General features: G+C 43.5%; 1 protein-coding gene and 1 long non-coding RNA gene across 9 annotated transcripts; one reads left to right on the plus strand and one right to left on the minus strand.

Annotated features, from left to right (window-relative positions):
- Positions 1–25,657: 25,657 nt before the first annotated feature.
- On the plus strand, positions 25,658–91,373 carry LOC132378886 (uncharacterized). Of its 3 annotated transcripts, XR_009507214.1 has the most exons (4): positions 25,658–26,226; positions 34,294–34,383; positions 81,817–84,695; positions 85,961–91,373. It is a non-coding gene; the product is annotated as an uncharacterized LOC132378886 (long non-coding RNA). The 3 variants fall into 3 exon arrangements; XR_009507213.1 differs by having other exon boundaries at positions 81,817–91,373; XR_009507215.1 differs by lacking the exon at positions 25,658–26,226 and adding an exon at positions 26,401–26,976 and having other exon boundaries at positions 81,817–91,373.
- Positions 91,374–98,677: 7,304 nt separating this feature from the next.
- Positions 98,678–119,478, minus strand: neil1 (nei-like DNA glycosylase 1). Of its 6 annotated transcripts, none has more exons than XM_059946160.1 (10): positions 119,066–119,335; positions 118,017–118,370; positions 116,677–116,796; positions 114,688–114,751; positions 111,623–111,722; positions 103,826–103,950; positions 101,657–101,684; positions 101,413–101,489; positions 100,636–100,846; positions 98,678–99,081 (listed from the first exon to the last, which is right to left on the minus strand). In XM_059946160.1, exons 2-10 carry the CDS (start codon positions 118,355–118,357, stop codon positions 99,011–99,013), a joined length of 1,137 nt encoding a protein of 378 aa, XP_059802143.1. In that variant the 5' UTR covers positions 118,358–118,370; positions 119,066–119,335; the 3' UTR covers positions 98,678–99,010. The 6 variants fall into 6 exon arrangements, with proteins under 6 accessions (XP_059802143.1, XP_059802139.1, XP_059802142.1 ...); XM_059946156.1 differs by lacking the exon at positions 119,066–119,335 and adding an exon at positions 119,405–119,478 and having other exon boundaries at positions 98,679–99,081; positions 117,885–118,370; XM_059946159.1 differs by lacking the exon at positions 119,066–119,335 and adding an exon at positions 119,395–119,415 and having other exon boundaries at positions 98,679–99,081; positions 117,885–118,370.
- Between the last annotated feature and the right edge of the window lie 13,668 nt (positions 119,479–133,146).

Raw genomic sequence — 133,146 nt, forward strand, 5'->3', positions numbered from 1 at the left:
ATACACCCCTAAAAGTGTTACTACACCTTTCCCATTCCTCAATTCCATCCGAATAGACAATAGACAATAGGTGCAGAAGTAGACCATTCGGCCCCTCGAGTCTGCACCGCCATTCTGAGATCATGGCTGATCATTCACTATCAATACCCAGTCCCTGCCTTGTCCCCATATCCCTTGATTCCCCTATCCATCAGATATCTATCTAGCTCCTTCTTGAAAGCATCCAGAGAATTGGCCTCCACTGTCTTCCGAGGTAGTGCATTCCACACCTGCACAACTCTCTGGGAGAAGAAGCTCTTCCTCAACTCTGTTTTAAATAACTGACCTCTTATTCTCAATCCATGCCCTCTGGTACTGGACTCTCCCAACATCTGGAACATATTTCCTGCCTCAATCCTATCAAATCCTTTAATTATCTTAAACGTTTCAATCAGATCCCCTCTCAATCTCCTCAATTCCAGCGTGTACAAGCCCAATCTCTCCAATCTCTCTGCGTAAGACAGCCCTGCCATCCCAGGAATCAACATAGTGAATCTACGCTGCACTTCCTCAACTGCCAGAATGTCCTTCCTTAAACCTGGAGACCAAAACTGTACACAATATTCCAGGTGTGGTCTCACCAGGGCCCTGTACAAATGCAAAAGGACATCCTTGCTCTTGTATTCAATTCCCCTTGTAACAAAGGCCAACATTCCATTTGCCCTCTTCACTGCCTGTTGCACTTGCTCATTCACCTTCATTGACTGGTGAACTAGGACTCCTAGGTCTCTTTGCATTTCTCCTTTACCTAACTCTACACCGTTCAGACAATACTCTGCCCTCTTGTTCCTGCTTCCAAAGTGGATAACTTCACATTTATTCACATTGAATGACATCTGCCAAGTATCTGCCCACTCACCCAGCCTATCCAAGTCTCCCTGTATTCTCCTAACGTCCTCTTTGCATGTCACACTGAATAGCCTCCCTAGATGAGCTTCTAGTCTATCCTGCCAGAGCACAGCCGTAATATTTTCTCCGACAACCAATGCAACACCTCCCCCTCCCTCCAATTCTATCACACCTGAAGCAACGAAATCCAGGAATATTTAGTTGTCAATCACACCCCTCCTGCAACCATGGTTCACTAATAGCTACATCATATTTCTAGGTATCAATCCATGCTCTAAGCTCATCCACCTTTCTTACAATGCTCCTAGCATTAAAATAAATGCATTTAAGAAATTCTCCACCTCTTCCTCTCTGTTTATCTTTAACAGTACAAAGAAATTACTGTCTTCTTTTTCTTCCTTCTCCCATACATCTGTTCCTACAATCTGGTTCCCCTCCCCCCTCATCTCTAGTTTAAATCCACTGGAGCTTTTCTAGCAAACCGACCTGCAAGAATATTTGTCCCCCTCCAGTTCAGATGTAAACCGTCCCACCGGAACAGGTCCCACCTTCCCTGGAAAACTGCCCAATTATCTATAAATCTGAAACCCTCCCTCCTGCACCATGTCTTCAGCCACGCGTTGATCTGCACTATCTTACTATTTCTAAACCCACCTGCTCTTGTAGCCATCCTGAGATTGCTGTCCTGGAGGTCCTGTCCTTTAACTTGGCACCTAGCTCCCTAAACTCACCTTTCAGGACCTCCTCACTCTTCCTACCCATGCCATTGGTCCCTACACAGACCACGACATCCGGCTGCTCACCCTCCCTCTTGAAAACACTGAGAACTTGATCTGAGATATTGCGGACCCTGGCACCAAGGAGGCAACAGACCATCCGGGATTCTCAATCTCTTCCACAGAACCTCTTATCTTTCCCCCTAACTATCGAAACCCCTATCACTACTGTTCTCCTCTTTCCCCTCCTTCCCTTCTGAGCTGAGGGTCCAGTCTCGGTGCCAGAGACGCAACCACTGCAACATTAAAAGAAAAGGAATTTAAATGTTTCATGGACAAACTGGAAAAAGTTGGCCAGGTATGAAAAACCTCTGGTGTCATCTTTAGCAACTCCCACTCCTTATTTTTCATTGATTCTATGGTATTCCTTCCTAGTGCTGTGAATTTCTGCAGGAAAATGAAACTCAGATATATGGTACTTCCCCAGGTACTCCAGTTTCCAAAGTCTTGCCGACTGTTAGTTTAATTGGCCGCTGTACCTCACCTCCGAATGAGAAGGTGGTGTTAGAGACTGAGACACAGTTGATGGGAGTGTGGGCAGATTAAACTGGGCTTGTACTGGATTAGTGTAGGTTAACTAGCTGCTGTAAGTTGTCCACGGCAGACATTGATGACAGAAGGATCAGAAATAAATGGGAATATAAGGGCAAATAGATTACAGGGAAATAAATAGGGGAACAGTGCTGGTGGAAATGACTGAGAGCCAGCTTTAGGCTTGGTAGTATTCAGTATTATTTTTCAAATCATTACTTGTATTTTATATATTTTCATAAACGCTAGTTGAACCAATCACCACCTTCGTAGAGAAATATGAAAATGAATGCTGTATTATCCCAGCTTTTGTTCTATTAATATAATCATATTGATAATGCATCACTCCACCAGTCTCTGTTAACTGACTGGGAATAGTTAGTATTTACTGTATGTAGAGTCAGAGTCCAAGCTCAAAATAGATTTTATTATCAAAATACACACGTCATCACAAACAACACTGAGAGTCATGTTCCTGTGCACGTACTCAGCAAATAGAACAGGATCAGTCATAGAGAGATACTGCAGAGAAACAGGCCCTTCAGCCCATTGAATCTGTGCTGACCATCAGCCACCCATTTACACTAATCCAGCATTACTCCTATATTTTATCCTCCCCACATTTCCATCAACTCTCCTCCCTCGCCCGGATTCTATCATTCACCCACAGAATTGGGATAATGTACAATGGGCAATTAACCTACCAGCCTGCAGATTTCTGGGAAGTGGGAAGAAACTGGAGCACCCACAGGAAACTTACAGTGTCACAGACACCACCTGAGCTTAGGATTGAACCCAGATCGCCGAGGCTGTGAGGCATAGAGCATAGAACAGCGGAACAGAGTAACGGGGCTGCTGGCTTGCAATATTGTGCTGAACCAATTAAATTGGTAATCAAATGGCAAGCTGAACTAATCTCTTTTGCCTACACAATGTCCATTTTCCTCAAATTCATGTACTTATCAAAGTGTCTTTTAAAAGTGTCCAATATTCCTGCCTCTATCACCACCACAGACAGTGCATTCCAGGCATCCATCACTCTCTGCGTAAAAAGCTTGCCCTTCACGTCTCCTTTGAAGTTACCCCCCTCACTCTAAATGCTTGTCTTCTGGTATTAGATATTTCACCCCTGGGTAAAAGATACTGGCTGTCTACTCTATCTATGCCTCTCATAATCTTATAAACTTCTATCAGATTTCCCCTCAAGCTCCCCCACTACAGAGAAAACAACACAAATTTGTCCAACCTCTCATTATAGCACATGCCCTCTAAGCTAGGCAACACCCTGGTAAACCTCTTCAGCACCTTCTCAGAAGCTTCGACATCGTTTCTATAATGAAGTGACCAGAACTGTATTCAATACTCCTGAAGCAACCTAACTAGAGTTTTATAAAGCTACAACATAACTTCCCGACTTTTGAACTCAGTGCCTTGACTAATAAAGGCAATCATGCCGTATGCATTTTAACCGCTCTATAGCCACTTTCAGGGAGCTGTGACCTTGGACCCCAGTATCCCTCTGCTCATCAACACAGTTAAGGATCTTGCCCCTAACTGTGTACTGTCCCTTTAAATTTGATCTACCAAGGTGCAACTCTTCACACTTGGCTGGGTTAAGCTCCATCTGCCCATATCTACAACTGACCTATATCCCCCTGTATTCTTTGCCAGTCATCTACACTAGCCACAACACCAACAACTTTCATATCATCTGCAAACTTACTCACCCACCCATCTACATTTTCATCCAGCTCACTTATGTACATCACAAACAGCAGGAGTCCCAGTACAGATCCCTGCAGAACACCACTAATCACAGACCACCAGCTAGGATATGTCCCTTCGGCCACCATCCTCTATCTTCTATGGGCAAGCCAAACACCATTGATCCCATTCACCTTAATCTTCTGGATAAGCTATCCAAGAGAGACCTTGACAAACGCCTTACTAAAATCCATGTAGACAACATCTGCAGCTCTATCTTCATCAATCACACTCATCACCACATAGAAAAACACAATCAACTTAGTAAGACATGACTTGCCCTGGACAAAGCTGTGACAGCTCTCCCTAATTAGGTCATGGCTTTCCAAATGCTCTTAAATTCCATCCCTAAGCATTTCTCCAGTAACTTCCATACCATGAGACTCACTGGTCTACAGTGTCCAGGATTATCCCTCGTTCCCTTCTTGAATGCGGTCAGCCCTCCTTATCGACGGGTTCAGCATCCACAGATTCAACCAACCGCAGATCGGGACCAAAAATATATGTAAGTTCTCTCTCCAGCACTTTTTGTTTGAGCATTGTTTGCCTCGTGTCTTGTTCGTTCACTACTTATGTTGTGAGCAAGAGGAAGGAGTTTAAAGCTAGTAAGGGATGGCTGGCTAGCTATGTAAAGTGCTACAGCCTCAAGAACTTAAAGATCAAGGGAGAATCGGCATCGGCTGATGCTGAGGCAGCCTCAGCGTTCCCAGAAGAGCTACGATGGATGTGTCTGTACTGAACATGCACAAACTTTTTTCTTGTTGTTATTCCCTAAACAATACAGTATAACAACTACTTACATGGCATTTACATTGTATTAGGTATTAAAAGTAATCTAGAGATGATTTAAAGTATACGGGAGGATGTGCATAGGTTATATGCAAATACTACGCCATTTTATATATGGGACTTGAGCATCCGTGGAATTTGGTATCCGCAGGTGGTCCTGGAACCAAACCCCCGCGGATACGGAGGGCCGACTGTAATGGAATAACATCAGCTAATCACTATTCCTCCAATACCTTACCTGTGGCTGGACAGAACATGATATTGGTCAAGGTCCCAACAGCCTCTTCTCCTAATAACCCATTAGGCCCAAATAACTTATCCATCTTAATGCTCTTTAAGAAACACAACACTACCTTCTCCTTTACCTCGAGAATATCAGTATGCTCAGCACTGATCACCCTATCCTCCAGGTGCTTCTCCTTTGTAAATACTGATGTAAAGTGTTCATTAAGACCTCACACACATCTTCCACATCCAAGCAGCTGTTCCCTCCCTTTATCCTTGACGGTCCAACCCTCTCCCTAATTAACCTCTTGCTCTTGATGTATGTATGGAATGCCTTTGATTCTCTTTAATCCTTCTTGCCAAGGACTTTTCATGAACCCTCCTGTCTTTCCTAATTTCCTTCTTGAGTTATTTTCAGACTTCTTTATAATCATCAAGGGCTTTGATTCTAGCTTCCTAAGTTGTACATACTTTACTTTTTCTTCTTGACTAAATTCATCAGCTTCCTTGACATCTAAGGTACTCTTACCTTGTCATTGTTGCCCTTCCTTCTGACCAGAACATACCTGTCCTGTACTCTGTGCATTTGGGCTTTAAACACACTGCACATGTCAAACATGGACTTGCCCAAAAACAGTTTCCAATGAACTCTCCTCAGTTCCTACTAATGCTCTCGTAATTAGTCCTGCTCCAATTTAATATTCTCCCATGTGCCATTCTTATATGTATCTATAACTCTCCTGAAACTTAAGAAGTTGTGTTCACTGTTGCCTAATTGTTCACCCACTGAAAAGTTAGTCACCTGGCCAGGCTCATTACCCAACCCTAGATCCAATGGAGCCCCTCTTCCCATTGGACTATCTACAAATTCAATGAAGAAAGCTAGCATGAGAGGGCACAGTTTTTAAGGTGCTTGGAAGTAGGTACAGAGGAGATGTCAGGGGTAAGTCTTTTTAAGCAGAAAGTGGTGAGTGTGTGGAATGGGCTGCTGGTGATGGTGGTGGAGGTGGATACGATAGGGTCTTTTAAGAGACTCCTGGATAGGTACATGGAACTTAGAAAAATAGAGGGCTATGTGTAACCCTAGGTAATTTCTAAGGTTAGGACATGTTCAGCACAGCTTTGTGGGCCGAAGGGCCTGTATTGTGCTGTAGGTTTTCTATGTTCTATGTTCTAAACCCTCTTGGATGCACCTAACAAATTCTTTTCCATCTAAACCTCTTGCACTCAGAAGGTCCCTGGTTATATTAGGGAAGTTGAAGTCACCCATGACAACAACCCTATTGTTTTTTTCACCTTTTCTTAATCTGTCTGCATATCCGTTCCTCAATTTCCTGCTAGCTGTTGGGGGGGGGGGGGTGGTGGAAGTCTATAGTATGATCCCCTCAGAGTGCTTGCACCCTTCCTATTTTTTAGTTTTACCTCTACTGCCCTCACAGTGTGTATGCACACAGCTATGGAGCAAGTTAAACAGCTTCTGAAAAATCACCCAACACTGAGCTTTCTTGAGGGTTTTTGATGAGATCTCTTTACTTGTGAAAAGACATTGCTGTTTCAAAGACAAATAGAGTGGATAAAGATATGTGTTCTTGAAATTGAATGAAAACTAACCTGCCCAAGAAATGATATAAGAATGTGAGGCAGTCTTGATGACCCTCTCTCACTGGAAAGTTGTGGAGCATTTGTTCGATGTCTGACATCACTGTGATGGACTCAACTCTGAAGCGCTTGAGGATACTGAGCAGACTGTTACTTGAGGTCTGGACCCCACAAGAGCGCATGGTTCGGTGGTATGTCTTCGAACTGTACGCTTGAATCAAGGACATTTTGTGTTTGTGCAGGTTTCTGGGGAATATGAATATGAGTTTTGGGCAAATACCAGTATCTGGTGAAAGAGTTAGTTAAGAATGATTGTTCCTAAAGACTCTCTTCATGAACTCCAAGTAATGGTCCTTCATTTCTGATTTCCTTCTCAATGTGCGATGGAGGAACATGAGCTGACTAAGGCCCTGCTCTCCGTTATTTGGTAAGGGTTGTCGTGGAGAACGAAAAGGAAGGGAAGCTACCCAATGGTTTGACGTGGCTTTACTAAACTCTTTGTTCACAATTTGAAGGAAGACCTCATCTTTGATGGAAGGTACCACCTTATAGTCATCTGAGTGACAGAAAACCGGCTTGCCTAGGTCTGGTTGAGCAGAGGCAAGTATGTCAGTGTGCTTCGCTTGCTTACGTCCAAGCTTCTCTTTCATACAGATTCTACTCTCACAGGGTCTGGAATGACTTGGGCACCCATTCTCCAACACATTCTTAAACATTGAGCACCATCGGGGCAGACTTCACCCACTATGACTCAAGCCAGGTCTAGTCATTGGGCATAAGGTGCATCGTGCGGACATTGCGCTGTTCACATACCTGATGTGCAGGGATTGTGACTTTGCCAAGCAACAAGAGAAACTCAGCAGAGGAGTGAAGTGGGAGGATCTTGTCAGCAATGTCCTTAAGATATGAATGAGCACGTGCAGCTTCAGGAGTTGGGATCTCATCCCTGTTGCTGGGAACATGGTCACACTCAGTGAGGGTTGGCAAGGGTAAACAAACCCCTCCTCATTTGACTTCATGACAAATTCACTGGCTCTTCTTCATCAGCTGATGTCCAAGAACATGTCTCTAGAGAGAGAGTATGGGGGAACAAAACATTGAATTCTGAATGTGTCAAAGAATGTTAATTTTATCAAAGGCACATTGTTCTGATCATCTATGTTCTCGTGAATTGATATTGATTAGACATATCTTAGAGCAGGATTTCCCATTGAAGCCTTTCCCCCAGGTCTCTGTGCATGAAGAAGTTACTTCTGATGGACGCTGTGCTGGCTCCCTGACGTGCTCTGCTGTGGGTAGTAACAGCCCAAGGTGCTGGCCTTGAATGAAGTGCTGAAATGTGTTGGTCACTGTTGCACTCAGTGACCAACACCAAAGCTTTACAGTCTTTCATCCGGTGTGATGTTGAAACACGACATTTGAAACATATTGAGTGCTTCTTTAGAAAGCTTCTCTGGCCTGAAAGTGTTTTTTTTTTCTCTCTGAATACTCCGAATTTCCTTAAGAAGCATGGTTCCTTATGGTCAGGTCATTGTCTGTCTGGGTTCAGGATAAAGTTTTCCACTCCAGTTTTGTTGACCACGATAGAGGCTTGTGTTTTCTATGCTTTCGCTGGTGACCTCTCTTTGAATGAAGTTGAGAGCATAAAACCAGGGTCATTTCACATTCATCGTGGCACAGATGAATTCCACAAAGAATGAAAATGGCAGATAGGGGACATTATGGTTCAGTTTATACTCAAACTCTTCAGTTATCTTTTTCTTTTTCAATCTTTTTATTGAGTTTCATATAAATATAAAAAAAAACATAACATAATAATGAATAGGTTATGAATACAATAGACTTAAGATTACATTAATAATAGGATAATGATATCCTATTAAACATCAACAACAAAAAAGTACATTAATCAATCAAGTCTATATAATTATATATGAAAAAAAACAAAACTAATCATCAAAAGAAAAAAAAAATTAGAAATGTGTGAAAGAAAATATATATATGAAACAAACACTAAACTAAAACTAACATGGGCAATAATAACAGTTTATAAGTATATGATAGTGTCAAAGAACTCCGGAACTCCATACCTGAACAAGAATAAACAAAGAGAAGGTCTGGGAAAGGCCAAATTAATTCATATGAAAATGTCGGATGAACGGTCCCAAAGTTTCTTCAAATTTAATTGACGAGTCAAAAATAGTGCTTCTAATTTTTTCCAAACTCAGATAAGAAATAGTTTGAAAAAGCCACTGAGACGTGGTAGGAGGGTTTACTTCTTTCCAATTTTGTAATATAGACCTTCTGGCCATTAATGTTACAAAAGCAATCATTCGTCTGATTGAAGGAGAAAACTGATTACCATCCTCATTTGGTATACTAAAGATTGCAGTAATAAAGTTAGGTTGTAAATCGATGTTCCAAATTGAGGAAATGGTAACGAATATGTCCTTCCAATAGTTATGTAAAGTAGGACATGACCAAAACATATGGGTCAGTGAAGCCACTTCTGAATGACATCTATCACATTGAGGGTTAATATGAGAATAAAATCGAGCGTTTATCTTTAGACATATAAGCTCTATGTACAATTTTAAATTGTATTAAAGCATGTTTAGCACATATAGAAGAAGAATTAACCATTTGTAAAATTTTTTCCCATTTATCTGTTGGCATATTGTATCGAAGTTCTTTTTCCCATTGTTGTTTAATTCTATCAGACATCTCTGGTTGTATCTTCATAATCATGTTGTAAATAAAAGCAACTAATCCCTTCTGACAAGGATTTAAGGTAAAAATCAAATCTGAGAAATCCGTTGAAGTTGAGTTGGGAAAAGATGGTAAAACTTTATGTAAAAAATTTCTGATTTGTAAATATCTGAAGAAATTAGATTTAGGTAATTTAAATTTATTGGAAAGTTGGTCAAAAGACATCAAAGTACCTTCAAAAAAAAGGTCACGAAAACATTTTATACCTTTCCTTTTCCATATGCTAAAGGCTTGATCTGTCAAGGAAGGTTTAAAGAAAAAATTAAATAAAATAGGGCTATCAAGCACAAAGTTTTTCAAAGTAAAAAATTTCCGAAATTGAAACCAAATTCGTAATGTGTGTTTAATAACAGGATTAGTTATCTGTTTATTAAATTTAACTAAATCAGCAGGAAGAGAAGAACCAAGAACAGAGAATAAAGAATATCCCTTTACTTCATTGCATTCCAAATTTACCCACTGCGGACACAATAATGAGTCCAAATCTAATTTCCAATACGTTAGGTTACGAATATTATTCGCCTAATAATAAAATCTAAAGTTAGGCAAAGCTAAACCACCATCTTTTTTAGATTTTTGTAATTGCCTTTTACTTAACCTGGGGTTTTTGTTTTGCCACACAAATGAGGAAATTTTTGAATCAATGTTGTCAAAAAAGGATTTAGGAATAAAAATTGGTAAGGCTTGAAATAAATATAAAAATTTCGGTAAAATCATCATTTTAATAGCATTAATCCGACCAACTAATGATAAGAATAAGGGAGACCATCTTGTAGTAAGATGTTGTATTTGAAGAAGCATAGGTAAAAAATTCAGTCTAAATAAATCTTTATATTTCTTGGTAATTTTTATACCTAAATAGGTAAAATTATCAGTAACAACTTTAAATGGAATCCTGTCATTCAATAAAGTTTGCGCATTTAAAGGAAATAATTCACTCTTATCTAAGTTTAATTTATAACCAGAAAAACTACCAAATTGAGCCAACAAGGATAAAATAGTGGGAATAGGTCTATCAAGATCAGAAATATATAACAGCAAATCATCAGCATAGAGTGATAATTTATATAATTTCTCATTACGAGTAATACCAAAAATATTAGGAGATTCACGAATAGCAATGGCTAAAGGTTCTAACGCAATATTAAATAATAAAGGACTTAAAGGACAACCTTGTCTCGTACCACGAGATAATTGAAAAAAGGAGGATCTATAATTATTTGTAAGAACAGAAGCAACAGGTTTATAGTATATTAGTTTAATCCATGATATAAAATTAGGACTAAAATTAAAATTTCTCAATGCATTAAATAAATATGTCCATTCAACTCTATCAAAGGCTTTTTCAGCATCTAATGAGATAACACATTCTGGGACTGTGGGTGATGAAGTATGAATTATATTAATCAATTTTCTAACATTAAAAAAGAATACCGATTCTTAATGAAACCAGTTTGATCTTCTGAAATAATCTGTGGTAATACCTTTTCTACTCTAGTGGCTAAAATTTTTGTAAGAATCTTAGAATCTACATTTAATAGTGATTAATTTAATAATGATATAGGGCGATAAGATGTACATAAAGTAGGATCTTTATCTTTTTTAAGAATTAGAGAGATAGTAGCTTCATAAAAAGACTGAGGTAATCTCTTCTTAGCAAATGCATCGTTAAAGATTTCACATAACCAAGGGGAAAGCAAAGAAGAAAAAGTTTTGAAAAATTCTACAATATAACCATCAGGGCCAGGAGCTTTCCCTGAATTCATTGATGAGGTAGCCTCACCTGTTTCGGCCATAGAGATAGGAGCATCAAACAAGCTACGATCTTCACCAATCAGTTTAGGAATATTCAAATTGTTAAAAAAATTATCCATCATGGACAGAGCAGCATCAAATTCTGATTGATATAAAGATTTATAAAAATCTCGTAAAAGTATTATTGATTTCTTTATGATCAGTGGTTAAATTACCATCTTGTTTACGAATTTTAATAATTTGTCACCTGGTCGAAATAGCTTTTAATTGATTAGCTAACAGTTTACCAGTTTGATCACTGTGAATATAGAATTGAGCTCTAGTCCTAATTAATTGATTTTCAATTGAAGAAGATAATAATAAACTATGTTCCATTTGAAGCTCAACTCTCTTCTTATAAAGTTCTATGGTAGGAGTCACGGAATAAATCTTATCAATTTCCTTAATTTTATCCACTAATAAAGCAATATCTAAATATCTTTGTTTCCTTTTACCAGCGGAATACGAAATAATTTGTCCACGGATAAAAGCCTTAAAAGAGTCCCAAAGTATGTCAATTTCTTCAGTATAGTTTGTTGAGAAAAACAAATCAATTTGCTGTTTTATATAGGTGACAAATTCTGGGTCTTGAAGCAGAGTAGCATTAAGTCTCCAAGATCTAACATTATTGGAAAAGTCCGGAATCTTAATAGATAACTTCAAAGGTGCATGATCCGAAATAGTAATAGAATCATATTTACAATCAATAACATCCGTTAATAACCGATGATCAATAAGAAAGTAATCAATTCTAGAATAACTATGATATACATGTGAAAAAAATGAAAATTCTTTATCTTTAGGGTTCAAAAACCGCCATATTTCTGTAATTCCCGAATCAACCATAAAAGAATTAATAAGTAAGGCTGATCTATTTGGAAGAGTTCGAATAGGTTTAGATCTATCCATCAAAGGATTCAAACAATAATTAAAATCTCCACCCATTATCAACATATATTCATTCAGATTAGGAAGGGAAGTAAATAAATGTTTAAAAAATTCAGGGCAGTCAAAATTTGGGGCATAAATATTAACTAGAACCACTTTCCGATTGAAAAGTGAACCAGTTATCAACAAAAATCTGCCCTGTGGATCAGAAATAATTTCGTGATGTGTAAACAAAATTGAGGGGGTCTATAAAAATAGACACACCCCTAATTTTAGCAGTACAATTCGAATGAAATTGTTGACCCTTCCAGAACCTAAAAAAATGTTGATTATCCTCCCTCCTAATATGGGTTTCCTGTGCAAAAATAATATTAGCGTTCAATCTATGGAATACCTTAAATATTTTTTTACGTTTAATCGGATGATTTAAACCATTAGTATTCCAAGAGATAAAATTAATAGATTTATCCATCATGCCAATATTAGTTGTGTGTATCATAATATATTAAAAAGACACATAACCCATAATTTAGGAAAAAGGAAAATAGATTCAGGAGCAACCGGAGAACATGACACCTCAACAATATTAATAATTTAAAGTTGGCCCATAAACTAAAAGCAGAAAAAAACGCAAAAGCGTGAGAAAAAGATCCCCACCCCCTCCCCCCACCCTTCGAAGAAAAGCCAAGCGGCAAGCGCATAATCTAACACTAACCTTACCCCCATTTCAAGATGGCAGCTCCATAAAAAGTTTTTTAAAAAAAACTATGTAACACCCATATTTAAATATAGGGTTGCAAAAAGAAAATATATGTCAATCAGAATGAGAAAACTAATATAATAAAACAAACAATCTTTAACAAAAAAATAAACATCAAAATTTAAGAGTATAATATACCTTTAAAAAAATTTCATATATAAATGCAAGAAAGATGACGTTTCAAAAGCAAAGACTTATGGGAAGAAGAAACAACATTTTGAAAAAGCCATCTTACAAAATATAAATGTAGATTCAACAATCTATTAAAAAAGTTTAATAATAAAAAAAATACCAAAATAGGATCAAAAAAGATTCAATAAACACTACAATATATATAAAAAAAACTAAAAAAAATTCAAAACATTCGTCCCATTTCTAAGTACAGGCAAACAAATAAATGTTTATAAAAAGCAGAGTCTTATGGGAAGAAGAAACGACATCTTGAAAAAAATAAATCATTATTACAAGATATAGATGTATATATCTGAAACAGAAAAAAGAATTAAAAATATATTATAAAAGTTAAGAAAGCATCCATAAAACAGTGATAATAGTGAAAAATAAGAGCCAGACCCGTAGAACGGGATAGAAAGTTATCACCCAACTTCGTAGGTTACTTAAAATGAGATGGCACCCTCTCTCCGAGGAATCTTCAACATGACACATAGTTCAAGTTGCACTAGAAGATCTATATTCTTCAACAAATTTCTTCGCTTCTTCCGGTGTTTTGAAAAATTGCTGACTGTTGTCGTTTAACGTAATTCTGAGCTTCGCTGGATACATTAAAGCTTGTTTAAGGCCAATCGAATAAATCTCTGCCATCACTGGTTTAAAAGCGATTCTTGATTTCATTACATCATAAGAATAATCTTCAACAATTCGGAATGAATTGGTGTTATAAGAAATCATGCCTTTTTTATGAGCTAATCGAATTAAAAGCTCTTTCTCCCGAGGATAATGAAGGCGAACAATCATCGCTCGTGGTTTATCAGACAGAGCCGAAAATCTCGCAACTCTGTGAACACGATTGATAACAGGTTTAGCTTGCAAACCTTCAGCACTGAAAGTTTCCCATAGTAATTTAGAGAAAAATTCAGTTAAATCACCGGACTCAACTTTTTCGGGAAACCCGATGATACGCAAATTCTGTCTACGAGATCGATTTTCGAGATCAGTAATTTTAAACTTATACTGATCCATAGTTTTAGCATTCGACTCTACCTTCTTCTCCAACGCTTCAATTGTACGTACTTTTGCACAAATGGATTTTTCAAGAGTCGCGATCTTATCTTCATGCCGCTGAATGTCCGATGCCTGCGATTGAAGTTTAATTTCAAGCGATCTATCAGCTTCTTCAAGTTCGGATATTTTCCTGGTAAGTTTATTTTCCAAACTTGTCAGTCTGCTTCCCAATCTACCATCCAATCTGCCTTCCAGACTCGAAAGTTTAATATCCAGTTTAGAGTCCAAAAGAGTAGAGATTGCGTCGATGGATACAGGTTCCTTAGACGATTTCTTGCTTGTAGCCATTTTAAGTTTGTCGAGATTAGATCAAATATTATTTTAGGAAGAAAAAGTTAATCAAAAGTATCAACCCATGTGATTAAATTCGAAAAGATTTAATTAAGGGGTGATTATAGTTGAAAAAATGAAGAGCGCCTAAAGGCAGATGTTTACGTCGCCATCTTGAAACTCCACCCCCAAACTCTTCAGTTATCCACCATTCTTGCATACTGTTTGGTAGTTTCTCCACTATAGAGTTTATTCCTCGTGCTGCAGCCAAGAAACTCAGTCATAGTAGGTAACGCTTGTTGTTCGCAGCTTGCATTTCCGACAACAGATCTGCAAGCTCCTGTAGCTTCTGTGGTTCTTTGGAAACTTATCAAGTCTGCTGAAGAGGAATTCTTCGACTACCTATGGAGAGCCATTGCATTTATCCAGCCTCCTCCACAGCTCATATAAACCCTTAGGTGGAATATTAACATGAACTGCTCTAACCCTGCTCGTATGTTGCAGTGACTCCCCATCAAGCCGCTCATAGAAAAGGTCTTGCTCTTCAATAGCTTTGGGACTTCCACAGCATTGTGAAAGCTTGACTTCCAGGACAGCTAACTGTCAAACGCTTCTAGTTCTGCTGTGACGAGATCTCAGTGAGCCAGATACCAAGCCAACCTAACGCACCTGAATGAAAGCATTGTGGAGACTAGTTCGCCAAATGTGTATCCCGGGATGGACATAAGTTCGGTCTGTCCATGTCTCTGTAGAAGGGATTGGCAGCAGTGGCAACTCTAGACTGAGGTCTCTGTTGTGGTGGAACTGCACAATGGGATATTCTGGGTTTTTGCTGTTGTAGACCTTGACTGTCAATGCCTGGACAATGTGAAAGGCATGTTGGCTGTGTGGTGTGAAGAGTTTCTCCTTGTAGAGCTGGAGCAGTCATTTTTTTATGGCCAAAATGCATTTGGACATACTCTTTAGCAAGATCCATTGGCTGCTGTGACAGTAAAGTATGACTGATTCCAGTTGCAGACCACTTTGTCTCAGTCAGCTGCTGCTTCTTACAACTTTGTTTCTGCTGAGGCTGTTTCAGTTTCATGCTCTTCCTTGAATGAGCTTAATGTAGCCTCTACACATGCTATCTCCATGTCTATACAAGCTTTCTCCACTTGATACTGTATAGTTAAATATTTTAGACCATAAGACTATGAAACACAGGAGCAGAATTAGGCCATTCAACCCATTGAGTCTGCTCCACTAGTCCATCGTGGCTGATCCCAGATCCCACTCAGCCCCATACACCAGCCTTCTCACCATACCTTTCGATGTCCTGACTGATCAGGAAACTATCAACTTCCGCCTTAAATGTACTCACGGACTTGGCCTCCACCTTAGTCTGTGGCAGAGCATTCCACAGATTCACTATTCACTGGCTAAAAAAATTCCTCTTTACCTCTGTTCTAAAAGGTTGCCCTCAATTTTGAGGCTCTACCCTCTACTTCTGGATACCTTCACCACAGGAAACGTCCTCTCACATCCACGCTAACTAGTCCTTTCGACATACAGTAGGTTCTTCTCAAAAATCACCCGAGATGGAAGCTTTCTTCAAGGTTTTTAAGCAGATCTCTTTATTTGTGAAAAATATTGCTGTTTCAAGGGCAAACAAAGAATGGGTAGAGATGTGTGTCTTCCCATCGTGTGCTTGAAATCGAATCAGAACTAACCTGCGCAGGAAATGATATAAATAAACAGCTTACGTACAGGAAGTGATAGTCATACAAATAAACTGTGCCTCTAGATGCCAGAGCACTACCTATATAGACTCAGTGGAGAGGCTCGCCAGTCTGTCCTCTCTAAGTACTACGACATTGTAGTTCCATGTAATGATTCATCCTCTAACTTCAACACCCTAGGCCATAATATTCACAGCATTAACATGTACACACACTTCAAACTATCCGTCCCATTGTGTCTATTACTTTGCTCCTGCCTGCTTTTGATGGCCCTGACCTCTGCCTGCTTCTCCATCCCTCCACTTTCTGAGCTGGTGCCCTGTTTCCCATCCACTGCCCATCTAGTTTGGGGAGAGGGGAGGCAGCAGCTCCATCAGCCATCCCATGTGGTTGTAGAAGGCCACACAGCATGAACCAACTGTCCATGAACCAACTTTCAGCAGCTTTAAAATACTCTTATTTGTACTGTATATCAGACTCTGAATAACCTAGCTCCTCCATAATTTTGAAGTGTCTAACTACTTACATCCCTAATCGTAATCTTAGATCTGCGAATACTGGTCTGCGTATTGTTCTTAAAACCAAGCATATAAGAGCCAGTGATGCGGCATTTTGCTCTTATGCACCAAAAGTCTGGAAGACTCTACAGATTGAGATGCACTAGGCTAGTACTGCGGAACGTTTCAAACACACTTCTAAAAATCCACTTTTTTTAATTTGGCCAATTTACAAGATTACTTAATGCCCGTTGTTGATTATATTTAAATAATTTGGTACATTCAATTACATTTTATTCTATATAATGTTTGAATTTACTTATGATTTTTAATTCTGTCTCATATTTTTATGACTATATTTAATTATCTTTTCAATCTACATAAAGCACTTTAAACCTGCAACTTAATGTATGAGAGGTGCTATATAGTTAGTCAGAGCTTTATTGTCATTGCAGTGGACAACATGATTGCAGTGTTAACTCACTCAGTGAAAAACAGCATACTTGCAATTCAGTTACTAAAGCACAATGACTAAATTTAAAATAAGGTTTGAGTTATTTGGAGTAACCTCTAAATTACAATTGAAATAAAAACCAAATCCCTAAATAGGGCATTATTCAGTTGCACAACAGCCCTGGGTAAAATTTGCTTTTCAGCCTGGATGTCTGTACAGAGATGTTTCTGTATCTTCTGCTGGATGGATGGGGGTTGAACAGGTGATTACTGGGGTGGATGAGTCCATCACGATTTTGTGCACCTGCTGCAGACAATGTGAGTTATAGATAGTTTGCATATCATGTAGCTGTGTCCCACTGATGTTCTGTGTAGTCCTCATAACACAACAGAGTGCTTTTAGGTCGCTTCTATTGCAGCTAGTGTGCCACACTTTACACAGTAGTTCAGCTGACTCAACTACACATCGATAGAGGATTACCCCAGAGCTTCTGGGGCAGATTTGCTCTCTTTAAACTCTTTAGATAGCATAGAAATTGCTGAGCCTTCCCTTCTGTCAAGAAGGTGTTGGTAGTCCAGGTGAATTCCCCTGTGATGTTCACTCCCAAGAACTTTCCCTGGAGACCCTTTCACTGCTTCACTGTTAATGAGTAGTGCAGCTTGTTCATACCTTCTTGATTTCCTGAAATCGATAATCATTTCTTTTTTTTTTGATGTTGAGTGAAATGTTATGGTTATTGCCCCATTCAGACAGTTTCAGCACCTCATCTCTGTGTTGCTGTTTTGTTGTTATTTGCAATTGATCTGATCACTGTGTTATTGTCTGGAAATTTAATGATGGAGTTGGTGGCATCAGCAAGGGCCCGGTCAGGAGTGGAAAGAGTATAAAGGAGCGGACTCGGTACACAGCCCTGCGGTGCACCCGTGTTCAGGGTCAGGCAGGTTATGTGGACTTGCCTAGTCTGACTGTCTGGTGCAACTGGTAAGAAAGGCCAGAATCCAGTGGCAAACTGAGTCCCAGATTGCATAGTTGGGTCAACTTGTTGGGGAGTACGGTGTTGAAGGCAGAACTGTAGTCAACAAAAAGCATTCTGCTAAAGATGTAAATAAAGTCATTATTATTACGGTAATAAATTGCCTCACGCCACTTCACAGGAATGTTGTCAGACAGGAGCTGGCCATCAGCCAAAAACGCCCTCGCTGTTGAAGACCTCACATTTAAAATTTTCTGCACTTGTGGTTTTCAAGCCTTCCAGTTGTTTCCCCCCTCTACTTCCTCCTTTTCCTCCTAATAACTTCACATTTCTTCACTTTCTACTTACAACTCCTCCAGGAGCTGGGAATGTAACAGCAGTGGGGATTCAGAATCCGAATTAGGTTTCATTTCACTATCCTGTTTGGTGCTTTGCAGCAGTACAGTACAAAGACCACAAATTGCTTTTAATTATAAAATAAACAGATGGTTGGAAAAAGGAGTAATGACCTAGGGTTCATGGGTTCATGAACAATTCCATCAACCAGAGAAGGAGGGGAAGAAGCTGTTTCTGAATCATTGAGTGAGGGTCTTCAAAAGACCATCAGACATAGGGGCAGAATTAGACCTCTCAGCCCATCAAGTCTGCTCCACCATTTCTGCTCCCATACCTGCTCCCCAGTGGTTGTAATGAGAAGAAGGCCTGTCCCGGATTCTTGATGACTCTTGGGGCACCACTTCCTGAAGATGTCGTTGATGGTGGGAAGGGTGTGGTCACGATTTTGCTGTGTGGGTTTACAGGCCGCTGCAGCCTCTCGCGATCTTACACATTGGAGCCTCGTTCCGGGCAGTGAAGCAACCAGTCAGAGTTCTCCCCACTGTACGTCACTGCGAGTCCTCTAGAGTGTTTAGTGACTTAGCAAAATTCCTCAAACTCCCAGCAAAGTAGAGCCATTGGTGCGCCTTCTTTATAGTTCCATCAATGCAAGGACAACTTCTCTTGAGATGTTGACACGCTGGTCACCCTTTCGACCACTGACTCCACCAATGAGGATTTGTGTGTCCTCTACGAACTTCCCCTTCCTGAAGTCCACGTTCCTTGGTCTCGCTAACATTGAGCTTGTGGCTAGAACACCATTCAGCCAGCGGATCTACCTTTCACACCTGCCCTTCGACTCTATTCCATCACTCAACAAGCTCACGTCTAATCTTGATGAAATGCCTTCAAAGTGTCCAAGTTTCTCACCCCACAAGTGCTGTCCGACCTGCTGACCATCTCCAGCATTTCCTGCTTCCTAAAGCCAAGCAGCCAGATGCCTAGTCAGCATTTTGATTTTTAAGGAGAACGTTCAGACGATTTTGAGAATAAATTCCTGGGTTGGTAGTGGAAGACCAATAATGGATCAATGTGCAAGGTGCCAGAGGTGATGACGTGCAGGATCTCTTTTTTTTCTGAGCTGGAGGAAGTTCCAAAGGTGAAGAATTGGAAACATAGGGAAATTGAACTCAAGGTATATTTATTATCAAAGTATGTATACTATATTCAACATTGAGATTCGCCTCCTTACCGGCAGCCACAAAACAAATAAACCTAATAGAAACCATTAAATAAAGATTGTCAAACACCCAATGTGAAGGGGAAAAAAGCCAAATCGTGCAATCAATGAAAGTAAACAAATGATATTCAGAACTGAAGTTCACAAAAGTGGGTCCACAGCCTTATAGCCAGCACAGCTGATCTAGGAACCTGTTAGTTGTAGGTCGCAACCTCAGTTCAGCACAGAGATGGGTTAACCTCATGGAACAGAGAGCTGAACATCGGCCCGTCCCTCCCCTTCGGCCCCGACACCCTGACCTTTTCAATCTGGCCTGGTGCTTAAATCGAGGCCTAATTTGAAAATGCAATCAGCTTGAAAAACCCTCTTGTTTTAGGTTATTTGTCACGACAACCAGATTTAAATATGATCTTGCCTCCTGCAGTCACTTGCTGAATCACTGGTTGTGGTTTACTGAACATCAGTTATGCAGGCCATTGATTAACCTGGGCAGACCACCTCCTGAGATGAAAGCTTCCAGCTTTGGCCTGTCATGAGCCGTTGTTTATCTCCCAGCTTCAAGACGGAGATTGTTTGTAGTCAGTGATGTCTGAGTAACATAACAACTTATCTCAGTGTTTACACACAAAATATGTTTTGTAGCCTGGGAAAAATACACACGCAGGACAACAAGTGTGTTTTAACGTCTTTAATTCCTTTATCTGTTTCAAATGTTTTAATGCAGAAAGAGGGTATCAAAATAAAAACAACAAAACAAATTAAAAAAAAGCACAGTTCCTGCTGTTAAAATCTCAGCCACACTCAGTCCACACTCTTTTGTATCGACTAGTTACATATGTAGTATGAAAATAAGTAAAACAAAATATACAAAACTAGTACAGTAGTGGCAATTCTAAAAAATCAATACAAACAACTTTAGAAACTCACCAACCCTGTACCTTATACACATTGAAAATATGAATAAATACATCTCATCTTAACTAAGAGATATATTCACTTCGGCACACACGTGCTTAACTTCCAAATACATATAGGCTAGACCCTGAAACACGTTCTCCTCACTTGCACTAAGTGAACAGAGATTAACACATTCACATTACCCCATTAGATTCACATTCAGTAACCTACTAGGCCAATGAGGAACTTTGCATGACCACACTATCCAACACTGATACCTTACTCGTGAAAATCTAAAGCATCCACATGTAAGACGTCAAATTACCAATATTCTATGTTTACAAACAAATATAAAGGAATGTACATGGATATTATCAAATATTATTCAGCTGTCCTCACCATAGCACTCGACATTCTCTCTAGAATATTGTAACTCTTCTTTCTACTCCACACATGCATGATGACCTCGCTGTTTTCTCTTAATGACACAGGCAGCTATTTTAGCATTACCAGGGTAAATACATAAGTGCCCTTTAACAATAAAAGACGATATTCAATTGTCACTTGGTTACATATGTAGGGAATAGTTGCTCCAAAATGTAATTAATAGAAAGAACTTTGAAGATTTTAGTACATTGTTAGTGGACTAGAGAAATGGACAGTAAAATGTCAAATGGAATTCAGTACAGAGAAATCTAAGTTTAGTGCAGAGAGAGTGTGAGGTAATACATTTGTGAGTAGTGAGGCAGTGTGAAGTAATACATTTGTGGGTCCAGGAAAGGGTGCAGTAATGCTTTGATGGGTATGGGAAATTGTGAGGTAACGCACTTGTGGGTAGTGGTGAAGCATGAAGTAATGCATTTGTGTGTATGAAGAAGCGTGAGGTAATGCATTAATGGGTACAGGGAAATTTCAGGTGATACACTTGTGAGCAGTGGATGGGTGTGAGGTAATGCATTAATGGGTACTGGGATGTATGAAGCAATAGGAGCGTCTGAGGCAGTGCATTTTGGAAGACAAGGCAAGACGAGGGAATATACAGTTAGTGGCCAAATTCTTGTAAGTGTAGAGAACCAGAGGGGTCCAGGATAACATCCTACTGATTCCGCAAAAAAATTAAGGTAGGGAACTGAATATCTGCCTTTATTGCACTTGGTATAGAACAGGAGAGCAGTAAGGAATGGTAGAAAGGTTTTAAGCATTTGTTAGGCTCCAATATGGATAGCTTTAAATTCTGATCATCATACAACAGCTCCAAGAGAACCACAACTTTCTTCTGGTTTGGAGGCTCACATGCCTCAACGACTCAGAGGGCTATGTTGGCTGGAGTCAGGGCTTTATACTTCGGCTCTCGCTGGGGTCACCCATGCCAAACAAGTCAAAGAGTATAGGTCAGACTAACAGTGATCCACCGGTCCTCCAGGTTTGGTGGTTCAGCTCAGGGCTAACAGCCCTGACTGGTAAAACTAGACTGTTGCCGAAACAGCAATGAAAAATTCTTCTACATCTGAGTGTGACGGTATTCCCGAGTCTCCACCCAGGACTTGCATGCCTGACAGTGGTGAAAGCAGAGATGAAGCTGGTGATGAAGGAAACCCTGAAAACCGCCAGAGATGGAGGACCTTCATTGCCATCCTAAATGCAGGCAGTGTAATGGGCAACAAAAAACAACATTCAACAGGAAAGCTTGTGGGTTTCCACGCCCGGTGACATGACTCTTTAATGATGTACATAAAACTGAGAGGGCAACTTAGAATGGAAAGTAAAGAACATTCTTTAACAGTGTCCAGCACAGGAAGTGGTGTCGCTACCATACAATCGCTGCGATCTGGGATCGATTCTGCCCTCTGGTGCCACCTGTGTGGAGTCTGCGTGGTCTTCCTGCGGCTGAGTGGGTTTACCGGAATGCCCCAGTTTCCTCCCAGGCATGTGAGCATTTCTCAGGGCTTTTATTCTGTAATGCCCCTAGTGGTTTGTCGAGTGGTAAAATTGCGGGGAAAGAGCCTTTTGATAGGTTTCTGATTAGTAAGGGCATCAAAGGGTACAGCGAGAAGGCAGGAGAATGGGATTTAGAGGTAAGGTAAATCAGCTATGAACAAATGGTGGAGTGAACTCAATGGAGCAAATGGAATTGGGAAGAATGAAGGCAGATCTCATTGAAACCCATTGAACATTGAAAGGCCTAGGTAGAGTGGACATGGAGAGGGTGTTTCCTGTAGTGGGGGGAATCTAGGGCTGGAGGGTACAGCCACAGAATAGAACAGAGATAAGGAGGAACTTAGTTAGCCAGAAGGTGGTGAATCTGTGGAATTCATTCCCATTAGTAGTTGTGGGTATACTTAAAGTGGCGATTAGTAAAGGTGTCAAAGGTTACAGGGAGAAGACAGGAGAATGGAGTTGGGATGGAAAAGCAGAGCAAACTTGATGGGCCGGATTGTCTAATTCTGCTCTTTTGTCTTGTAGTCTTAAAGATTCTGTGACTCTGGTATCGAGTGGGGGAGGCTACAGATACAAACTGCAGTGAAGTGATTTATGTGGTGTCTGGCGGTTTCTTGATGTTGACAATGAGAGATGGTGTACAAATAGAATGTTCTTCATTAAAATCAACAACTCTCAGCTAAATGGCGATGTCTCTTACAATGATTTATCATGGTGAAACCCCAGTTTGCTTGGCTGCGTAGGTCTAGGGAAGGCACACTCCAGTCCCGCCAAGCCCGTGAGATTGAGACGACTCTCCCACCCCAAACCCCGGTGTGTGTGGACGCTGTGTAATTGGCCACCCTGTTACAACTCAGGGCCAAGAAACAACAGACAGCACACTGCAAATAAATAAAGGAATTATATTTAGGAATGTTAACTTAACTAACAGGGTGGTAAAGAAAAGAAAGAAAAAAACCAAAAATGGCCTACTATAATTAAATAGTCAAATATGCACGAGATGGAGCTCATCTCTCTCTACCAGAAGTTGTATTCACCGATCCACAGTAGATCTTTGCACCTTGCTCCATCGAATCACAGTTCCCCACCAGGTCGGATCCCATGACCTGTTTTTTCCAACATCTTCCCTCTTTATGTCCTACTGAATAAACTCACACTGGTGTCAGGCACACAAGGAAAAACCCACTTGCCTGACTGGACGGCTCACCCGATACGTCAAGCCATAACCCAAACACTGCTTCTACAGAAAGATCATTCCGTTAGCAGTGAAACCTTTCCCTGGTTGCCCTGGTTATACACTGGGGTGCAAAGGATTCCAAAGGATATCCATACAGTTGTATGCACAACCCTCTTTCTTATTTGATATGAAAATACACCTATAAAAAACCTTCAACTATCTATGTATGAAATTATTTAGTGAACTAAATACAATATTCACTTGTTAATTCCCGGCCCAGTGAATTGTTGGTGGGTTTCTGAGTCGGCATTCCTTGCACGCCGGAGAAATGAGGTCCAATGATCCTCTGGGCTCTTGAATCAGCGAGACTGGAGTTCGAGGCCTAGTGTTCAGTGATCGGTGAGTCATTAGGTTCAAAACCAAGTTCCGAGGGTGGAATTGGAAATCCGCAAGCCAAGGCCCAGGAGCCATGAGACTGCATATCTCTGTGAATCCACTGGGGAGTTGAAGGCCAAGCTTCTGGAGGCTGGAAGGCAAAGGAAACAGCCTACCCTGGGGTTAGAGGTCTGTACACAGGTGTAGATGACAGGGAGGAATGGGTCTTGCTTTGCTGTTGTTGATTTCTTGATTGACGTGCTTTATTTTGTTATTCTGCCGAGCATTGTGGGTATGCTACCGTATGCTGGTGCTGGAAGGTGTGGTGACACTTGCAGGCTGATCCAGCACTCCTTTGGGTGTGCTGGTTGTTAAAGCAAACAACCCATTCACTGTATGTCCTGCCGAAAGGTTTTGGTCCAGAATGTCGACTGTACTCTTTTCCATAGATGCTGCCTGGCCTGCTGAGTTCCTCCAGCATTTTGTGTGTGTTGCTCGGATTTCCAGCATCTACAGATTTATCTTGTTTGTGCTTGAATCTCAAGACTTCAGCAGCAAAGATTCACAAGTTCAAAGTTCAAAGTAAATTAATTATCAACTACACATATGTCACCATATTCAACCCTGAGATTCATAACTTACTTATTGAGATACAACGTGAAATTGGACCTTCCAGCCCAATGAGCCACCGCCTATTTAACCCTAGCCTAACCACAGGACAATTGACTATGACCAATTTATCTACTCACTGGTATGTCTTTGGACTGTGGGAAGAAACTGGAGCACTCTGAGGAAACCAGTTAACCCTCCAGGAAGATGCACTTCTTTCCATAGGCTAAACATCACCCACTTGGTTTCCAGATCTTCTTTAGCTCAATCACTCCTGTATTAACAGCAGTAATATATGCCTGATCCATGAGCCAATAATCATTGAAGGACCAGAGGTGGAGAGAGTCAGTAACTTTAAATGGGTGTCATTATATCAGAGGACCGGTCCTGGACCCATCGTATTAATATAATTGCAAAGAAAGCACAGCAGAGTCTCTACTTCATCAGAAGTCTGTGGATTTTCAGCATGTCATCAAAATCCTTGGCAAACGTCTGTAGATGTGTGGTGGAAAGTGTGCTGACAGTCTGCATTACAGCCTGGTATGGGAACACCAAAGCCTTTGAGCGGAAGATACTTCAAAAGGTTGTGGATTCGGCCCAGTGCATCATGGGTAAAACCCTCCTGACTCGAGTGCATCTACATGAAACGTTGCCCTTGAAAAGCAGCTTCGATCATCAAAGATCACCACCACCCAGGCCATGCTCTTTTCTCGCTGCTGCCATCAGGTAGGAGGTACAGGCATCTCAGGACTCGCACCACCAGGTTCAAGAACAGTTGCTACCCCTCAGCCACCAGACTCCTGAACAAAAGGGAATAACTACACTCATTCTACTTCTGGTGTTCCCACAACTGAAGGTCTCACTTGCTGTTTATATTTGCATTTGCACAGTTTGCTGTTCATTGACCCTGTTTACAGTTACTGTTCTGTAGAGTTGTGAAGTATGCCCGCAGGGAAAAAACGTCAGGGTCGTTTGTGGTGACTGGTATGTACTTTGAGAATAAATTTTACTTTGAACTTTAGGTAGAACTCTAATTATTGGTTATTGAGTTTTTTAAGAAGTTCAGTGATTCAGCAACGGACTCACTGGTGCTGATTTCCCAACTCCCTGGAAACTTACTGGGATTGCAGTTCCCATGAAACTCACCCGATCCAATACCTCCTCCCCGATGGTGGTGACAAGATGAGGGCTTGTCCTGGATGGGGAGGGTCCTCAGATCCAAATTCCCAGTGTGCTGGGTTAACAGAACTTGATTGTGCATACACCTGACTAGATCTCTCAATAAGGGTGTGGGAGGAGCTATGGTATGAACTATGGTATAAGTTGATGAAAACCATCTGCATTTGATGAACCATGCTCTGCTCTCACATCAAAGTTCAGTCAAGGACCAAATGAAAACAGGTGGGAGACAGGCAGGTATGGCAGGAAGGCGCAGATTTGTTTCCGCCAGGCCAGGAGAAAACATGGAAGTGTGGCTTTCCCAAAGGAACCACAATAATTTTCACACCCAGTTCTGTCAATGCCTGATGCAAGTTTTTTCTGGTAATTAAATTATTTTCATTCACCCATTTCTAGGCAATGGATGTCACTGGATATTTGCCAGCAGTCATTATTCATCCTTAACCCTTTAACACCTAATCCTTGAATGAAGGAGACTACAAGTCAAACACGTTGCTGGGTCTGGAGACACACAGAGCCCAGGGATTGACAGCAGACATCGCCAATCCCCACCTCAGAGGTGAACCAAATAAGATTTTACAAGCATCTGGGAGATTCAGTACTGAGCTCAATTTGTTACTTTAAAAACTACAGGTTATTTAAAATTTAATTATTTGGAAATAAATTCCAGCTGTCATGGTGGTATTTGAACTTCTGTTCACGGGGTCAATGGTCCAGAACTTTGAATATTACTTTATTAAATTAGCAGCCGCTCTACCATAAATGGTTCCATCAGACTCAACGCGTGCATTAACCGGGGTTCTGTGCTCGTCATGAGCACGTCTGTAAATATTGCACTGGTTGACTCTGTGTTGGCATTCTCGCACACTCGATCACTCGATCCCTCCTCCTTCCACTGGTCGGAAGGCAGGGTGGGTCCGAACCGCCTCACAATTCCAACGGAATCAGGGCATATAAAGATCAAAGCTCGCAGTCAAATTAGGATGGAGTATTCCACTTCCTTGTTCTGGCTTCAGCCTCCTTTCCTTCCAGTCCTAGTGATGGATCGCAGGTCAAAAATTCTATTGTTTATTTTTAATTTGATTTTATTATTTGGAGATGCAACACCGTAACAGGCCCTTCTGGCCCACCGGGCCCTCGCTAGCCAATACTCCCGTGTGGCCAGTTAACCTACACGTCTTAGTGTCACAGTGTGCTCTCGGAGGACTGGACCCAGGCCCGGAGGAACGGCAGGCTTTCTCTGTCACAAACCAACTCAACCCAGGAGCGGAGGAATGGCAGGATCCCCAGGAGGAGGCGGAAATAAGAGGTTAGACATAGGAGTGCTAACAGAGCCTCAGGGGAGTGACTGAACGACACCGCGAGACAATTCATTCTCTCCAGCACAATGACTCTGCTAAACGAGAGTCCTCTTTAAATAATCATAGAATGCAGGAATCCCATGCAAGTCAGAATTAAACTGAAGGCACAAGGGCTTAACGATTAGTAAATACAGGTGATCAAGAGCCCTGGAAGGTCAAGCCGTCGAGGCCGCAGGGCTCGTGACACTTAGGAATGTGGGAGGAAACCAGAGCACCTGGAGGAAACCCATGTAGTCAAGGGGAGAACATGCAGACTCCTCATAGACAGTTTGGAATTGAACCCAGGGTGCTGGCACTGTAATGGCATTTCATTAACTACTACTCTACCATGTTGCCCCTTTTACCCTCCTCCATAGACACTGCTTGACTCTCTGAGTTCCTCCAGCAGTTTGGGTGTTTTTGCCAATGCCTGCAGCAGTTTTCAGCATCAAGTTAACCCGAAGGTCCTTAAATGCTCAGTGCTAACCCCAGTATGGCAAGCAACTAGCTCCATGCACCCTTTCCCTCCTCTGCACCTCAGTTGTTACACTTTGACCTATGATATTGATACAATTCTTGCAACCACTTCATACAATATCAATCTAGTTTACAGCCAGCATAATTTGGGAACAGACGGACTCATATATCCCGCTCATTCCAAGGTCTGGACAGCATTGATCTCAATCCAGAGAACCTCAAAGTCTAATTGAATCTTCCAAAGTCTTCCAAAAATTTTTTTAAATGGCGAACTCATTATCCAGAGTTGGCAAATGCTGAGTCTGAACTAAAAAGATTTGATCCACGTAGGCAGCATGGTAGCATAGCTGTTGGCATAATGTTAATGTAGCACCAGCAATAAGGTTCAATTCTGCCGCTGTTTGTAAGGAGTTTGTTTGTTCCCCAGTGACTGCCTGGATTTCCTCTGAGGGCTCTGGTTCCCTCCCACATTTCAAAGACCTATGGGTTAAAGTTAATAAACTATGGGCACTACAATGTTGGCAACAGAATAGTGGTGTTAATTGTGGGCTTGCCCAGTGCATCCTCAGCTTGTGCTGGTCATTGATGCCAATGACACATTCGCTGCCTGTTTCAATGTACATGTGAAAAATGAAGCAATGCTTTATCTTTCAAAAGAAGAATGGCGCAATGGTGTTCTTGGTTTCATGGACCGTTCAGAAATCTGATGGCAGAGGTGAAGAAGTTGTCCCTAAAACATTGAGTGTGGGTCTTCAAGCTTCTGTACTTCTTCCCAGAGTCTCGGCTGGTGCCAAACTGTATCGGTCTCTGCCGGTCCTTTGGGTTCATCAGGTGCATAGGGCGGGTGAGTTTGCTACATGGGCAACAGCTTGCTCTCCATATCATAGTGCCCTGACGTGCATATCCAGACAGCTAGGGCGAAACGTCCACGATCGACCCTGACCGACGGAGGCCTCTCTCACTCACTCGGTAATTAGAAGATGCCCCGGATTATGAGAGTCCACAATGATGGATGCTGCTTTCTTGAAGGTCAGCGTTTTGAACGTGTTCTTGATGCTGAGGAAGCTTGTACCTGTGATGGAATTGGCTGAATCTATCACCCTCTGCGGCCTCCTTCAATCCTGGCGTCTCTAAACTAGAATGAAGCAAGCTGACACAATACTCCCCTCTGCACATCATTAGAAATTAGCAAAAGTCTTTGTAACATACTAAACCTCCTCAAACTCCTATGAATTATTGTCTTCTTCATGATTGCATCAATATGTTGGACTGAAGATAGATCTTTTGAGATATTGTCACCCAGGAAGTTAAAGCTGCCCACCCTTTCATCTGCTAAACCCTCAATAACACCTCAATGTTTTGCAGGAAAGTAGTTTCAGGTTAACCTTGGTTCTGCAGGCAAGCTCAAGTGGTTCAAAGCTGATGCCATTGTATTTGCTAAGAACTTAATTTGAAAGAATAAACATCTTTAACATGTAGGTGGAACAGTGGGGCAGCTGGTAGAGCTGCTGACTCACAACTCCAGTGACCCAGGTTCAATTGTGACCTCTCATATTATTTGAATGAAGTTTCCTGAATTTCCCTCTTCCCACTTCTCAAAGACACATGGGATGGTAGATTAATTGGCCACTGAAAATTGCACCTTGTTTATCATTTCAACGGCAACAGGAATTGAACCATGACCTTCCCGTTGCTGACTCTATAACGTTTTATGCTAAACAATTTATTCATGGCTTGCACTGTCATGAAACAACAGATTTCATGACATACACATTTGTCAGTGATGATGAACCTGAGCAACACACGCAAAATGGAGAAAAAGTGCAGTCGGCATTTTGGCTCAAAACCCTAAACCTGATGCTGATTCCAATTCTGATTCCGAAAAGCATAAATGCACCAGATTTTGGGGCAAAGTGTGGGGTGGGTGGGGGGACTGAGAACTTTGTTGAATTTAGGACATTATGATCAGGGAGACTGGAAGCCAATGAGAATCAGCAAGCACAGCAACCAGCGAAATCATTGGCTAATCTTTGGATTAGGAAGGGTTAATTTCTGTACTTGCAAATAAAAGTAATGCCTATTTCATTATAGTAGAGAGATTTCAATGTAACATTATCTTTTCATCTGTAAGAAGTTAGTTTAAATCCTACACAGCTCACAGGAATGGAGAAGTCCCCTCTCCCCTATAACTGTACAGAATGAAGTAAAAGGAATTTGCTTCTATGTTAGTCCAGCGGAAATGAATCTATTGAACAAGAATTACCTGAACTAATTCTGTACAGGGTTTACAGTGTCATACAGAAGCCTTACTGTTGTAACAGATTCCTCTAGAGCTGACCCATGATTTAATTGACCTGGGGGTGTTTAATGTCAAAATTGAATAGACAAGTGATTGTAATGCTGTCGCTGTTGGCTTTCATGAGCTCATAGGCAATACAAATACTTAAGCAATGTTGAAATCTCATGATCAGCAAAATACACAAGAAAAGAAAGGCATCCACTACCAGGAAAAGCCATCCGACCTATCTGGCTCGCTTCTTTCAGTCCCCAAACCTCACTCTCACATTTTGGATGCTTTCCTCCCATTTGTTGTGTCTGGTGGATTTATCACTTCAGTAAAATACTTTGGGGAGTTGTCCTTAGAGTCCTAAGCAATAAACATCCCTCAACCGACGTCACCTGACTTGGCTGCAGCACTTCCTGTGTATAAGCATTACACTTCAAAAGCTATTCACTGTTTGTCAAGACCTTGGGGACATCCTGGGTTCATAAAAAGCACTTTAGAAAACATCTTCCTGTCTTCCTTCCTTTCTTTCTCCCTTCCTCCCCTAATTCCTCTTCACCATTTTTTCTTTATTTGCTCCTTCTTCGCTCTTCATTATTCCTACTGTCACCTCTCATTAACTCGCTTTTCTCTCTTTCTCTTTCTTTCTTCTTCACTTTCTCTCTTTCGTTATTATTGCACGTTCTGTCCTTGCCCATTCTTTACATTCATCCCCCTATTATCTTCCTTTTCCCTTTCTTCAGTGTTATCAATTTTAGAAGTTCCTGCTCTCTTCTTGGGTTCTTGACATGGGTTCACTTGCTCTTAAATTTAATGCTTCTGACTACTCAGCCAAAATGACGTCAAGTAAAATTTGACTTAGTGACACATGAGGTATTTGGAAACAAAACATTGCTCCAGCTCTTTGTAAAGCTAATATATTGACATTGCAGAATCTCCGATTGAGTTGTGATGGTATATGGATTTCATTATAATGTTGTGAAGTAATATAGGATGGAAACAGGCCATTTGGCCCAATTTGGTCCATGCTGACCAAGGTGCCTACCGAAACTTCACATTTGCCTGTGTTTGTCCCATTTCCCTTTAATCATTTCATGTCCCTGTAACTTACATGGTCGTGATATGCTGTAAGCAAGCTTTTCGTCATACCTGTACCTCACCATACTTGTGCTTTTGACAATAAACTGACTTAATTGACTACCTGTCCAAATGTCTATTAAATGTTGCAATTAACCTGCCTCAACCATTTCCTCTGGCAGCCTATCTACATACCCAGCATCTTCTGTGTAAATAGTTGCCTCTCAGGTTTGCTTTAAATCTTTTCCCTCTTACTTTAAAACTCTAGTTTTAGGATCACCGATCCTGGTAAAGGACTTACCTTACTTATGAATTTCACAATTTTATATACTTTTATATATTTAATTATATATATATAAATTATATATAATTTTAAATCACTCCTTAGCCTCCTAAGCTCCAAGGAAAAAGGACTGAGCCAAGTCAATCTCTCCTCATAGCACAAACCCTACATTTCCAATAGCATTCTTGGGATTCTTCCCAGCTTAATGACATCCTTCCTATAGCTGGTAAAACTGCACAAAATACTTCAAATATGGTCTCAGCAAAGTTCTGTATAGGTGCAATATGACATCCCAACTCTTGTACTCAATGCTCTGGCTGATGAAGGCAAAGATTTCTTAAAACTTCATTCTAAGCTTCAAAGAAGTGTTGAACTTTGGTCTTGACCTGGAAATGGAGGTCCCTGATCCACCAGCATTCCATGACCAAAATCCACATGCAATCTATAAATATTCTTGGCAAATATTTCTGAAGTGATAGGAAATTAGTGAGTTTTGGTTTACAAAAGTTCACAAAGTAAATAAAAATAAAAATGGAGACACAGCAAGCAATTAGGAAAATGAATGGTGCATTGGCCCTTATTGAGATTGAATTGGATTAGTTTAGATTGGATTGGATTGAATTTGATTGGGTTGGATTGTATTGAATTGAATTGAATTGAATTGAATTCATTTCTTACATGAAGAGTACAAATCTTTATGTTACGTCTCCATCTAAATGTGCAACGTGCAATTTATGGTAACTTGTAATAAATAGTATGTACAACAGGACAGTCAATATAACATAGAAGTACAGTTGTATCAGTGTGAATTAATCAGTCTGATGGCCTGGTGGAAGAAGCTGTCCCAGAGCCTGTTGGTCCTGGCTTTTATGCTGTGGTACAGTTTTCTGGATGGTAGCCACTGGAACAGTTTGTGGTTGGGGTGACTCAAGTCCCCAATGATCCTTCAGGTCCTTTTTACACACCTGCCTTTGTAAATGTCCTGAGTAGTGGGAAGTTCACATCTGCAGATGCTCTGGGCTGTCTGCACCACTCTCTGCAGAGTCCGGCAATTGAGGGAAGTACGGTTCCTATACCAGGCAGTGACGCAGCCAGTCAGGATGCCCTCACAAGTGCCCCTGTAGAAATTTCTTAGGATCTGGGGACCCATATCAAACTTCTTCAACCATCTGAGATGAAAGGGGTGCTGTTGTGAGATCCTCGGTGATGTTTATGCCAAGGAATTTAAAACTGTTCACCCTTTCAGCCCCAGATCCATTGATGTCAATAGGAGTTAGCCCATCTCCATTCCTCCTGTAGTCCACAACCAGCCCCGTTGTTTATGCAACATTAAGGGAGAAGTTGTTTTCTTGACACCACTGTACCAGAGTGATGATTTCCTCTCTGTATACTGCCTCAGTATGATTTGAGATTAGGCCAATGAGAGTAGTGTTGTCAGCAAATTTAATTAGCAGATTGGAGCTGTGAGTGGTGACACAGTCATGGGTATACAGAGAGTAAAGGAGAGGTCTTAGGATTCAGCCCTGAGGGGCACCTGTGTTGAGGGTCATGGGGCAGAGGTGAGAGAGCCCACTCTTACCTCCTGCTGGTGATCTGACTGGAAATCCAGGATCCAGCTACACAAGGTAGAGCGAAGGCCGAGGTCTCTGAGCTCCTTGTTGGGACTGGAGGGAATTAGGATGTTGAATGCTGAACTGTAGTCTAAGAACACCTTTCTCATGTAAGCATCCTTCTCCAGATGTGTAAGGATGGGCTGTATGGAAGAGCTGTGGCTTTTGCATCCTCCTTTGATTGGTTATGTTGGTAGGCGAATTGGAGGGTGTCCGGTGCTGTAGATGTAATCCTTGACCAGCCGCTCAAAGCATTTGTCTATTATTGAGGTGGGTGCGACAAGACACCAAAAGTTCAGACATGTTACCTTAGTCTTTTTAGGTATAGGAACAATGGTGGATATTTTGAAGCAGGAGGGCACTCTACACTGGGAGAGGGAGAGATTAAAAATGTTGGTAAACACACCTGTCAGTTGTGCTGCACACACTCCGAGTACTCGCCCTGGGATGCCGTCCAGTCCCGTAGCCTTGCAACTGTCCACTCATTGGAAACACCTGCATACTCCAGCCTCAGAGATAAACCAAGCTGTAGGTCGCATCAGCGGCTCTCCTCAGGGCCTCATCAGTGATGGCAACATCAAATTGAGTGTAAAAAAGATACAGCTCATCGGATTGGATTGGACTGGGTTGGACTGGATTGGATAGGATATTATCTCCATCATGGACACAGATCTCCCCATCAATGGAAATATCTTCAACAGGTATTCATCACTAAGGACCCTCATCATCTGGGACATGCCTTCTTCTCATTACTACAATTGGGGAGGAGGTACAGAACCATTGAAGAAAAAGAAGGAAGAGAACCAGAGGGAGATGATGGGCAGTTGAGGAGAAGGGTTGAGAGGGTAACCAGAATGGGGAATGGAAAAAGAGTGAAGGAGGGAGGGGGTAAATGACTGGAGGTTAGAGAAATCAATGTTCATACCCACAAGTTGGAGTTACCCAGACGGAATACGAGGTGTTGTTCTTCTGGTCTTTATGACTCTTATATGGCACTAAAAAGGTTTGATTTATTTATTGCTTATTTATTTATCTATGATTTCTATTTCTTTCTTTTTGTATTTGCACAACTTGTTGTCTTCTGGTTGGTTGGCCTTTCGTTGATTCTGTTATGGTTATGATTCTATAGTTTACTGAGTGTGCACACAAGAAAATGAATCTCAGGGTTGTATATTGTGACATATATTTATTTTGATAATATTCTTACTGTGCACTTTGAAATGCAGAAGGGGAGCTGATGGGCATGTGAGAGAGAGAGAGAGAGAGAATGGATTACCGGACTACAGAGAAATATGGCAAGGAGAAATAGTATTGATGGCTGTGCTTCGCTGCGAGCTGGCCTGAACTGACAGAGTGAATAGGCTACTTCTGTGTCATTATAAACATCACAAGATAAATCGCATTTAACACACCAGCAGCTGACATTTATCAGGCTGCTTATAGATGTTATAAGAAACTGCTTGGAGGCAGGCACAGAAACCACTCTGATTTAGGTTTTGACATTGGTGATAAAGAACAGATGCAGAATAACAAATGAAGTCATTAATTATTACAGGAAGTCCTGGGAGATCCTGACCCTGCAGGCACAACTCCCTGACAGTTACTCTAACAGTACGTATCCAGCAGGACGCTGATGACCTATAAGGTAAGGCCATCACTGTCAGTGGCAGGATTCTGCTTTATTTTGTACAAGTATTGTTAAACTGTGATAAAGGATCGTAGCAAAGTATTGTGAAACTGTGAAAAATTGTAGCTCAATACATTCTTTTTATCATAACCAATGCTCCAGGGAGAAAAAGGTTTGCAGCCCATTACACTTTATATCACTTCAGATCATTTCAGCACTCTTTACGACCAATGAAATACATTTGAGGAATAATAGTTATTGTAATGTAGGAGCCACAGCTGAGAATATGGGTACAAGATCCTATAAATAGCAATTGATGAATGCAGAGGTAACCACTTTGTATCAGTGTTTAGGGGGTAAATGTCAGGCAGGACGCAGGGAAAATCTTAAATACGGAAATTCTGCAGATGCTGGAAATCCAGAACAGCACACACAAAATGCTGGAGGTACTCAGCAGGTCAGGCAGCATCTATGGTAAGAAATAAACAGTCCGGAAGAAGGGTCCCAGCCTGAAACATCAACTGTTTATTCATTCCCATAAATGCTGCCTGATCCACAGGCAAAATATGCAGTTTTCTCCCAAGATGGTACTGTAGCAGTATGCTACACGCAGCGCTAAAATTACGACACGGAGTTGGTAACTGCAGTCGCAGGAAAAAACTTTATTCAAAATCCTCAGCCTCACTTTTAAGCCTCCCTCAACCTGCCCCCCGTGGCGCAGAGGCTCCAAAGCTCTGTGCTCGCAAACCCCCGTAGGCTATCTAATTGTGAGTCGGTTCGGATGTGCCAGGAAATGGGTCGCCACATAACCCCCCCCCCCAGAACCGGCGATACACCCCCCAATGTCCACAGTCTGGGCCAGAACCTGCTTGGGAGGTCGGCCTCTGTGCCGAGGTGCCGGAAACTCGGCCGGTTGTGCCAGGTCCACATGTGCCGGTTTGAGGCGGTCCACTGTGAAAACCTCCTCTTTCCCCCCAACGTCCAGCACGAACGTGGACCCGTTGTTCCGGAGCACCATAAACGGCCCCTCGTATGGCCGCTGCAGCAGTGGCCGATGCCCGCCCCTTTGTACAAACACAAACTTACAGTTCCGCAGGTCTTTGAGTACGCAGGTCGGGTTCCGCCCGTGCTGTGAAGTGGGTATGGGGGCCAGGTTACCGAGCTTCTCGCGTAGTCTGCCCAGGACTGCTGCGGGATCTTCCTCTTGCCCCCGTGGGGCTGGTAGGAACTCGGCCGATGAGGCGTGCAGGTCGTCCTTGGGCGCTGTGCGGATGCCGAGTAGGACCCAGGGAAGCTCGTCCGCCCAGTTGGCTCCACGCAGGCGGGCCATGAGGGCCAACTTCAGGTGGCGGTGGAAACGCTCCACTAGCCCGTTCGACTGTGGGTGGTAGGCAGTGGTGTGGTGCAGCTGAGTCCCCAAAAGGCTGGCCATAGCTGACCAAATGCTGGAGGTGAACTGGGCGCCTCTGTCGGAGGTAATGTGGGCCGGTACACCAAAGCGAGATATCCAGGTGGTGATCAGGGCTCGGGCGCAAGATTCAGAGGTGGTGTCGGTGAGCGGGACCGCCTCTGGCCATCTTGTGAACCGGTCCACGATAGTCTGGAGGTGCCGCGCTCCGCGCGACACTGGCAGAGGGCCCACGATATCCACATGAATGTGGTCGAAACGCCGGTGGGCGGGATGGAACTGTTGCGGTGGGGCTTTGGTGTGCCGCTGCACCTTGGCCGGATGGAGGGATGCGCCAAGTTATGAATGGAGTCGAAAACACAGCGCCGCCAGGCTGTCGGGACGACGGGACAGGGCTGGCCGGTGGCGACGTCACAGAGTAGGGTCCTCTCACCGGGGCCTACGGGGAGGTCCTGGAGCTGCAAACCGGAGACTGCGGTTCTGTAACTCGGAATCTCCTCATCCGCCTGCTGCGCATCTGCCAGTGCCTCAAAGTCTACCCCTTGGGAAAGGGCATGAACGGTAGGGCGAGAGAGCGCATCCGCCACGACATTGTCCTTACCCGAGACGTGCCGGACATCCGTCGTGTATTCAGAGATGTAGGACAGGTGGCTTTGCTGGCGGGACGACCAGGGGTCGGACGCTTTCGTAAACGCAAAGGTAAGCGGTTTGTGGTCCGTGAACGCGGTGAAGGGCCGACCTTCTAGGAAGTACCTGAAATGCCGGATTGCCAGGTAGAGTGCCAACAGTTCCCGGTCGAAAGCACTGTACTTGAGCTCGGGTGGCTGCAGGTGTTTGCTGAAAAACGCCAGGGGTTGCCAGCGACCTGCGATGAGTTGCTCCAGCATCCCACTGACTTCTGTGTTAGATGCGTCCACTGTGAGGGCGGTAGGGGCGTCCATTCTGGGATGTACTAGCATTGTGGCGTTCGCCAAAGCTTCCTTCGTTTGAACGAAAGTGGCCGCGGACTCCTCATCCCAGGTAATGTCCTTGCTCGGACCCGACATCAGGGCGAACAGGGGGCGCATGATCCAGGCAGCTGAAGGGAGGAAGCGGTGGTAGAAATTGACCATACCTACGAATTCCTGAAGGCCTTTGATCGTGGTGGGTCGGGGGAAGTGGCGGACCGCATCTACCTTAGCGGGCAGAGGGGTTAGTAATCCTGTGGCCCAGGAAGTCAATGGTATCGAGTCTGAACTGGCATTTGGCGGGGTTGATTGTAAGACCGTACTCACTCAGTAGGGCGCAGAGTTGATGGAGGTGTGACAGATGCTCCTGACAACTGCTGCTGGCTATGAGGATGTCGTCCAAATAGATGAACGCGAAGTCCAGGTCCCATCCCACCGCGTCCATTAACCGCTGGAACATCTGTGCGGCATTCTTCAGGCCAAACAGCATGTGGAGGAACTCGTAAAGGCCAAACGGGGTGATGAGAGCCGTTTTGGGGACGTCGTCAGGGTGCATCGGGATTTGATGGTACCCTCGGACGAGGTCTACCTTGGAGAAGATCCGTGCGCCGTGCAGGTTTGCTGCAAAGTCCTGAATGCGCGGCACAGGGTAGCGGTCCGGTGTGGTAGCCTCGTTCAGCCTGCGGTAGTCGCCGCGCGGTCTCCAGCCTCCCGTCGCTTTGGGCACCATGTGCAGTGGGGAGGCTCATGGGCTGTCGGACCGCCGGATGATCCCCAATTCCTCCATCCTCTAGAACTCCTCCTTCGCCAGTCGGAACTTGTCCAGGGGAAGCCGCCGAGCGCGGGCGTGGAGGGGTGGTCCCTGGGTCGGGATGTGGTGTTGTACGCCGTGTCGGGGCATGGCCGCTGTGAACTGCGGTGCCAGAACCGATGGGAAATCCGCCAGGACCCTGGTGAAGTCGTTGTCGGACAGCGTGATGGAGCCGAGGTGAGGGGCTGGCAACTAGGCTGCACCCAGGGAGAACATCTGAAAGGTCTCAGCGTGTACCAGTCTCTTCCTGGGCAGGTCGACCAGTAGGCTGTAAGCCCGCAAAAAATCCGCACCCAGAAGCGGTTGGGCTACGGCGGCCAGTGTAAAGTCCCACGTGAACTGGCTGGAGCCGAACTGTAGCTGCACCTGACGGGTGCCATAGGTCCTTACTGTGCTGCCGTTCACGGCCCTCGGGGGGGACCCGGTGCCCTGCTGCGGGAGTCGTAACTCGTCGGAGGTAAAATGCTGATCTCGGCACTAGTATCGACCGAAAACCGGCGTCCCGACCTTCTATCCCACACATACAGGAGGCCATCCCGATGGCCAGCCGCCGTAGCCATCAGCGGCGGCTGGCCCTGGCGTTTCCCGGGAACTTGCAGGGCGGGCGACAACGGCGGGCTTCTGCGCCCCACCGCTGGTGGTAGAAGCACCAGGGTTCCTTGGGCCAGGGGTTGGCGGGCTCTGCGGCCGGGCCTGGACTGGTTTGCTGCTGGAAGCGTGGCTGGGAGATCTGTGCGATGGACGCCCCGCTCACCTTTTTGGCATTCCACAGCAAGTCCGCCCGGGCTGCCACCTTCCAGGGATCACTGAAATCCGCGTCGGACAGCAGCAGGCGTATGTCCTCGGGCAGCTGCTCCAGGAATGCCTGCTCAAACATGAGGCAGGGTGTGTGTCCGTCGGCCAGAGACAACATGTCATTCATTAAAACCGATGGAGGTCTGTTGCCCAAGCCATCCAGGTGCAGTAAACGGGCAGCCCGCTCGCGCCGTGAGAGTCCGAAAGTCCTGAGGAGCAGGGCTTTGAATTGCGTGTACTTGCCGTCTGCCAGGGGCGACTGTACGAACTCCGCGACCTGGGCCGCTGTGTCCTGGTCAAGGGAGCTCACCACGTAGTAGTAGCGGGTGTCTTCTGAGGTGATCTGGCGAACGTGGAATTGGGCTTCGGCTTGCTGGAACCATAGGTTCGGTCGCTGTGTCCAGAAACCCGGCAGTTTCAACGAAACCGCATGAACAGAGGCGGCGTCGGTCATTTCTGGTCCAAAAATCGTTTGGACCATCGGGGTCACCAATTGTAGCGGTGTGCTACACGCAGCGCTAAAATTACGACACGGAGTCGGTAACTGCAGTCGCAGGAAAAAGCTTTATTCGAAATCCTCAGCCTCACTTTTAAGCCTCACTCAACCTGCCCCCCGTGGCGCAGAGGCTCCAAAGCTCTGTGCTCGCAAACCCCCGTAGGCTATCTAATTGTGAGCCGGTTCGGATGTGCCAGGAAATGGGTCGCCACAGTACCAAGAATCTTTTACACCTGTCTAAGAGACTTTATTTCATCTAAAATTTGCTGGAATTCTTTTAGCTGGATCCAGATGAATTGGGGAAGTGGGCAAGGAATGGCAGATCAGCTTTAATGGACAAATGTGAGATGTTGTCTTTGGTCTATTAAACCAGGGCAGGTCTTACACAGTAAATGGTAAGGTCGTGGGAAGTGTTGAAGACCTCAGACATCTAGGAGTACAGGTATATAGTTCCCTGAAAGTAGAAATGCAGGTGGAAACAATGGTGAGCTCACCTGGAAAATGGCACCTAATATGCCAAGATGCTGCTTATTGACTTCAGCTCGGTGTTTAATATGATCAAACCTCAGCAGCTGGTGAGTAAACCGTCCTCATTGGGCCTCAACACCTCTCTCTGTAATTGGATCCTGGACTTCTTGACAGGAAGGCCACAGTCAGTCCATGTTGGCAGAAGCATCTCTAGCTCCCTCAACCTACTACCGATGCATGAATACAGTTCCAACCGAATCGTCAGGTTTGCTGATGACACAACAGTGTCACCAACAATGACTACGAGATGACATACAGCGAGGGGGCTGAGCGGTTGGTGGAATGGTGCGAGCATCACAGCTTGAGTCTCAACATGGACAAGACTAAGGAGATGGTTGTGGACTTCAGGAAGCTGCAGGTTGATGTCTCCTCACTGCACATACAGCCGTGAGGAGAGTTAGGAGCACCAGGTCTCTGGGAGTGCACATACCGGGTTACCTCACCTGGGCTGCAGACCTTGGTGCTTCCATACCAAACTGTGATGCAACCAGCCAGGATATTCTCCACTGAGCATCTTCAGAAGTTTGTCAAAGTTTTAGGTGACATGCAGAACCCTGAAAACTTTTAAGAATGTAAAGGTACTCTTGTGGCTTCTTTGAGATGGCGTTTACATGATGGTCCTCCCTGCGTTCCATGTTGTACTGGGTCCATCCTCTATGCCTCTGTGTTTTCAGCTCAGGAAACTGAGATCTAAAAGCCTTTATGAACACTGTAAGAAGTTCTGAAGCTGCTATACGTTTTATAATCAGTCAAACACCAGCATGTTTCAAAAAGATAAGGTTATCTACATCTGGGCAGAAGTGGTGTCCTTCACTTTTCTTAGTTCTGCAACTCAATGCCAATCTGCTTCCTTCACCTGTCATGGCTTCAACACCCTTTGTGTATTTACCTACTGATTAGAATCATCAAAACATCAATTGAACACTCACATTGGAGATGATTATATCCATGGCCTTGAGTGTTATATATGTTTGGAAAAGATGAAATGTTATATTGTTAAACATATGCATGTTATTTTATACTGGCTGTGTTGTTTCAATCACTGGTCCACTCTACCATATAACTTCATCCAGTATATTCAGCCCTTTGATGGCAGATTTTCCAGACTTTTAGATGTTATTCATTAATCAGCACTCTATTATTTCTTTTTTTAATAATTTTATACAGTACTGTGAAAAGTCTTAAGCAAGTATGTATAGCTAGGGTGCCTAAGACTTTTGCACGGTACTGTATTTGTCAATGTGGAGTGGAGAGTGAGTCTGTAAATCTGGCAGGAGCAAAGGATGTTGGGAATGGTGAGACTTTTGCGCAGTACTGTATGGTAATGTCTCACTGAGCTCCAGCAGTTTCAAGGGAAAGCAGTGAACTGAATCCGGTGAATTTAAGGGGTGTGTGTGAATGGGCCTCCCTGTGAGTGAATGGGGAATTTGGAAACGGAGGTCTTGGTCAATGCATGGCGTATGCAGGAACCGGGGCCCCAGTGAGTGTATGGAGAATGCAGGAATGGGGACCCCAGTGAGTGGATGGGGAATATGGTAACCGGGGCTCCGGTGAGTACATGGAGATTGCAGGAATGGAGACCCCAGTGAGCAGATGGTGAATGTGGTAGCCGGGGCCCGAGTGGGTGGATGGTGAATGTGGTAACCAGGGCCCTGGTGGGAGTATGGGACACACAGCAAAATTCACCAAATAAGCCAGACACAGAACCATCAGGACTTCTGAACAGTCAGACAACAGATTATTGACGTTTTACTAATATTCAAAATAAAGTGTTCATCAGATCTAAAATCCATTGTGGTGAGATGTGCTCATGCTGCTTCTTGCAAAAGGTGTACAGGGGTGCTCTGTGGTCCACAACCTGAAGGCAGGGGCTGGCTTAGTAACATCCCCATAGACAGACATATTGAGCCTCTGCAGACCCTTCCATACCGGTCTGTATGACAGAAAGGGAACAGACACCACAGCATCCAAAAACTTCCAATTCCTTCTCACAGATATTATAGATGTCAGTAAATGGGAGAGTCTGCAGCTGAAGACGAACTTGAAGAATTCTAAAATAAGAGTTTGATGACTCTTCACTACTTGGAGTTTGTCTGTCACATCCATCCCCCTCAATGGCTGAAGGAGAAGTTTCTGCAAGTCGGTCTGGATCTAGCATAATCTCCAGCTGACTCTTCTTGGCTCTCCGAATCCTTTTCTGGATGAAAAACCTCTTGATGTTTTCCTTGACTGTCTTCATCCAATCCCTCCCTGAAATGATGGCTTAATGGTGGAATTGTGGGGCTAACTTGGTCTGACTTGCTGGAAGTGTAAAACACACTGCATAACATACTCCTTGAAGAAGGGTATCATTACCCTCATATACAAGCAGAAGTGGCAGAGGATGGACATCAGGAATTGGAGACCTATCTCACTCTTGAATGTGGACTATAAGATCCTGTCCAAGGCTATCACCAACAGGGTCAAGACTGCTCTGGGACAGGTAATCCATCTTGACCAAACCTTGCAGGAAAACCTCTGATAGTCTTGCACTATTTATGGATACCACTGCCTACATACAGGATAGAGGGATGAATGCCTACCTTGTCAGCTTGGACCAGGAGAAGGCCTTCGACAGGATATTTCAGGATTATATGATAGACATACTCTCCAAAATGGTTTTTAGAGAGGGAATCAGGAATTGGATCCAAATGCTTTACATAGATATCTGCAATGCGGCCCAAATCAGTGGGAGGGAGATAGAAGTCTGGAGTCAGGCAGGTTTGTCCATTCTCCCCTCTCTTGTTTGAATGCTGCATCAAATTCTTTGCTGAATCCCTCCGGAACGTTGAGAGCTTGAGAGGGAAGATACTATCAAGTCAAAACCTTCCTGTACAGAGACGATGTTACCTCCTCTGCTCAGATTCACAGTCAGAATTATCAGCTCCAAGTTGGCATCAAGAGGCCAGAGTCAGCCACATTTTTCGGCAACTGACCCAACCGATCAGATGTCCCCTTCACCATAAGCCCAGCTACTTGAGGGTGCTGGGGATCTATTCTGGAGGGGCTGAGGCATGTAGCAAGAATTGGCTGAGTGGACTGGGTCTGTAGAAGTGAAATTTTCTGTCAATAACTGAGAAGGAAGTGGTTATCAAGTTTGATGTGTTCTCAGGCTGCTGTACGTGATGGAGGTGTAACCAGTTCTCCACTCCTCTGCCTTGGTAATCACCTGGAAGGCCCAAAATGGTGTGAGTCTGACAGGTCATAATGCACAAGTCCTCAGAGAATGGGGGCAAAAATGTAACCAAAGTTGCCTGCATCCTGATGTCCACCTTTGTGTGTGACTGCATTCAGGTGGTGTGTGGACCCAAGGTACGCGGGCACCAAGTGTCACTATGTGCTGTGGTTCTACCTGTCCCTGGTGTTGCAGAAGATGTACCTAGCCTGTTACCATGCAGCATCACTACAGTACCTGTTGTTTGCAGATGAGTTATTCGAGTAAAACCCTGTGACCACAAATCCGTCAGGCAGTGGTCAGCATGGGACGTCCGTGCTGCCAAAGAGGGTATCTGGTGGTACTGTGGGGTAGGTCAATCAAATGATGTGACAGAACACTCATCCCCAAATCTCACCAACATGCACCAAGATCTAACTTGTCTGGCAGTGAAAGGGAACCTTCCATATCCTTCCTGTAGATATATCATCCCCAGTGCAAACACTTCCTTTGGGGTGGTTGTGGTGGGAAAGAAAAAGCCACCCAGCTCTTTGCAGAGTTTACATTTTCAAAGAGGACATGGAGGTGGATGCAAGGGTCCATTTCCAGTTCATCCCGGCGACTGCACATCAGATTAACTCTCTGATCGATGGACTGTTCTCAGGGGCATGCACCAAGACAAACACCAGGTACTGCTGGAAGGTCACCAGCTCAGTGAAAGACACACATTGGTCTGCTCCAAACTTTTTGGTCTTCCGGTGCAATGAGAATTCCGTCAGGAAATGCTGCTGACTGACACATTCCAGGCTACAGGAGTACATGCTAAGGGATGCACTGATGCTCTGTGCGGCCGATGTTAAGGCTCTGAGGGAAACGAGCACAGTCCAGGCTGCTTTCAGTATAGGACACGGAGGGACAGAATTGGGTGGGGAACACCCTTGACCACTGAAAGTGGTATCACCTCTGAGGACTACACTTGTGGCAATAGTACAATGCTATTTTTCTTTAAAAGTTTGCACTATTAAATGTAATGACCACAAATATGAAAGGTTTTTGTGCAGTTTCTTCCTTTGTATATATTTTTATTATGACTAAAGTCTATTTTTGAAATGTAAAAAGCTCTCATGGTAAATATGTAATTCTATTGAACTACAGTATTCATCTAATCCCAAAGTATTGAAGTCAGTCACCTGTTATCTTTGTTTTCTAGGAGTATAAAAGCTCAAAGTGCTTTTAATTCAGAGAGTTTGTACCGAGAGATCCTTCCAATAAACCTCCCCTGTGTTTGCTGAATAAAGACGTGTTCAATCTCCAGCTCTGGTCTCTGTGCAGCTCTTTCAAAGTCACAACAAAGGAGAACTCAATACATCACTCAGCCAAGCAAGGGGCTTGAAGTCTCAGCACCTTGTGGATCCACAAATCTTAGTCTGGAAGTCTAATTAACCTATAATAATCTGAAAAGCAAGCACAATGTAACACCATATGGGAAGAAATACCCCTGGTTCTCATTCTTCAACAATTTATAAGAGTTCAACACTTTAACATTCACTTCCTTGTATTGGGAATTATTTCTTGGCATCCAGCCCATCAACTCCCTTTAAAGACCCCAGATGGATCACTATCAATTTGACATTTTTCTGCAAATTGACTTCATTATTTAGCCAGTTAACCCTTAGTTGACTTCACTGAATCTCAGAATCAGAATCAGGTTTATTATCATTGGCATGTGATGTGAAATTTGTTAACTTAGCAGCAGCAGTTCAATGCAATACATAATCTAGCAGAGAGAGTGAGAAAGAAAATAATAATAAATAAAATAAAACATGATAATAAATACAGTAAACAAGTAAATCAATTATGTATATTGAATAGATTTTTTAAAATGTGCAAAAACAGAAATAGTGTATATTAAAAAAAGTGAGGTAGTGTCCAAAGCTTCAATGTCCATTTAGGAATCGGATGGCAGAGGGGAAGAAGCTGTTCCTGAATCGCTGAGTGTGTGCCTTCAGGCTTCTGTATCTCCTACCTGATGGTAACAGTGAGAAAAGGGCATGCTCTGGGTGCTGGAGGTCCTTAATAATGGATGCTGCCTTTCTGAGACACTGCTCCCTGAAGATGTCCTGGGTACTTTGTAGGCTAGTGCCCAAGATGGAGCTGACTAGATTTACAACTTTCTGCAGCTTCTTTCGGTCCAGTGCAGTAGCCCCTCCCTACCAAACAGTCATGCAGCCTGTCAGAATGCTCTCCACGGTACATCTATAAAAGTTTTTGAGTATAGTTGTTGACATACCAGATCTCTTCAAACTCATAATAAAGTACAGCTGCTGTATTGCCTTCTTTATGACTACATCGATATGTTGGGACCAGACTTGATCCTCAGAGATCTTGACACCCAGGAACTTGAAGCTGCTCAATTTCTCCACTTCTGATCCCTCTATGAGGATTGGTATGTGTTCCTTCATCTTACCCTTCCGGAAGTCTACAATCAGCTGTCATGCACATTGCAAAAAATGACTGGAGACATAAGATCTGATGGGGTCTTTCTGATTTTCTGAAGTAATGAATGTTTCACTTGTTTTAATGCACCAATACTTCTTTAGATCAAATACTGCTTGTTTTCTGGTAAACTGACCAGGTTTAAAGGAAGCTCAGGAGACAGGGCCCAAGTGAGTTCCAAACAAAAATGGAATGGGTCATAAAAAGAGTTTAAAAGAAGGGCAGGTTCTGTTCTAAGACATGAAATGGAATAACTCATTGAGGCGTGACTTCAGGAACAGAGTGGGAGGAAATTAAATTCCTGAAGTGATTCTACTTTAATTCTATTTAAATCTAATCCAGTGAGCAGTACTATTACATGATGCCATAAAGATTTGCATTTATGCAACTCCTTTGGGATCTTAATTCCTTCCAAGCTACTCCAATGAAATACTTCTGAAATTAAAAGAGAAAATGCTATTGGCAAATAAACAGTAGATCAGACTGCATCAGTGGAGGAAGAAACAAAGGTTTCAGGCTGAAGTCTTCTCATCAGAACTGGAAAAGAGAGAACAGAACCTTATTCTAAATCAGAGAGAAGGATGAGGATTGGGTCTGACAAAGGGAATATTGCTAAGGTTAAATACTGATAAAGATTCTCTTTGTCCTATCCATCACTCTCCCACTCCCTCTGCAAATTGTTTTCTCTCTTATAAGGTCCGACAAAGGGTCTTTGACCTGAAACATTAACCCAGTTTCTCTCTCCGCAGACGCTGTCAGACCTGCTGAGAGTCTCTCTACACCCTGAGCATAGTAAGGTTCATGGAAGCTTGAAGAACTGCAGCTTATCGTGTCATACTGCAGCCTTCCAACTTCAAAGTTCAAAGTCCAAAAAAAGTTTATTATCAAAGCACACATATGTCACCACATACAACTCTGATGTTCATTTTCTTCCGGGCATAATCAATAAATCCATAAAAGAATAACAACCATAATAGAATCAATGAAAGACCACACCAACCTGGGTGTTCAACCAGTGTTGAAAAGACAACAAACTGCGCAAATACAGAAACAAATAAGTAATAAATAAATAGGCAATAAATATTGAGAACAAGAGGTGAAGAGTCCTGGAAAGTGAGTCGATAGGCTGTGGGAATATTTCAAAGGTGGGCGAGTGAAGTTGTAAGTCAAGTTATCCTCTTTGTTTCAAGAGCCTAATTGTTGAGGGGTAATAACTGTTCCTGTACCAGGAGGTGTGAGTCCTGGGGCTCCTGTACCTCCATTCTGATGGCAGCTGCGAGAAGAGAGCCTGACCTGGGTGGTGGGGGATTCAGTTTCAATATCAGATTCAACAATATTGGATAACTTGTTTCCCCCATTGGTACAATAACAGGCTGTTCTGCTGTAGAATACCCATCTGGAATTTTAACTTAATGTTTTTCTCTTTCCACTGACACCTGCCTGCCTGATCATTTTGTACAAACTGTATTTCACAGCTTTACATAACTCGTTGTTTGTTTTCTCTCTCTCTCTAATGGTTCTCATTAACAGGTCAACAAAGTTCAATTCAAAGTCAAGTTTATTGCCATCTGCACAAGTACACGTAAGCACAGGTACTGTGGTAAACCATTTATATCTGTCTGGACGTGCCTGGACACGTCCCTCTGCTGACTGTTCCTGTGACTCCTCCCACAGACCCCTGTATAAAGGTGACTGTGTCACTGCTCCTCCCACTGTCCAGGACCTACATCCAGCATGGATGTGGATCCATTTTATTGTTAATAAAAGCCTTTCGTATTTACTCTACTTCTGGTCTTTCGGAATAATTGATAGTGCATCAGGTACAATGATCAATTGATGCAGCAGCATCACAGGTAGATAGCACCCTTCAAGCAGCATTCACAAGGAAAACAAAGTAAACGTGACTTGTCCACATTATTTATAACAAAGGACATAAGTAAAACAGCAAAAAAGTCTCTTGGAGTGCAAAGTAATTGAAGTGGTCATGGCGTTACTATACTGAAGTAGTGATGAAGGTTTTGCCATTCAAGAGGTGAATGGTGAATGGTCCCGGTGGTGTAGGACTTCAGGCTTCTTCACCTCCTGCCTGATGGTAGCTGTAGAAGATGATATTCTCCGGACGGTGAGGGTCTTTGATGATAAATGTGGCCTTACAAACACCGTATTCCCACACAGTCTTGGCACTACCATTTCAGAGAGGTTCCCTTTCTCCTACACACCCCTCCCCACCCTCTCTGCAACTAGCTGTCTTGCGGTCACAGCGCTAGTGAAGTTTCGGGGTTGTTCCGCGGTTTGAGGGCTATCTGTGTACGTGTGCCGGTGAGTGGGGTGGTGACAGGGAGGGAAGGGGCTTTGCTGCTGTTGTTTTCTGTGTTGTTCTGCTGAGCACTATGGGATTATGGAATACTTCCAAACCCTGGTCACTATTGCAAAGGAGAACGCATGTGGGCCGATTAGCACATGGCACACTCCCACAGTCAGTGACTTCAACGTGAATCCGCAGTCTGAGTTTTGTTTGACAATGGGCAACGGACTCCTTTCCAGAGCAGAACCTGAACCCGTGACCTCTGTCGCAGAGCAAGTATGCTGGTTCTGAACTGTGACTAACACAAGAGGCGAGCAATTTCGGAGTGTTTCACGTAACCTCAGGGGACATTCCAGTGTGAGATCACAATCAGATATTTTATAAATGGGAATAGCAGCAACATGATACGTGACACTAAACAGACACCAGCCCGGCTCTTTGGGAAGGGAGAAAAGGCACAGCGCTGTCCGGCTTTCTCTCACTACAGCTTTGAGCTGTCATTCAAGCATGACTGGGCACTTTGCAGATTTCCCAAGAAGGGACAGGAAGAGCGAATGCACCTTTCATTTCACTCACCCGTTGCCTGCTTGTTGCTCAGAAGTCTCATCTCTCAGCAATAATGAGTTAAGCGAAGGTGTGCAAGCAGTGGAGCACGCATCATCTTACACACATTCGACTGTCTTTCACTTTATGTATGCTTCCAGTCCCTTTCGTCCATGATTCAACCTAGGCGTGGAAATTTAAGGTTCCTTAAGTGTCCATTTAATCCCAAATTTAATATTATAAAGAAACTCCTAAAGTGAAACCAAAGATATGACTATTGATTTTAGAAAATTAAGCTGGTATGAACAAGCTCTACTACTCATAAACGTTGAAGCAGTGGAAAGGGTCGCCAGGGAAAGTTCTTGGGAGTGAACATTACAAAGGAGTTCTCCTGGACCACCAACACCTCCTTGACAGTAGGGAAGGCTCAGCAATGCCTATACTATTTTATGAGTTTAAAAGAGAGCAAACTTGCTCCAAAAGCTACTGGTAAACTTTTATGCATGTGTAATTGACCTACTGCATGACAGTACGTACACTAGCTGCAATAAGATCAACCAAAAAGCACTTCAATGAGTGATCAGGACGGCGCAGAGCATCATTGGGACGAAGCTACCAGAGATAGAAACCATCTACGACTCACGATGTCTACGGCAGGCTAGCAAAAGTGCGATGGACTCATCCCATCCCAGTGGGCACCTGTTTAAGGTCCTGTCATCCGGCATGAGATCCAGAAGCAGCTATGCACAGATATCCAGACTGAAAAACATCTTTTTCCCCAGGGCTGTCCCTTCCCAACCCACCCATAGCCACTATGGACAATCTCCAAGTGAAATACATGGGCATAGTTCTTGATGCTATTTTATATTTAATCATTGTATTTTATAACACGGCCACGTGCAACTGAACGGCACAGCCACTGTTTCTTTTAATTTTAGAGTTGTTTGTTTTTAATTCAGTTGTAAGTTAGATGTCATTCTAAATAACTCAGACGTTATTTTAAACTTAGTCATTGTGTTTTCAGTGATTGAATTGCCAGCATGTAGTTTTCCACTGAATGGAGGAGAACTGCAATCTCGTTGTCCTCAGTAATGACAATAAACCTCAAACTAACTTAACTTGCTAATATCATAGCCAGAGACCATAATGCTTCTCATTCCAAATTTCTGCTCGAGTGCACCCATGTGATGGAAAGGTGAACTGGGAGACTATTTGTTCTGATTAAACTGCAGCACATTAATCACCCTAGTAACAAGCTTCAATCACATGATGATTGTCTCATCATATTCTGGGAACCAATTTCCTAAAAGCCCAGCACTCATGATTAACCCACCGGTTAAGTTTGGCTTTTAATGTTCAATTGGTTAGTTGAAACTATCAAATTACTTGAAAGGGAAAATTGAAAGGATTACTGAAGGAAACTAATTTTCTTCAGTTGAAGGAAAAGAGCTGATTAAAATAAAATTGTGTAAATGTGCTTTATGCTCGAATATGCTGGGTTCTTCAAAAGGTGTGTTATAGCTGAATAAAAGAATGCTCTGACACCATCTCCCTGTCAATGTGCAGACAGAGACTGCTTTAGAAGCCAAAGTCAAAGTCAGGATTAATGTCATATGCACAAGTACGTGTGTGTGCACAAGTAGGAAATCTTACCTGCAGCGCCATCATAGGCACGTAGCACCTGGTAAGCAACATTCACACGCAAAACAGCAATTAAACACACATTTACCCAGCCCTATTTTTCCAAGAACCTTATTAGAACAACTAAAAACAGAAAGCCCATTTTTATGCATAATGATCAATGTGGTCAGATGTGGTGATTCTGGTTGCGTTGGTTGGTTCAAGAAACAATTGGTTGAAGGGAAGTAGCTGCTCGTGAACCTAGTGGTAGGACGACTTCATGTTTTTGTACTTACAATCCCATGCCCTCATCTCAGTCTGTCTGACCACATCTCCATAATGTTAATTCCGGCATACTGACCGCTGCTGAAAATGGAGAAACCGGTCAAAAGGACTATCGTTATACAACCTAATGAAGCAATCCCCATACTTCAGGCGTGTTTTGAATGAACTAACTGGCAGATGTTCAAGGAGGACAAAGGGAAGACACAGGCTTTGAGGAATATGCCTCATCTGTCATCAGCTACATCAGAAAGCGTGGAGACGATGTTGGCATCTGAAGGGCAGTCACCTCACGGCCCAACCAGAGGCCCTGACTGAACACTGAGGTGCACTCCCTACTGAAAACTCCCGACAATCCCTTCAAAGTCTTGTGATGGAACAGCAAGGGGGAACTTCATCTTAGGCAACAAGAGGGTTAAAACTGGCTATGCTCAGAAAATTCAGGAACACCTGTCCAATAACAATCCCCGGCACATGAGTCTGGGCATCAAGGGCATTACTGACTAATAGTGTCGGCTGTACCTGTGATGCCTCCCACCCTGAAGTTCTAAACAACTCTTAAGCACGCTTTGAGGTAGGTAACACAATGCCTATCCCACTCCCAGATGAACAGACACTCTCTGTAACAGCAGCAGGTGTAAGAAGGACTCTGCAGAAAGTCAACCACGGTAAGGCAGCCAGACGACAGAACATCCGACCGGAGATCTTCAACACTTCACTCATCCAGGCTGCCCCCACCTTGCTTCAAATCAGCCACCATCATCCCTGTACCAAAGAACTCTAGACCTTCAGAACTAAACAAATACCACCCAGTAGCAGTGAAGCCAATCACCGTGAGGGTCTTTGAATGGCTGTTAATGGCACACATCAAAATCTCCATTCCTGCCACATTGACGCTTACCGACAGAACTGTTCTACAACAGATGCCATAGCAACTGTCATGCACCTGACCCTGACACATGTAGAAAACAAAGACACCTATGTCAGAATGCTGCTTCTGGATTTCAGTTCGGCATTCGATACTATTGTCCCACGGACCCTGGTGAACAAACTCCTACTCCTCGGTCTAAATATATCACTGTGTAACTGAACTTCCTAACCAATAGACGTCAGATAGTCAGGATGTACAACCACTCCTCCCTCCCCATCATCCTCAACACTGGGCCCATTGCTGTACACTCTGCTCACTCGTGGCTGTACCGCCAAACCCCCGAGTAAGCACATTGTCAAACCCCCGAATAATCACAACGGTGGTGGGGCGCATCACCAACAACGATGAGAGAGGAGGTGGAAGAGCTCGAGGCCCAGTTCCAGGCAAGTAACCCCTTCCTCAAAGTCAACAAGACAAAGGAGATGATTATCATCTTCAGGCGAACTCATACCTCTCACACTCCTCGATACATTGGCGGCAGTTTGAAACTCCTGGGAGTGGACATCTTATACAACCTGCCATGGTCCCAGAACACAATATATTCGATCAGGAAAGCTCACCAATGCCACGACCTTCTTAGGAGACTGAGGAGAGCTGGGCTAAGGGCACTGACGATTCAGGAACTGCTTCTTCCCTTCTGCATTCTGATTCCTGAATGGACATTAAACCCAGGAGCACTAGCTCACTATTTCAAACTTTTATTTTTGCCCTCCTTACTTAATTTAACTTTAATGTATATATACTGACTGCAATTAATGTTTTTTTCCAGTATTATGTCTTGCATTGTACTGCTTCGCAATGGTAACAAATTTCATGACATACCAAAGTTAAAAGCAAAATTTATTATCAGAGTATATACGTCATCACATACAACCCTAAGATTCTTTTTCTCTGGGCATATGTATGCTTGTGACGTTAAATCTGATTCTGATTCTGATGTAGACTCATGTCGTTCTACTAAGGCATAGTAGAGAGCATCCTAACTAGCTGCCTTTCTGCTCAGTATGGAAGCGGCACTGCCCAGACAGGAAGACTCCACGACAGGTAATCAAAACTGCCCAATGCATCACTGGCACCAGCCTGCCCACCATCACAGACATATACACAGGAAGGTGCTGCAAAAGGGCCAGTAACATCGCCAAGGATCCCACCCACCCTGCACATGGACTGTTTGTCCCACTCCCATCAGAGAGGAGTCTACATAATATCCACACCCAGACCACCAGACTCAAAAAACAGTTACTTTCCGCAAGCAGTAAGGCTGATCATCACCTCCACCCACTAACTCTCCTACTACTTTATTATTTCCCGTCAGTACCCCTGTACACAGACACTCTTGTGCCTCACGTCACTTTATGTATGTCCAATCAATCTATGTATATAAGCTATCTTATGTATTATATTTATTGTGTTTTTTCATTATTATTGTGTTCTTTATCTTATTGTATGTGTGTGTTTCTTTTGTACTGCATTGGATCCGGAGTAGAACTTTTTTGTTCTCTTTTACACTTGTGGACCGGAAATGACATTAACAAACCTCAGATCTTCTGCCAGATGGTAGCAGCGAGAAGATGGATGGACTGGATGGCGGGAACCTTTGGTGATAGATGCTGCTTTCTTGAGGGAGTGTCTCATTCAGATACTACCAATGGCGGGAGGGATGTTCCCTCTCCAGAGCTTCTTACGTTCCTGACCATCCAAATTGCCACACTAGCCCATGCAACAATCTGTCAGGGTATTTTTAACCATTCCTCTGCATTGTTTATGTTACTGTTGTTTTTCTGTTCACTCCTCCAGTGGAGGACGTTCTGGTTTGGGGCACTGGGGGCAAGCTGGGGTTCGTCAGGCACCCTATCGGTGTAGAGTCTGTGCTGTTTTGGCATGTCAACTTCCGAGTCTATCAGCGGCTGTCCAGTTTTTTTCCGGCAGCTGTAGTGAAGCCCAGGAGGAGCGAGGTGGGGTCAGCAATCAGATCTCCACCGGGGAGCAATGTATTTATGTTATTTAATACATTGAAGTGAATACAGGAGCCCCACAAATCACCAAAAGGTTTGCACACCTGCACTGCACTTCCTCTGTAAATATTACGTAGTGTTCTGCTTTCTGTTATTGTTTTCCTTACTAACCTTAACACACTGCTGTAATAAAATTACCAGAACGCGTGGCATGAAATACAGATTTCTACACTGTACCTCAGTGCATATGACAATAATAATCCTTCCATATTGTGACTTTCCAAAATGCGAAAACTTATCATCTGCATGCGTATTAAGAAATGCAAGCTGAAATTAAAATTAAACTTGACACGTAAATCATGTGACAGAGAATTTTTGTTCCATGTCTCAAGTGTTTTGGTCATGACCTATGAATTCTGCAAGGATGCATTTCTGTTATCCAAACTCCTGTGATGGTTGTTGAGTGGTGGAGCTGACAGAAGGGGCTGTGATCCAAATGCATTTGATTATACAGTACGAATAATTGATAGACTGTCAACTTGCAGGCAGGTTTGCTAAGGCTGTTGCAGAGGGTTTACACTAAGCTGGCAGGGGGTTGGGAACTGGAGTGATGGGGCCGAGGATAGATGTGGGGTGTATTGAGAGCGAGAGGAAGGACAGGCTGATGATAGGGCAAAATTGCAGTCAGTGCAATGAGTTGAAGTGTAACGTAGGGGCAAAATTGAAGACGGTGATGAATACAGGGACTGAATGTGTTACAGTTGAATGTATGCAAAATACAGAGTAAGGGAGATGATCCCTGTAGTGCAGTTAGCAGGTATGATGTTGAGGGCATCATTGAGATGGGGCTGAAAGATCATAGTTGGTAGCTTAACATGCAAGGATATACCATATATTGAAAGGAATAGGCAGATTTGCTAGAGCAGTTGGGGAAGGGTTAAACTAAATTGGCGGGTGGGGGGGGGGGGGATGAGAACCGGAGTGATAGGGCTGAGGATGGGACAGGTGGTATACAACTGGATGTATTGTGTAGTGAGACTGTGAGGAAGGACAGAGAGATGATAAGGCAACATTACAGTCGGGGATGAGTTGAAGTGTAACAAGGCCAAAATCAAAAAAGAGTGGTAAATACAGGACTGAAGGTGTTACTTTGAATGTATGTATTATACGGAATAAGGTAGGTCTTGTAGCATAGTTAGAGATCAGCAGGTATGATGTGGGCATTACAGAGTCCTGGCTGAAAGAAGATTGCAGTTGGGAGCTTAAAATCCAAGCTTATACATTGCGTGAAAGGACAGTAGCTAGGCAGAGGAGACAGGGTGCCTCTGTAGGTAAAACATGAAATCAAATCCTTAGAAAGAGGTGAGATAGGATCAGAAGATGTAGAATTCTTGTGCGGAGAGTTAAGAAACTGCTAGGGCAAAAAGATCCTGTTTGGGAGATATACAGAAACATAGAAATATAGAAAACCTACAGCACAACACAGGCCCTTTGGCCCACAATGCTGTGACAAACATGTACTTACTTTAGAAATTACCTAGGGTTACCCATAGCCTTCTATTTTTCTAAGCTCCACGTACCTATCCAGGTGCATCTTAAAAGATCCCTTTGTGTCTGCCTCCACCACAGTTGCCGGCAGCCCATTCCACGCACTCAGCACTATCTGCATAAAAAACTTACCCCTGACATCCCCTCTGTACCTACTTCCAAGCACCTTAAGACTGTGCCCTCCTGTGTTAGCCATTTCAGCCCAGGGAAAAAGCTTCTGACTATCCACACGATCAATGCCTTCCATAATCTTATACACCTCTATCAGGTCACCTCTCATCCTCAGTTGCTCCAAGGAGAAAAGGCCAAGTTCACTTAACCTATTCTCATAAGGCATGCTCCCCAATCCAGGCAACATCCTTGTAAATCTCCTCTGCACCCTTTCTATGCTTTCCTCATCCTTCCTGTAGTGCGGCAACCAGAACTGAGCACAGTACTCCAGGTGGGATCTGATGAGGGTCCTATACATCTGTAGCATTACCTCTCAGCTCTTGAACTCAATTTCACAGTTGATGAAGGCCAATGCACCCTATGCCTTCTTAACCACAGAGTCAACTTGCACAGCAGCTTTGAGTGTCCTATGGACACGGACCCTAAGATCCCTCTGATCCTCCACACTGCCAAGAGTATTACCATTAATACTATATTCTGCCATCATATTTGACCTACCAAAATGAGCCACTTCACACTTATCTGGGTTGAACTCCATCTGCCACTTCTCAGCCCAGTTTTGCATCCTATCAAAGTCCCACTGTAACCTCTGCCAGCCCTCCACACTATCCACAGCATCTCCAACCTTTGTGTCATCAGGAAACTTACTAACCCATCCCTCCACTTCCTCATCCAGGTCATTTATAAAAATTACAAAGATTTAGGGTCCCAGAACAGATTCCTGAAGCACCCCACTGGTGACTGACCTCCATGCAGAATTTGACCTGTCTACAACCACTCTTTGCCTTCTGTGGGCAAGCTAGTTCTGGATCCACAAAGCAATGTCCCCTTGGATCCCATGCCTCTTTACTTTCTCAATAAGCCTTGCAAGGGGTACCTTATCAAATGCCTTGCTGAAATCCATATACAGTACATCTACTGTTCTACCTTCATCAATGTGTTTAGTTACATCCTCAGAACATTCAATCTGGCTTGTAAGGCCTTTGACAAATCCATGCTGATTATCCTTAATCATATTATGCCTCTCCATAAATCCTGCCTCTCAGGATCTTCTCCATCATCTTCGCAACCACTGAAGTAAGACTCACTGGTTTATAATTTCCTGGGCTATCTCTGCTCCCTTTATTGAATATTTAACAACCTCCAGTTTTCTAGAACCTCTCCTATCCCATTGCTGATGCAAAGGTCATTGCCAGAGGCTCAGCAATCTCCCACAGTAGCCTGGGGTATATCTCGACTGGTCCCGGAGACTTATCCAACTTGATGCTTTCCAAAACCTCCAGCACATCTTCTTTCTTAATGTCTATATGCTCAAGCTTAACAGTCCATTGTAAGTCATCCCTACAATTGCCAACATCCTTTTCTGTAGTGAATACTGAAGCAAAGAACCTCTGCTATCTCCTCTGGTCCCATACGCACATATACAGACCTTTGAACAGTAGCCATGATGTGAGATACAAGTTTCAACAGGAAATAGGAAAGGCATGTAAAAATGATAGCTGTGCGGGATTTTGATATTCAGGTAGACTGGGAAAATCAGATTCGTGCTGGATCCCAAGAGAAGGCATTTCTAGGATGCCTACAAGATGGCTTTTTTGAGTAACTTGTGATTGTACAAAGAAAGGGAATTCTGGATTGTAATGAACCAGTTTTGGTTAGGAAGCTTAAGGTAAAGGAACTCTTAGGAGACAATGAATATGATATGATAGAATTCTCTGTGTGTTTGAAGTGAAAAGATTGTCAGATAATTCAGTATTATACTGGAGTAAAGGGAATTACAGAGGCATGAGAGAGGAGCTGGTCAAAGTTCATTGGAGCAGGCTCCTAGCTGGAATGACAACTGAACGGTAATGTCCGGAGTTTCTGAGGGAAATTCGGATGGCACATGATAGACAAATTCAAAAGTTGTAGAAGTTTTCTAAAGGAAGGGTGACAAAATGGTGGAAGACGAGGGCAGTCAAAATGAGCATAAAAGCAAAAGAGAGGGCATATAACATCGCAAAAATTAGTGGGAAATTAGAGAATTGGGAACCTTTTAAAAACCAACAGATGGCAACTGAAAAAACCATAAGGAGAAAAAGATGAAATATGAAGGCAAGCTGGCCAATAATATAAAAGAGGATACCAAAGGTTTTTATTTTCAGATAAAAAAGAGGCAAGAGTAGATATCAGACCACTCAATAATGATACTGTAAAGGTAGTAAAGGGGTAAAAAATGGCAGGCAGAACTAATAAATATTTTGTTTCAGTCATCACTGTGGAAAACGTGAGCAGTACCCCAGAAGTTTGAGAGTGTCTCTAGGGTTCAAAAGAATGAGAGGGGATCTTATAGAAACGTACAAAATTTTGAAAGCAATAGATAAGATAGAAGTAGGAAAGTTGCTTCCATTGATAGGTGAGACTAGAACTAGGGGACATACCCTCAACTTTTAGGGGAGAAGATATAGGATGGAGATGAGGAGAAACTGTTTTTCCCAGAGAGTGGTGAATCTGAGGAATTCTCTGCCCAGGGAAGCAGTTGAGGCTTCCTCACTAAATATATTTAAGATACAGTTAGATAGGTGTTTACATAGTAGGGGAATTAAGGGTTCCAGGGAAAAGGCAGGTAGATGGAGTTGAGTTTACGAACAGATCAGCCATGATCTTATTGAATGACGGAGCAGGCTCGATGGGCTGGATGGCCTACTCCTGCTCCTATTTTTTATGTAAAGGGTAGAAGTGAACACATTTGCTATTACTGGGGAGGTCGTGCTTGAGAAACTGAAAGGTCTGAAGGTAGATAAGTTCCTAGAACTGATGGACAACACCCCAGGGTTCTAAAAGAGGCAGCAGAAGAGATTGTGGAGGCATTAGTAATGATCTTTCAAGAATCACTAGACTTTGAAATGGTTCTACAGGACTAGAGAATTGCAAATGTCACTCCACTCTTTAAGAAGAAAGGGAGGCAGAAGAAAGGAAATTATCGGCCAGTTAGCCTGACTTCAGTGGTTGGAAAGGTGTTGGAGTCCATTATTAAGGATGGGGTTTCAGGGTACTTGAAGGCACGTGATAAAGTAAGCCAAAGCCGGCCTGGTTTCCTAAAGGAGAAATGACAAATCCGTTGGAATTCCTTGAGGAAATAACAGGCAGGATAGATGAAGGAGAGTCAGTGGATGCTGTTTAGTTGTACAGTTGACCCTCCTTATCTACGGGGGATTGGTTCCAAAACCCCTGCGGATTCCAAAAAATGCCGACATTATCAGTCATTGGAAAAGTGTTAGGCTACAGTCGGTCAACGATCGGGACAATTTTAATGGAGCACGTGAAAGCTGCAATTATTACTAAGCAATGCAGTGGTTTAATTATTGAAATACATATGTTTCTTAAATGTTTTATATGCGTAGAAAGGTAAAATATGTACTATATACTAAGAAAAATGTTTGGTTAACTGACGCTAAATAATACCGGATATACCTGTTCCAACTTCAAATCCAACTTAAAGACGGTCTCAGGAATGGAACTCATTCATAACCTGGGGACTGCCTGTACTTTAAAATCATTTCTAGATTACTTATAATACCTAATACAATGTAAATGCTATGTAAATAGTTGTTATACTGTATTGTTTAGGGAATAATGACAAGAAAACATAGTTTGTACAATAACAACAAGTACTGGAGAGAGAACCTCCGGGTTTTCCTGATCCACGGTTGATTGAATCCGCGCATGCGGAATCCGCGGATAAGGAGGGCTGGCAATATTTTCAGAAGGCCTATGATAAGATACTGCACGTGAAGCTGCTTAACGAGATATGAACCAATGGTATGACAAAAAAGATATGAGCATACATTAGAAAAAGTGGTTGACTGGCAGGAGGCAAAAAGTGGGAATTAAAGGGGATTTTTTCTGGTTGACTGCTGGTGACTGGTGGTGTTCTGCAGGAGTCAGTGTTGGGGCTGCTTTTTTTCACATTATATGTCAATGATTTGGATAATGCCATTGATGGCTTTGTGAAGAGGTTTGTGGACAATACAAAGATAGGTGGAGGTGCAGGTAGTGCTGAGGAAGCAGGGAGTCTGAAGAAGGATTTAGACAGATTGGGAGAATGGGCAAAGAGTGACGGTGAAATATAGTGAATGGTCATGTAGTTTGGGAGAAGCAATAAAAGCATAGACTATTTTCTAAATAGGGAGACAATTCAAAAGTCAAGTCAAATGAATTGAAATCAAGTCAAGATTAATTATTATTCAGACCAGACAGTCAAAGGAGACAACATTCCTCTGGGGCCAAGGCGCATACATTCAAAATAACGAGAGAGAGAAAAACACACACAAACACATTGTTACGCAAGAAAACACCTGTATAGTCCAAGTCCCTGAGCGACATGCAAATTGATGCCACAGCTCCCAGCAACCTAGCTTGTCCTTCCACTGGTCAGACACTGGAGGGCAGCACTGACGGGAGAGGACAACTCCCAACTGAGCAAGGACTCCACGCTATAATACCTCCAGCTTCACCCCACCTGGACTACAGCAGCAGCCAAGCCCACTTGAGGCCTAGTCCTTGCTACAACCGAGGCCACACTGCTGCCTCGCCGTCTGTCATGTCACCCACAGGGAAAACAAGCCTGGGGCATCTCACATTATCCATGTCTAACAGGGTTTGGCAATCACAGGAGAAACATCCAAGACAGTCACTCACGGTTACACTGCACGATGCTTTCACACACCAACTCCAATGTCTTCGAATAACAGGCAGCAGCTCAGCCTACACCAAGGTCAGCTCCTCCAAACTTTCTCCAACCTGTCAACCAGCTTCACTTTCTTTGGCCCACCTTCCGGCTTCTCCTTCTCTGATCCATCTGCCGGCTCCATCTTCTTCGGCCTGTCCACCAGCTGCACCTTCTTCAGCCTGTCCACTGGCTTCTCCTCTGATCTATCTGCCGGCTCCATCTTCTTCGGCCTGTCCACCAGCTGCACCTTCTTCAGCCTGTCCACTGGCTTCTCCTCTGATCTATCTGCCGGCTCCATCTTCTTCGGCCTGTCCACCAGCTGCACCTTCTTCAGCCTGTCCACTGGCTTCTCCTCTGATCTATCTGCCGGCTCCATCTTCTTCGGCCTGTCCACCAGCTGCACCTTCTTCAGCCTGTCCACTGGCTTCTCCTCTGATCTATCTGCCGGCTCCATCTTCTCCGGCCTGTCCACCAGCTGCACCTTCTTCAGCCTGTCCACTGGCTTCTCCTCTGATCTATCTGCCGGCTCCATCTTCTCCGGCCTGTCCACCAGCTGCACCTTCTTCAGCCTGTCCACTGGCTTCTCCTCTGATCTATCTGCCGGCTCCATCTTCTTCGGCCTGTCCACCAGCTGCACCTTCTTCAGCCTGTCCACTGGCTTCTCCTCTGATCTATCTGCCGGCTCCATCTTCTCCGGCCTGTCCACCAGCTGCACCTTCTTCAGCCTGTCCACTGGCTTCTCCTCTGATCTATCTGCCGGCTCCATCTTCTCCGGCCTGTCCACCAGCTGCACCTTCTTCAGCCTGTCCACTGGCTTCTCCTCTGATCTATCTGCCGGCTCCATCTTCTCCGGCCTGTCCACCAGCTGCACCTTCTTCAGCCTGTCCACTGGCTTCTCCTCTGATCTATCTGCCGGCTCCATCTTCTCCGGCCTGTCCACCCAAAGGCTTCTCCTTCTCCGAGCTGAGCACCAGCTTCTCCCTCTCTGACTCATAGCTGGCTCCTTCAACACCTCAGCTGGTGGCTCTGAACAATGAACAGCTCACTGATGCAATACACCTGCTGTACCTGTTGTTCTTTGAGTCCTGTATCATCTTATGATCATAAAAAAAAAGCACAGTTAAAAAGAAAAGTGCACCTTTGGTTGGCCCCGGAGAGGCCGCTGTGTTTGAATGAGCCGCCATCTTACCGGAAGGTAGTGAATCCCTTTCCATCTTATAAGAAGTGCAAAGGGTCTTGGGAGTCCTTGTGCAGTATTCCATGAAGGTTAACTTGCACGTTGACTTGTGTGGTGTGTGGCCAAGTGGTTAAAGCATCGGTCCAGTGATCTGAAGGTCGCTAGTTCGAGCCTCAGCTAAGCGCGTCCTGGAGCAAGGCACTTAACCACACATTGCTCTCCAACGACACCAGTGCCAAGCTGTATGGGTCCTAATGGCCTTCCCTCGGACAACATCGGTGGCACGGAGAGGGGAGACTTGCAGCATGGGCAACTGCTGGTCTTCCATACAACCTTGCCCAGGCCTTAGTCGCCATCGAAAATCGATGGACAGCTGAAGAAGGAAGGCAAATGCAATGTTAACATTCACTTCAAGAGGACTAGAATATAAGAGTGAGGATGTAATGCTGAGGCTATATAACGCATTGGTCAGACCACTCTTGGAGTATTGTGAGCAGTTTTGGACCTCTTATCTACGAGAAGATGTGCTGACATTGGAGAAGTTCCAGAGGAAATTCATGGGAATGTTTCTGGAAATTAAAGGTTTAATGTCTGAGGAGCACTTAATGACTCTGGGCCTATACTCACTGGAGTTCAGATGAATGCTGGGGATCGGGTGAGGAATCCCACTGAAACCTATCAAATGTTGAAAGACTTAGATAGAGTGGGTGTGGAGAGGATGTTTCCTATAATGGGTGCGTCTTGGACTAGAAGGCACAGCCTCAGAATGGGGGTACATCCAATTAGAACAGAGATGAAGAGGAATTTCTTCAGCCAGAGGGTAAAGAATCTGTGGACTTCATTGCCACAGATGGTCGTGGAGGCCGAATCATTGGGTACATTGAAAGCAGAGGCTGATAGGCTCTTGATTAATCAGGTTATGAGGAGAAAGCAGGAGAATGGGGTTGAGGGGGACAAGAAATCGTCATGATGGAATGGTGGAGCAGGCATGATGGGCCCAATGGCCTAATTCTGTTCTTATGTCTTATGGTCTAACTAGGTTTTCCTCTTCCAAGACCCTAACTTGGAAATTACACTCCAGAAGTTGACTCAACCCTTCAACAGAGTGTTGCCAACAAAAAGTCATGAGTTCTTATTTTAAAGAAAATCTTTTCAAAACCCACCTTGCAAAAGGAGCTGATTTTAATTCATTTTGGCTACCTACGCTAAACCACTCAGACAGAACCTTGCCCAGCACATAAGGTGCACTTTAAACAAAAATTAGTCATTAAGTGATTTGGGGGTTGATTATTATTTAAACATTCCGATAATTATTGCATGATCGCCTAGCTTTAATGGAGATCTGACTGGTACAAGTTGCCCTTCGCCGCTTCAAAACATTCTTGCTCGCTGGAGCGGAAACTCCGCTCACTTACTCTTCGCCTCCCTCTTGAATGATGCAGCCTAATTAAGGTGCCTGACAAAACATGTGCGGTTACTTTGCACACACTGTCAGGTTCCATCACAGTCACGAGGTGAAAGTAAGAGCCAGCTGTCTCCTGGAATTAGGGACGCATCTAAATTTGTTACTATTATTTATGTATGTGTCTTACTCTGCATCCCATGTGTGTATTAAGTGCATTGTGCACGACAGTGTGCACGAAGCAATCCCAGGTCCATGAAGTTAAGTGCTGATGCACGGAGCAGGAGGAGGAGGCTTGGGGAAGCCTGGGGAAGTGGAGCCACCTACAGTTGGAGGCTGGTAACCTCAGGCCCGCAGATGCGGAGTTAATAGTAACTGCTGGAGCTGTCAACAGCAGGACGGTGTAACCTGAGAAGAAAAGTGCAAATGGTATTTAATCTGGAGAAGTTAATGTTGCACTTTGAAGAGTATCTTGACAGTTTGTGTCTCAGGCTGGTACGGCAACCAGACCGCCAGACCCTGCAGAGTGGTAAATGCTGCCCTTTCCATCAGAGGCTCATCACTTTCTTCCATCTAGTCCACCTTCACAGTGCAAGGTTGACAGTGTTGACTTGGATGCCTGCCACTCTGGCCATTTCCTTTAATCTCTTCTACCTTCGGGGAGGGGGGAAGCGATACAGGAGCTCGAAAGCCGAGACATCCAGACTCAAGAACAGCTTCTTCTCTCTCCACTGCTGTCAGACTTCTGAACCTGTCGTCAACTACAAGCGCAACCCGCGATGGGGAGAAGAGTAGGAGGGAAACATCACAGGCAGCCCCCTCCTCACCATCCAGGACATCTTCAAAAGGTAGTACCTCAGGAAGGGAACATCCATCATTAAGGACCCTCACTACCTGCAATATACAGTCCTCTCATTACTACCATCAGAGAGGAGGTACAGAAGTCTCCAGGGACACCACCTTCCTCTCCTGAATGTCCATGAACACAACCTCACTATTGTGTACAGTTCTGGTCACCGAATTATAGGAAAGATGTCAACAAAATAGAGAGAGTACGGAGGAGATTTACTAGAATGTTACCTGGGTTTCAGCACCTAAGTTACAGGGAAAGGTTGAGCAAGTTAGGTCTTTATTCTTTGGAGCATAGAAGGTTGAGGGAGACTTGATAGTGGTATTTAAAATTATGAGGGGATAGATAGAGTTGACGTGGATAGGCTTTTTCCATTGAGAGTAGGGGAGATTCAAACAAGAGGACATGAGTTGAGAGTTAAGGGGCAAAAGTTTAGGGGTAACACGAGGGGGAACTTCTTTACTCCGAGAGTGGTAGCTGTATGGAACGAGCTTCCAGTAGAATTGCTAGAGGCAGGTTCGATATTGTCATTTAAAAAAAAATTGGATAGGTATATGGACAGGAAAGGAATGGAGAGTTATGGGCTGAGTGCAGGTTGGTGGGACTAGGTGAGAGTAAGCGTTCAGCATGGACTAGAAGGGCCAGGATGGCCTGTTTCCGTTATGTAATTGTTATATGGTTTATATATTCCTCTTTTATGCTTAACTTTTATTGTAACTTATAGACATATTGTATGTCTGGCACTGTACTGCTGTCACAAAACAACACATTTCACAACATATGTCTGTCATAATAAACTTGATTCTGATTCTGATTCAGTGGGAGGAAGTTGTGGATGGTGGGCAGATGGAAAGGGAGGAGGGACTTTGATTTTGTCCTCAGCCACAACAGTTGAATCTAAGTTTGCGACAGATGGCCTGTTATCTGGGAATCTGTAAAAACTAAGAAAGTGGCCATTGATTAGCTGTGATCTCATTGGTTGGCGGGACAGACCCAGGGATCTGAGTAGCCCTCTCTTGCTCCTATGCCCCTCTGGAGTGACAACTGAGTGCCATTAACACAAGGAGATGATCAGATTGCAGGCTGTAATCACATAGATATGAGCTCAGTGGTCAAGGCCTGCACGTCAAAGTTCCCGTGATCAGTGAGTCCCGGTGTCGGTGCCCAGCGTTGATGAAGAATGGAGGTCAGTAAGTGCTGTGGTTGATGCCCCAGGGTCGATGCCCTTGGGTCAGTTTGTCTGGGGGTTGGAGACTGTAGCCTTGCAAGTCTGTGAGGTCAGACCAGGAACCGGAGATTGGAGGCCCAATACCTGAGATTCTGAGAGTCTGCTCATCGGAGGCCCAGATGAAGCCAGTGATTTGTTGGAGGACTGTTTGTGTGTGGGAGAGGAATAGGGACTTGTTTTGCTGCTGTTTTGTTTTTGTTGTTATCACTGTTGTTCTGCTAAACGTTGTGGACAAGCTATGACGGATCCAGAATGCGCGGTGACCCTTGTGGGCTGCACATTCTTATGATGTGTTGGCCGTTAACACAAATACAGCATTGCACTCTCAGTTTTTTGATGTATATGTGACAAATAAACCTGAATCTGAGATGGGAAAAGGTATTTGCAAAATTGCTAGGGGAGCAAGTACAGTGAGAGACGATTTCAGAAAGCATGAGGTTGTTCACTTTCAGAAGCAAGAAAGACAAACAGCCCTTTAATAACAGGGCACTTGAACCCATGGAGGAGCAGATGGATTTAGGTGTCGGTGTACTTAGAACAAGAAACAGAAAGCAGTTAATGGAACATTGGCCGTTGTCTCAAGAGGCCCAGAATGCGGAAGAGATAAGGTGATGTTTCCATCGTAACGACCTCAATACCAGTGGCATGCTCTACAAAGGCACATTGACCTTTAAGTGAGTGTAGCGGACATCCACTGCAATAACAGGCTGCCTAAGTTCCAGTCCTCTAAACCTGGGGAGTTTCTAATCTACAGAGTCTTTGGTCTACCTGAAGTCTTCCCGCACTGCGCTATGTCCATAAGGGAGTGCAGCTGACTGAGACATTCGTGTAAGTGCTGCTGGATCTGCAGATGACATTGTCCAGAAGGTTCTTTGGAAGTCCTATGAGGCGTAAATTTTGTGGTTACAGCCATTTTATTAGTTGTTCATAACAAAGGAATAACAGTAACCAACTCAGTCCAATGTAATTAAAAGCCAAAGACTGAAGACAAAGAAGAAAGAAATCGTGGACATCTTATACTAAACACTAGCTCAAACTAGAAAGATAAAGAAATTCCTTGATAAGAACAGCCTATGAGGCACTTCAGTTTATGATGTGACACAGACTGCAGGCAAAGAACTACAACAGATACCGAGCCAGCTACCCTACAAATTCCTGGCAAGAGACCGATCATTTACAGACAAGCAGGTGATTGTAAACGCAAATAAGCAAGCACAAATGAATTTAAACTTGATAGAAGTGTCCGAGGTGATAAGGGGCATAGATAAAGTGGACAGCCAGACTTTTTCCCAAGGCAGAAAGTGCTAATAAGAGGGGGCATAACTTTAAGGTGATTAGCGGAAAGTATAGGGTGTTGGCAGAGTTAGGATTCTTAAACAGAAAGGGTTGAATGTGTGGAATGCTCTGCCACAGTGATGGTTGAGGCAAATACATTAAGGACAGTTGAGAAGCACTTAGGTAGACATATGGATGACAGGAAAATGGAGGTCTATGTAGGAGGGAAGGGTTAGTCTGATCTTAGAGTAGGTCAAAAGATCGGTACAACATCATGGGCGGGATTCACAGTACTGTGCTGCAGTGCTCTGTATTCTGCAGTATATTCTAAATAACAAAAAGATGACAATCCAATAATGCAGGGAAATGCACAACAGGACATGGAGGGGCTGAGTCATGTGGGGAAGCCCCTGGAACAACAGAAGAGGGAATTGCCCTAGGGTGCCTCATGAGTTGCAGCCGTGCTATGTTAATACTACTGACCAAATGACACTACAAATGTGAAGACTTTTACACTGTACTTATTCCTTTTGTATACATAACTTTATTCATTTTTGAAACAAGAAATGACTAGCAGGGAGCAAAAGCCAGTAGCCGTCGCAAACCTTTCAACATGGGAATGCTCGATTTATCTGACTCAAACATGCCAGGGTGCTTCTCTCTTCAAATAAAAGATTGCCAGAAAGGAGTAGCGCTTTCTTCTTCTATCAGACACACTCCACATGCATTAGTGAAGCATGCACTACACCTCCAGTCTAGGCAGCTGTCAACGAATGACAGAAACAGAGCAGAGGTTCCTTGGGAAGGTCACTATTGATTAGTTTATTAATAGACATCTGAACCTTGCCCGAGCGGCTGAACGAAAATGTTTGCTTCTGGTTTAAAGACACGTCAAGGATAAAGCTACACAAACATCATTACACTAAATTGACTATCTGTTAATGTAAAAACATGTTCATTAAAATTAAGAGCAAGGGTGGCCGTTTTACCTCTTATACCTGGGCGGCCATCATGTAAGATCAAGCCTGATTACGGATATCCAGTACTGTGCAAAAATCTTGGGGACACATATATAGCTGGGCTGTCTGGGACTTTTGCACAGTACTGCATTTGTCAACGTGGAGTGGAAAAAGAGCTTGTAAATCTGGTGAGATCAAAGGACGTTGGGAATGATGAGGGTGGAATGCTGTGGGAGGGGTGAGGGGCAGGTGGCAGAGAGAAGTACCAGGGGCATGTGGGGGGTGAGGGAGTTGGTGTGGGTGTAGACACACCCAGTCCTGAGGCAAAGTCAGTTGATTCCAAACAACTGGTTTATTGATCATTACAAAATGTCTTTCTGGTCCTTCCCACTCCCAAACTTCTCACTCCCCCTTCTCTCAAACATCAAGGGAAAATCTTGCCTGATAAATCCGTTGGAAATTTTTGAAGAAATAACGAGTAAGTGAGACAAAGGAGAACCATTAGATGTTATATACTTGGATTTTCTCAAGGTCGTTGACAAGGTGCCACAAATGAAGCTGCTTAACAAGCTACAGGCCCAAGGTATTACAGGAAAGATCTTAGCATGGATAAAGCAGTGGCTGATTGGCAGGAGGCAAAAGGAGGGAATAAAGGGGGCCTTTTTTGGTTGTCTGCTGGTGACTAGTGGTGTTCCACAGGGGCTGTGTTGGGAGTGATTATTTTCACATTATATGTCAATGATTTGGATGAAGAAATTGATGGCTTTGTTGGCTGCAGACAATATGAAGAAAAGTGGAGGGGCAGGTAGATTTGAGGGCTACAGAAGGACCTAAACAGATTAGCAGAATGTGCAAAGAAGTAGTAGATGGAATACAGTGTTGGGAAGTCTGTGGTCATGCACTTTGGTAGAAGAAATGAAAGGGTTGAATATTTTCTAAATAGAAAGTACAAAAAAAATGAGGCACAAGGGGACCTGGGAGTCCTTGTGCAGGATTCCCTAAAGGTTGAGCCTGTGGTGAGGAAGGCAAATACAATGGTAGCATTCATTTCAAGAGGACCAGAATATAAAAACAAGGATGTAGTGTTGAGATATTTTAAAGCACTGGTGAGGCCTCACTTGGAGAATTGTGAGCAGGTTTGGGCCTGTTAACTTAGAAAGGATGTGGCAAAACTGGAGAGGGTTCAAAGGCGGTTCATGAAAATGATTCCAGGATTGAATGGCTTGTCATATGAAGAACATTTGATGGCTCTGTGCCTGTATTCACTGGAATTCAGAAGAATCAGAGGTGACCTCATTGAAACCTATCGAATGGTGAAAGGCCTTGATAGAGTGAATGGGGAGAGAATACTTCCTATGGTGGGAGAGTTAAAAAGCAGAGGACACAGCCTCAGAATAGAGGGGCATCCTTTTGGAATGGAGATGAGGAGGAATTTCTTTAGCCAGAGAGTGGTGAATCTGTGGAATACTTTGTCAGAAGCAGCTGTGACGGGCAAGTCTTTATTTATATTTAAGGCAGAAGTTGATTGATTCTTGATTGGTCATGGCATGAATGGATGTGGGGGGGGGGGAAGCAGGAGACTGGGGCTGAAAAGAAAGATGGATCAGCCATATGGAGCAGGCCTAACGGCCCGTTTCTGCTCCTAAACTTATGGTCTTATGATTCCCCTCCCCCTGCCCCCTTCTCAATGTCAGTTCACAATAGAGACCCATATCAGAATCAGGTTTATCATCAATCACATATGTCATGAATTTTTTTTTGTGTGGCTGCTGTGGAGTGCAATACATAGAATTACTACAGTACAGTGCAAAAGTCTTATGCACACTAGACCTAGGAACATGCCCAAGACTTTTTCACAGTACTGTATTTTTTCATTTTTTAATATATTTTATATTTCCTCAGCACTGGCCCAATCTCTTTCTCAACGATCATTTGAGTGGAGTATGACGTTCTCCTAAGGGGTTGTCTATTGGTGGGTTCTCTGGTGACTAAAGGCCGATCCAGGATCCACATATTCTGGTGCATTGTGGGCGAGAGTAAGTGGTTGCTGGTTAGTGGTTGGGTCTTTTAGTTGTTCGGTCTCTCCTTTCGTAGCTGCCACTTGTTCCCTGTGGCACAGCAGAGGCTGTTCTCATGCAGTGCAACTCCCTCTTGAACAGACTTCCTCCAAGTGTATCTATCGAGGGCATTGTCGTGTTGAATTTCTTCAGGCTGGCTTTGATGTTATCATTGAAGTAATACCTTTACTCAATATCCATTGATTTTATTAATAAATAAAATTGATTCAGCCTCTGTCTCTGACACTTCCCGCGTGCCTTGCTGAACATGCGTCCAGTTGCTGCTGGAGATGCAGACAGACTCACTACGGGTTACCTGTGATGCTGGGGCCATTGCGGATGGAACCTTCAGTGAGCTGACCATCTCACAATGATTGGGTGACCATCCGGCAGAGCTGAAGGCTTAGCTTTGGAGTTTTCTGTGACCTCCCCCGGCTCCAGCAGGTATCCCGTGCTGGATGACTGGCCTCTCGAGGGAAGGCAGAATCAACTACGTTTGTGACACTGTAGCTGGCTCTGTCACAATAGGAGGTTGGGGCAAAAATACTGGAAGACCCATCCAGATTTAATTGTAGGCAAGCAGTTGGATATCTTGAGAACTCAAACAAGATCCTTAAATGGTGTGCCGCCTCCCTGTTGTTTGGGTCACGGATGTATCAGAGCAGCTGAAGAACCTCCTTAAAGGGGAAGATCTACTGCCAGAGGTCCTGGTCCAAAATGACCCTAACAACATGGGTAAAGAGAGTGTAGGGCTCTCAGTACCATTGACTGTGGTGTTAACTGTTCAGGCTAACAAAATGGCTTCTCCTTTTCCTCAGCCTGCACCCCGGATACTGTGAGCCCTGCAAGAGGGATGAGGTCTAGCAACAGAAACTTAGAGAAACAGATCCAAGATTATCAGGGAGCGAAAGCGAGGAAACTCAAGAACCCAGTCCATGTTTGTTTGTTTGTTTGTCTATGTATTTGTTTATTGATCTATTTATTTGTTTATTTTATTGTTTGCTTGCTTATTTATTTATTGAGATACGGCACAGGATGAGACACAGAGTGAATGTACAGTTGTGGGGGAGGTACAGTCACACACCTCCATGAAACATTGTTTACCACTTAAGACCATAAGACATCGGAGCAGAATTCGGCCATTCAGCCCATCAAGTCTGCTCTGCCATTCCATCATGGCAGAGAGGTGATAATAGCACATCGTCCAAGCTCATTGACAACTAAAGTTCCGTAAAGTGGCAAACACGAGGAAATCTGCAGATGCTGGAAATTCAAGCAACACACACACAAAATGCTGGTGGAACGCAGCAGGCCAGGCAGCATCTATAGGAAGGTCAGGACAGGGTCTTGGCCCAAAACGTTGACAGTGCTTCTTCCTATAGATGCTGCCTGGCCTACTGCGTTCCACCAGCATTTTGTGTGTTTTCTGTAAAGTGTCCCAGCAGGGGGCTGAGTTATCCCAAGATTTACAGTTTAGCACTGCCTCCAGTCTGAAACTACCAGCCAACCGAACTTCACGGGAGTCAGAGGAATGGGGAGAGCCGAAACGGTGTTGAGGTCAATATTGGATCACTGATGATGTACAACAGTGGAGCAAGTTTGAATGGCTAGTTGACTAATTGCAACTTCCCTTCTAATGTTCTTCTGGCATTAAGCTGACCTGATCCGATTCTAGCATCTCCAGTCTCATTAGTCTTCTTATTAGTGGAATTGTTCTTAGCTCGTGTATCAGTCTGCATGTACAGTGCCTATAAGAAGTATTCACCCCTACCCCCTTGGAAGTTTTTTATTGTTTTACAATGTTGAATCACAGTGGATTTAATTTGGCTTTTTTTGACAATGATCAACAGAAAAGACTCTTTGGTGTCAAAGTGAAAACAAATATCTACAAATTGGTCTAAAATTATTACAATTATTATACACAAAATAATTGATTGCATAAATATTCACCCCTTCAAGTCAGTATTTAGTCGATGCACCTTTGGCAGCAACTGCAGCCTTGAGTCTGTGTGGGTAGGTCTCCATCATTTTGCAGATCTGGACTCTGCAATTTTCCCCATTCTTCTTCACAAAACTGCTCGAGCTCTGTCAGATTGCATGGGGATTCTGAGTGAACAACCCTTTTCAGGTTCAGCGACAAATTTTCAGTCAGATTGAGGTCTGGGCTCTTAACTTAGCTTCTCCAGGACATTAACTTTGTTATTTATGACCCATTCCTGTGTTGCTTTGGCTTTATGCTTGGGATCATTGTCTTGTTGGAAAACAAATCTTCTCCCAAGTTCCAGTTATCTTGCAGACTGCATCAGGTTTTCTTCTAGGAATTTCCTGTATTTTTCTGCATTCATTTAACCCTCCACCTTCACAAACCTTCCAGGGTCTGCTGCAGTGTAGCATCCCCACAGCATGATGCAGCCACCACCATGCTTCATGGTAGTGATGGGTGTGTTTGATGATGTGCAATGTAGCCAAACATGGCATGTCATCCAATGGCCAAAAAGATCAACTTTGGTTTCATTAGACCATAGAACCTTCTCGCTGACTTCACAGTCTCCCACTTGCCTTCTGGCAAACTCCAGCCAGAAGATTTCATGTGTGATTGTTTTAAATAGTGGCTTTCAGTTTGTCACTGTTCCATAAGCTGCGACTGTTGAAGCACCCGGGCAACAGTTGTTGTATGCGCAGTCTCTCCCATCTCAACCACTGAAGCTTGTAACACCTCCAGAGTTGTCATAATCTCTTGGTGGCCTCTCCCACTAGTCCTCTTCTTGCATGGTCACTTTGTTTTTGAGGACGGCCTGCTCATATTGTTTCCATTTCTTGATGACTGACTTAACTGTACTCCAAGGGATATTTGTTGACTTGGAAATTTTCTTGTATGTATCTCCTGACTTGCGTGTTTCAATAACCTTGTCATGGAGTTCCTTGTAGAGTTCTTTTATCTTCATGGTGTAGTTTTTGCCTGGAGACTGACTCACCAGCAGTTGGATCTTCCTGGTACAAGTGCAATTTTACTACAGAGCAGAATTAATTGAAACACCTTGACTGCACACAGGTGATCTTCATTTAACTGATTATATGACTTCTGAAACCAATTGACTGCACCAGTGATGACTTGGTATGCCATATTAAAGGGGGGAATACTTAAGCAATCAATTATCTTGTGTTTTATATTTGTATTTAATTTAAACGACCTTGTAGTGATCTGTTTTCACTTTGGCACAAAAGATTTTTTTTCTGTTGATCAGTCTCAAAAAAGCCAAATTAAATCCACTGTGATTCAATGTGAAAACTACTGGGGGGGGGGGGGTTGTAAATACTTTTTATAGGCACTATATATGTTTGTGTGAGACAGACAGACACACACTAAGATGGATGTGCGTTGGCAGGTGATGGGAGTGTGTAAGTGGGTGTGGCATGGCGTGTGTGTATGTGTGCCCAGAATGTGTGCACATATTTGTGTATCAAGGGATAGATCTGTGAATATTTATGTGTGTGTGTATATGTGTGCCCATGTATCATTGTATGTATGTACGTGAATTAGCATATGGAAATATGTATGTGTGTGTGAGAATGTGCATCTTTGTGTATATCAGTGCATGAGGCATGTATCTGTATATCAGTGTGTGGGGTGTGTGTATCAATGTTTGTGGGGTGTATGTTTCAGTGCGTGGAGTGCGGTATGTGTATCAGTGTGTGGGTTGTGTGTATCTGTATAAGTGGGATGTGTATCAGTGTGTGGGGTCTGTGTATCTGTGTGAGTGGGATGTGTATCAGTGTGGGTGGACTGTGTATCAGTGTGTCGGGTGTGTATCAGTGTGTAGGTTGTGTGTATCTGTATGAGTAGGATGTGTATCAGTGTGTGGGTTGTGTGTGTCTGTGTGAGTGGGATGTGTATCGGTGTGTGGGGTGTGTGTATCTGTGTGAGTGGGATGTGTATCGGTGTGTGGGGTGTGTGTATCTGTGTGAGTGGGATGTGTATCGGTGTGTGGGGTGTGTGTATCTGTGTGAGTGGGATGTGTATCAGTGTGTGGGGTGTGTGTATCTGTGTGAGTGGGATGTGAATTATTTGGGTTGCTGAACACGGATGTTGTGGACTACTGTACAGGGGATAGATGTTACTCATTTGCATTGCTGGCTCACAGCTGCTTCCACTGGGAATTCAAACAGGATTTTCCACTGGAGATCAAATGAGGGATTTTCAGCTGCTTTACACGCTGTGTGTGGAAGTGATATTGGTTTCCAGAGCAGAGTCATTGCATAAATAAAGGGAGTCATAGAGCCATATTGCATGGAATAGGCCCTTCAGCCCATCCTATCCATACTGACCATTAAGCACCTATTTACTATAGGTCCTGCTGCTACTGGACATTGAAAGGCTTGTGCTTGTGTAACAGCCCCTCAAGCACTTGAAGGGGGTATTGTTCAAACAGACTATATGAGTGGCATGGTGCCTTGTACATAGAAGGTACTAATTTGAAGACAATATGAACGTAAAGGACTTCCAGCACTATGAATGTATTGGCTAGACAAAACTATGAATGGTAAGAAAGCTGTAGACAGTTCTTCTTTTCTTTGTGTATACGCTCAGTGGCTACATTATTAGGTACACCAGCTCACTCATAGTTCAAGTTCAATTACCATTCAACCATAAAGAATACTGCCCAATGAAACAGCATTACTCCAGGACCAGGGTTCAACACACAGCACCAAACACATAGAGCAGAAACAAGATTTCAGTAAAATACTGTCACTCAGAAATATATAGCTCAAGATCCTTAGTCCATGAATGTTGCAAAGCTCTGCAGTTGAACACAATGCAGATTGAATTCTGCTAACTGAACACTAGGGGGCAGCACCAACTCCAGCTTTGCCGCCTCTGTCCTGGGCAGCTGTAATAGGCGACACCATTGCTTGAGACCCAGTGCTCGCTATGACCAACTCCTCTACCAACCGCCAATAAAACAGTGCATCAGACTTGCAACACTCCACATTAACAATGTCCGACAAGGTCTTGCGATCACAAGGAAACTGACTAAGGTAACTTCTCGCAGTTGAACTGTACACTCCCTTCATGCACCGACTCGTCCAATGCCTCTGTTATGCACGATCCGCACCAAGTCCAGCACTTTCAGTTTTCTGCCAACGAACAACTCACTGATGGTGTAGACCTGCGGTACGTTAAGTTCGTAATGTCCTGCAGGGTCTTACATCATAAAAAGGGCAATAACACCTCTGGTTGACCCCCATAGAAGCTGCTGCGATCGAATACACTGCCATCGTACCGGAAATTCAAATGCAAATATCTAATTGGCCAATCACATAGCAGCAACACAATGCAAAAAGCATGCAGATGTGGTCAAGGGGTTCATTTCCTGTTTGGCCCAAATATCCGAATGGGGATAAAATGTGATCTCAGTGACTTCAAACATAGAATGATTGCTGGTGCCAGATGGGGTGGTTTGAGTATTTCAGAAATTGCTGATATCGTGGGATTTTCATGTACAACGGTCTCCAGAGTTTACAAAGAATGGTGCAAAAAATAAAGAACATCCAGTGATCAGCAGTTCTGTGAGTGGATTTGCCTTATTAATGAGAGAGGTCAGAGGAGAATGGCCAGACTGGTGCAAGCTGACAGAGAGGTGATAATAACTCAAATAACCAGACTTTACAACAATTGTGTGCAGATGAAGATCTCAAAATGCACAACAAATCAAACACTGAAGTGGATGGGCAACAACAGCAGAAGAGCACAAACCTACACTCAGTGGCCATTTTATTAGCAACAGAAGATACTTAATAAGGTGGCAACTGAGTGCATATCTTTTAATGAATATAGTTGATCTTTCAAATTAAAAATAATTCCAATTGAATTATCTGAGGACGTAACAGTGTATTGATGAGGACACAGTAGTAGAGATAGTTTACCTGGACTCCAGTCGGATCTTTGACAAGGTTCCACGGGGAGGCAGGACTAAAAGGTTAGGCTGGGGCAAGAGATATAGAGGGGATCTGAGGGGTCATTTTTCACCCAGAGAGTAGCAAATACCTGGAAAGCACTGCAGAGAGTATGGTGGAATCAGAGTTGCTGACAGCATTTAGGAAGGGCTTAAGAAGCACTTGGATTGCCGGCTAGAGGGCAAGTGCAGGACGATGGGTTTAGTACCAACGGGTGCCCACTGTTGGATATGAATGTGGTGAGACGAACAGCCAGTTCCTGTGTTGAGTCATCCGAATTCCCAGGAGGTGGTTGGAAGATCACAGATGTGGATAGAGTAACAAAGGCACATTCAAGGCTTGGTCGCCGTGTGTGGCTCTTTCTAAGCGCTTGGCTTCCCACTCTCACAGGATGAAGTGGTCCTTGCATCTTCTCATGGAGCATCATAAGTGCTGACATTGTTCTCAGTTCAGGTCAGAATTGGTGTTCCTCGTGATCCTAATACGCCACACCTCCCCCAGGCAAACCTAGTACTTGATCTTCAACTGACCTGCACATCCCCAACCCTACCTCAACAGTGGAACTTCAGGGACCATGTCTTTCCCCTCTCTTGCTCTGGGCCTCTACTCACTGGAATCTTGACGAATATGGGGGAGGGAGGGGAATTTCACTAAAGCCTACTAAATATAAGACAGCCGAAATAATGTGAATGTGGAGAGGAGAGACTCGGACCAGAGTTCACAGATTCAGAGTACAAAGAAGTCTACTTTAGAACAGAGATGAGGAGGAATTTCTTTAGCCAGAGGGTGGTGACTGTGGAATTCATTGCCACAGACAGCTGTGAAGGCCAAGTCATTGGGTGTATTTAAAGAAGAGCTTGATAGGTTCTTGATTAGTGAGGGAGTCAAAGGGTACGGGGAGCAGGCAGGAAAATGGGGTTGAGAAGGATAATAAATCAGTCACAATCACAGAGCAGAGCAGAATCAGACTTAACAGCCTAATTCTGCTCCCATACGTTATGGTCCTATGAACTTGTCCCCAATTGTGACTTGGTATTTTGTGCTAAGATTTATATCTTTTAGAGCTATACAGGACCCTGGTCAGACCCCACTTGGAGCTGTGCTCAGTTCTGGTCACCTCACTACTGGAAGGATGTGGAAACCATAAAAAGGGTGCAAAGAAGATTTACAAGGATGTTGCCTGGATTGGGGAGCATGCCTTATGAAAATAGGGTGAGCGAACTTGGCCTTTTCTCCTTGGAGCAACGGAGGATGAGAGGTGACCTGATAGAGGTATTTAAGATGATGAGAGGCATTGTTCGTGTGGATAATCAGAAACTTTTCCCCAAGGCTGAAATGGCTGACATGAGAGGGCACAGTTTTAAGCGGCACAGAGGAGATATCAGGGATAAGTTTTTTATGCAGAGAGTGGCGAATGCATGGAATGGGCTGCTGGCAACGGTGGTGGAGGTGGATACAATAGGGTCTTTTATTAGACTCCTGGATAGGTACATGTAGCTATGGATAACCCTGGGTAATTTCTAAAGTAAGTACATGTTCTGCACAGCATTGTGGGCTGAAGGGACTGTATTGTGCTGTAGCTTTTCTATGATCTGTGTTCCGTGTTCTGCTCTGTTTCTACACAGTCATTTTTTCCTTCTCTCTTTTCTGTTGTGTACAGTTTATGTAAAAGGTATATTCTGCGTATTGTCTGTAGCTTGGTGCCTGTGACGCTGCAGTAAGCAAGTGTTTCATTGCACCTGTGCCTAGTGTATTCGTGCACACGACAATCAATTCAAATTGACGGACTGGCTTGCTCTGAGACAAAAGATTTTAACAGGCTTTCTTCAGAGCAGGAACCTTGGCAGGTTGAGAGTGTTTTGGAAAGTTTCAGTTTATTTAAGATGAGTCAACAAGTAAAAAGCGAAAATGCCTGAGCTGTCAGCGAAGCTGCAAAATGATTATTTGTGCAGTTCACAGCCGTTCAGCAGGAAAGCCAGCTTCACTGATCCAGGCAGAAACCTATCAGGCCTAAGCAGTCCACACAAACTGCTAGAGGTTCTCAGCAGGTCAGGTAGCACCTTAGGAAATGAACAGTCACAGTCACAGTCTTGGGCCGAGCCACTTCCGCAGTGCTGGAGAGGAAGCAGGAAGATGCCAGAATCAAAGAGGTGAGGGGAGGGAGGGGAAGGAGGGCTAGCTGGAAGGTGATAGGTGAAACCAGCTGGCTGGGAAAGGTAAAGGGCTGGAGAGGAAGGAATCTAATAGGAGTGCAGAGTGGACCGTAGGAGAAAGGGAAGGAGAGGGGGCACTATTGGGAGGGGATAGGCAGATGAGATGAGGTAAGAGGCCAGAATGGGGAATAGTGGCTAATGCACAATTGCCACATTCCACTGTTGAGACAGTGTCCATTCAACAGTTAACCATAGATTAGATGTTGAAAGGGGCCAGTATTCACTAAGGAAAATGATTGTTGAATATACTGTATATTCCAATTTGTTTGCAACAGTATGATGATATAAACTGGAGCATATACAGTAGCATAATGATAATACAGTAGCATAGTGCTGTTACAACACCTGCTACCTGTGGGTCAATTCCCACTGCTGTCTGTAAGGAGTTTGCACGTTCTCCCCGTGACTGTGTGGGTTTCCTCTGGTTGCTTCCATTTCCTTCCACAGTCCAAAGTCATACCAGTTAGCAGGTTAATTGGTCACGTGTGTGTAATTGGACAGTGAGTGTTCATTGGCACAGAAAGGCCTGTTATTGTCCTGCATCTCTAACTAAATAAAATAAATATATTTTAACTTGCACTTTGTGTCTTACAGTGCCAGTCCTTCTCATCACTCTCAACACAGTGAGTTTTCAAGCATTTACTGTTAAGTTATTCCCTGTCTATGAAATTTCAACACAAGGCAATACAACTAGATTTTCAAAGCAGAACATGCACTTACAAAGTACAGATAAACTGCCTGCAGTGGAGTTTTCCTCATTAGGGAGACTGAGTGAAAGATATTGGTATCTTAGTACAGTGTGTGTCTACACATGGAGAGTGAAGGGTTATTCATTACAGTGAAAAATTGCTTTGTAAATTCAAGAATCAATGGTGTTACAGCACTAATCTGTGAATTCTGCATTCATAAATCAAAAGATACCTATTTGGCATTGAAAATACACAAGTTTCTTCACTGTAGACTAATTGAGAGATACTGAATCAAAATGGCGTGTTCGCCCACTGGGTCCATGCCAAAGCATTAAACCACTCAGTAATTAAGAGTCTTTATGGTGACTATACTGCTTGTAGATAAGAGTAATGATGTCTATCAGTGGAGTCTGCTGTCTTAGGGTCAGTTCATTACTACTGTTCCCAGAAACCAATTAACAATGACGTTATTGTTCCAATTTATATATTTTACTTATGACAGGTATCAATGTTAAAAATCTCCTCCATTTCCCAAACATCCGCGTTCATCCCATCTTCCCGCCACCTTAACAGTGACAGAGTTCCTCTTTCCCTTAACTAGCACCACACATCATTCTCCACAACTTCCACCATCTCCAAAGGGATTCTACCACCAAACAGATCTTTACCTCCCCCACTCTGCTTTCCACAGGGATCAGCCCCTCCCTGATTCCCTTGTCCATTTGTCCCTTCCCACTATCTCCCTCCCAACACTTATACCTGCAAGCAGCCAAAGTGCTACCCCTGCCCTTACACCTCCTTCCTCACCTTCATTCAGAGCCCCAAACAGTCCTTTCAGGTGAGGCAACATTTCATCTGCGAATTTTCTGGGGTTGTCTTTTGAGTCCAGTGCTCCCAATGCAGCCTCTTCTATACTGGGAGCACCGGACTGCTTCATCAAGCACCTGCACTCCGTACACCGAAAGCAGAACTTCTCAGTGGCCAAACATTTTATTTCCAATTCCCATTCCCATTCTGACAGATCATTCCATGGCCTCCTCTTGTTCCACGTTGAGGCTACCCTGAAAGTGGAGGGGCAACAGCTTATATTCTGACTGGGTAGCTTCTAACCTGATGTAATGAATATCAATTTTTCCTTCCAGTTAAATTAAAATCCCTCCCTCTTCCCTCTCCTTCTATTCCCCTCTCTGGCTTCTCACCTCTTCTCACCTGCCTGTTGTCTCCCTCTAGGTCCCTTCCTCCTTCTCTTTCTTCTGTCGTCCAATCTCCTCTCCTATCAGGTTCCTTCTTCTCCAATCCTTGACGTTTCTCACCCACCTGGCTTCACCTATCACCTTCCAGCTATCCTCCTTCTCCCCCACTTTTTATTCTGGCACCTTTCCCCTTTCTTTCCATTTTGGTCTTGGCCCAAAATGTTGACTGTTTATTCCTTTCCATTGATGCTGCCTGATCTGCTGAGTTCCTCCAGCATCTTATGTGTGTGTTGCAAAGGGAAGTATTTTAGAGTCATGAAGAGATACAGCATTGAAGTAGGCCCTTCTGCCCACCGAGTTCAGATTGACCACTAACTTAATTTATTTACATAAATTTTTGTATTAATCCTATTACTGTAATTATTTCAAAATTCCAATCAACCCCTGTCAATCCTACTTCTGGGACAATTACATACCAACCTACACATCTCTGGGATGTGGAAGGAAACAGGAGCACCCAGAGGAAACCCACACGGTCACAGCGAGAATATGTGAATTCCACACGGGTAGGATTGAACCCATGTGCAGATCTGCTTGCTGCGTCTCTGTCCCACGAAACCAAAAGACCATTTCTGACTAGAGGTATATGAGTGTGTTTATGTCTATATATATATAGGCACATTTTGGGTTTTCAAACTTGGCAGGTATATCTACTGTCCTGCAAGTGAAGAGCATCTCACCCAAAGATGGGTTGTCATGTCATGTCTGCAGAACTGCCTGTTGTCCCCTTGCAGAACAGTTGCAAGGAATATTTGAAATGAGCTGTGCTGATGAGGCAGATACAGGTAAAACTAACATCACCTACAGTAGATCGGCTGACGTTAGAAGAAGTAAATTGTTCCAAGGAACAACCTAAGGTAGAGCCTGGGAGAAGCAATCGAGAGCAGTAAGTGTTGGTAGGAATTGTAGTTAAGAATTAAAATAGACAGCGATTACTTGTTAGCTTGTGACCTGTCTCTCATCCACCAGATTATTAATACTTATGCGCACAATTCGTCACATTTGTGCCATGAGTTGCTATAGAAACATTGGATATGGCCTTTGATCCTACTCAGTTAGATCAGAAATGATTTAGAACATAGAATTCTACACTACGATATTGTGCTCAACTAATTATGCTATTCATGTCTAATTATAATGATCCCTTCTGTCTGCATTCTGTCCATATCCCTCAATAAGGTGCACATTTATGAGCCTATCTAGGTCTCTGAGATGACTCTAGGATTTGCCTCCACTGTGGCCTTCTGCAGAGAATTCCAGTCATCCACCACTCTCCAGGTAAAAAACTTGCCCCACACATCTCCTTTGAACTTTCTCCCCCTCATCTTAAAGGCATCATCATCATGTACCATGTCGGATGATGTGGGCGATCATGGTCTATGACCCTGATTGTTCTTAGCAAAGTTTTCTACAGAAGTGATTTCTCGTTGCCTCTTTCTTGGGCAGCGTCTTTACAAGCCGGGAGACCCCAGCCGTTATCAATACTCTTCAGAGGTTGTCTGCCTGGTGTTAGTGGTCGCATAGCCAGGATTTGTGATATGCACCAGCTGCTCATACGACCATTCACCACCTGCTCCCATGACTTCACGTGACCCTGTTTAGAGGGGGTATGCAGGTGTTACACCTTACCTTAGGGTGACCTGCAGGCTAGCGGACAGAAAGAGCACCATACACCTCCTTTGGTAGAGAAATATCTCCACCTTATCAACCAATGCCTTCTGGTATAAAACATTTTGAACCTGGGAAAAAGATAACAGCTGCCTAATCTATCTCTGCCTCTCCGAATCTTATAAACTTTGATCAGGTCTACCCTTGGTGTTTGCCACTCCAGATAAAACAAACCTAGCTTGTCCAAATATTTTTTAAAGTGCACATCTTCTGAACCAGGCAGCATCCTGGTAAACCCCTTTTGCATCCTCTCCAATGTCGCTGAGAGATCATAGAAAGACACAGAACAAAAACAGGCCTTACAGCTCACCAAGTTCACTCTGACTATCAAGTGCTCACTTATCCTCCAGCTATTCTCCCCACATCCTCATCAGCTCCCTCCAGACTCACCCACACACGAGAGGCAATTTACAAGTCCGATGAAGCACCAACGCACGTACCTTTAGGGTGTAGAAGGAAATCTGAGCACCTGAGGGTGGTCAATTTTGCCATGGGGAAAGCATGCAAACTCCACACAGGATTGAACCCGGGTCTCCGGCACCGTGAGGCGGTGGCTCTACTAGCTGTGCCACACTGCTGCTTCGTGCAGCCAAGGTGCCGACCCCAAAACTGAATGCACTGTCATGACTGAGAACTTCACTAAAGGTCTATTCAATAAAAAAAAATCACTTCCCCCATTTACTATCCCAACTTCTTCCCTTGAAAAATTGTTAAAGGTCTAGGATAAATTCTGCTCAATACAAAAACATTCACCTATACCAGGAAAAAAGCATTCCGTCCAATGACAGATTCTGGAAAAGCACTTACATTTACAAGGAAGTCCTCACAGAAGGATAAATCGAAATCTAGCAATGTCTGACAGAGCTTGAAAATTCTGAAGCACATGACATTCTTTCTGGGATTTCTAAAAGGGTAAGTTAAATAAAAAACAGCCAGATAAAAGGTTAACAGCCCAGTATAGAGGCACACTTTCACTATAAATGTAATGTCTTATTCTGCATTCTGTTATTGTTTTCCCTTATACTACCTCGATGTACTGGAGTGATGAAATGGCCTGTATAGATGGCATGCAATTCCAAGATTTTTCACTCTGACACCAATAAACTAATTGATTTCCAATTACCAATTACAAAAACTAGACAGCACATTTTTAAGGTGAGAGAGTGAAAATTTAAAGGAAATCTGTTAGATCTTTTTCACCCTGAGGGTGGTGAGTATATAGAACAAGTTGCCAGAGGCTTCAGAGCTGACAGAGTAGAGGCAGGGACACTTCTGTTTGAAAGGCTTTTGGACAGGTACATGGATTGGAAAGGTTTAGTAGATGAGCCAAATGCAGGAAAATGGGACTAGTACAAGCAGGCAACTAGGATGATTTAGGCTGAAGGGCTTGTTTCCATGCTGTATAACTCTGTGACTGTATAGATCTGCTTGATTGACAATCATCAGATGACCTGAGGACTAGAAGCGGTGTGATGCACCATCAATAACTCACTCTGAGACGTAAAGGCGAGATATCGGCTTTTATTGACTGGAAGAAGGAACAAGCAGTGGGTGATCACCATACTACATCCTGGAGACTGAGAGGCCGGGCCCAGGCTCTGATTGCCTTTATACAGAGGTCTGTGGGAGGAGCCACAGGAGCAGTCAGCAGGGGGCATGTCCAGACAGGTATATGTAGTTCACCACAGGGTGAATCGTCACCATGGAAGCAAATGGAATTGACACACGTGTACGTTGGTATTGCAAGGGGAAGAGCAAGACAGGAGAGGTAACAATGAAATTCTTGCCAGACCACACCTTTGCTTTTGAATCTAGAGCTATACAGTAAATAAGACGTTGGAATAATGGAGGACATTCAGAGCCAAAAAGAACCCTGGTTTTGTAAGTATGTTAAGGGAAAGAGGAGGGTCCATTTGGGCAAAAAGGGCAAACTGTATGTGGAACCAGAGGATGTTGATGAATACTTCTCATTTGTATTTACTAAGGAGAAGAACACAGTTGGATGGTCCCGGCCATTTTGTGCGTTGCTCTCAAGCGAGTTGTGAAATAGTCCCCTTCAGAACCAGTGCGGTTGAAGTCTGTAGCCACAGCCACTTGCAGTAAGCAATGGTGTTTATTTATTTATTTGACATGCCTGCACTGTGCTGCTGCCACAAAAAAACAAGTTTCTTGAATTATGTCAGTGACAATAAACCTGATTCTAATGCTGAGCATTGAAATTCTAGAAAGTGCCGCCACAGATTAGAAGAATACATTGGATGTTTTAAAGATGGATTAAACCCTAGGGCTTGTTTTTGATGTATCCCAGGGTGCTAAGGGTGTCAAGGGAGGAGATTGCTGAGGCCCTGACAGAAATCTTTAAATCTTCTCTGACCACAGGTAAATTAGTTGTCAGATGACCGGCATTCAGCAAACACTGAAGCTTTATTCCAGTAGGTAAACAAAAATAAGCCAGGTATTTACAAGCCAGTGAGGATTTCATCAACAGTAGGGAAGTTATTGAAAACAAATTCCTGAGGGACTGGGTTAATCTATACTTGGAAAGGTCGGGTTTACTCAAACGGGTTTGTTAGTTGGAGATCCTGTTTGACAAATTTGATTGAATTTTTTGAAAACATAGCAAAATATAAGGATGAGGACAGAACTAGATGTAGTTTAGATGGCCTTCAGCAAGGCCTTTGACAAGGTCCCACATGGGAGACTAGTTCACAAAATTAGAACCCATGGGATCTGAGATATGATGGCAAATTAAATACAAAATTGGGCTGCTAAAGGGAGGGCATTGCTTGGGATTGGAAGCCTATGACTAATGGTGTGCCACAGTCATCAATGCTGGGCCCTTATTATTTGTGATATACATTAATACTTTGGAGATGAATGCAGGAAATATGATAAGTAAGCTTGCAAATGACATGAATGTATTTGGTGTTGATAGTGAAGAGGATAGTCTTAGGAGAATATTAATCACTTGGCAAATTTGGTAGATGGAACTTAATGTTAATAAGATGAAGAGATCCTTATGGGAGAACATTTTTTCAGTCTTGTGTTTTTTTTGTATTCTGTGTTTTTCGCCCAATCTTTCTTGGTTTTTTGTGTGCAGGGTCGGGGGTTTTGGTGGTCCATGTGCCTATTCTGATTTTATTCCGTTTTTTGTGTGGGGAGGAGGGATTTCGGGGTTGGTGATCGTGCTGTTGTTCTTTTCTTTCCTGGTTTCATAGCTATCTGGAGAAGAAGAATTTCAGAGTTGTATTTTTTGATAATAATTGAACCTTTGAACCGTTGAAGGTAAACATAAGAGAATACAGATGCTGGAACACAGAAATTGAGAAGTTCTGCATGGGTGCAGGAAACAGAACCATTGCAAACGAGTGAGAATTGGTGAAAGATTTGAGGAATGGTGCCCAGCTAAGTTTGGAACATAGACTGCCCCACATTGCCAAATGAAAAGGCCAATGCAACTGAGGCCCTTGCAGGTGTCTATGGCAACAGCTTGATATGGAGGAAGATTTTTAGTTAAGTTGATAACGTTGATGAATCCATATCTAAGAAGCTGATAAAACTGACCAATGAATGGGGGGCCCGAAGAGGAATGTTTGGTTAATGCTAATGGAAGGGGGGAAGCAAAATAGTGGGCACTGTATCTCCTGTGATTGAATGGGAAAATGCCATAGTTGGTGGAGATGGAAGAGTGAATTAGAAGTCACAAAAACAATGTAATTCCCTATCCAATTCCCACTCTGATCACTGTGTGTGTGTGTCTGTGTGTGTGAGTGTGAGAGAGAGAGAGAGAGAGAGAGAGAGTGAGAGAGAGCTTCTACACTATGTAACTCATCTTCGGCCTAGGAATGTTGCAGTCTTACAGACTAAATATTGAGTTCTCCAAGTAACTCACTTTCTCTAACTTCTGGTAATTTCTCCTCCATCCATCCTTCTTTATTTTTCCATTTCCATTCTAATTGCTCTCTCACTCCTTCCCTTCTCCTCACCTGCCTATTACCCCCCTCTGGTTGCCCTCCTCCTTCTCTTTTTTCCATGGTCCACTGTCCACTGCTATCAGGCTCCTTCTTCTTCAGCTCTTTATCTCTTCTTCCTATCCATCCCCAGCTTCTTACTTTAAACCCCTACCCCACCCATTCACCTGCCCTCTCACCTATCATCTGCCAGCCTGTATCCTTCTCCCTCCTTATTTTGGGTTCTTCCACCTTCTTTTCTAATCCTGATGAAGGATCGCGGCCTGAAACGTCAACTGTTTATTCCCCTCCGTAGATATTGCCTGATTTGCTGAGTTCCTCCAGGACTTAGTGTGTGTTGCCCAAGAATTCCAGCAGCTGCAGAATCTCTGGTGTTTGCATCATGTTTCTTTGACTATGTTACCTCCCTCTAACTGCACCCATAAAGTCACTTGACTAGAGAATTCATCCCCACAGCAACCCAGGCCTCACCTATCATCAATATTTCCTCACCCTTCCCAAACCCTCTCATCGCTTTCTCTTTAACTTAAAACTTCCTCCATTTTTCTCTTTCCCAGTTCTGATCAAGCGAAACAATGATTCTGTTTCTCTCTCCACAGATGCTGCCTGACCTGCTGAGGTATTTCCAGCATTTTCTGTATCTTTATTTCAGAACTCCAGCATCTGCAGACTTTTTTTTAAATTTCAAGAACACTATCCTGTCCAATGCTGACTTTGTCAGTCCCACTGTTGTTTAGCATCCCTTGTGCTGGACGACTGTAAATCATCTCTGTTGTGACTGTGAAAAAAGTCACCGGTGAGACACTGAAGCTGCTGATGTAGATGTCTTTATTCAGCACAACAAGCAGGCATCATTCTGGAGACAATCTCAATAGAGGCCCACAAACCCAAAGGTACATCACATGTTTATACCCTTAAGATCAAAGGTAACAGCAGGTGATTCAATACAGTTTCAATAGTTACAATAACATTGTTTACTTCAATATTTTGGGTTGACAAATGTTTCCTTTGAGACACATAGTAGAATCACATTGTGGTATGAGCCCTGAATTTGTTAATTGTCATCTTATCTAGTGTCATTAAGACCTTGTGCTTTTTGTGTAATCTTATCAGTTTATTTTGACTGGCACGGGTTTTCAGCCTATTGTGATTTAAAATGGACTCCCAATTAGCACTCACTGTGGGGTCCTTGTGTATGTTTCAAGAATAATTCCTCTCATGGTATTGCTTAGTTAAGCAACCAAAGTTCAATTGTCGTTCTGACGAATAAATGTTTTTTTTCTGTCTCAGCATGGGAATTTGCTGTTCCTTCTAAGCTGGGTTTAGATAGGACACCTTTGAAGCTCCAAATGCCTTTGGGAGAAACAAATTAGCATGAATATTCTAAAACTTATTGCCAACAAAGAGCCAGACACCCAACATTAATGTTGTCAGGGTGTTTCTGAGCACACAGGTATGATAAGTACACAAAAACTATTGATTGCCTATACCTGTAACCATGTTTGAAATGCTAAGTCACAACTTCCATCTGGTCTGCCAGCTTGCATTCAAGCCACCATGGTGCAAATAAATTAGCAATGTTGCCTTGTTTGATGCATGCCAATTAACACAAGCCCATTGTCTTAATATTTGCCTCTTGCATATGCAGTCTCTTAGTCTGTGGAGCAGCCTGTGGTTTTAACTACAATTTAGTGCTTGCAATTTACAAAAAAAATGAATGATAATTGCAAGCTTCCTGAATATTTTTACATTTACAATAAGAATTGAAGTCAGAACTTCAATAAAAAAATTACAAAAAGAAGAATTGAAGGCTTTTTCTTGTTTGAATTAATGTCTGCTATATTCACATAACACCAGAATACTCCCTAACAGTCTCCACTTCTCTCTGTTGTGTGCAGTTCCAGTAGCTCCATTGTAGGAAGAAATGGGGGTGGGGGGGCTTTGGCGAGGACCGAGAAGGGGTTTGCCATGATGCTGCTTGGATTAGACAGGTATATAGAGGAATTTAAAGTGGAAGGCTATATGGGAAGCAGGGTTTAAGGGTCGGCACAACATTGTGGGCTGAAGGGCCTGTACTGAGCTGTATTGTTCTATGTTCTATTAGGGAGCATGATCTACAAGGAGATGTTAACCAAACTTTGTTTTTTTTTCTCTCTAGAGTGGCGGAGGCTGTGGGGAGACCTGACATAAGTTTTCTAACATTTATGACAGGCATAAATAGGGCAGACAGTCCAGATCTTTTTCCCAGCATAGAAATGTCTAATACTAGAGAACTTGCATCACACCTGAGAGGGGGGAAGTTTAAGGGACATCTATAGGACAAGGTAAGTAAATATACTCTGATACTAAATTTACTTTGATCTTTATTATTGTCACATGTAACACGAGGCAATGAAACAATTCTGCTTGCATGCCATCCAGACAGAACAGTCTATACATAGAACATAGAACAGGTACTTCAACTTCCGACATCTTGCCAAGTTGATTAAATTAGTAATGAACCTCTAAACCCATCTCCTCTGCCTACAAAATGTCCATCTCCCTCCATTCTCTGAACATTCATTTGCTTATTTAAGAGCTCCTTAAAAGCTTCCACCTCCACTCAAAGGCATTCCAGGCTCCCCACTGTCTTTGGAAAAAAACTTGCTCCACACATTTCATTTGAACTTAACCCTTCTCACGTTAAATGCATGCCTTCTAGTATTAGACATTTCAACCCTCGGAAACAGATACCATCTGTCTACTCTATGCCTCTTATAAATGTGCATAGGAACATTAAGGTATGTGAAAAGGAAAAATAAAACAACATTCATAACATTTTCCTACAACTTCTTCTGACAGCATCTCTGGCGGTGCACTTTCATCCACATATTGCGTCAGTGCTGAGGCGTAACATATGGATTAAAGTCCTGTTGTTTTCTGCCATGTCAATTCAAATCAATTCGTTTCACGGATCATTTAATCTGACAGTGGTGGATGGGAGTTTTGTTATTTTCCTTGCTTTTTTTTCAGTAAAGTTGATTTGTTTCTATGGTTATCATTTATTCGTAAACGGGTACAGAGCTGAAGCAAATGCAGTTCACAAGTTATCCGATCTGACAAGTGTGGAGCACTTAGGAATGCCCTACACCTGCTGTCCTTCCACATTAGCACAAAATACTGCAGATGTTCAAAAGCTGAAAAAATGATGGATATGCTCAAAAGGTCAGGCGGCATCTGTGAAGAGAGCTAGGGAATTGGGCTTTCAGTTGAGCTGGGAAAAGTGGTAAATATACTGGTTTTAAAGAAGGGGATAAGTGAAGTAACCAAACAAACCAACACTTTCACCAACTCTGTTGGATGTTTAATTCTGAATATCTGGATGTATAACTGTCCTCATTTCTTCCAAAGTACCTCCCAAACTCTACAAGTTACAAGGACAATGAGAGTGTGGGAACACCAACAACTCCGGGTGTCTGCCCAAGTCATATAACAACTCATCTTGGTGTTCCATTATTGCTACAGAGTCAAATTCCCAATGGGAACACCTTCTACAGCAATCCATAGAGGTGGTTCAACAAAGCTTCCACGAGGGTGATGGTGATGAGCAAGTTCTGCGCTTCCCTCTGATGTTCACATCCCACAAATACACCAGAGATTCATATGGGAACATGGGCACCCAAAGGGAATCTTGCTAGATTAGTCAACCTTTCCTTGCCAGTCCTCCTTATATTCTCAATCGCTGCAAGATGTGAAAAATCAAAACCCTACAGACACAGCAAATTTGGAATGAAAGTTCAAAATAAAATTATCAAAGAACATATATTGGTCATATACAACTCTGACATTCACTTTGCAGTGGGTGTACTCAAAAAAATCTATAGAATAATAACTATAACAGAATCATTGAAAGACTGCCCAACTTGGGCTTTCAACCAGAGGGCAGGAGACAACACATTGTGCAACACACAGAAGAAAGAAATAAAAATAATAAATAGATAAGCAATAAATATTGAGATCATGAGATGAAGAGTCCTTTAAAGTGAGTCCATGGCTAATAGGAACATTTCAATGATGGGGCAAGTGAGGCTGAGTGAAGTTATTCTCTTTGGCTCACGAGCCTGAGGGTTGAGGGTAGAAACTGATCCTGAACCTGGTGGTGTGAGTCTGGAGGCTCCTTTACCTTCCTCCTGATGGTAACAGCAAGAAGAGAGTATGCCTTGGGTAATGGGAGTCCCTGACGATGGAAGTTGCTTTCCTGCAACATAATTTCATGTAGATGTGCTCAATGGTTGCGAGGGTTTTATCTGTGATGGATGAGCTGAATCCACAACCTACCATAGGATTATCTGTTCGAGGGCATTGGTGTTTCCATACAAGGCTGTGGTGTAGTTGGTCAACATACTTTCCACTACACATCTATAGACGTTTGTCCAAGTTTTAGATGTCATGCTGAATCTCTGCAAACTCCTAAGGATGCAGAGGCACTGTCATGCTTTCTTTGTAATTGCACTAATGTCCTGGGCCTAGGACATGTCCTCCAAGATAATAACAACGAGGAATTTAAAGTTGCTGACCCTCTCCACCTCTGATCCTCTGATGAGAAATGCCTTATGGACCTCTGGTTTCTTTCTCCTGGAAGTCAGTGATCAGCTCCTTGGTCTTTCTGATCTTGTGGAAGAGGTTGTTATGGCACCACTCAGCAAAGAGTGCTGGAAATACTCAGCAGGTCAGTCAGCATCTGTGGAAAGAGAACCAGATTTAACTTTTGATGAAAAATCAGAACTGCTACAGGTGTGACTTTTTTAACTAGTTGGAGACAAGTTGTGAGAAATCTATTTTTTGGGTGTAGACTTTTGGAGATTAGTGTTTCCCAACCTTTTTTTTAGCTCGGCCCGAAACATTGACTGTTCGTTTCCACGGATGCTGCCCAACCTACTGAGTTCCTCCAGCGTGTTTGTACGTGTTGATTTGACCACAGCATCTGCAGTGTACTTTGTGTTTACTTATTTTTAGCCCAATGCCCTCCAAAGCACCTTCATACTTGCCATCTCCCCTCTTAGGCACAAATACGTCCCAGCGCCCCTATAGTATTAAAATATGTCTACCATATGCTAACATAAGATAAACAATTCCACTTTAAATTTTTATTTGTCTTTAAACCTAGCTTGCATAGTACCTGTACAATGGCTTCGATATCAATGTGATCCTTGAGCTTGATGGTTTTTAGCAAAAGATGAAATATCTAGTTTAAGTTATAGCAGTAAAAGCCTTTAGTCCTCATGCATAACAATGTCCAAGCGGATTCTGTCTTTTGTGAGTATATGGTTCACTGCCTCGTTCAACAAGGTAGGAGGATGAAAATGCAATGAAGAACAGTTTGGATCTTCTCCAAGGACCAAGAAGCTTTGTATGACAGAATAGCCACATTACACAAAAGCCGAAAAGCATTTTTACTTCTTCATCATTCTGAATTTTGATCATTTCTTCTTGTAAGCTCTCTTCCTGTTCTTCCACTTTGCAAGTAAATGGATTAATTACCCAATATGAAATTTCTAAATCGTTCGAATCCTTGAATTGATTCTGAAAATCCTTCTTCAGTGACTGCAGGTGTAAGCAGTACCCTTGCAAATCACCATCTGTGAAAGAAAGTGCCATACATTCCATGCAGGAAAACTGTGAAAACGTTCTTCGCCCAATGTTTTGCTTATATACTTACAATTTTCTGATAAAAGTGGACACTGTGGCGACCCACTTTCTGCGCAGGCGAGCCGGCTCACAAATAGCCTGCGCGCGGGGAGAGACTTTGGTAATGCACCTCTGACGTCATTTCCACCCGGAGAGGGTGGGAGCTAGGGATTAAAAGCCAGCGCCGCGAAGTTTGAATAAACTAGTCTCGAAATGATTTACCGACTGCGTGTCGTTGTTTCAAGCTCTGTATGTAGTACATCGCTACAACACTGCACTTTTTGCCTGGATTAAATTGAAATCCTCAACCTATAGCTTCACATTTGGAAAGTTCATTTTGTCGTACAGATCGGCTCGGTATGCCACATCTCCACATTGATGTTCATTCTTGTTTCCCAAGCTCTCGTCTACTTTGAGCAAACGTTCAACCGGTGTCAAAAAGATCAAAGAAACATTTTAAGCAGCATGAACTCGTTCCATGCTGTGGGTTAAGGAGAAATGGTGGTCACCCTGGTTGCTAATTTATGCATCCCCAAAAATGTTTGTTTGGTTTGTAAGGTCAGATGAGATTGCCGAGTGCTCACCGCCCGCAGGGCTATGGTTCTTCCCGTGTTCCAGTGCCTCATCTCTTTTTTTGGAAGTGCCTGCTCTATGAACAATCGATCAGGTCTCACACCTCAAGTTAGGATGCCGCTTACCACCCCTTCCAAGAAACTTGCAAACCCCCCACCCCGAAATGACTGCTATTTCCCCTAATGCCCCCTTATGACACGTAACCAGCCCCTTGGGAATCACAGGTCTAAACCCACCAAATTTCTTTCATTTAATATGTACAGCCGATGAGCAAAATTGAATTCAGCCAATCTTGGTGGGCTCACATCCAGTTTACAGATAGAACATTACCCAATATTTTAAGCTTCTCCTAGTCCCTTCCACAAGTTTGTCCTGCATAGGAGTGAAGCTTTGACATCCACGAATCCACGAAGTTTGATTTCCATATCCAGAATCTGCCTTTTCAAGTTTGTTCATCTGTTGAACTCATCAGAGGGAAAACTGAGGTGTGAGATTCCTTTCTTCATAACTTGGCTATTATTGAGCTTCTCTCAATTGTCACGCAGTAACAGGGAATGTGAAGCCTTCCATAACCACACTTAAGGAAACCAAATAGTTTCAGTGAAGCTTTGTAGGTTCCTGGTCATGCCTCGGGAAGGTAGTTGGTCCAAATGAGGGCACGCACACTTTGGAAAGGAAGTGAAAGCCTTGCCGATTCTCCAGCACACTAGGCACAAGTTGTCAAAGTCTTGCGGAGAGAGGGAGGATTGGGCTGCACCGTGCCGCAGCTACTGGAACCACCGCCTCACAGTCCCTCTGACGAGCGTTCAAGCCCAGCCTCCAGCGTTGTGAGTGTAGAACTACCCCTGTGAATGTGTCAGGTGCTCCAGTTTGTTCTCACATCCCAGAAGTGTGTAGGTCAGCAGATGAAGTGGCCACTGTGAGTCAGAATGTGAGCTGGGTTGATGGGAAGTTGGGGGGGGGGAGCAGAAAATAGGACTGGTGCAAGATCAGTGTGAACGAGTGCTTGTTGGTCAGTACAGACTGAATGGGCCAAAAGGCCTGGTTCCTTGCAGTATGACCCTATGACATTTGTATTTGGGAAGATCTGATCACAGGCTGGAAGGCTAACACAATCTGAAATCCTAGACCTCAGCTTAAAGTTTGGAACCTCAGATAATGTACCATTCCTCCAGGGCAGTGCGGACCTCTATCGAGTCCAAGTGCAAGGCTTACTTGCTTGCTTCTTTTCTTTAACTGTTTCCATGATATGTTCTTTCTTTTTCACACATTGGATGTATGACTGTCTTTCGGGTTTTCTCGTGAATTCTATTGTGTTTCTTTGCTTTGTGGCTGCCTACGAGAAGAGGAATCTCAATACTGTATTTGGTATACATACCTTGATAATAAATGTACTTTGAATTTTGAACCAGTTTTTCACCGCTTGTGTCTCATATTTTGGCCGTGATGGAATAAGCCCCTCTTGAAGGCATGGGATGTGCTACCACACATTTCACAGAGTATAGAATATATGTAGAACCACATGACACAGGAAGTTTTGGTGCATGATGCTTGTGTCAACCACAGTTGCCAATCAAAATTAATCCCATCTACCTGCACGTGCTTTACATCCCCCAACTCCCTGCTGTTCATGTTCCTGTCTGAATACACACAATTAAACATTGATATTGTACCTGCTTCCACCACTTCCCCTAGCAGCACATTCCATGCTCCTACTGCTCTCTGTGTATAAAACTTGCCTCCTAAACTGCCCTTAAACTTCCCATCTCTCACAACAAATTAATGCCCTCTAGCATTTGATATTTCTACCTTGGGAGAAAGTTGTTGACCGACTAACCCATCTGTCCCTTTCATCACTTTATCAGGTCTTCGTTCAGTATCTGACACTCCAGAGAATACAGTCCATGTCTCTCCAAACTTTCCTTACAGCTAATAACTTTATAATCTGAAACCACCTTTCACTGGGCATCTCTGGAAATGTGGTTCGTTAGCCCCGCCCACTAACACCCACTGGGTTCCATGGCGACAACCCACCTTTCTCTGACTTTTTAAGTCTAAGGAGTATATGACTTTGGACCTGCCAACTCCGTGGGGTTGAGATATCTCGCCCACCTAGACCCTGGTTTGTGTGACTGCTGTGTGCAATAGCCAGTCAACAGGAAATAACAGATCACACACTGCATACAATTATAAAGAAGTATATTTGTGAATGTCAACTAAACCAATGAGTTAGTTAAGAAAAGAAAACAAAAGGGCTCATTATAATTAAACAGTCAAACATGCACAGGTTGGAGCTCAAATTTTCCAAAAGCCATGTTCACCGATCCTCGGCAAACGCCGCACCTGGGCTCCATCGAATTGTGTTTCCCCACCGGATCGACTTCTACAATCAGTTCTCTCCAGCGTCTTCTCTCTTCATCTCCTGCTGAAGAAAAAAACAAAGACCCACCACCGATGTCAGTCACAAAACCGCTCTCCCAACCTTCTCCCCGTTCCACTCTCCTGATTGGATGACCCACATTACTAGGCATCCTTTATCTCAAACAGTAACCCAAACCCTGCTTCTACAGAAAGACCATTACATGAAACACCCTACAACATTAGCAGCAAAACCTTTACCAGGGCATTACAAATCTAAGCAACGTCCTGGTAAATATTTTTCACACTTTTTCCAAAGCATCCACACCTTTTCTGTACTGTGGTGACCAAAAATGCATACTAAGGAGTTCAAAACAAAAACTTCATAAAGCAAAAGCATGATTATCCAATCATTATATCAGCATCCCAATCAATAAGGCATTATTGCCATACACCATCTGTACAAGCTTCCTGTCTTACAATGCCATATTCAGCAAGCTATGGACATAAACTCAATTTGAAAAGACCAAGTGCTCAATTACCTCCTCTGTCAATTGCTAGGCCTCATTATTTTCCTGCATTACCCTGCAAAGACTAAAGTGAATTCAGTTCAAAATCTACTGGCTGTAAATTCTTTTAGGAATGCCAGGGCAAAATGGGAATTTCTCCATTCCAAGATAGTAAATTCGAGGAGTGTCCTGGGCCAAGTTAAGGATTAAGTACTTCATGGAAAAAAACTTGCACTTATACAGCACCAGGGTGTCCACAAAATATTTCAAAGCTGATATATCGCTTCAACATTGCTGTCAGGAAATAAGGCAAATAATGTGTCACCTTCTCTATACCCTCTTGGCAAATCCACAGTCAAGTTCATTGTCATATGCACAAGTAGATGTATGCACAGGTGCAATGAACAGCACCTTCTGTATTTCAAAAATAAACTTTATTTATAATATAACATATAGGCAAAAGTATAAACAGTGCAGATTTTAACATTCCTTGTAAATACATTTAATAGTGTGAACTTATTTTTAAAAACTGTTGCCAATCATGTGGCTCCCTGGTTGATACACCATTTCAATGATTGAGGGGCTTCCTCACCCGACTCAGCGCTCCCTCATGTCTACTAGAGGAAGAAGCCTAATTGTGGTCCTTCCCCAGACTTTTGCACTGAATTTCAGTGCAGCCTGCACACTGGAATGTGCCAGTTGGCAACAATCCCCAGCTGTCACCTCACTGTGCTGGATGGTCATCAAGTTTCAGGTAGAACAAAGACCATCTTTCACTGAGTTGGTCACCTTCCAGTAGCACTTGATGTCTGTCTTGGTGTGTGCTCCAGGAACAGCCCGCAAATCAGAAAGGTATCCCACCGCTGTTTGGGATGATTCTGCCCACCCTCTTGGCAAACTCCCAAAGGCAAAGTTGAGTTTGATGTTATTCGCACAAGTCCATATAAGCTGTCTTTCAGTAGCATCACACTCACATGGCATCATATAAGCAGCATTCACAAGAAAAACTGAGACACAAATTATACAATTTTTATAAGAAAGAACACAATTACAACCCAAAATAATAAAATCCATTTCAGTGCAGTGATCAAAGTATTGCTCAACGGTGTCAGTTGGTTGAAGGGAAGTTGCTGTTCTGTAAGCTGGTTGTGTATGACTTCAGGCTTTTGCACCTCATCCTTATCACTTGCTGCACAGTAACTTTCAGAATGTGTTATCATTCTGATCACCAGCACTTTCCAGGCTCTCACCATATTCTATTTTTTGATTAAGGGTGGAGGACCTCACATTTTTTTTCAGATAATGCTCTATCTGCCGTGTCTATTGTCCATTCACTTTGGCCCAATCTGCTTAACGTCTTCTCGTGGGAATCAGTCTGGTGGACCTTCATTGAAATCCACTGCACGTTTTATCTTCATTTTGTTTCTTCTTCTTGTTAACTTCCAGTTAAATGGAAACAGAGCTCATTAAAAGAGCTGAACAAATACTTTGCAGCCTCAATAAGGCCGTGGGGCTCAACCGAAGCTACATTGTGTTAGTCACAGATTCAGATCATTAACTTTGCTCCATGACATTTTTGGGCAGTGACAGAACACGAATGGTTGTGTACTTTGTGTATAGAGTAAACCCCTACATTCATCAGCTTCAATATAATGATGTGCCATTTAGTTCCTCTCTGCTTGATGCAAGCTGCTTTCTTGTCTTAAGAAAGCAGTTTCCATCATTGAGCACCCGCCCTCCATCCAGACCAAGCTCTTTTCTCACTTGCGCCACTGGGGAACAGGTACAGGAGCCACACCACCAGGTTCAGGAACAGTTAACACCCTCCAACCATCAGGCTCCTGAACCAGCATGGATAATTTCACTCACCTCAACTCTGAACTGGTTGCACAGCCTATGGGCTCACTTTCATGGACTCTACAATTCATCTTCTCGGTATTATTTATTTACTTTTACTTTTTACTTGCACGATCTTTTGCCTATTGGTTGTCTGTCTTGTTTATGTATAAAAGGTTAAAGTTAAAGTCCGTCCTGAGCCTTATCGGCTCATCAGGCCGGTGCTTATGCTGGTTTCCGTGGCGTGAAGTGATTGACCCCTCCCCCCCCACCGGATAGGACACCAGTCTATCGCAAGGTTAACCCCCAGCATTTTGCCGTACCCATTTTCAGTTGGGTGGACTGGAGCAGTCTGTGATTAAGCACCTTGCTCAAAGACGCAACACAGTGCCTCGGCTGGGGCTCGAACTCACGATCTTCAGATAGCTAGTCCAACACCTTAACCACTTGGCCATGTGCCACACTTTTATGTATAGTTTTTCATAAATTCAATTCTATTTTAAATTTTCCTGTTAATGTCTGCAAGAACATGAATCTCAAGACAGTATATGATGACGTGTTCACACAATAGCCGCTTTATTAGTTACACCTGCTTATTATTGTGAGCATCCAATCATCCAGTCATGTGGCAGCATGAGGCCTTCTGTTGATTTGGGTGAACTATGGAGGTTGCATCCCAGCTGTCTATGTGACATGCAAATCAGGCAGTATAATATGGAGAGGAAGCTGTGGAAGAAACTCAATGCATAAAAGCATGCAGATAAGGTCAAGAGGTCCAGTTGTTGTTCAGACCAAACATCAGAATGAGGAAGAAATGTGATCTAAGTGACTTTGACTGTGAAATGATTGTTGGTGCCAGACAGGGTAGTTTGAGTATCTCAGAAACTGCTGATCTCCTGGGATTTTCGAGCACAAAAACCTCTAGAGCAGCCATTGTCAAAAGGGTGGCCCTTGGGGGCCACCGACTGAAAACTGTGAGAAGGGGATCCCCTAGTGTTTATGGGGGCCCTGGTAACTGATCTGATGAAATACCCAAGCAACAACCTTCATTGGAGTCAATATTTTCCCTCCGATTTATAATATCTTTCCAACACACCGTTTGAATTCGGTGCACCGGGTGAATTCATTGCCTCATGCCCCATGATTATTTTTATTACTTTCAGAAATAATTCTACCCATGAGATCCTTAGGCTTGTTAGATGTTTAATTTCATACAGTAGTTTTTAAAGATTTGTCCAGTATGTCGGAATGTTCAAGTTTTCTTGGTGTTCAATGATGAATGATTTTCTGTCTATCTGTTTGTGTTGTATCCCTGTTTGAAAGGGGGACCCTGGAACCTGAGAAGAGCTCCTAAGGGGGCCGTGGCCAAAAAACGATTGAGAATCATTGCTCTAGAGTTTAATGGTGTGAAAACAAAAAATATCCAGTGAGTGGTAGTTCTTTGGGTGCAAATACTTTGTTAATGAGAGAGGTCAGAGGAAAACGGCCAGACTGATTCAAGCCGACAGGAAGTAGACAGTAACTCAAATAACCATGTTTTACCACAGTGGTGTCCAGAAGAGCATTTCTGAATGCACAACACATTGAACCTTGAGATGGATGGGTTACAGCTGCATCAGATGAGGTACTTTATTAGGTACAAGAGGTACCTATTGAAGTAGCCACTGAGTGTACATACTCTGATAAATTTTAACTTTGACTTTGATTTAATGAACTTCTTATGATCTCGGTGTTGCCAGAAAGGCCAATATTTATTGTCCATCCCTAAATGCTGTTAAGAAGGTAAATGGTGAACTGTGAACCCGAACAGTTGGAATCCTTTTGGTAAAGGTGCTTCCACAGTGCTGTTATGAAAAGGGTTCCAGGATTTAGATACAAAGACAATTCTCAGTCTTCTCTTGTCTTGTCCATACTGCACCAACAGGCGCTGGAGCAGTGTGTGGTTAAATGCCTTGCTCAAGGACACACACACTGCCTCGGCTGAGGCTCGAATTAACACCCTTCAAATTACTAGCCTTAACCACTTAGCCACATGCCAACACTTCTGAGCTCCTGAAATGATACGGCAAAGAAGGCCATTCCACCCACCCTGCTTCTGCTGTCTGCTCTTTCTTCAAGTCAGCAACTTCTTCAGGAAGAACCTCTGAACCTAAGAGTTCTTCTGTTGTGTTACCATCGCTTATCGCGGACTGCTTTTATCCCCGCTTTTACCAGGCTGGATGTGTGAAATTTCTTCTCCAAGACGTAGTTAATCTCTGGAATTCACTTCAGGATAATGGGAGGTGGAGAAAGATAAACATTTATTCAAAAGGTTGAAGAGCTGAGCCTATCAGAGATCAGTACTGATGATATTGGATATTGAGGCTAGATCCAACCCTGATCTCAGGGTCTGTCTGAGTGGCACTTGCACTTCCTCTCTGTGATCATGTGGTTTCCTACCAATTCCCAAAGTTATTCAGGTTGGTGGATTATTTGGCCATTGTAAATTTCCACTGGTGTGTAGGTGAGGGGTGGAATCTGAAAGGAGCAGATGAGAATGTGGGGAGATTAAAAAGGGAATAACACAGCACAGTGGAGGCAAACTTTTTGGAGACTTTCGGAATTAAATGCTGCGGCAGGGGAAATGTCGATTGTCTTGAGGTCAGCTAATATGTCTAATGCAAAAATAGGACTTGTCAGCATTGGCAGAGGGGGCAGAAAAGCCTGTTCCTGTGCTGTACACTAGATGATGCCATGACTCAGTGTGCAGAACAATATGTAACTTATTCTTCAGTCTTTTCAGCTCACTCACATCAGGCAGTACCTGGTCAATGCACCTTCCCTCTTAAATGGCTATTTCACCAATTTAAGTTCTGTAGATTTTGCCTTTAGTTGACCGCTCTGTAGTTGCTACTCCCAGTTTGAGCTAGAGTCCACATCAGGCAACGGCGACTAGGCAAGTCACTGAGTACAGGAGTTCAGATACCATTCTACAGATCTATGTCGATGAGATTTGGAATATTGTTGACGGTATTATGGGAAGGATGTAGGTAGGCTTTTGTAACTTCAGCCCAATGGAATTGCGGGGGAGTAGAGAAAATGACTGGGCTGTGTTCACGACTCTCTGCATTTCTTGCAATCCTGGACAGAGCACATGCTGTACCAAGCTGTGATACATTCAGACAGGATGCTTTCTAGGTGCAGCTGTAATTACAGTCAGCTCTCCTTATCCGCGGGTTCCACGTGTGCAGATTCGACTAACCGTGGATCGGGAAAACCCGGAAGTTCTCTCTCCAGCACTCATTGTTTGAGCATGTAGACTTTTTTTCTTGTTATTATGCCCTAAACAATAGAGTATAACAACTATTTACCTTGCATTTACTTTGTATTAGGTATTATAAGTAATCTAGAGATGACTTAAAGAACAGGCAGTCTTTAAATCAGATTTGTACGTAAGTTGGAACAGGTACACCCAGTATTATTTAGCGTCAGTTAGTCAAACGTTTGTCTTAATATATAGTACATATTTTACCTTTCTATGCATATAAAACATTTAAGAAGCATACGTATTTCAATAATTAAACCACTGTGTTGCTTAGTTATAATTGTAGCTTTCATCGGGGCAGGGCATTTTGCATGCTCCATTATTCTCACTTTAAAATTGTTCCGATCGTTGACCGACTGTAGCCTAAAGCTGGCGTTTCTCCTCTTTCCGATTGCTTTATTATTTCCACTTTATTTTCAATTGTGATTGTTTTCCGTCAACAGAACAGAAGCACTGTGGATTCAGCAGTAGCCGCGGGCGGCGAGCCCCGAGCCCCGCTGGGTCCTAAAGTCCACCGCACTGAGACATGTTAAATAAGGGCCAGCTGTATTGGTAAGAGGCATCTGAGACAGGCAAACCTCCTTAGCCTTCTGAGGAACCAGAAGTGGTGGTACTTGGCAATTCACACTAAACACTGAACAAATTCTCACATTAAAATGTCAGATAGTTTTTATTTCAATGGTAAAAATGATAGACTACATTTAAAAAGTAGAAAACATTTAAAAATAGTAAATTTGGATTTTTTTCTTATTCTATATGTTTTAAAAGACGATTTACAAGATGCCAGGGAGATGAAGCCTCAGGAAAGGAGGTGCTGTGGTGGAGATTTAATCCAGTAGACACAATCAGGGACAGAGGTCTTCAGCTGAGTGATACTACATCCTACCACACCGCCTGTCCTGATCCAGCTTTTAATAAATCCACTTTAATCCAAAAATCCTATTGGGCTTGTTTCCGAACATTAAACTGGCTCCCTTCCTGATTTGTTCCTGGATTTCTTCGACCGAGTCTTTGGAGTTAAAGATTCTGCAACTTGAGAGAAAAGATCAAAGTTAAAAAATGCAAAGTAAATTTATTATCAACTCACATATATGTTGCCATATCCTACACTGAGATTCATTTTCTTGCAGGCATTTACAGAAAAATACAATATAGAATATAATTTTCAAAAATTCTATATATAAACAAAGACTGAGAAGCAAGGTGCAAAAGAAGGTAAACTGCGCAAATAAAAGTGTAATACTGAGGACAGGGAAGTGAATCTGTATATCCTAGAGTTGGTTCAGCATAATGGTGATTACAGTGGGTAACTTCAGGCATTGCCACACTTTCCCCAGGGGAGGTGGGGGACAGTCCAGGCAGTGGACTGGAGGGCAGCTCTGCCTAACCTTCCCCTGTAACAGGTAAAAATGCTGTGGGTCTGATATAGGCAATGTCTTGGATATTGAACTGATTTCATTCCTCCGATTTAAATAACGAAGCACCTGCCACCTTGGTTCCGCTGCCCACTTGCTATGGGTCCACACCGAGGGTTTGACAGATTCGAGGTAATTCTAAATAGTGGCAGCACTGTCATTACCCACTATGCACACAGAGGCCTCTTTATTAGGTACAGGAGTGGAGCCGGGTGTGGTCTTCTGCTGCAGTGGCCCATCCACTTTAGTGCTCGACTTGTGCGTTCAGAGACCCGCTCGACCCAGTCTGGCCATTCTCCTCTGGGCCTCTCTGATTAGCAATGCGTTTTCACCCACAGAACTGCCATTCACTAAATGTTTATTTTTTCTTGCACCATTCTCTGTAAACTCTAGAGCCTGTTGTGTGGCAAAATCCCAGGAGATCCACAGTTTCCAAGATACCCTATCTGGCACCAACAATCATTCCACGGGCAACATCACATTTTTTCCCCATTCTGAACGGCAACTGAACCTCTTGACCACGTCTTCGTACTTTTGTGCCTTGAGTTGCTGCCACGTGATTGGCTGATTAGATATTTGCATTAACGAGCAGGTGTACAGATGTAGCTAATAAAGTGGCCACTGAGTGTCTACCTTCCATGATTTTCCTTTAATGCAGCAAGAAGATCAATCAGTTACTGTACAGTTCTTCTACACACCAATGAAACAAAGAGCACAGATGGATTAATTTATGAAGTCTGATGATTTGGGGATTGAAAAATGATCCACAATTCCACCTGAAGAGCAGGAACACTCCCAGTACCAACACAACATGGAGTAACACAGGATGAGAAGAGTTTCTATTGCCAAGGCACTGAAAGCTAATGTGAGTAAATGGGATTGGGGTAGACAGGTGGTCAAGGTGGGCTGAAGGGCCTGTTTCTGTGAAAACATAGCAGAGGCCTTCAATCCCAGACAGAGGCAAAGCTAGAGAGTGAACTGGAACTACGGCTAAGTGGTTTAAAACGGAAGGTCGTTTAGCAATCCACGGAAGCCCGAGCAACTCTGGGAATTTATAAGATAGCTGTCTGCTTTAGGGAGCATCGCAGTTACCTAGCAAAGCACTCGATGTCTCTGGCTAGGGTTCTGGCATGGAATGAGTTAGCTGCTGAACACAGAATGAGTCAGGTACCTGCTGGAGCCTCTGGAAGTGATGGTGACTTTCCTGCACTCTTCTTCCTGGCGCGTACAGATCTTCTCCTGGTTTCCTCACACGCCTCTGTCCCTTCTGCCTGCTTCCCAGCTGCCCTACTTCTCCGGGGCTTCTTCTTGGAAAGATCTTTTGAAACCTCTGGAGTTATCTGCTGCTCTGATTGCCCCTTCCTCTTTCTGTCAGTGTGACCCTATTCACAAAGGAAAACCATACAAGGAAGAGCTGAAGCCATTGAAGGTTAGTTCACTAGTGAAAGTATCTACAAATACTCCAGCATATTTGTAGTGAGGACAACTCAAAATGCCCTCTTAGACAATGAATGACACAGCATAAGACATAGGAGCAACATTAGGGCATTCAGTCCATTGAGTCTCCTCTGCCATTCCATCATGGCTGATTTATTATCTCTCTCAACCCCATTCTCCTGCCTCCCCATAATCTTTGATGCCCTGATTAATCCTTTCAACCTCTATTTTAAATATATCTACTGACTTGGCCTCCACAGCTGTCTGGCCATTTCTGGCATTTCCAAGCCTGAATGCTTGAAACCACAGCGAACAAAACAGTTCTGAATTGTCTTACTGCTTTCCCCTTGTCAACTATCTGTGGCAAAAATCACTACATTGCCAGATGGTGGAAATCTGACCGATAAACAATCTGCTGGAAACATTCAGCATGTCAGGCAGCATCTGCGGAGAAAGGTTACAGGCCAATGACTTGTTTCCATCATGCAACAAATAGGTTTTTTTCATTCACCTTAGGTGTGTCTGATTGGTTCACATTCTCATCCACCGTTCCTTTTTTCCGAGACTTGGCTTTGCGAACTTTGGAACCTTTCAGCGGGAGAAAAATTGGTTTGTGGAATAGATTAGAACTGCAGAGCCCAGAATATCGTCCAGTTATCGTTCAGAAGTCAGCTCAGAACACCTGATGTGTAACCTTCTTAATTCAAATGGTAATGATGTAAAACACAAGGGAAAATAATTAAAATCATACTCACCTTTTGGAGCCAGCGGTCCTGGGTTACCCTGGAATAGAACCAAACACACAACTAAGAAGAGCAAGGATGAGGAGTGTATTCATCTTGAGGGAGTTGTAGCGGAAGTTCAAATGGTGATGACTGACTCCATGGATTTAATTATAAAGAGGGAGAGTGATCAGTACCAAATCTTTGGCCTACCGAGTCCACACTAACCATCAACCAGCCATTTATATTAATCCTTCGCCTGTCCTAGCATGCAAAGTCAGTTCCGGCGGACAGGGCAGATGAGACCTACTGTGAGATCCAATGGATAGGAAGGTGGTACTGAAACGCTCCGGGGAAAGCAAAGGGCACGACAAAGCATAGATGATGTCATGGTCATCAACTGCAACCAAGGAAGACCCCAGTCTCGTTTGTACCACTGCACCCAGACTTCTGAGGTTGAGAGAGTGGAACTGCCCCAGTGCAATGGCTTTTCCACTTTAAAAACTCTCCCACACAGATTTCCTGTCATCGTCAGATACAATGGACAACTGCCATATACCATATAGCACTGTATATTTCCTTATAACATTAACGGCAGCCATTTTGACCCACATTGGGCTCACAGAGCAATTTCATTCACCCATTAATTTTTCCCAGAATCCTCATTAATTCTCTCCTCCTTCCCACCAAAAGCTAAAGCAATTTATCTAAACCAATTAATCTACCAATCTGTAAATCGTAAACACATGAGATTCTGCAACACACACAAAATTCTGGAAGAACTCAGGCAGCATCTATGGAAAAGAGTAAACAGTTGATGTTTTGGGATGAGACCCTTCATCACTTCCGGAAAGGAAGCCAGAATAAGAAGATGGAGTAGGGGGAAGGAGGTACTAGATGGCAAGTGATAGGTGAAACCGGGGGATGAAGTAAGGAGCTGGGAGGTGATAGGTGGAAAAGGTAAAGGTTGAGGAAGAAGGGATCTGATAGGAGAGGACAGGATGGAAGGAGGTGGAGAAACAAGGGAGATGATGGACAGTTCATGAGGGCAGGGGAGGAGAAGGGGTGAGAAGGTAATCAGAATACAGAATGGAAACTGAGAGGAGGGGAGAGTGGAAAACTGAGGGGAGTTAAACTCTCTCTCCCCATTAAATTCCAGGGAAAACTCAAATTTTAAGTTCATAGGGTTGGTTTTGGGGTCAGAGAGGGGAATCAGAGGTCAGGTGAGGGCTTAGGGACAGGTACGTGGGGCAGTTAGAGGTCAGCCCTCCACATTGCATTCTCGGTCAAAGTTCAATGGCGTGGATGGGTGACAAAGGCCATCCAATGTCCGAGCTTCAGCTCTGCGCTTGAATGCCAAGCGAGCAGGAGGCACGATGGGCAGACAGACTGACCACCCAGAGTTCAGATCCTGTCACCGGCTCGTCCGGGGGTGGGAGGGGCGATACGGAGGAATGGAGCTTGACGGCCTATCAGTAGTCCAGAAGTGGAGGCCCACTGGCCAAAACCTGGAAACTAGAGGCTGGAGGCCTGTTGTGTGTGTGTGGGTGGGAGGCAGGAAAAGGGTTTGCCTTGCTGGTGCGGTTTTGTTGTATTCTGTTTTCTGGCAAGCATCGAGGGCATGCCATGTTGGCACTGGAATTTCTGACACCACTTGTGGGCTGCCCCCAGCACATCCTTAGATTGTGTCAGTTGTTAATGCAAATGATGTGTTTCACTGTATGTTTTGATGTACATGTGATAAATAAATCTGAATTGGAATTTGACGTCTGAGTTTAAACATCAGCAGATCTTGTGTCCCTCCCGTAGGGTAACACAAGCGGCTTGCTCGGAGACTGGAATTGGAATATTACTGTCTCAAGAACAGAGAGAGAGCGAAAAGCTTTGTCTTGCATACTGCTCATAATGATCAGATCATTACACAGTGTACCGAGGTAGAACAAGGTAAAACAATAACAACGCAGAATAAAGTGTAACAGAGAAAGTGCAGAGCAGGGAAACAACAAGGTGCCTGATCACAACGAGGCAATTATTGGATCAAGAATAAAACGGGCTAAAGTAGGATTTGTGTAAATGGGTGCTCGATGGACAGTGTAGACTCAGTGAAAGGCAGGACTCTTAATAGTCCAAATTATTTTACTATGGAGCAATTTAGCAGTCTTCTAACAGCAGTGTAGAACAGTAGAGAGCAGCTCCAGTTACCTGAAACCAAATGGTTCTACTGTTGCCGTCACGTAACGTCTGCATTCCCACCACTTCGTAGCAGCGGAGCCAGGCACTGAAAGCAGAGGATTCGCTCGAGCGGCTGGATTTGTAGCCCTCCCCACCTGTAGTTGGGGAAGAGGGATAATTACACTGATCCATTGGCACAGAGGGAGCACTGTTCTATTGTTCTTCTTCCTTACGCAAAGAGTGCTGGGAATACCCAGCCCTGTTGTCAGGAACGCTGGTGAAAGGTCACCATCAAAAAGTGTTAATGGTTTCCTCTCTCTTTTTCTCTCCACATGTGTAGATCTGAGATGCTTTCAGTACTTCCAGATTTAACTTCAGGATTTCTAGTGCCACAGTACTTGTGCCTCACTTCATAAGACTGACTACATATGTTGACCCTTTGTGCAGACAGTCATACAACTTTGGCCCGCTGTGTGTATGCTATGACTATGACAATCCCTACGAATCACACTTGCCTGCATTAATTCCATATTTTTGCTTACTCAATTTCTGTGCACGAGGGCTGCAACCATCCACTGGAGACTACACCTTACAAAGACCATTTTTATACTTTGCAATGCTAAAAGAAAGGTTGCAACTAATCAGCAAATACACCTACATGTGCCCTCTGTGTCATCTCACACACTAAACTGTTCCAGTGCTCTCATGATGAACCAGAGGTCAAAAACTCATATCCCTTGGCCAAAATAAAACCAAAATATCGGTAGAATAGGTCGTGCAATCCTGAGTCTTAGCTGCCATTCAATAATGGCCAATCTGATCACTAACCTCAACTCCACTTCACATCCGATATGCATAACTCTGCCTGATCAACAGAAAAAGACTCTTTCGTGTCAAAGTGAAAACAGTTCTCTGCAAAGTGATCTAAATTCATTACAAACATAAAATACAAAATAATTGATTGCCTAAGTATTCATTCCTTTCAAGTCAGTATTTATTAGATGCACCTTTGGCAGCAACTACAGCCTTGAGCATGTGTGGATAGGTCTCTAACAGCTTTGCACATCCGGACACTGCAATTTTTCCCACTCTTCTTTACTAAACTGCTCAAACTCTGTCACATGATTGTATGGGGAACAGCCCTTTTAAAATCCAGCCACAATTCTCAATTGGATTGAGGTCCGGACTCTGACTTGGCCACTCCAGGACATTAACTTTGTTGTTTTTAAGCCATTCCTGAGCAGCTTTGGCTTTATGTTTGGAGGTTATTGTCTTGCTGAAAAGCAAACCTTCTCCCAAGTCGCAGTTCTCTTGCAGACTGCATCAAGTTTTCCCTGTATTTTGTAGCATTCATTTTACTCTCTGTATTTTGGTTTTAGTCTGATGGCCAAAAAGCTCAATTTTGGTTTAATTTGACCATAGAACCTTCTTTCAGCTGACTTAAGGGTATCCCACATACCTTCTGACAAACACCAGCTGAGATTTCATGTGGGTTTTTTTCAACTGTGGCTTTCACTTTGCCATTCTCCCATAAAGCTGTGACTGGTGAAGCACCCGGGCAACAGTTGTTGTATACACACTCTCTCCCACCTCAGCCACTGAAGTTTGTAACTCCTCCAGAGTTGTCATAGGACTCTTAATGTCCTCACTAGTCCCCCTCTTGCACAGTCACTCTATTTTTGAGGACGGCCTGGTCCAGACAGACTTACAGCTGTGCCAATTTGTTTCCATTTCTTGTTGATTGACTGAACTGTACTCCAAGGGACATTTGACTTGGAAATTTTTTTGTATCCATCTCCTGACTGGTGCTTTTCAAGAACCTTTTCATAGAGTTGCTCCATGGTGTCGTTTTTGCCAGGATACTGACTCATCAGCAGTTGGACCTTCCAAATACAGGTGTATTTTTACTACAATCAATTGAAACACCTTGACTGCACATGGTGATCTCCATTTAACTAATTATATGACTTCCAAAACCAACTTGCTGCACCAGTGATGATTTGGTGTTTCATGTCAAAGGGGGTGAATACTAATACAATCAATTATCTTGTGTTTTATATTTAAAATTAAATCCACTGTGACTCAAAGTTGTAAAACAATAAAACATAAATACTTCCAATGGGGCTGAAATCTTTTAATAGGCACTGTAAATCTTATGTGACTTGGTATTTGAAAATGCTGGGATAGAGAATCCCAGTGATTCATCACAAGATGGAATTGGATTCCATTGAGACCGTGTTTGGAATTGAGACCATGTTAAGCTTGAAAAAGGGCAGGGGAGATTTATGAGAATGTTGATGGTACTTGAGGGACTGAGAGAGATTCAGCAGGTTGGGAATTCTGATTTTTAAATTGCAGTGCAGGAAAATGGGTGATCTTATAGCAGTGCATAAAATGTGCAGTCTGTTTTTCAGAGTTTAGGCTTAAGAGAAGAAGGGAGTGATTTAAAAGGTACTCAGATAGGTGCTTCCTGCACCCTTGCTAAGCTCACTGACTTATCAACTTTACCTCCAACTTCCACCCTGCCCTCAAATTTACCCAGTCCATTTCCAACACCTCCCTGCCCTTTCTCGATCTGTTTGTACCTCTGGAGACAGCTGATCTACTGATGTCTATTATAAACCCACGGACTCTCACAGCTACCTAGACTGAACCTCTTTCCACCCTTTTACTTGTAAAAGCACAATCCCCTTCTCTCAATTCCTCTGTCTCCACCACATCTGCTCTCATGAACAGGCTTTTCATTCTAGAATGGATATGTCCTCCTTTTTCAAAGAAAGAGGATTCCCTTCCTCCACTATCAACGCTGCCCTCAACTGCATCTGTTCCATTTTGTGCATCTCAGTCTTTACCCCATCTTCCTGCCACCCTATCAAGGACAGGGTTCCTCTTGTCCTCACCTACCACCCTACCAGCACATAATTCGCCGGAACCTCCGCCATCTCCAACGGGATCCCACCACCAAGCACATCTTTCCATCCCTCCCCCCACTTCCTGCTTTCCACAGGGATCGCTCCCTACGAGACTCCCTTATCCATTTGTCCCTCCCCACTGATCTCCCTCCTGGCACTTACCCTTGCAAGCGGAACAAGTGCTACACCTGCCCCTACACCTCCCGCCTCACTACCATTCAGAGCCCCAAACTGTCCTAGGTGAGGTGACACTTCACCTGTGAGTCTGATGGGGTCAGGTACTGTATCCAGTGCACTCGTTGTGGCTTCCTGTATATCTGTAAGACCCGAGGTAGAATGGGAGACTGCTTCACCAAGCACCTATGCTCTGTCTACCAGAAAGAGTGGGAACTCCCATTGACCACCCATTTTAATTCCACTTCCCATTCCAGTATGTCAATCCATGGCCTCCTCTACTGTCACGATGAGGCCACACTCAGGTTGGAGGAACAACACCTTATATTCCATCTGGGTAATCTCCAACCTGATGGCATGAACTTTCTCTCGAATTTTTGCAAATGGCCCCCCCACTTCACCATTCTCTATGCCCTTTCCCTTTTTCACCTTATCTCCTTGCTTGCCCATCACCTCCCTCTTTCTTTCCCCCCTTTCTTTCTTCCATGGCCTTCTGTCCTCTCCTATCAGACTCTCCCATCTCCTGCCCTGTATCTCTCTCACCAATCAACTTCCCAGCTCTTTACTTTACCCTTCCCCTCCTATCCACCTTGGGTATCTCTCTCCCCTCCCCGCACCTTTTAAATCTACTCCTCATCTTTTTTTCTCCCGTCCTGGTGAGGGGTTTCGGCCCGATACATGAACTGTACTTTTTTCCATGGATGCTCCCTGGCCTGCGGAGTTTCTCCAGCATGTTGCGAGTGTTGCTTGGATTTCCAGCATCTGCTGATTTTCTCATGTTTGTGATAGGAACATGGATAGGCAAGGTTTATGGGCCAAATGTGAGCAACTGGGACTAGCCCAGGTGGCAATCGTGGTCGGCATGGATCAGTTGGGCCAAATACCCTGATTGGTGTTGTACGACTATGTCTGTAAAATGCAGTGATCTGTGTGTATACTCCAATTAAGGAAGCCGTGAAATTAATTTAAAACTCCAACTGGTCCCCCAGTGTTCCACAACAAAGATGAACTAAACATCCAGAAGATGACAGCGACAAAACCTGAACCAAACTGAGATTATCGCACACAGAGAGAGGGAATAAACAGGCCCTTTTCATTTAATACTCTCAACAGCGATGGAGACTGAGGCAGCAAAACTCTGATAATTCGACATGCTCAGGACTTGTGGTGCTGAATGAGCGAATTTTACTGTCTACTGGACCATAATCCTACCCCAGCATCCCTTTTATATTCAGAGTTTACTAGGACATTATTCAGTATTGTAATAAAATAGCCGGAGAAAGCAGCAAGTTTAAAAAGTGCACAAGAAACTGCTTAACCCTACTGAGGGCTGCATGGTAATGTAGATTTTTAGCATAACACTATTAAAGCATCAACAACCTGGGTTCAATTTTCACTACTGTCTAAAGAGTTTACACATTCAGCTCATGACTGTGTAGGTTCCCTCGGGAGCTTCGCTTCCCTTCCATATTCCCTAGACTTATGGATTAGTAGCTTAATTGGTTTAACGGGTGTAATTGGGCAGCACAGGATTGTTGAGGAAAGGTCTGTTACTGTGCTGCGTCTCTATATCTATGAACAAACTAAACTTGGTCATTGTACAGACCATAAGACGTAGGAGCAGAATTAGGCCATCTGGCCCTTTGAGTCTGCTCCACCATTCAATCATGGCTGATCCGTTTTTTTTATCTCCTCCTCAACCCCAATTCCCGGCCTTTTATGCCAAGCCCAATCAAGAACCTATCAATCTCTGCCAAAAATGCAAAAATGACCTGGCCTCCACAGCTGCATGTGGCAACAAATTCCACAAATTCACTACCCTTCGGCAAAAGAAATTTCTCTGCATCTCTGTTTTGAAAGCAAGTCTCTCTGTCTTGAGGCTGTGCCCTCTTGTCCTAGACTCTCCCACCATGGGAAACATCCTTTCCACATCTACCTTGTCTAGGTCTTTCAACACTTGAAAGGTTTCAATGAGATCCTCCCTGAATTCCAGCGAGTACAGACCCACAGCCATCAAATGTTCCTCACATTATTACCCTTTCAATCCTGGAATCATCCTTGTGAACCTCCTCTGGAACCTCTCCAATGTCACCACATCCTTTTCTAAGATGAGGGACCCAAAACTATTCACAATCCTCAAGGTGAGGCCTCACCAGTGCGTTATAAAGCCTCAGCATTACATCCTTGCTCTTGTAATCTAGACCGCTTGAAATGAATGCTAACATATCATTTGTCATCCTCACCACCAACTCAACCTGCAAGGTAACCTTCAGGGTGTTCTGAACAAGGACTCCCAAGACCCTTTGCACCTCAGATTTTTGGATTTTCTCCCCATTTAGAAAATAGTCTGCACATTTATTTCTACTATCAAAGTGCATGACCATGCATTTTCCAACACTGTATTTCATTTGCCACTTTCTTGCCCATTCTTCTGATCTAAGTCCTTCTGCATCCTACCTGTTTCCTCACCACCACCTGCCCCTCCACCAATCTTCATATCATCTGCAAACTTAGCAACAAAGCCATCTATTCCATCATCTAAATCATTTATATACAGCATAAAAAGAAGTGGTCCCACTCGCTGCCTCCTACCAATCAGCCAATGTTCTAACCATGCTAGTAACTTTCCTGTAATACCATGGGCTCTTAACATGGTAAAAAGCCTCAAGTGTGGCACCTTGTCAAAGGTCTTCTGAAAGTCCATATATACAACATCCACTGCATTCCCTTTATCTATCCTACTTGTAATCTCCTCAAAGAATTCCAACAGGTTTGTACTATCTTGTCCTGTGTCACCAAGTACTCAATCACCTCGTCCTTAACAATTGACTCTAACATCTTCCCAACCATTGAGGTCAGGCTAACTGGTCTATTATTTTCTTTCTGCTGCCTTCCTCCTTTCTTAAAGAGTGGAGTACATTTGCAATTTTCCAGTCCTCTGGCACCATGCCAGAGTCCAGTGATTTTTGAAAGATCATTTCTAATGCTACCACAATCTCTAACGCTACCTCTTTCAGAACCCTAGGATGCAATTCATCTGGTCCAGGTGATTTATGTAACTTCAGGTCTTTCAGCTTTTTGAGCACCTTCTCTCTTGTAAAAGTAACTGCACCCACTTCTCTTCCTTCACACACTACAATTAGGCATACTGTTAGTGTCTTCCACAATGAAGACTGATGCAAAATACTCATTTAGTTCATCAGCCATCTCCTTGTCCCCTGTTATTATTTCTCCTGCCTCATCTATATCCACTCTCATTTCTCTTTTATTTTTAACATACTTGAAAAAACTTTTACTATCCACTTTGATATTATTTGCTTACTTGCTTTCATATTTCATCTTTCCCTTCTAATGATTTTTTAGTTGCTCTCTGTAGGTTTTTAAACACTTCCCACTCTATCTTCCCATTAATTTTTGCTTTATTGTATGTCCTTTCTTTTGCTTTTACAATAGCTTTGATTTTCCTTGTCAGCAACAGTTATACTATTTTACCATTTGAGTTATTTCTTCATTTTTGGAATACACATGTCCTGCACCTTCCTCATTTTTCCCAGAAACACATGCCATTGCTGCTCTGCTGACATCCCTGCCCGCAGCTCCTTCCAACTTACTTTGGCCAACTCCTCTCTCATACCACTGTAATTTCCCTTACGCCACTGAAATACTGCTACATCGGACTTTACTTTCTCCCTATCAAATTTCAAATTGAACACAATCGTATTGTGATCACTGGTTCCTAAGGGTTCTTTTACCTCTCCCTAATCACCTCTTGTTCATTACATAACACCCAATACAGTATAGGTGATCCCCTAGTAGGCTCAACAACAAATTGCTCTAAAAAGCCACCTCTTAGGCATTCAACAAACTCACTCTCTTGAGATTCACTACCAACCTGATTTTCCCAATCGACCTACTGTGTAAAATCTCCCATTGCCCCTTTGACTCGCCTTTTCTATTCCCTGTTGTAACCTGTGGTCCGTCCCAGCCACTGTTGGGAGGCCTCTATATAACTGTCATCAACGTCCTTTTACCCTTGCAGTTTCTTAAGTCAACCCACAAGGGATCTTCTGATCCTTAGTCACATCTTTCTAAAGAGAGTGTGGGGAAAAAGGGCAGCAGCAAGTTTAAAGGAAGCACAGCCAACATCACCAGAAACTGGACAACAGACAAAGGTGCTGCAGGAACTTAGTGTGTTAGGCCTCTATGAAGGGAAATGACAATAAATAACTCAGGTCCAGACCCTTCCGAAGGAGAGATAGCTGGTACAAACTGGTGGAGGAAAGGGGTGGAGCTAAAACAGGTGATGGGTGGATCCAGTTGAGGGAGGGAAAGAGAGTGGGAAGGATGTCAGGAGTTTGCAAGTGACAAAGGGCTGAAGATTTGGAATCTGATAGGACAGGGCAGTGGAGTATGGAATATAGGGAGGGAGGTAGGGAGGGGAACCAGTAGGAGAAGTGTGTGGGTAATAGGCAGATAGAGAAGGGGAAAGAGGGAAAGAGACAGGATGATGGGTCCCTGTTGAATCAAGGGATACAAAAGAGGTGAAAAGGAAAAAAAGTAGAGGTGAACGGTTACTAGAAATTTGAGAATTTGATGTTGACGCTGCCTGGTTAGAAGCTGCTCAGACAGACATGAGGCGTCCCTCCAATTTTCTCAACAGAAGCTGGACTATAAATTGGATTTCCAAAGAGACGTCGGGTGGACTATCAACATTTTGCTACCTTAAGGTAGAACCACTTACCCAAATTAATGACCTCCATCGGTAGCAAGTGGCACAGCTCAAGTATATCAGGATTCTCCAACTTCATCTTTATTTTCTTACTCAGAGTCAACTCGGCTGTCTTGAGAATAGAGACAGACAGTCAGTGTTGTAGCTCAATGCAGCTGCATTGGAAGAAAGCTCCTGATCTTCAGTAACCCTTGTAGACCTCTTGGCGATTTGTGTTCCATTCCCATCCAACTGCTCTCCCCCCAATCTCAACTCACTTTTCCCCAACCTTTACACATTATACAACTGTCCGAACCTTCCTCCTCAATCACTGTTCTTCCACAGAGCCTCATCCGTGAAACACTGAATGGGTTCAGCCTTCCTGAACATTCTGCCAGGTTCACTCTGGAGTTAGCACCCCAGAAGACCCCTCCTGACTCTGAAGCATGCGGTCAAACTCACCTGGCATTCCCACATTCCAGATTATTTAACTAAACTTAGTTTCACCTACTGCCATGGTACAGATTGGAGTGAAGCTGTTTTTTTTTTACTGGACCAGGACTGCAGATTACTAGTCAGGTAGCATAACTTCAATGCATGATCAGGAACTGAAATCAATGAGCAGAAAAGGGAAGATCATTGCTCTCACAGACCTTGAGTGTGAGATTGTTGTTAACCATCTAATCCAGCTCACTCTTGTATGCCTCCTCATCGACATCTGATATACAGTGCTGTGCAAAAATCTTAGGCACATATACGGTATATAACCAGGTTATTTGCCAAAGTAGAGCAGAGTGTGAGTTTGTAAATATGGCAGAACCAAAGGATGATGGAAATGGCAAGAGTAGTGCATTGTGAGAGGAGTGTGGGACAGGTGGCAGAGAAGGTGGTGGGTGGGGTGTGGTGCGGGTGCAGACACGCCCAGCCCTGAGACACCAGGCAAGGTCATTTGATTCCAAACAATTGGTTTACTGATCATTACAGAAAGTTTCTCTGGTGCCTCCCACTTCCTCCCCTCTCCCTTCCCCCTTTCCCAGCCATGATTCCCCTGTCCCTGCCCCCTCCCCACTCTAGAGACCCATATCAGAATCAGGTTTATCATCACTCACACATGTCATGAAATTTGTGTTTTTATCAAGGCAGCAGTACAGTACAATACATAAATAACTACAGTACTGTGCAAAGGGCTTAGGCACCATAACTATCTACAGTTGAAGTCGGAAGTTTACATACACTTAAGTTGAAGTCATTAAAACTCATTGTTTAACCACTCCACAGATTTCATATTAACAAACTATAGTTTTGGCAAGATGCTGAGGGCATCTACTTTGTGCATGACACGAATAATTTTTCCAACAATTGTTTACAGATTATTTCACTTTTAATTGACTATATCCCAATTCCAGGGGGTCAGAAGTTTACAAACAAAATCAAAAGAGATCAGCCAAGACCTCAGAAAAAAAAAAATCGTGGACCTCCACGAGTCTGGTTCATCCTTGGGAGCAATTTCCAAATGCCTGAATGTACCGCGTTCATCTGTACAAACAGCAGAACGCAAGTATAAATACCATGAGGCCACACAACTGTCATACCACTCAGGAAGGAAGTACACTCTGTCTCTTAGAGATGAACGTACTTTGGCGTAAAAAGGGCAAAACAATCCTAGAACAACTGCAAAGGACCTTGTGAAGATGCTGGAGGAAACAGGTAGACAAGTATCCATATCCTCAGTAAAACGAGTCCTATATCGACATAACCTGAAAGGCTGCTCAGCAAGGAAGAAGCCACTGCTCCAAAACAGCCATACAAAAGCCAGACTACAGTTAGCAAGTGCACATGGGGACAAAGATCTTACTTTTTAGAGAAATGTCCTCTGGTCTGATGAAATAAAAGTTGAACTGTTTGGTCATGACCATCTTTAAGTTTGGAGGAAAAAGGGTGAGGCTTGCAAGCCGAAGAACACCATCCTAACCGTGAAGCACAGGGGTGGCAGCATCATGTTGTGGGGGTGCTTTGCTGCAGGAGGGACTGGTGCACTCCACAAAATAGATGGCATCATGAGGAAGGAAAATTATGTGGATATATTGAAGCAACATCTCAAGACATCAGCCGGGAAGTTGAAGCTCAGTCACAAATGGGTCTTCCAAATGGACAATGACCCCCATGCATACCTCCAAAGTCGTGGCAAAATTGCTTAAGGACAACAAAGTCAAGGTATTGGAGTGGCCATCACAAAGCTCTGACCCCAATCTCATAGAAAATTTCTGGGCAGAACTGAAAAAGCATGTGCGAGCAAAGAAACCTACAAACCTGACTCAGTTACACCAGTTCTGTCTGGAGGAATGGAACAAAATTCCAGCAACTTATTGTGAGAAGCTTGTGGAAGGCTACCCAAAACGTTTCACCCAAGTTGAACAATTTAAAGACAATGCTATCAAATACTAATAAAGTGTATGTAAACTTCTAACCCACTGGAAATGTGATGAAAGAAATAAAAGCTGAAATAAATCATTCTCTCTACTATTATTCTGACATTTCACATTCTTAAAATAAAGTTGTGATCCTAACTGACCTAAGACAGGGAATGTTTTCTAGGATTAAATGTCAGGAATTGTGAAAAACTGAGTTTAAATGTATTTGGCTAAGGTATATGTAAACTTTTGACTTCAACTGTATATATGCTAAAACTTTTGCGCAGTACTGTACTATTAAAAGCAGTTGTGTCATTGGCAAATTTACAGATAGTGTTTGAGCTGAGTTTAGCCACATAGTCAAAAGTATTTCCAATGAAATACAGATCAAAGAAAAACTTTAGTTGTGTGTAGGTATAGCAACTAAGGTGTGGATGTTTTTTGTGTGTGACAAAGAAACTGTTTTACCTGTTTCTTTATCACAAACAAAAATAAATCTATGGAATTTAAAATGATCCAAAAATCCAATGGTACTTTGCTAACGACTTTTGCAATATTCCAGATTCAGAGATGTATATCACAGCATTTCCTAGGAGATTTCACATTCCTCTCTGCTCCAGAGAAAATGTTCAGATGATGGAAACTCTTTCCTACCTTGTCTCCGTAAAACCCTGGGATTAACCTTACCGTCTCCTTATGGAGTAAAGCTTCCAGCACCGTCCTTGCTTTCTCAAATGGAGGAACTTTCAACCTAAAGATAAAGACAGATTTGTATGGGGTATGAGCTGTCAGAGGAAGTGGTTGAGGCAGGTACACTGAAAAGGACAAGCAGAGGAGAGGTTTAGAGGAATATGGGCTATATGGGGTTAGTTTAGATGGGAATCTTGCTTAATGAAGACCAGTTAGACAATAGACAATAGGTGCAGAAGTAGACCATTCAGCCCTTCGAGCAGTTAGGAAGATTTCTGAATCAGAATCAGGTTTAGTACCACTGTCATGAAATTTGTTTTATGGCAACAGTACAATGCAATACTTAAAAATACTATAACTAACAATAATATAAACAAACAGTACAAAGAGAGCAAACTAGTCAGGTAGTGCTCATGGACTATTCAGAATTCTGATGGTAGATTCAGTGCTCAATAACTCTCTGACACAGATCTGTAGATAGTGGAAAGAATTTTGGGGGTCAAGAGGTGTGTCAACCACCACAGGGTACCCGGTCCCTGGCCTGTGTTTGCAACCATGGATCAGGGAAATAGGCCTCACCACTGATCTTGTGCTTACTACTCAATCATTGCTGGTCCGGTTGAGTTTCGAATCAACAGCGATTTGAGGATATCAATGGTGAAGGACCTGGGGATGGTACTGATAGTTGATGTCAGGGGAAGGTAATTAGACTCTCTTTTGTTCAAGATGGTCACTGCCTCGTACTTCTGTGACACAAAACTTTACTGGCCAATTTCAGCCCATCTGTGAGTATTGTCTGGGTCTTTCTGAATCACAGGCATGGACTGTTTCATTTGCTGAGGAGTTACAAATGGAATTAAAGAGTGAAGATCCCCATCTTTGGCCTTATAACAGAAGGAAGGTCATTGATAAAACAGCTGAAGAGGATTGGGCCTAGGACATTCTCCTGAGGAATTCCCACAATGATGTCCTGGGACAGAGTGATTTACCTCCAGCAAGGACAACCGTCCTTCACACCACTGGTGAACTTGCCCCAAGATGCCCATGACTTCAGTTTTACAATGGTTACTCAGAAGCTACCCCGAACCCCAACTCTGGAAATTCTTTTGTTGGGCCAAGGCTGGAGAGATCAATGGTTCTCAACCATTTTCTGCTCATAACCCACTTTCATTTACCTCTGCGACCCTCACTCTCTGTTAGTTTCTAAAGCTTTTTTTGGTCAACTATACTAATTATTCTAATATACAGTCAATATTTGTTTTAACAGATTATAGATATTATTATATGTCAAATATATTATTACAGGTATCCTGCTGGGTCCCGCCAGTCTGTTCACTGATTTGGGGGGTGGATGCGGAGCAGGGGTCAGCAGGATGCCCTGCAGGGTGTGAAACAGGAGTACAGATGGGAATTGATATGCTGTAGTGCTGTACCCCAACACACACACACACACACACACACACACACAACTTTTGCTGCCTCATTGGCATCATCGCACATATTTTCCCATTTATTTTATTCAGGGTTCCAAATAAGCTACATACATTCATTAACAAGAGGAAATCTGCAGTTGCTGGAAATCCAAGCAACACACACAACTTGTTGGAGGAACTCAGCAGGCCTGGCAGCTTCGGCTCAAAGTGTCGACTGTACTCTTTTCCATAGATGCTGCCTGGCCTGCTGAGTTCCTCCAGCATTTTGTGTGTTACATATATTCATTCCTTTTTAATTTATACATTTGAGGAATATTTCATTAAAACAGCAAATTTCTCATGGCCCATTCAGAAACTTTCTTTACTGTATGAAATCTGGCATGGGCCCTTGTTGAGTACCACTGGGTTGGAGTATAGTGGTGTATTTCCGTCCCGCAATGGTGGGAACTAAGTAGTATTTCCCCCCGTGGCTGAGGGGAGGGATACAAGGCTGGATTATCTCGCCTCATCAACTCCTGATGAAATAAGGGAAGAACCGAAACACCCCACTCACCTGAAGAGTATCTCTGCCCGTAGGTAATTCCCAATTCCATTGAAGTACTTCTGGTTTAATAGTGCCTCACAGATCGGCTTGTCAAAAGCTTTGTCAGAAAGATTCGACAGCACATTCTGCCTGTGTAGGTTAGAAATGAGGCAGTTGGTTCGATTGCATGCAAAGGCACCCCCACTGCCGAGTCAAACCACTGGTGTGGCCCAGGTGCAGGCACACCCCACCCTGAGGCACCAGGTAAGGTCATTTGATTCTGAACAATTGGTTTATTGATCATTACAGAATCTCTCTCTGGTGCTTCCCACTCCTTCCCCTCTCTCTCCCCCTTTTCTCAAGCACAATGCCCCTCTCCTCCCCCCCACTTTCAGTTCACAATAGTGACCCATATCAGAATCAGGTTTATCATCACTCACATGTCATGAAATTTGTTTTTTCCCTGCAACAGCAGTGGTACAGTGTATTACATAAAATTACGACAGTACAGTGCAAAAGACACAACCTGAAAATATGCACCCAGGGTCACGGACAGAGGGCGAGAGGGACGGGGATTGTTATTGTTGCTGTTTTTTCTCTCTGCAGGGAGAGTGTCAGGATTGCTATTGTCGCTGGGTTTTTTTTCTGCGGGAAAGGTGGGCTGGGGATTGTTGTCGCCGTTCTTTCTCTGGGGGGAGAGGGTGGGGGATTCCGGGGTCTGCAAGTTTTGTTTCTTTTACATTTTCATGGGTATATGATGGCTATCTGGAGAAGCCAAATATCAGAGTTGTGTTGTACGTGTATACCTCGACAACAAAATGAACCTTCAACCACTATTATAAGACTATTAAATGGATCTCTTGTACAACGAGATGGATTCCTGACCTCAAAATCTACCCCAAGGTGGCTCTTACATGTTACTGCCTGCACTTTCTCTAACAGTAACACAACATTCTGCTTTTCACTTAATATTAATAATAAATAATAATGATCTCAATGCACTTATTCAGTTAAGTGAGCCCCATGGATGGCTTGCAAAACATGTTTTCAATCTATCTCAGCACACGAGACAATAATAAACCAATTACTATTTGGACACGTACTTGGATAGGAAAGGAATGGAGCGATATGGGGCTCATGCGGGCAAATGGCGTTAGGATAGATCGTCATTGCGGTCGGTGTGAATGACGTTGGCCACACAGGCCTGCTTTTGTTCTGCAGATTCTACTGTAATATACCTGAACTTTTCATATTCAAACATCACACAGGGCCCCCTGTCCGGCTGCCAGGTCCCGTTGACCTCCCAACTCCCAAACCTTCTTGGGTCCACGAAGCATAGCACCCGTCTGGGCTTGTCTCTGGTGAAGAACCTGAGGTGGGCGTGTTTTGGGACCTCCTCCTCCGCAGCCAGTTCAAACGAGCCCGACATCCCAAAGCGGAAGACGATATCCACCGGACCAGGGGACTCTTTCCCAGGCTCCGTTGCCGGGCACTTTACATCTTCCTTCCAGTCCTCCTCTTTGATTGGTGCCAGGGTCAACTTGACCTCCTTCCCCCGTGACACTGCCGAGATGATGTAGGCGTCGCACTGGAACGGCACCTCGCAGTTTTTACTCACAGCAGATTTTTCCACGCTCCCCGAAAACACGAGGCCACCGCAGACCCTGTTAACAAACTTGCTTGCCAAGTGAAGCTCGGGTCCTTCAGGCATCTTATAGGACAACCTGGGTTGGGAATAAAACAAAGGAGATCATCCGAGTTGATGGTGGAAAGTATTTCCTCAGACCCAAGGAGACCACTGAAACAATCAGGTTTCTCCACATTTCAATCTAGCCCAGGCCAACTTCTCCTCTGACCAGAGTCCCACAGCCCCTAGTCTCCCAAAGGGTCAATACTGGTCAGGACACTGGGAATAAGCACCCTCCTATTCTTCAGATAATGTCATGGGACCTATTACACCCACCCAAGTGTGAAGGTGAGGCCTTAGATAATTCACCCCTGAATCACAGGACGTCACTGCCAACAGTGCCACACTCTACCGCGATCAGGAACAGTCAACTATAAGGTTCTCGAACCCACCAACACAACTACCCTAAAACAGCAATGAAACTCTAAAGACTCCCTCTTATACCACTATGTTCGTGTCCTCATTTTTTACCGTGGTCTTTTTTCGCTGTGTTCTCTCTGCCTATGCGCCTGCGATGCAGCTCAAGCAACGCTTTCATTGCATCTCTCCTTGTGTTCATGACCGTAAATTCGAGTGGCCTCTCAGTCCTGTATAGGAGAGTCATCGCTCATAGTGTGCAAAGTGGGGGTCGCTCTCATCCCTTCCTGATCAGATCTGGCAGCCTTGCCCACTCAACCCCAGCTGATACCTGAAATCAAAGCCAAACCATACTAAAACATGGTGTAAACATACCATTTCCTGTGCCTTATCTGTCCTGATTCCAAGCACCTAATCACACATTCAACAATGTCGGCAGAAATTAGTTGCACTAAATAAGGTTTAAATCTCAACCGACTTTATACTGAGTTCCTACAATCTGCAAAAATGCACTCGATGCACTGAATGAAACGGCTCGTTGGGATCTGTTGCCGACTTGTGCAATAGGTTACAAAACAGCTCGGTGCGCAATAAAACATGCAAAGTTTGCATCTTAGATCTGACTGCCGGCAACCAACACGCGCGCAAGCAAGCTACCAGAGCAATCAAGACCAACTTTGCAAAACCTCAATGCAGTGTTTAACCTGAACGAACCCCGGTTTATTTCCAGCGTCTCTTCCTCTCTGTGCAAAGTCGACGCGACTTCCTGGCGATGCATTCTGGGACCTGTAGTCTTTCCCCCCCCCATCACTTCTGATGCATTCGAGAGTCAGGAAAGTGCCTTTGAAATTATTCCAAGTCATTTGCATACCACAAGTACAAAACAGCCACCTATTTAAAAATGTTGTGGAGGAATAAATATCGGTTTACTCGCTGAAGATGATGATCTCCCTGGGTTTTGCAAGCCAGTTCCATCAGATTTGACTCCCTGAGAAAGCTTGAAAGATACATCGAAGAGTGCAGATGCCAGAAGTGTGTCTACAGAACAGCAGCTGAGTCGAGTTTCAGGTGATCTGTCCCTCCGAATCTACCCAATTCTCCCGGCCGCCATCACATTGCTTCTTCTGCACCCCCCCCCCCCCGTCTCCCCCATACCCTCAGTCTCCACCATCTCTCCTTCTCCCCCTCTACATCTCCATCTCCCTCACCATCCCCTCCTTTCACCCCTCTCTCCCCACCACCTCACCCACCACTATACCCCCTCCCCTTCCCCTCCCCTCTCCTTCCCCTCTCCTCTCCCTCCCCTTCCCCTCTCCTCTCTCCTCCCCTCCCCTTCCCCTCTCCTCTCTCCTCCCCTCCCCTTCTCCTCTTCTCCCCCTCCCCTTCCCCTCTTCTCCCCCTCTCCCTCCCCTCTTCTCCCCCTCTCCCTCCCCTCTTCTCCCCCTCTCCCTCCCCTCTTCTCCCCCTCTCCCCTCCCCTATCCTCCCCCTCTCCCTCCCCTCCCCTATCCTCCCCTCTCCCTCCCCTCCCCTATCCCCCTCTCCCTCCCCTCCCCTCTCCCTCCCCTCTCCTCCCCCTCTCCCTCCCTCCTCCCCCTCTCCTCCCCTCCCCTCCCTTTTCCCTCCCCTATCCTCCCCTCCCCTTTCCCTCCCCTCCCCTTTCCCTCCCCTATCCTCCCCTCCCCTCCCCTTCCTCCCCTTTCCCTCCCCTCCCCTCCCCTATCCTCCCCTTTCCCTCCCTTCTCTCCTCCCCTTTCCTCCCTTCTCTCCTCCTCCACTCCTCTCCCCCCCCCCCCCACTCCATCCACAATGAGGCATACAAGAACAAGATAGATCAGCTGGTTTATTTGTGTTGCAACAACAACCTGACATTCAGGCCGGTAAGTCCAAGGAATTGATTGTGAACTTCAGCAAGGGGAAGGCGAGAGAACACACAGCAGTCCCCATCAAGCAATCAGCAGTGGAAAGGGTGAACAGTTTCAAATTCCTGGGTGTCTACGTCTCTATAGATCTATCTAGGGTGCAACATAAGCCATTTGGCCCATTGAGTTTGCTCTGTCTTCCCCACCCCATAAACATTCAAAGTTCAAAGTAAATTTTATTATCAAATTACACACTGTATATGTCACCATATACAACCCTGAGATTTATTCTCGTGGCATACTCAGCAAATCTATAGAATAGTAACCATAACAGGATCAATGAACAATCAATCAGAATGCAGAAAACAACAAACTCTGCAAATGCAAATATAAATAAATAGCAAAAAAAAATGAGAACATGAGATAAAGAGTCCTTAAAATTAGGTTATTGGTTGTAGGAACATTTTAATGATGAGGCAAGTAAGTGTAGCTATCCCCTTTTATTCAGGAGCCTGATGGTTGAGGGGTGGTAACTGTTCCTGAAGCTTATGGTGCAAGTCCTGAGGCTCTTGTACCATGTGCAGCAGCAAGAAGAGATCACGACCTGTGTGGTGAGGATCTCTGATGATGGATGCAGCTTTCCTACGACAGCACTTCATGTAGATGTGCTCAGTGGTTGGGAGGGGGGCTTTCCCAGTGATGTACTGGGCCGAAGGGACTACCTTTTGTAGGATTTTCCATTTAAAGGCAATGGTGTTTCCATACCAGGCCATGATGCAGCCAATCAATACGCTCTCCAGTACACATCTACAGAAATTTGTCAAAGGTTTAGATGTCATGCCGAATCTCCGCAGACTCCTAAGGAAGTAGAAGCACCACTGTGCTTTTGTTGCAATTGTCCTTGTGCTGGGTGGGTCCAGGACAGATCTTCTCAATGGTAACACCCGGGAATTTAAAGCTGCTGGCCTTCTCTACCAATGATCCTCTAATTAGGACTAGCTTATGACCTTTGATTTCCCTCTCCTGAAGTCTATAGTCAGTTCCATGGTCTTCCGGGCATTGAGTGGGAAGTTGTTGAATTGACACCACACAGCCAGATTTTCAATCTCCCTCCTGTATGTTGATTCGGTCCACAACAGTGGTGTCATCAGCAAACTTGAATATGGTATTGGAGTGGTGTTTAGCCACATAGTCACGGGTGTAAAGTAAGTAGAGAGGGGGCTAAGCACACATCCCTGTGGTGCACTTGAGTTGATGGAGATCATGAAGTCTGCCCCGCAGTTCAATCATGGCTGATCCTTTTCTCCTTTTCCTCAGCCCCATTTCTTGGCCTTCTCCCAGCATCAAAGATTATGGGGAGAAGGCAGGGGAGTGGAGCTGAGAAGGGGAGAAAAGGACCAGCTATGATTAATGGCGGAGCAGATTCGATGGGCCAAATGGCCTAATTCTAGTCCTATGTCTTATGGTCTTATGATGTTGCTAATCTGAATTGACTGGGGTCTGCAAGTGAGGACATCCAAGATCCAATAGCACATGGAAGTATTCAGGACAAGATCTTGGAGCTTATTGATTAGTTTGGAGGGAATTAGGGATTGAATGCTGAGCTGTAGTGAATAAAGAGCACCCTGATGTATGCATCTTTGCTGTCCATTTTTTTCCAGGATTGAGTGAAGAGCCAATGAGATGGCATCTGCTGTGGATTTGTTGCTCCAGTAGGCAAATCGGAGCAGATCCAAGTCACCTCTCAGGCAGGTGCTGATACGTTTCTTAAAACACTTCTTTACTGTGGACGTAAGTGCAACTGGGTGATAGTCATTGAGGTAGGTCACCATGCTCTTTTTAGGCACCAGAATAATTGAAGACTGCTTGAAGCAGGCGGGTACCAGACTCTGACAGGGTTAGTGATCTCAGTGAACACACCAGCTAGTTGGTCAGCACAGGTCTTTAGTATGTGGCCTGGTACTCTGTCTGGTCCAGGTGCTTTCTGTGGACTTGCCCTCCTGAAGGCAGTCTGCATAACAGCTTACTGAGATCACAGGATCATCGGGGGATGTGGGGGTTCGCGATGGTTCCTCCATGTTCTGATGGTCGAAGCAAGCATAGAAGGCATTGAGCTTTGACACCCTAATTAATCAAGAACATATCAACCTCCACCTCAAATATAACCAATGACAGCTGTGTTCACCGCTTTCTGGCTAAAGAAGTTTTTCCTCATCTCTTTTCTAAATGGACACCCCTCATTCTGAGCCCCACTATAGGAAACATCCTCTTTATGTCCATTCTATCCTGACCTTTCAATATTTGATAGGCGGTTTCAATGAGTTCCACCCCCCACCCCGTTATTCTAAACTCATAGAAACATAGAAAATAGGTGCAGGAGTAGGCCATTCAGCCCTTCGAACCTGCACCGCCATTCAGTATGATCATGGCTGATCATCCAACTCAGAACCCTGTACCTGCTTTCTCTCCATACCCCCAATCCCTTTAGCCACAAGGGCCATATCTAACTTCCTCTTAAATATAGCCAATGAACCGGCCTCAACTGTTTCCTGTGGCAGAGAATTCCAGATTCACCACTCTCTGTGTGAAGAAGTTGTTCCTCATCTCGGTCCTAAAAGGCTTCCCCTTTATCCTTAAACTGTGACCCCTCGTTCTGGATTTCCCCAACATTGTAAACAACCTTCCTGCATCTAGCCTGTCCAATCCCTTTAGAATTTTATATGTTTCAATAAGATCCCCCCTCAATCTTCTAAATTCCAGTGAGTATAAGCCTAGTCGATCCAGTCTTTCTTCATATGAAAGTGCTGCCATCGCAGGAATCAATCTGGTGAACCTTCTCTGTACTCCCTCTATAGCAAGAATGTATTTCCTTAGATTAGGGGACCAAAACTGCACACAATATTCTAGATGTGGTCGCACCAAGGCCTTGTACAACTGCAGTAGAACCTCCCTGCTCCTGTACTCAAATCCTTTTGCTATGAATGCCAACATACCATTTGCCTTTTTCACCGCCTGCTGTACCTGCATGCCCACCTTCAGTGACTGGTGTACAATGACACCCAGGTCTTGTTGCACCTCCCCTTTTCCTAATCGGCCGCCGTTCAGATAATAATCTGTTTTCCTGTTCTTGCAACCAAAGTGGATAACCTCACATTTATCCACATTAAATTGCATCTGCCATGAATTTGCCCACTCACCTAACCTATCCAAGTCACACTGCATCCTCTTAGCATCCTCCTCACAGCTAACACCGCCGCCTAGCTTCGTGTCATCCGCAAACTTGGAGATGCTGCATTTAATTCCCTCGTCTAAATCATTAATATATATTGTAAATAACTAGGGTCCCAGCACTGAGCCTTGCGGTACCCCGCTAGTCACTGCCTGCCATTCTGAAAAGGTCCCGTTTACTCCCACTCTTTGCTTCCTGTCTGCCAACCAATTCTCTATCCACATCAATACCATACCCCCAATACCACGTGCTTTAAGTTTGCACACTAATCTCCTGTGTGGGACCTTGTCAAAAGCCTTTTGAAAATCTAAATATACCACATCCACTGGCTCTCCCCTATCCACCCTACTAGTTACATGTTCAAAAAATTCTATAAGGTTCGTCAGCCATGATTTTCCTTTCACAAATCCATGCTGACTTTGTCCGATGATTTCACCTCTTTCCAAATGTGCTGTTATCTCATCTTTGATAACCGATTCTAGCATTTTCCCCACCACCGATGTCAGACTAACCAGTCTATAATTCCCCGGTTTCTCTCCCTCCTTTTTTAAAAAGTGGGGTTACATTAGCCACCCTCCAATCCTCAGGAACTAATCTAGAATCTAAGGAGTTTTGAAAAATTATCACTAATGTATCCACTATTTCTTGGGCTACTTCCTTAAGCACTCTGGGATGCAGACCATCTGGCCCTGGGGATTTATCTGCCTTTAATCCCTTCAATTTACCTAACACCACTTCCCTACTAACATGTATTTCCCTCAGTTCCTCCATCTCACTAGACCCTCGGTCCCTTACTATTTCCGGAAGATTATTTATGTCCTCCTTAGTGAAGACAGAACCAAAGTAGTTACTCAATTGGTCTGCCATGTCTTTGTTCCCTATGATCAATTCACCTGTTTCTGAGTGTAAAGGACCTACATTTGCCTTGACCAATCTTTTTCTTTTCACGTATCTATAAAAGCTTTTACAGTCAGTTTTTATGTTCCCTGCCAGCTTTCTCTCATAATCTTTTTTCCCTTTCCTAATTAAGCCCTTTGTCCTCCTCTGCTGGTCTCTGAATTTCTCCCAGTCCTCAGGTGTGCCACTTTTTTTTGCTAATTTATATGTTTCTTCTTTGGACTTGATACTATCCCTAATTTCCCTTGTCAGCCACGGGTGCACTACCTTCCCTGGTTTATTCTTTTGCCAAACTGGGATGAACAATTGTTGTAGTTCATCTATGCGATCTTTAAATGCTTGCCATTGCATATCCACCATCAACCCTTTAAGTATCATTTGCCAGTCTATCTTAGCTAATTCACGTCTCATACCTTCAAAGTTATCTTTCTTTAAGTTCAGAACCTTTGTTTCTGAATTAACTATGTCACTCTCCATCTTAATGAAGAATTCACTCTTACCCAAGGGGCCTCGCACGACAAGATTTCTAACTAACCCTTCCTCATTGCTCAGTACCCGATCTAGAATGGCCTGCTCTCTAGTTGGTTCCTCGACATGTTGGTTCAGAAAACCATCCTGCATACATTCCAAGAAATCCTCTTCCTCAGCACCCTTACCAATTTGGTTCACCCAATCTATATGTAGATTGAAGTCACCCAGTATAACTACTGTTCCTTTATTGCACGCATTTCTAACTTCCTGTTTAATGCCATCCCCAACTTCACTACCACTGCTAGGTGGCCTGTACACAACTCCCACCAGCGTTTTCTGCCCGTTAGTACTCACCCCTTACTTCGGTGAGTACAGGCCCAGAGCCATCAAACTTTCCTCATATGTTGTAACCATACCGCACAATACAGGCCCTTCGGCTCACAAAGCTGTGCCGAACATGTCCCTACCTTAGAACTACCTGGGCTTTACCTATAGCCCTCTATTTTTCTAAGCTCCACGTACCCATCCAGGAGTCTCTTAAAAGCCCATCGTTTCTGCTTCCACCACTGTCGCCGGCAGCCCATTCCATGCACTCATCACTCTCTGAGTAAAAAACTTACCTCTGACATCAACTCTGTACCTACTTCTAAGAACCTTAAAACGGTGCCCTCTCGTGCTAGCCATTTCAGCCCTGGGGAAAAGCCTCTGACTTGATCAATGCCTCTCATTATCTTGTACACCTCTATCAAGTCACCTCTCATCCTCCGTCGCTCCAAGGAAAAAAGGCCGAGTTCACTCAACTTATTCTCATAGGGCATGCTCCCCAATCCAGGCAACATCCTTGTAAATCTCCGCTGCACCCTTTCTATGGTTTCCACATCCTTCCTGTAGTGAGGCGACCAGAACTGTGCACAGTACTCCAAGTGGGGTCTGACCAGGGTCCTGTATAGCCGCAACATTACCTCTCAGCTCTTCAACTCAATCCCACAATTGATGAAGGCCAATGCACCGTATGCCTTCTTAACCACAGAGTCAACCTGCGCAGCAGCTTTGAGTGTCCTGTGGACTTGGACCCCAAGATCTCTCTGATCCCCCACACTGCCAAGAGTCTTAACATTAATACTATGTTCTGCCATCATTTTTGACCTACCAAAATGAATCACTTCACACATATCTGAGTTGAACCCCATCTGCCACTTTTCAGCCTAGTTTTGCATCTTATCAATGTCCCGTTGTAACCTCTGACAGCCCTCCACACTACTCTTTTTCTTTTCCTTTTTTCTTCTGCTTCCCTCCCTTCTTAAAGAGTGTAGTGAAGACTGATGCAAATATACTTATTGAGTTCCTCTGCCATTTCTTTGTTCTCCATCACTATCTCTCCAGTGACATTTTCCAATGGTTCCACATCCACTTTCGTCTCTCTTTTATTCCTTATATATCTTTAAAAATTCTTGGTATCCTCTTTTATATTATTGGCTAATTTACCCTCTTCTTTCATTTTTTCTCTCTTTGTGCTTTTTTAGTTGCTTTCCCAATCCTCAACCTTCCCGCTAATTTTTGCTATACCACATGCCCTTTCTTTTGCTTCCATGCTGTCTTTGACTGCTGTCGTCAGCCACTGTTGTCCCGTCCTTCTTTTAGAATGCTTCATCGTCTTTGGGATGTATCTTCCTTTTTTTCCCTTTTTAAAAAAATACTTTATTTACAATTTTCAGTTTTACAAAGACAAAACATATTAAAGACGTACAAAACAATACAAAGGAAATACAGCTCTAGGTGGAGCACAGACAAGACAAAACAAAAACATAAAGGCTGCCAGTCAATTTACAGGATTACTTAAATATATTTTCAAAAAAAGTTGACACAATAGTGGTATCACAGAAGCAATGTAAAATAAAATGAATAAAGGAATCTGGTTAGGCACCACACCCTCTCATGAGACTAGACAGGTCAAGATCACTATGTATGTGAGGTAATATGACACTGAGCCAAGAAAGGTCCCCATATTCTCTCAAATATATTCTGTGTATTGGGTTTGTGCGGACGCAGTCTTTCCATTTGTATAATAGACAACATCTCCTTGAGCCAGTGTGCAAAGGTAGGTGGAGTAGCAGACTTCCAGATCAGAAGAATAAGTTTCTTCTGATTCTTTCCTATGAATTACAAATTTGTCCCAGAGGCACTAGCTGTTCTGGCATCATCCCTGCTAATGTCATCTTCCAATCAACTTTGAACAGTTCCTCTCTAATGTCCTTGTAATTCTCTTTACTCTACTGTAATACTGCTACATGAGATTTTATCTTCTTCTTCTCAAACTCAAGGGGTGAATTCTATCATATTATGATCACTGCCTCCTCAGGATTCCTTTATCTTAAGATTCCTAATCAAATTGGTGTCATGGCGTAACACCCAATCCAGAATTGCCATTCCCCTAGTGCGGGGGTCGGCAACCCGCGGCTCCGGAGCCACATGTGGCTCTTTTACGTCTGTGCTGCGGCTCCCTGTTGCTTTGGGAAATAATTGGTTGTGGCGACCCTTTTCCTGGCACATCCGAACCGACTCACAATAAGATAGCCTACGGGGGTTTGCGAGCACAGAGCTTTGGAGCCTCTGCGCCATGGGGGGGGGGGGGCAGGTTGAGGGAGGCTTAAAAGTGAGGCTGAAGATTTCGAATAAAGTTTTTTCCTTCGACTGCAGTTACCGACTCCGTGTCGTAATTTTAGCGCTGCGTGTAGCACACCGCTACATGGTCACTATTTAATTAATATGTATTTTATGTTAGTTTGTTAGTTTTTGAAATGTAAATCTAAATTTGAAGATTATGGTGATCTTGTACAATCTAAATAAGACGTTGTGGCGACGCATTTCCTGACACATCCGAACCGGCTCACAATTAGCCAGCGTTCAGGCTAAGGGAGATAGCCTACGGGGGTTTGTGAGTACGTGTCTTTTGCAGCATCCGCGCCCATGGGGGGGCGGGTTGAGGGAGGCTTAAAAGCAAGGCTGTTTAGTTCGAATAAAGCTATCTTTGACTGCAGTTTACTGACTGCGTGTAGCAACCGCTACAACGTGTTTTTATCGCTGGCTGTCCAGAGGGGAGGTGCTGAAACGCTTTGTCGCGCGTCTGGAAGAAGTGAAAACTTTCCTGGGCAGCAAAGGGCTCAACTTTCCTGAGCTGGAACAGCCAGAGTGGCTGGAAAAGCTACACTTCATGGTAGACATGACAGCGCACCTGAACACGCTGAACACAGCTCTTCAGGGGAAAGGACGTACAGCCCTGCACATGTTGGAGGATGTTTTGCATTCGAGCGCAAGTTGACGTTGCTGGCCAGAGATTTACAGAAAGGCACATTGTCTCACTTGCCCAATTTGAGAGAGTTCAAACAATGTCACGACATGATAAATTCGGAGTATTTACATTCTGCAATCATCGCAATGCAAACATCGTTTGGGAAACGCTTCTGTGAGTTCAGAGAGGAAAAAAACACATTATCCTTCCCGGTCACTCCCCTAAGCATCGATCCATCCCTACTGAATACGACTGCATTGTCAGGTGTGAGTCAACCTGAAGAAGTATGATAAATATTTTAATTGCGTATTATTTTACGTATATTCATATGTTTTCATTGTTCAGTGAAATAGTCCTTTTATTTTTCAGGTTGACAGCTGGCTGACGTTATTTTTGGTTTGCTGCTGGCGGCAAATTTAAGTTTGGCGTTTTTCATAAATACAAGAAGGACTCAAATAGACGTTGAGTATTTTACTTAAAAGTAACCTTCAACCCAACGTCTTTTTTTCGGAGTTCAAAATGTTTTTGTTGCATGCAGAAATGTAATTTCGTTTTCTCTGCAGGAGTTCATCAATTTCATAAATGCAACACATTATAGTTTATTTATACATAGCATAAAGGCAAAACAAAACGTTGTATGCAGTGTTATTTCATTTTAAATGTCAAACGGGTTTTGCGGCTCCCAGTGTTTTCTTTTCTGTGGGAAACGGGTCCAAGTGGCTCTTTCAGTGGTAAAGGTTGCTGACCCCTGCCCTAGTGGGTTCATCCACAAGTTGCTCTCAAAAGCCACTCTCATAGGCATTCTACAAATTCCCTCTCTTTGGATCCAACACCAACCAGATTTTCCCAATATATCTGTGTATTGAAATCCCCCATGATTACCACAACATTGCACTTTTTACATACCTTTTCTATCTCCTGTTGTAATTTGCAGTCCACATCCTGACTACTGTATAACTTGTATAACTTACATCAGTTTTTTTTTTAATCCTTGCAGTTTTTTAGCTCTACCTACAAGGATTCTACATATTCTGATCCACTGTTAACTCTTTTTAAGGATTTGATTTATTTTTTTTATCAATAGAGCCACTCTCCCCCTCTGCCTACCTGCCTGTCCTTTAGATACAATGTGTATCTTCGGATATTATGCTCCCAACTGTGATCTTCTTTCAGCCACAACACAGAGATGCCCACAACATTATATCTGCCAAGCTCTAACTGTACAATATGATCATCTACCTTATTCCATATGCTATGTGCATTTAAAGCTAACACCTTCAGTCCTGCATTCATCACCCTTTTTGATTTTGGTCCTCCTTTATATTTCACCACATCCCACTGACAGCAATTTTGCCCTATCATCTGCTTGTCCTTCCTCACAGTCTCACTACACACTAAATCTAGTTATATACCATCTGCCCCATCCTCAGCCCTCTCTCTCCAGTTCCCATCTTCCTGCCAAATTAGTTTAACCCTCCGCTTTAAAACAGCTCAAGCAAACCTGCCGGCAAGGATATTGGTCCCCCTCAGGTTTAGATATAACCCATCACTTTTGTACAAGTTATACCTTCCCCAGAAGAGATCCCAAATGATCCAGAAATCTGAATCATTTCTTCAACCACACATTCTTTTGCCACATCATACTATTCTTACTCTCATTGGCACATAGCACAGCTGCAATCCAGAGATTACTAACCAGGAGGTTCTACTTTTCAGCTTTCTCCCTAACTCCCTATATTTTCTCATCAGGAATTCTTTGTCATTAGTACTGACTTCTGGCTGTTTGCCCTCCGCCTTTAAAAATGTCATGGACTCAAGTTTTGAGAGATCCCCTGGCACCTGCGATGCAGCATCTGGGTATCTCTTTCACACCCACGCAATGTGCTTTCTGCCCCTCTAAATATGAAATCCCTTATCGTTACTGCATTTCTCTCCTTCCCCCTTCCCTTCTGAGCCACACTTGATGCCAGAGACCTGGTCACTGCAGCCTAGCCCCCCCACTCCCTCCCCACCATCAATACCTGAAGCGGTATACTTATAATTAAGGGGAACAACCAGAGGAGTACTCTGCATTGGCTGCCTATTCCCTTCCCCTCTCCTGACAGTCACCCAGGCACCTCTCTCCTATAACTTAGGGTGACTACCTCCCTGTAGCTCCTATCTATCATCAGCTCATTCTCTCCTCTGAGCTGAAGGTCATCGAGGTCCAGTTCCAGATCCTTAATGTGGTCTCTAAGGAACTGCAGCTCAATGGAAAACGTTGTGGAGAGCGTTCTAACTAGTTACTGCATCACCATGTGGTACGGAGGGGACACTGCACGGCACTGGAAAAGGCTGCAGGAGGTTTTAAACTCAGCCAGCTCGATCATGGGTGCCAGCCTCCCTAGCGTTGATGAAACTTGAAAATTATGACGCCATCAAGGACCGCCCCTTCACCCAGGAGCTTCCCTCTTCTCATTTCTACTGTCATGGAGGAGGTACAGAAGCCGGAAGACACACACTCAGCGTTTCAGGAATAGTTTCTTCCCCTCTGCCATCAGATTTCTGAATGGACAATGAACCAATAAACACTAACTATATTTTCTTGCTCTTTTGGCACTACAATTTTTATATATACCTATTCTAATTTATGTTTTTTATTATGTGTTGCAAAGCACTGCTGCCATAAAACAACAAATTTTATTGCATATTCTAGTGATATTAAACCTTATTCTGGTTCTGATTCTGGACTGCTGGAAGGTGAAGTTGGGAGAACACAAAACAGTCCTCACTGAGTGGTCAGTGATGGAAGCAACTTCAAATTCCTGGGAGTTAACATCTCGGAGGACCTGTCTTGGGCCCAACACACTGATGCAATCATGAAGAAAGCAAGCTAGTGGTTCTACTAAATTAGGAGTATGGGGATATTTGGTATGTCATCAAAGATTCTTGAAAATTTCTTCAGATGTACCATGGAGAGCAGTCTGACCGGTGTACCACTGCCTAGTATGGAGGATCGAATGCACAGGATTCTAAGAGGATGCCGAGGTTTGTAGACGCAGCTAGTTCCATCTTGGGCACAACCCTCCCCTTCATTGAGGATCGAGGTATACTTCAAAAGTTTCCACCTCAGGAAGGCAGCATCTATCATTAAGGATCCTAACCAACTGGGACATGCCCTCTTCTCGTAAGCACCATTGGGAGCTTGAAAACACACTCAGTGATTCTGCCATCGGATTTCTGAACAGTTCACAAACCTACCAACACTACTTAAATCTTTTTTTTGTATTTACTTATTTTGTAATTTGTAGAAATTTTGTCTTGCACGGTATTGCTGGTGCAAAACAACAAATTTAATGTCATATAAGGCAGTGACAATAAGCCAGATTTAGATTCTGAACAGCCTAGTGCAGATATGAAGGAGGGTTGGATTTGTCACAGGACTGATAGGATGTATGTGGTGTTAAGGCACGGATCTCAGTCCCTGCACCGCCTGGCTGTGTGGATAGTGGTTAAAATGAGAGTCCTGAGAGAAGCTTGCTGGCTGAAGATGAAAGGTATATTCAGACAAATCTATTCAAAACAGAGATAGATTGAATAGTAAAGAAATTGAGGAATGTGGGATTTGTGCAGATCAAGTTTATTGTTAAGGAACTATATATACACACGGTATAAATGCCATAAAAATCAGGCTGTTGAACCAAAGAAGATGATCTCACTCAACTTCACTTGTCCCATCATTGAAATGTTCCCACAACCTATGGACTCAGTTTTGAGGACTCTTTATCTCATGTTCTCAATATCTAATGTTTATTATTATTATTTCTACAGTTTGTTGTCTTTTGCACACTGGTTGAAGTCCAAGTTGGTGCGACCTTTCACTTATTCCATTATGGTTATTATTCCATGGATTTATTGAGTGCCTGAAAGAAAATGAATCTCAGTGTCCGATATGATGACATATATGTACTGTGATAACAACTTTACTTTGAACTGAGTACCCTGCTGCTGATTTAGGAGTGATCAATGCAAAAAAATCAGGATATGACCCTCCAAGTGTGAACAGGCCAATAATTTCCTCATCAATTGGATGAAGTGGGTGCTAGGGATTCAGTGACACCTTAATGATAATGAAGCGGGCAGATGAGGATAGGTTGTTTATCTGGGACTTCATCTATAATCATTGGAGACTCCAGGACACTCCAAGAGCAATTCCAGGTGTAACAAGGAACCCCACTGTGCTAGTAACCAATAAGGATTGAGTTCTTCCTATCCAGTATTTAACATGAAGCCTCAACAGCTGATGCACATTAACTGGCAATCAATTCATCTCATTAAAATAAGATTAGCTTTCTTTGTCACAGGAGTATTGAAGCATAAAGTGGAATGTATTGTTTGTGTCAGTGACCAACAGGGATGTGCTGAGGTAGCCCACAATGCTATAGCCACTAAAGCAGCATGCCCACAACGTACCAACCCATACATAATCTTTATGAGATCTTTCTGTGCAGAGAAGTCTTCCAAAGACCACTGGCCAGTACAGATCAGAATTGGATTCTTTATCACTGATGCATGGCATGAAATTTGTGGCAGCACTACAGTACAAGACATAGAAATATTGTAGGTTAACTTTGTGCAAAAGGATGCCTTGTTATCAGCACAGGGGAAGGGTGGTGAGGTAAACAAATGTTGGGAGGAGGGTATAATTGTTGAGAATAGCTGGTACTTTA

This window comes from Hypanus sabinus, chromosome 21 (assembly GCF_030144855.1).
Source record: "Hypanus sabinus isolate sHypSab1 chromosome 21, sHypSab1.hap1, whole genome shotgun sequence".
NCBI lineage: Eukaryota > Metazoa > Chordata > Chondrichthyes > Myliobatiformes > Dasyatidae > Hypanus > Hypanus sabinus.

Coding starts and splice junctions, on each gene's coding strand:
- neil1 (XM_059946156.1), bottom strand. CDS start 118,357: ATGCCTGAAGGACCCGAGCTTCACTTGGCAAGCAAGTTTGTTAACAGG. Junction 111,723..114,687: donor CTTTACTCCATAAGGAGACG/GTAAGGTTAATC, acceptor TCTATTCTCAAG/ACAGCCGAGTTGACTCTGAG. Junction 100,847..101,412: donor ACCAATCAGACACACCTAAG/GTGAATGAAAAA, acceptor CTTTGTGAATAG/GGTCACACTGACAGAAAGAG.